This window comes from Camellia sinensis, chromosome 8, assembly GCF_055761805.1.
Source record: "Camellia sinensis isolate YWXY chromosome 8, ASM5576180v1, whole genome shotgun sequence".
Lineage (NCBI taxonomy): Eukaryota > Viridiplantae > Streptophyta > Magnoliopsida > Ericales > Theaceae > Camellia > Camellia sinensis.
The window spans coordinates 133,312,539-133,456,717 of NC_138968.1; the positions used below are offsets into that span (position 1 = coordinate 133,312,539).

At 37.2% G+C, this 144,179-nt stretch overlaps 5 protein-coding genes and 1 pseudogene across 11 annotated transcripts; 5 read left to right on the top strand and 1 right to left on the bottom strand.

Moving 5' to 3' along the window:
* The first annotated feature begins 28,028 nt into the window (after nt 1-28,028).
* Nucleotides 28,029-40,833, top strand: LOC114299438 (putative LRR receptor-like serine/threonine-protein kinase At1g07650). 2 transcript variants are annotated; one of them, XM_082883508.1, is made up of 24 exons: nt 28,029-28,344; nt 28,484-28,658; nt 32,275-32,346; nt 32,542-32,610; nt 32,705-32,776; nt 33,286-33,357; nt 33,469-33,540; nt 33,925-33,996; nt 34,180-34,251; nt 34,350-34,421; nt 34,507-34,578; nt 35,516-35,587; nt 35,725-35,790; nt 35,945-36,010; nt 36,098-36,139; nt 36,320-36,378; nt 36,992-37,371; nt 37,467-37,662; nt 37,986-38,132; nt 38,718-38,836; nt 39,022-39,232; nt 39,340-39,580; nt 40,032-40,182; nt 40,346-40,833. In XM_082883508.1, the coding sequence occupies exons 1-24, from the start codon at nt 28,230-28,232 to the stop codon at nt 40,727-40,729; spliced, it is 3,069 nt and encodes a 1,022-aa protein (XP_082739634.1). In that variant the 5' UTR covers nt 28,029-28,229; the 3' UTR covers nt 40,730-40,833. The 2 variants fall into 2 exon arrangements, with proteins under 2 accessions (XP_082739634.1, XP_082739635.1); XM_082883509.1 differs by lacking the exons at nt 28,029-28,344; nt 28,484-28,658 and adding an exon at nt 30,940-31,099.
* Nucleotides 40,834-42,425: 1,592 nt separating this feature from the next.
* LOC114299440 (uncharacterized) lies at nt 42,426-55,834 on the top strand. 4 transcript variants are annotated; one of them, XR_014338235.1, is made up of 12 exons: nt 42,449-42,725; nt 43,818-43,859; nt 44,258-44,402; nt 49,546-49,775; nt 50,109-50,166; nt 50,870-50,947; nt 51,145-51,233; nt 52,136-52,217; nt 53,626-53,817; nt 53,947-54,095; nt 55,116-55,241; nt 55,390-55,834. XR_014338235.1 is itself a non-coding variant. In XM_082883519.1 (12 exons), exons 1-10 carry the CDS (start codon nt 42,556-42,558, stop codon nt 54,091-54,093), a joined length of 1,233 nt encoding a protein of 410 aa, XP_082739645.1. In that variant the 5' UTR covers nt 42,449-42,555; the 3' UTR covers nt 54,094-54,095; nt 55,212-55,241; nt 55,390-55,834. The 4 variants fall into 4 exon arrangements, 3 of the variants coding, with proteins under 3 accessions (XP_082739647.1, XP_082739645.1, XP_082739646.1); XM_082883519.1 differs by having other exon boundaries at nt 55,212-55,241; XM_082883521.1 differs by lacking the exon at nt 55,116-55,241 and having other exon boundaries at nt 42,426-42,725.
* Nucleotides 47,194-48,394, bottom strand: LOC114268384 (putative sugar phosphate/phosphate translocator At1g06470). Its single transcript, XM_028209554.2, has one exon. The coding sequence runs from the start codon at nt 48,242-48,244 to the stop codon at nt 47,330-47,332; it is 915 nt and encodes a 304-aa protein (XP_028065355.2). The 5' UTR covers nt 48,245-48,394; the 3' UTR covers nt 47,194-47,329.
* Nucleotides 55,835-58,262: 2,428 nt separating the features above from the next.
* On the top strand, nt 58,263-76,982 carry LOC114275505 (actin-related protein 2/3 complex subunit 1B). Of its 2 annotated transcripts, none has more exons than XM_028217549.2 (16): nt 58,263-58,397; nt 58,572-58,651; nt 60,695-60,780; nt 61,001-61,077; nt 61,598-61,692; nt 66,367-66,436; nt 68,272-68,341; nt 69,149-69,222; nt 69,326-69,368; nt 74,675-74,756; nt 75,124-75,212; nt 75,307-75,392; nt 75,864-75,927; nt 76,188-76,294; nt 76,449-76,507; nt 76,604-76,982. In XM_028217549.2, exons 2-16 carry the CDS (start codon nt 58,582-58,584, stop codon nt 76,666-76,668), a joined length of 1,137 nt encoding a protein of 378 aa, XP_028073350.1. In that variant the 5' UTR covers nt 58,263-58,397; nt 58,572-58,581; the 3' UTR covers nt 76,669-76,982. The 2 variants fall into 2 exon arrangements, with proteins under 2 accessions (XP_028073350.1, XP_028073351.1); XM_028217550.2 differs by having other exon boundaries at nt 58,282-58,472.
* Nucleotides 76,983-78,426: 1,444 nt separating this feature from the next.
* Nucleotides 78,427-81,702, top strand: LOC145797126 (EP1-like glycoprotein 4). The gene is made up of 2 exons (XM_082883522.1): nt 78,427-79,583; nt 81,450-81,702. The coding sequence occupies exons 1-2, from the start codon at nt 78,836-78,838 to the stop codon at nt 81,476-81,478; spliced, it is 777 nt and encodes a 258-aa protein (XP_082739648.1). The 5' UTR covers nt 78,427-78,835; the 3' UTR covers nt 81,479-81,702.
* A 3,300-nt stretch (nt 81,703-85,002) lies between these two features.
* LOC114275538 (G-type lectin S-receptor-like serine/threonine-protein kinase SD2-5) lies at nt 85,003-90,945 on the top strand (annotated as a pseudogene). The gene is made up of 3 exons (XR_014339201.1): nt 85,003-85,128; nt 88,614-89,855; nt 90,088-90,945. The product of XR_014339201.1 is annotated as a G-type lectin S-receptor-like serine/threonine-protein kinase SD2-5 (transcript).
* Nucleotides 90,946-144,179: the final 53,234 nt, after the last annotated feature.

The following is a 144,179-nucleotide window of genomic DNA, read 5'->3' on the forward strand; positions in this document are numbered from 1 at the left end:
TTGCTATTTAGGGCTCGTTTGGCAAGTTAATATTTTAGACAAAAGTTAAAAAGTTATTAAAAAAGTCAAAAAACCTATAATCTATACTAAAAAGTCAAAGACTCCCATTTCTCTTTACTTTTTGCACATCTTTTGGTAAAAAATTAAAAAATCATCCCAAGGGTTGGTTTGGCATCCCCTATATAATTTATCTTTTTATCTTTTTTCCATCACATCACCTCTCTGCTTTTCTGTATATCTTTTCATAAAAAGATAAAAAGTGCACTTATTTAGATCATCCCAATGTTTTAGCCAAAAAGCTAAAAAATTACTAAAATAGCCTATTTTCAAACGAGGCCTTAGACTATATTTGGCATTGGTTTTTTTTGACTATTTTAGTCATAAAAAGATAAAATAGGCTAAAAAATCAATAAGATAAAATGTCATATCTAAACTATAATTATTTTATTTTTTCTCTCACAAAAGTTATAAAAGTTAAAAAAACTCATCCTAAATGAGACTTTTTAGCTCCAAACTAAAATAATTAAAAAGTTAAAAAGCCAACTCACATTACAAACGAAGACTTAAATTATGTTTAGTTGATCAGAATTAGAATTTCATTATAATGAATCTCATTATTGAGAATCAAATTTAGAAAGAAAAAAAAGAAAAGAAAAGAAGTTATATTTAAATTGAAACGACTCATAATGGTATTTTTATGGCAAGAGCACAACTTTCACTTAGTTTGACTTGCATCTTCATAAATATATAAAAAATTTGGGTTCTTATTTAAAGATTTTTTAAAGATTTTTTTTATAAATATTATGTTTTTTAAGTATATTTATATTAAGTGTATTTAAAAATTAATAAATTAATTAAAATATTTTAAAAATTCAGTAAAAAAAATATATGAGAATAAAAAAAATTTAATTTAAAAAAAAATGAATCTGAAAAGTGAAACCAAAGCTGATATTTCGAACTGTTTCAAAACGCGTTCTGAATCTCCAATAATGATGTACACTACAGTAGTACGGTCATTCATTTTTGGACCCATGGGCACTAAGCGATTCCATCACTTAGTGTAGTACGGTCATTCATTTTTGGACCCATGGCACTAAGCGATTCCATCAATTGCTACTATTAAATACATATACTCCCTCCGTCCCATAATATTAGTCCCTTATTCCATTTTTCATTGTCCCAAAATATTAGTCCCTCTTCAAAAATCAAGTACAAAAATAATATAAATTTCCCATTTTGCCCTTCTTTTAAATTCATAAATAATATAAAAAGTACAATTATGACATTGATATTCTCAAAAAAGTGTACTATCAAAGGGTAATTTTGGAAAACCAACTTTTTAAAAGTACAATAATTGTACTACCAAAAAAAGTTGAATTCCCCAAAAGGGACCATTATTTTGGGACGGAGGGAGTATTTATTTGCATGATTCTATTCCTAAGATCGACTTCGACGTTTTTTTAAAGTCCTGCCAGTCTATATATTTGTTACATATTTTGGATTTGACTTATTTCAAGTTGAGTTTGAGAGGGTATTTGGATTTGGCAAGATTAGTTTAGGATTGATTTTGATATTTCAAATTATTTATTTTTTAAAATTAAAATATTCATATAAAAAATTAAAATAATCAGATATTAATAGCTATATGTTAATCAAATATATATTAAAAAAATAAATGACTATTATTAAAATACTTTCACATATTTCAATACATCTTTTTGTATATTTTTCAATATTAACAATAGCTCTTAACATTTTCCTTTTAAAAATTGATATATTTGGCAATATAAAAAATTAAAGAAAAAAAATTATTGAAAAGGTTGATATTTCAAAAACTTTTTTAGTTGTTTTTATTGCTCAAAACAAATATGCTTTTTATTTATTTATTTTTGTTACTTAGCACATGGGGAATATTCTACAAAGTAACAATAATGCACCTTGAAGGGGTGGATAAAGAGCTAGCCACTTCAATAAAATTATTAAAAAATTTATACAATACTTATATGAGTGTTGTTGGTTACATATTTTGTATAACTCAATCATAGTTTGACACGTGGTAAGATAAGGACAATACGAGAAGATAATTCAAATATTCAATTGTTATCGTACACGTGGCAGTCAGTATTGATTATTAAAGATCTGCGTAGTACTGGTTCAGCAAAAGAATACAAGATGACGTGGCTTTAACGCTTATACATACATTTAAATTCGAAATCAGGAGGGAAGCCTAACTGTAAATATGGCATAGTGGAACTAACTGTAAGGAAACATCAGCGATCATGGAAGAGTGGTTCGACTGTTAGAAGTTTATTTTGACGGTTGGCATTGAGAAGCATAAATAGCAGAGAAGGTTCCAGAAAGCCTCCAGACTCAGATCTAAAAAATTAGTTTTATCTATCTTATTTTTTCAATTTTTATATTTTTTGTTCTTTACATTTCTGTATTTTAAATTCCTGCACTGCACTTCGTTCATAGGAGTAGTTTCAAGTAGTTTATCGTTGTAAACCTCTACGAGGCTGATTTGGATCTTTGTAAGTCTTCTATTTTATTTAATGAAATGCTATAATTGTTCTTTATTTAAATCATTGTCTGTTCAATTCTCCTAAAACAAAGCCACCAGTAAAAGTTCTTTTCATTGAGACTGAAAGAACTAAAACACAATCGTCTGATAATTGGTTGGCAATTAATATTCTGTAAAGACTAATTGATCTTTGCTGGCACACTCAAAATTACAATACTAACCTTTGAAAGCCAAAAAGCCAACATATATTTTTGGCATGCCCAATGGGACTTGAGTGAAATGGCTAGACGTAGGAGACAAGGAGAAAATGAACGCTCGGAAGAAGGCGTGGAAGGAGAAGTAGAAATGCCTAATCCAGAGGATAATGTGATAACACATCCTGTGGAAGTACCTGTTCTATCAGAACCTATGGTCAAACGGACCAGCACTTCGGAACAAGTATCACATGTTCAAAATATTGGACGAGGCCAAGGAATTGGACTATCCAGTGTTCCATCTACTCAACCAATGAATCCATGGAGTAGCCTAGTAGATTCCATGGGACAGCAGTTAATGAACACAATGAAAATGTGGGCAACATCTTTCGTGGATCGAATGAGTACCCACCAACCAACAAACACAAGACATCTGGAGGAAATTTCAAATGTCCCTTAACAAAGATTGGCTAGAGATAAACAGCCTATGCAAATTAATGGACATTCTAATGGTCAAACTAGTAACCAAAACTACGAAACACCATCACCTCCGTCTTGGTATGAACCTCTTTCGAGACCTGTGACAAATCAAAATGCCTCATTACTTAACAGTGAAGCCATGCAAGTTGATGGATCTGGCCCAACACAAGAAGATGGCATAAGGATATTTCCAAATCCCATGTTCGAAGCCATACCTAGCACAAGGGGGGTTCACTAATCCTTTGTTTGAATTTACACTTGGGGGGTTGGAAGGGTTCTCTAAAATTGGAAGAGACACAACACCTGTTCCAGCACCTTTCGCAGGATAGGCTCAGAAGGGTTACCTATACCCTCAATAGTAGCCAACACCACAGGGACAACCAGTCCCAAATGTGCCACCCTATGGACCAAGCGAACCTCAGGCACAAGGTTGTCCACCGAATCCTGTGTTTGTTCCTCCAGTAGTGGTTCAATAAGCACAAAATATGGTTCCTAGGGACCAAATTGCTGACATTGTTAGAAAGATGTGTGAACCGATGGCTCGGGGGGTTCAAACTCCTGTGTACAGGGAACCATATCCAGAATGGGTAGATAGGGTACATGAATACCCAAGAGGATTTAGAATACCAGACTTTGCTATCTTTTATGGGAATGGAAACCAGTCAACGGTAGAGCATATTGCTAGGTTCGCTGCCCAATATGGTGAATTTACCAATAATGATTACATGAAGTTGAGATTGTTCCCAAATTCTCTAACTGGGACAGCCTTCGTATGGTATATTAACTTGACACCTGACTCTATCCAAATTTGGCAACAGATGGAAAAGGCATTTCATGTCCAATTTTTCCAAACGAAGCCAGAAGTTTCTATGGCAGACTTGGCAAGGTTGAGTCAAAGGCCTGATGAAAAGGTTGCTAAATTTTTTGTCAGATTCAAAAGAGCACGAAACAAATGTAGGATTGTCTTACCAGAGCTTGAGTTTGTGAGATTGACTCAAAATGGTCTAGAGTTTAGGCTTCGAAAGAAGTTTGACTTAACTGAGTTTAGAGGCTTAGTGGAACTGACCTATAAGGTGTCTAAGAATGAAGCATTACTAGAAGAAGAACAAGATGGAAGTAATACATCATACAAAACGTACTATAGAGATTCTAATTATGAGATTGATGCAGCAAAGATTGTAGGGAAAGAACCTGTGATATGTGAAATATTAATTCATAAAGACACAGCAATAGACCAGCAGTTTAAAAAGAAAGATCTTCATAGAAAATACTCTTTCGATTTGACAAAGGCATATGACATTTTTGATCATTTGCTTGCCGCAAACTTCCTGAAGTTACCAAAATGAGTCAAAATTCCGTCTCCAGAGGAACTTAAAGGGAAAGTGTATTGTAAATAACATAATTCTTAGTCTCACTCAACCAAAAACTGCATTATTTTTCGAGACAGGATCCAAGAGCAGATTTGAAAGGGGAGTCTAAAATTTCCTACTAAAGCAGAAAAGGCCATGGGGATTGACACTAATCCATTCCTAGAAATTGGAGAAGTAGCAGCCAATGTTATTGTGCTAGACTTCCAGAACTTGTCCATGAAAGAATTAGAAGAGATCAATGTACAAATGCATGTTGCCAGCCAGACTATTGTCAAGATAGATGCCAGAAGTTTACCAACTGTTGGACAAGGTTTTCTAGACCAGAGGGAAAACTCTGATGAAGAGGCACTGGATGATAATTCTTTATGCAAAGAATGTGGCCCAGATGCAGGTTGAGCTACAAGTGGTTGAAAGGGCTTCCGATTGATGGGAAGCAATATTACAAGGATGTGCAGAGGCGTCCTAAACCAACCAATGCTTATAACAAAAGGTCATGTCCAACTGGTATTATGCAGCAACCATTAGTGGCTGAGCCAACAGCTGCTAGAGTACACTCCAAAGGCAAGAGACCTCTACATGAATCCAGACCACCTAACTATTGCAGAATGGAGGGCAATCATCCTGAAAGGAGATCTGAAAGGGGTTCAAGTTATGGGATCAAAGCCAGAGATTGGGCCCCTAGACTAGCCTCACATAGGATGAAAAGTGGCCACCTTCATGGAAGACCTGAATTGGGCCCAAAATAGGGAGTCAGGGCCAAGCAGTGGCCTTCACAGCCAGCTTCGAAGATGGTTTCGAAGGAAGAAAGAGACAGTTCAATAACTAGGCTAGTAGGTTCATAGGTGCCTGGAGTCCTAGATTGGTTTGTCATGCAAAACAAACCTAGGGAAATGTCTACCCCAAGAAATGTTGTTGGACACCAATAATTGGGTGTTACTCAAGCATCCAAAAACAAAGGAACCAAATATGGTCCCAGTGATCTCTAGGTCCCAAAGGAGGAAGATCCAGCGAAGGTACACTCAGTACCAGAAGGATCTGAAAGAAAGCGGAGAAAGTTCTTCATTGGTCCAGCCAAAGGGCCAGGCAGAGGGAGGAAAAAGTTCAAGGGTAGATCATAATCCAAAGCCGACTCCTCAAGACAAAATGAGTTGCAGCAGAGAGCAATTGGCCAAAGTTCATTCCGAACTGAAAGCCAAAGAAAGACCCAGTTTGGCAGGATTGGAAAAAGCTTTGATGGAAAGTGATAGTGAGACAAAGGGAGAAGTTGGCTTAGGCCAGGAGAAAGAGATGGTTAAGGAAGAGATGTTTGAAGCCTTCATGGCTAAACATACATTTTTGGTCGAAAAACCAGCAGAAACAGACCATTCGAAGAAAATTACTAGTGCTGAAGTACCAGAATGCAGCATGGAAGATGCTTATGAAGTAATTGAACAAGTTGGCTAAGAAGAGAAACATGTACAGCCAGTCGTTCAGTTTGGCTCATTTCCTCCTGTGTTAGTGAATATGGTGCATATACTACCACAGGAGTTTCAAGCTGAAGATGAAAACCAAGGTCAGGAAATTGACCCAATTCCAGTTTCTAGTGAAGACTCACAAGTGAGTATGGTGCAAGATGAATCCGAAGCAGCCATACCAATGGAAACTGGAGATGAGAGTGAGGAAGAGGTGAGTATTAACCTCTCATACCCTTTTGAGTATCCTACGACATTCATGACACAACATGTCAAACCCTTATATATCAAGGCCTTCTTCGATGGGATACAAATAAACCGGGTATTGGTGGATAATGGGGCAGCAGTAAACCTGCTTTCGAAATCTTCTTTGGAGAAACTAGGAAAAAGGAACCCCAGACTAATCCCAACCAGTACAACCATTGTTGGTTTTACTGGAGACAAACAGATGGCTCAAGGCATTTTGCCCATTAACCTGAGTGTGGGAACCAGGGACTACATGACGGCATTCTTCGTTATCGACAGCAATGCTAAGTATAATGCTCTACTTGGGAGGGATTAGATTCACACCAACAAATGTGTGCCTTCCTCTTTACATCAGAAGATCATGATGGCCTTGAGCAATGGAGAGACAGAGGAGATCAATGCAGACCCTCAACCCTTCATAGCTTGTGCAGATTTTGCAGAGGCCAAATTGTATATTAAAGATGTGACACCACTCAGTATACTGAGAAAGCCTGATGGATCAGCCGAAGTGACGGCTAATGAGAAATTAGCACACCTAAAACACGTAGTCCAGGAAAGTGCTGATGAGGAGTTTGTCGTTAAAGATGACAATGATGCCTGGTTATAGGCAAATAGATGAAACTCAGGAGGCCAGATCTTTGGCTTTAATTTAGTTCTCAGTATTGGATCTAAAATCATTAGTCCAGAAGGTGCAAGAGCAAGAGGAAAAAGCCATAATAATTGGCTGCAAGCAGGAGCAGCAACATGTTAGATTTTTAGCTTTGGATAAATATTGTGCATTGGATATTGAAACAAAAGTTCAGGAGATACAGGAAGAAGAAGCCTTATGGATAGACTTTGTCTATGAGGAGGAGGACAAAGATGTTGAACCAAAGAAACTAGGAGCAGGACAAAGCAAGGAGTTTGCTTCAAAGACAGAAGAAATCAAAAAAGAAACATCAGTGAGTTCCCAGATACAAAACCCTTTGGGAGAAGTGAACTTTGGGGAAGGTTCCATGCAGCAGCCCACCTACATTAGTGCTTGGTTAAATACTCTTGACAGAGACCAGTTGTTGGTAGTCTTGAAGAGATATAAAGATTGTTTTGCATGGTCTTATAATGAACTACCAGGATTGAATAGGTCACTAGTAGAACATAACCTTCCTATGAGGCCTAATTTCAAGCCATACAAGCAAAAACCAAGAAGGATGAGTCCTGAAGTGATTCAGAAGGTCAAGGAGGAAATTCTCAGGCTCCTTAAGGTAGGCTTTATTAGGACAGCTAGGTATGTTGAATGGCTATCCAATATTGTGCCTGTAGTTAAGAAGAGTAGTAAAATGAGGGTATGCATCGATTTCAAAAACCTAAATTTAGCAACTCCAAAAGATGAGTACCCCATGCCCATAGTAGATTTATTGGTGGATAGTTCAACAGGGCACAAGATTTAATCATGATGGATGGGCACTTTGGTTATAACCAAATCTGCATTGCAGAAGAGGATATCCACAAGACAGCATTCAGATGTCCTGGGAATATTGACACCTTTGAATGAGTTAAAATGCCATTTGGCTTGAAGAATGCTGGGGCTACATATCAAAGGGCTATGAACACTATTTTTCATGACCTCATTGGAGGATACTTAGAGTGTTACATTAATGATATTGTAGTAAAGTCCTAATCCATGGAGGAACATTTGTTTCACTTGGAAGCAGCTTTTGAAAGAATGAGAAGGTTCAAGTTGAAACTTAATCCTCTCAAATGTGCTTTTGGCGTATCAGCTGGAAATTTCTTGGGCTATGTAGTACACAAAAGAAATATAGATTGATCAGAATAAAGCCAAAGCTATCATTGAAGCCAGACCTCTATCAAGTAAGAAAAAATTACAAAAATTTCTTGGACATGTTAATTTTCTTTGAAGATTCATTTCTAATACTGCAGGGAAAACTAAAGTATTTTCTTCCTTATTAAGGCTGAAAGATAAAGAGGAGTTTGTGTGGACATCATAGCATCAAATTGCTTTCGAAGGAATCAAAGCCTACTTGGCCAACCCTCCAGTGCTGATGCCACAAAAGGGTGATAAGTCCTTAAAGTTATATATAGCTGCAATAGAAGATTCACTGGGAGTTTTCCTAACCCAAGACAATAAAGAAGGCAAAGAGTAAGCAGTTTCTTACCTTAGTAAGTTTCTAAATTCTTGTGAATGTAAATATTCAGATGTGGAAAAGCGTGCCTTGCATTGTATTTTGTTGCAATGAAATTAAGATACTATATTTTGCCTACAATTGTCTTAGTAATTGCAACCACAGATTTGGTTAAATATATGTTATCTAGACCTATGTTAAGAGGAAGAATTGGCAAATGGATACTAACTTTATCAGAATTTTATTTAGAATATGTCCCCCAAAATACAGTAAAAAGACAAGTTTTAGTTAACTTCTTGGCAGACCATCCATGTTAAACAGAAAGCTAAGAGATAATGGACCTTGGTATGGTTAGTATTGAACCATGGGAAATGTGGTTCGATGGATCAAAAGTCAATGGTCTAACTGAAATTGGTGTGGTGATTAAGTCACCACTAAGGGTAGAAACCACACATGGTTTCGGAATGGATAAAATTACTTGTTCCAATAATTAAGCTAAATATGAAGCTTTAATAGTGGGACTCGAAATACTTATTGGATTATAAGCTTATGCAGTTGATATATTTGGAGATTCTCAATTGGTAGTTAACTAGGTGAAATGAATTTTCAAATGTCAAAGTATAAGCATGTTGCCATACTATGTTGTTGCATTACATTTGCTTTCTCAGTTTCAGATAGCAAATGTAACCCATGTCCCAAGATTTCTGAATAATAAAGCTAATGATGTGGCTCAAAAAGTTTCGAATTTCAAGAGAAGGGATAACACTCAAACGAACATAAGCCAAACAATATATCAAAAGGTAATACCACCTTTGAATAGAAGGAATATGGTCTTAGAAGTCAATCATAATGACCTACAAGAACAAGATTGGAGGCATCCAACAATGTAGTATCTAACTGGGCCATCTTCAAAAGCCAGCAGAAAAATCAACTTGCAATCCATGCAATACATAATGTATGGTAATGCTCTCTACAAAAGGGGGACATATGGTTTATTATTGGAATGTTTAGGTCCAAGGGAAGCATTGACAGCCATGGTTGAGGTTCATAAAGGCTTCTGTGGTGCTCATCAGCCTGGTATAAAGATGAGATGGCTGCTTTGAAGACATTCCTACTATTGGCCAACCATCCTTAAGGACTGTATAGAGTATGCTAGAGGTTGCCAAGCATGCCAAAAGCATGGCACAATAAGGCATGTACCCATAACTGATCTGCACGAGGTTGTGAAACCTTGAACATTTAGAGGATGGACTATGGATATGATAGGGAAAATACACTCACCCTCTTCAAAGCATCATTGTTTCATCTTAGTGGCCATAGATTACTTCACTAAGTTGGTCGAAGCTAAGCCATATAAGGCTGTAGACCAGATCGAAGTTATTGGATTCATTAAAGATCTGATCCACAGATTTGGCATCCCACAGACTATAACTATTGATAATGAGACTGTGTTTGATGAGAATATGATAAAGTCTTTTGTGGCAGAGTTTGGAATTAGCCTTGTTAATTCAACCCTCTACTATGCACAAGTCAATGGTCAAGCTGAATCATCCAATAAGTCTTTGAAGAAAGGAATACAGAAAGTTGTGAAAGACAATCCCAGAGATTGGCATAACTTGCTGTTGGATGTATTATGGGCTAATAGGACTTCTCCAAGATTAAGTACAGGAATCACTCTTTATGCTTTAGTGTATGGACATGATGCAGTGCTACCTGTGGAAATTAATGTTAAGTCCTTGAGGGTGAGATGCCAGGATCAGTTAGATCTTGAGTAGTACCATCAGAGTATGTGCTTAGAATTAAAAAGTGTAGATGAAGCTAGAATTCTGGCATTAAATAGCATTTTTTTCCAAAAGAAGAAAGCAACAAAAAACTATAATAAGAAAGTCAAGCACATTAGCTTTGATGAAGGTGATTTAGTATGGAAAAAAATACTCCCAATAGGGATTAAAAGCCACAAGTTTGGCAAATGGTCACCTAACTGGGAAGGACCATATCAAGTTCATAGAGTCTTGTCTTTGGGAGCATATCATTTGAAAATTTTGAATGGATATGTACATCCTAAGAAGATTAATGGCAGATATTTGAAACCTTATTATCTAACCGTGTGGGAAACATAAGGAATAAAATAAGTGCTAAATAAAAAGAAGATGAGAACACTCAAATGATAAATAAGAATTTTATTTCATAAAGAGTTGAGTACATGTAGCCATAGATTGGCCCAAAAGTCAGTACAATGTTTCAGTCGTTCTTTTACAATAAATGCTCTATTCTTAAGAGATGAGAACAATTGAATTGTTGTAGCCATCTCCTGCTTTCGATCAGCCAGACCTTGATTAGTGATCTGTAACTTGGTGGCAATTCGATCTAAAGCTTGGTTGACTGCTGATAACTCCTCTTCAAGTTGAGCTTTTTTTTTTCAATAGTAGAGCTCAAAATTGGGAGACAGAGGAATGTTATTCCTTCAATTTTGACACTTCAGCGTGTATTTTAGAAACGAAACTCTGGTCTCTCAGTAATTTCTCCTCTGCAGCCTTGGCAGCATGACAGATGTTGATGTAAAAATCAATAGTGGCTGCCGCCTGAGATAAATGACTTGAAACAGTCATGCCGGATTGCTCAACAATCTTGCAGCACTGGAGGAAGCTATTTTTTATTATAGGCCTTTGTAAGGCTTCGAAAGGAATCCTTGAAAAGGATGTCAGCAGCTCCAGACAGCTCTCTAAGTCTATTGAAGGCAATGAAGTCTTGCCACTGGAGGAAGAGCTCTAAAAAATTTCTAGTAGAGAATTAACTAGAACTAATGGCTCAGTCTCATTGTTAGCTGTTGGAGAGGTGGAAGGTATGTCAAAGAGGCTGGCTAGCCTAGCTTCGAAGATGTCCACCTTATCCATTAACATAGAAGGTGCAGAAAGAGCTCTGGTAGAAGGAAGAAATGACTACATAGGAATAGGAGAAGAAAGTGGAGTATCCTTAGCAGTCTCTATAGTTTTGGCTACCAGTAAATCAAGAGAAGAGGGACTGGAGCTAGACAGAGATAATGAATAATGAATTGGAGAGCTACCAGTGCCTGCTCTAAAAGAATCAGCTATCATTAAAGATGAAGTAGCAACTGGAATTTCCTTAGGAGGGAAAGAAGCAGCAAGGCTTGAAAGGAGAGCAAATTGAGTAGAGTTGAAAGGTAAGTGAGAGAGGTATGGAGTCAAGCCAAAAGAAAGAGATGCAAGAATACTTGGCCTCAAGAAAGGTATGGAAAATATAGGGCCAGGAAGTGGAAGCATTGTTTGAATTGGCTCCACATTTTGAGGTTGTTCAACTTCAGTTGAAATTGAAGGGATCCTTATTGGAAGAGAAGGCAAAGTAGTTGTTGCTGCAAAAGAAGAAATACAAAACAATGTTAAATCCCAGTATCAATAATTTGAAAAAGAAAGTAGAGACTGTAGACGTCCTCGAACGCCCTGGGAGGAACGAGCTCCCGTTCTGTTCATTTTGGGGTCACTACAACTCAGGACTCTCAAATTTGTTACGGTTCTAAGTCTGAACCAAAGAGTCCAAATCCGGCAAATCGTTTTGAGAAAACAAATTTTTGAAAGAAGTGTCAAACATGGACTGCTTTGCCAGATACAGAGTCGCCACCTAAATGTTTTTTTAATGGGAAATTTAGGAAACCCTGACTCGGTGCCAAAGGCCACGTGTCCGTCATCACCAAAGTTGCCTCGGCTCGGGAACTTGGGTACGATTGGGGAAGGTCACTTCGTGAGCACCCCCGCTCGCCCGATCAAAGATCGGCCTCTACTAACCATGATATCTATTTTTGAAAACTTTGTATGTCCTTATTCCGGTTATTAGCCTAGGTTACTATGTGATGCACACAGCATATAAGTATAGACTAGATCGTCTGAATTGGAACAAAACATTTCATGTTTGTTTATTTGAAAATGGTTTGATGGTGCTACCCGCAGGTAGGCTAAGACGTGGATTTGCCACCCTCGGGTGGGCTTAGAAAACATGATTTTGCCACTATCTAGTGGGCTTAAAACACACATTTGATGAATTATTCCAATTCAAATAATCCAACCTTCACCCACAGGCACTCAGGCAGTTATATCACATAAGCAATTAGCCTCATGGCAAGCATGCTATTCATGGCAGTCACTCACACGCATGCAAGGATGCTAAAGCATAGAACTTACCGAGTACTCCAAGCCAAAATAGAAACTACATTAGAAATCATGCATGATCCTAAGTATACAAAAATGCCTAATGCAACACATGCAAAAATGCAACTATAGCAGGCTCGGCTATTCTAAACATGACATATGGAATGCTATAGCTAACATGTATTCAATCTTGGAATTGAAAATACAATGCAGTTAGTATGATGCGCCGAGCCTGGTGCATGCAAAACAGATGAATGAATGCAAACATCCTATCATACTGTATGCTAATTGAAAAATGCCCTATTCTAACCACCATAAGCGGACAAATAAAAGGGAGAAAGACGTGGGGTTGGAAGACATACATCACACACACGCAAACTTATTACAGTTATGCCCTCGCTCGGAGGGTCCGAATAAATATACAGTCCCGAATAAAAGAATATTACAGTCCAAATGTTACAGTCCAAATAATGTACAAATTCCTAATTAATTAATCAAATTAACTAAGAAATCTGTAAAACTGGCGTGCAAGCCAGGGACTGCCTTGCTCCTGATGAATGATGCATGTCTGGGCTGCCTTGCGCGGAAATCCACTAGGATGCCCCAATTAGCCTCTGTTTTGTGATTTTTCTTGGAAAGCGCGCCAAACTCCGAAAGTTTGTTGATTCTTCATTTGCTGCAACAGAGAGCAGGAAAGGGGCATAGCAATGTATTTTCACAGATATATGCATGCCTCGATCCTCGTGCCACCAATCACGCATATCGATGCATGATGGCAGAGGAGTCGAAATGTGCAACTCAATATAGAATGAATGCACGTATAAACACAACAAAACCTAACTCCATCATGGATAATCCAGAGTGTTGGTGACTAGGAATTGAGACACGTTCCGTCACTCGGAGTACGAAACGTACCTCGTTTCCCGTGCCCGGGCTAACTCCTATCCCGAACACGATGCAATATGCATGACATGCATGAAATGCAACTAAGATACAATCCTAGCATGCACAATGCTATGAAAATGAGATATCTCGAAATGCGTGCACACGAGCACGCAAACTGAGAAAATGATAGAATGCGATCTAAGATACAACCTAGTATACGCTATGCTGTAAAAATGAGATGCCTCGAAATGCGTGCACACGGGCACGCAAACTGAGAAAATGACATACGCAATGCAAATGACATGGAAATATGATGTGGGCTTACACTAACATGAGAGAGCCTCAGCCACACTCACATAAGAGGTCGATGGATGAAAATAAAGTGCCTCGAAATGCGTGCACACGGGCACACAAATCGAGGCAATGGTATATGCAATGCAAATGACATAGAAATATGATATGGGGTTACACTAACATGAGAGAGCCTCAGCCACACTCATATAAGAGGCCGATGGATGAAAATGAAGTGCCTCGAAACGCGTGCACACGGGCACGCAAATCGAGGCAATGGTATATGCAATGCAAATGACATAGAAATATGATATGGGGTTACACTAACATGAGAGAGCCTCAGCCACACTCACATAAGAGGCCGATGGATGAAAATGAAGTGCCTCGAAACGCGTGCACACGGGCACGCAAATCGAGGCAATGGTATATGCAATGTAAATGACATAGAAATATGATATGGGCTTACACTAACATGAGAGAGCCTCAGCCACACTCACATAAGAGGCCGATGGATGAAAATGAAGTGCCTCGAAGTGCGTGCACACGGGCACGCAAACTGAGGCAATGGCATACGCAATGCAATATGGCTAAAATGGCATATAGAATGCAACATGGACTTACACCAACGTGAGAGAACCTCAGCCACACTCACATAAGAAGCCGATGGATGAAAATGAAGTGCCTCGAAGTGCGTGCACACGGGCACGCAAACCGAGGCAATGGCATATGCAATGCAATGGCATGGAAATGGCATATAGAATGCACCATGGACTTATACTAACATGAGAGAGCCTCAGCCGCACTCACATAAGAGGCCGATGGATAAAAATGAAGTGTCTCGAAATGCGTGCACACGGGCACGCAAACCGAGGCAATGGCCCTCAGGCACCGAAATGCCACTTTAATGAGACATGGCAAAGACATGGAATATGATATGCAAACATGCAATTTTTAGTAGCAAAATGAGGGGCAAAACAGCCCCGAAACAAGGCGAAATGATACCCAATGCATGGAATCTCTCCCGAAATGCAAATTAGGCGCATAGAATGAACTACAGCTATACAAAGCATGCATAATTGGTACATGGAATGAAAATACAGAAGCAAGGCAGCCCCAAAATTAGCATTTTACTAGTACAAATCATGGCCAAACAGCAAGCAAAGATAGGGCAATAATGGCATGCAAAAATGGCCCTAAACATGAGATTATGAAACAACTCACAGCTGCTGACCCCAAACAGGTTAGGGACCTTCAACAACATTGAAGAGGGGCCCAAAATAAGCCACTTTACAGAACTGTAAAAACCCTAAAAAGAAACATAGATATGGCTAAGCTCTTATGCAAGAAAATGGGCCAAAAGGTGGCCAAAGAGGCAAGTGGTATGTGCAAAGCCCAAACTGAAAAATTCCCTTCTACAACATTGAATAGGGACCAAAAATATGCATATTTACAGAACTGTAAAAACCCCAAAACAGTATACAAACATGCTAGAAATGCAATGCAAAATGAGGCTCAAAAGTGGCTATAACACAAAGTCTACAAAATATTCCACAAACGGCCAAAGACCCTTAATGAAACATGAAGAATGGGCCAAAATAAGACTATTTTTAGTACTGTAAAAAGGCCAAAAACCGAAGCATAATAGGCTACCAAAACATGCAAAAAAAGGGGATCAAAGAGGGATATAAAGGCAAGTATAGCATGGAGGTCCCAAACAGTGTTGATCCCTTCTTCAATGTTGAATAGGGGCTCAAAATAAGCCTATTTTTAGTTCTGTAAAACGCCCAAAAATGGAAGCATAATGGGCTGCCAAAGCATGCAAGAAAATGGCATTCAAGGAAGATATTGAAGCAAGTGCAAGATGGGGGGCTCAAACAGGGTTGAGCCCTTCAACAAACATGTAGAATAGCTCAAAATAGACCTAGTTTTAGTTAAGGTCGGAGCCCAAAACAATAAGCAACTTGGCTAAGAAATTGGCACAAAAATGAGCTACAAAAGGGGGAAAGTCTACTTACCCTTGAAGACCAACACTTTTGTTGCTTCTTGGACCAGATTTGATGACTCTAAGCTGCTGGAATCCCTTCCTTTGCTGCTGGAATGGAGTGGTGATGGTAGAGCTTGAAGATGATGAAGAAAATGGAGCCAAAACTTGAAGGAAATGGAGTGATATGTATGTATATCTTCAAAGCAACTCTTGTAACCACTTCTCTTGAGTTGGGAGGCCAGCAATATAGGCAAGAGAGGGAGAGAAGAGTCTAGGCAAAAGTGGAGGGAAATGAGGCCTCTTTTCCCTCCAAAAGGGTCCCCCGAATATAGATATTTTTGGGGGAAAACCAAGGCACAGCTGGAAAGCACACACAGTGAGGAACATGGCCGGCCACCTTTTGGAGTTGCAGGTGGCCGACCGGCCACCCCCCCTAGCCGGCCGGCTAGTTCAAAGGGAAAAAAGTGGCCGGCCACCCCCTAGGATGAAGCCCCAGAAGTTAGCTTTCCAATGGAGCAAACCTTGCATTAAAATTCCTCTTGTAGAAAAAGTTATGCCCTTTTCCGTGAAGCCGCGCAGATTCGGTCCAACCAGACTTCAACCAACCACATCTCCCCCCCCCCGGACTTGGACTTGGGAGATTCTTGAGTGAAAAATGAAGCCCCGGAAGTAAGCTTTCCAATGGTGGTGGCCTCATATCTTAATTCCTCTTGTGCAAAGAGTTACGCCCGTTTCGGTGAAGCCGTGCAGATTTTTCTCCTTCCCGGATTCATGCTGAACCACTTTTGACCAAAAAGAAGTTGGCTTTTCAGAAAAATTGCTGGCCTCCCACCCTCCTACAAGCCTTCTAATAGTGAAAAGAAGGTCTCCACCAAAAATGAGCCCAAACCGATGCAAAATGAAGGTTTGGGGGCCAAAACGCGCAGCCCGAGGCCCCGAAAACTGGCTGTTAGGCACCGGGAGTGGTGTTCGACCACGAAGTGGGTCTCTCAGACCTCAGTGTCCCTCAAAAGGGAGTAAATAAGATGTATGCCAAAAATAAGAGCAAATGGAGATGGTTAAGCGGTCCCGAACCGAGGCACACGGCCTGACGGCTCCGAAAACCGGGAACCGGGCCCCGAAATGGGCAAAATGGCCTATAGCCACAAAATGTAGCCCACGGCTACTGAGAGATGGTCTACAGGACCTCTCCCTCCCCTCAGGAAAAGAAACAGAGAAAATCGAGCTTGGTTCGCAAACCGAGGTAAAGCATAAAAGAGGGTTCGGAAGTCCGGAGGCAAGGTTCACAGCCGAGACTCTGAGACCTCTGAACGAACATAATATGTAGCATCACCGAGCGCTCAACTGGTGACGTCTAAGTCTAAAGTTCGGTCAAAAATGGGGTGTCTACAGAGACATGAAAGGAAATTACTAGTTCCAAAAGTGGTGGCAATGATAGGAGAACTACGAAGGGAATAATGCTCAGCAGTGTGTTGCCTCCTCGCAGTTTTCCTTTGAATTGTATCAGTAGCAGCTGCTTTATCCGTTAGTAGTTGCTGCTGTCGCCTTTTTTCAGCCTTCTGAAAAACAATTATTTCTTTAGAATATTTCTTCTCTACTGCTTGGACAGCTGCCTCATGAGTAGGGTCTTCAAGCAAGTCAGAATGGGAGACAGTCATCTTCTTTCTCTTTCTTCTCTGCAGTGGTATTTCCTACTCTTTCTCCGTCTCTTCCTCTTCAATCTGGGATTCAGATTCCTTAGGAGTGAGTATTAGTTTTCTCTTCATTCTCTGTTGTTGTTTGTCCTTGAGAATGGCTAGAGCTTCAGCTCTCTTGGGGGATTCTTCTTGTGGAGACCCTACACCAAGTAGGATGAACATAAAGAAAACAAATAGAAAAATTCTGAAAGAAAGGAAACTTAAAAATACATACCCTTTTTCGAGGCAGCTCTGGTAACTCTAAAGGAGGAAGTGAGACTGCAGGAATAGTCTTGATAGCTGTAGAAGGAGAAGGAATGGTCTCAGCTTCTTTTGATTTAGCCTTAGAAGGCACACCCAGCCCTATTAGTAAATCATGAGGATATATTGCTAGATGCACTTCCATATTAGCTATCCACCAATTTTGAAATCTTTTTAAAGCCAAGCCAGAGGGTATGAAGGGAGTAAATTTAAACTCACTTAGGTCCTTCAACAAATGTGGCTTTCTCTAGCTTAGATTTGGGTACTGTCAGGTCTCTAGCTGTGAGGTGGATATTCAAGAGACTGCAGAGTGGAATGGGAATTCCTTGGGTAAGCCTAAATTGCCTAGCAAACTAGGAAGGGCAATATATCTCAGATATGCACTTGTAGGCTTGAGGGTTTAAAGTACCAATGAACAGTTCCCTCGGCAACAAAATGGAAGCCCACATATCTTTATGCGATGGAATGGAACACTCTCTATCAACCAATAATGTTTGTAGCCAACTTGGTCCTTTATTGGCATCGAAGGGGCAAAAGAAGATGGCAGAAGTAGGAAGCTAATGGAAAAAAGTAAGATAGTAAGCAAAAGAAGCAGGATAAAGAGTAATTCTAGCATACTTTTCTCCATAAGTGCTAGGGTCTTGAACAAAGAACTTCATGCACTTAGGATGCAGATCAGTGAAGTATGCAAAGAGCCAGAGTTGAAGCACCCAGAGGGGACCTCCCTAGTTGATATCAAGAGGTCTTTCACAAAATTGGGAGCAGGCTCTATAGACATGGCCTAAAACATAAGGGGCCAAGGCTATTCGTTTCTTCAAAACAAGGGCCTTGGAAAAAGGGGCAAATTCAGGCATGATCCTTTGAGAAGAGGTGCAGAAGAGGAACTTGCAAAGCCAATATAATATAAAAGAAAAGAATTCTCTATCAGTTACAAAGTCCTCTCTTCTATTCTCAGCCTTGACAAAATCACTATAGGATGAGTTAAGAGATGGGAGGGAAAAATGGGTTTTAAGGTCCGGATAGCTAGGTGTAAAAGGTGTACCGAGTAGTGAAAGCATTAAGAAATGGAAGATATCAAGAACGGTGGGGGCCATCATACCACACCGAAACTGAAAAAAGTTAAAATCCATATTCCAAAAGCAAAGAGCGACATAAATCAAAAAAGGGTCTTCAGGAATGATAAACCTGGAAAGACGAAGTGCGTTGAGAATACAGAGCTCTTACAGGTCCCATTCTCTTGCAGGCACAACCCTGTCATACCATTCCTCCCACTCAGTCCTCAATGTTGGCCAGCAATGATGAGGTCAGTTCACCCTCCAATTTCTCCAGTCAAGCCCTCCTTCATAGATAAGAAAATGGTCCTCCATATGAGGGTACAAAGCAGGAAGTTGGACGGGAACCTCTCGAAAGATAGGACCTAGGACATATTCTTGTTTGTCGCTATGGCGAGGGACAAAGAGGTGTCTGTCTATGGCACTCGACCATCAGCTTTAAATTTAGTAATCTCTTCCTCAATATATCTTTTCAAAGCCATTGTTGGACTTATACGTTCACCAGTTGGTGTTTTCAAAGAAGAGGACTCCATTGGTAGCAAGCAGCGAGAAAGAAAGGGTCAGTAGAGATGAAGGGTTTGTGTAATAGGCAAATGGGTGAATTCAAAGCACGAAATAAAAAGGTTTTAAAACTTTTGTGTCTGAAAAATATACCTAGTCGTTTTATGTAGGCGGAATTCATAAAGAAGTACTAAAGGTACGGATGCAAAAAGTTTCCCTCAAAATTGATAGTTATGGAGGGAAACACATCTCAAATACTGATGGCAGCTTCGAAATAAAGTATTTGGCTTCGAAGCCAAGTTTGGCGCCAAAATCAAATAACAAACAGCTTCGAAAGCAGGAAGTCTACTTCGAAGCACATTCCACACCTAAGGATGCAAGAATGCTCATGTATTTGTTTATTTCGAAAGGATTAAAGACCTGTTTTAGGTTTCTTGATAAGAGTATAATCCTTCGAACCAAAACTCCAAATACCTTAAGGTAGGGAATTGTTTGTTCTAAGTTTCAAACCAATAGTTGGTTTGATAGTATACAGAAGAAATCACCGTTTTAGAATAAAACAGTGTAGTCCTTAAAAGAGATTTCCATATTTTGGAAAATATAGACTATTTGTTTGAAACAAAAATTAGTTGATTTTTACTTCATCATATTAACCATATGTTGGGGAATTGAATATGATCAAATCAAGTTTCGAAGGACAAAGTTGGGTAATTCGAAGCTGATAGCTGAATAATTATGTTAGTCCTAGAATCAGTATGAAAGGCAATGCTTGTTTTCTTAAAAGAAAATATTTCATACTTTGGAAGAGTTTGAGTTGGAATGGAGTCCAAGCACATCAATCATGTAGTTTACAATTGGAATGGTAAATCAGAATTTGATAAATGAAATTCGAAAAGCCCAGTTGTATTGATAAGTGTTGTTTACACCAGGATTCATTTGATTACATTCTCGTTTTCGTAGAAATATAGAATGGAGAAAGTTACAAGGTCATGGAATTTAGTCCAGCAAAATTCAATAAATGAATACTCTTTCCCTACTCTATCCTCTATCTTGTTTAGGTTTGGTTTATCTAATTAGTAAGCCCTCAATTGAGAAGAGAGTTGTTGGGCTTTCACTTCGAATTCTATCTCTTTTAGAGCTTTATCTGTGGCGTCCATTTCCTCTTCTTCATGCACTTCATTCATAGCAGCATCCTTCCCATACTCAAAATCCTGACTCTTGAAGGCTTCATATTCATCAAGAAGGTTCTCTGCCTTATACTGAACCTGGATTCGAGAAGAAATGGCTTCATCCAGTCACTGGTAATGGAAGCATGGAAGTGCCAGTTGAGCAGGAGAGGAAACTGGTCTAAAAAGGTATAGAGCTCCATTTGGGCCACAAGGTTAAGGAGATGGCTTCGAGACATAATGGCATAAGCCCATAGAAAGTTTTGGTGGGGAATGTCATTTCGAAGGACTTCAAAGGATAAATAAGAAAATGCAGCAAGCAATATCTGAGCCCTAAATTGCTGATAAGGAGTTGGAGGCGCCAGGACCCTGAAAGGGAAGAAGGATCGGCCCTCAGAGAGAGTGAGCCTAAACTCATCAATCCAATTTGGATTAGAAGGCAGAGGAGAAGTAGTCGGAGGTTCCCTGGGTGAGTCTAGAAATTCAGGTCTGGCCACACATTCTAGCCAATCAAAAGGCTAAAGTTTTGCCTTTTTGGCTAAAAGCGCAGGACTGATCCCTAGAGCTTCATCAGGATGTGGGACACTTCGAACCATCCAAGATGACAAGATTGAAGTATACCATGATGCAAGCAGATTGTCTTCAAGACTGCGTCTACAATTAATAGGAACATATAAATATACTATAGAACTGTGTTTGGAATGAGGAATGTCAAGAGGGTCATCGAATTCAGGGAAACGATGATGAATGCATTCCCTTGTCTGAGGTTGAGTAGGGGCAGACCAAGTTCCCCAACCAGAGGCTGTAGAAGAAGAAGAAGCAGCAGCAGCTTCGTCCCACGCAGACGGTTTTGTTCCAGAAGAGAAGCTTCCGATATCCATGGCCTCAAATTTGTGTTCCAAAGAATCGTAAACAGTAGGTTCTTGGTTCGAAGGTTGATGATTTGCGAAAGCTTCCATAACTTGCATAAATGGAGGTGGATAAAGGTGGCTAATCAATGCATGAAGGTTCTTTCGAGAACGAACAACATCATCAAATAACTCTTCGTATGCTTGATCAATGTAAGAAAAGCCTTGTTTGGTCATGAAAGATGTATCAGTCTTTTCAAATACTGAGATAGTAGGGATGATCAAAGGATAGAAGAGAATTTAATGCAAGTGTTTCATTGATGAATGACGGTTGCATTTCTGAAAAGTGTAAAGCCCATGCACATTTTGAGACGTGGGTAAAATACCTTTATCCACTAATATCACAAAGTATTGGGTATATTAGTGCGGGGGGTAATGTTGGACACATATTTTGTATAAGCCAATCATAGTTTGACACGTGGCAGGATAAGGGCAATACGAGAAGATAATTCAAATCTTCAATTGTAATCGTACACGTGGCAGTCAGTATTGGTTATTAAAGATCTGCGTAGTACTGGATCAGCAGAGGAATACAAGATGACGTGGCTTTAACGGTTATACATACATTTAAATTCGAAATCAGGAGGGAAGCCTAACTGCAGATATGGCATAGTGGAGCTATTTGTAAGGAAACATTAGCGATCATGGAGGAGTGGTTCGACAGTTAGAAGTTCATTTCGACGGTTGGCATTGAGAAGTATAAATAGCAGAGAAGGTCCCAGAAAGCCCCCAGACTCTGATCCAAAAAATCAGTTTTATTTATTTTATTTTTTCAGTTTTTACATTTTTTGTTCTTTACATTCCTGTATTTTAAATTCCTGCACTGCACTTCGTTCATAAGAGCAGTTTTAAGTAGTCTGTCACTGTAAACCTCTATGAGGCTAATTTGGATCTTTGTAAGTTTTCTATTTTATTTAATGAAATGTTATAATTGCTCTTTATTTAAATCATTTTCTGTTTAATTCTCCTAAAACAAAGCCACCAGTAAAAGTCCTCTTCATTGAAACTGAAAGAACTAAAACACAATCGTCTAATAATTGATTAACAATTAATATTCTGTAAAAACTGATTGATCCTTATTGGTACGCTTAAAATTACAATACCAACTTTCAAAAACTAAAAAGTCAACAAGTGTGTAATTATTTATATGATATGAGTATTGCATAAAAATTTTAATAGAATTTTTAAAATTTTTAATATTAAGCAAGAGGTTAACATTTTGCTTGTTACTTTCTCTTGAGACGAAGACCACGTGTTTGAATTTTTTTTAAGCTCCCGTTTTGAGCAATGGGTTAGTTTTTTAGTTGTTTTTTATTATTTTAATTTTAGATTAAAAAGTCTCGTTTATGATAGATATTTTGATTTTTTTAACTTTTGTAAAAAAAATAAAATAATTATGATTTAAATATAACATTTTGTCTTATTAATTTTTAGTCTATTTATTTTTTTGTGATTAAAATAATCAAAAAAATTATGCCAAATATAGCCTAAGGCTTAAGAAGGAATTTTTAGAGAAAAATAAAAAAGAAATGTGATAAAATATTTATATTTTATTTTTTTCACTTAGTTATTTCTATTTTTGTTCTTTATAATTTTTTGATTCAAATACATCTACGGGTCCGTTTGGAAAGAACTAAAGTGGGCTTTTTTGGCTATTTTAGTCACAAAAGATAAAATATGCTATTTTAGCCACAAAAAATAAAACATCACATCCAACCCATAATTATTACACTATTCTCTCACAAAAAAAATCAAAAAAATTAAAAAGCCAAAAAGTCCTTTTCAAACCAAGTTTTTTAGCTCAGACTAAAATAGCCAAAAAAACTAAAAAGTCAAAAAATCAACCTACTTCCCAAACGGAGGCTAGATATACTTAGGCCAAGTTTGGGTACTTTCAAAAAAGTCAAAAAGTCAAAAAGTTACTCAAAAAGTTAAAAAGTTAACACTATTCACCAAAAGTCAACAATTACGGCTGCACAACTCCCAATTCAAATTTTTCCCTACAAATCAATTTTTACAATTTTTTATTACACATTTTTCAATAAAAAGTCAAAAAGTTAACCCAAACATCCATATTTTCAACCTCAATTTTTTAGTCCAAAAAGACAAAAAGTACACTTTTTTAGTCTTCCCAAACTTGACCTTAGAAGATTAATTGTGACGAAACTCCCAATAATGACAATACATTTACGAGCATAAAGAAATCTATAAAAAATGAATGTATAATTCAAATTAAACTACACCTAAACTACGCATTGGTCTCGTGTGCATATTACTAATTTTTTTTTTGGTATGCACTTTAACATTACATTAGTGATAAAATAAAAATCATATGGGGAGAGGCAGGCGGCAGCGAGTCAAAGTCTTGTGGATTTGTTTTTATGTTGATGATGTGTGACCAGAAGGTGCTCAGTCTCCACTGATTTGATTCGTTCACATCCGCACCACAACCATTTTTCCATCATTGGTTCCTGAAAAAGTTAGTAGGTTCTATTATAAATTTCCTGAAAAAGTTAGGCTAAGTTTGGGTACTCCCAAAAAAGCTAAAAAGTCAAAAAGTTACTCAAAAAGTTAAAAAGTTAACACTATTCACCAAAAGTCAACAATTACGGCTGCACAACTCCCAATTCAAATTTTTCCCTACAAATCAATTTTTACAATTTTTTATTACACATTTTTCAATAAAAAGTCAAAAAGTTAACCCAAACATCCATATTTTCAACCTCAATTTTTTAGTCCAAAAAGACAAAAAGTGCACTTATTTAATCTTCCCAAACTTGGCCTTAGTAGGTTATATTATAAATTCCCATAATTTTATTATAAATTTTTATATTATTAATTAAAAAATATGTAATTTTGTTAAAAAATTAACATAATAAAATATTTAAAATTTTATGATTGATATTAAAAAAATTATGACTTAGTTTCGACATTTTTTATTACGTCAATTTATAATGTGACAAGATTACATATTTTAATTAATGTTATAAAATTATGTGATAAAATTATACTAATTTATGGTGTGATGCATATGGGAGGTATCGCTTTTATAATTATAGCTTTGTAATCCTGACAGAAAGTTTGTTACTGAAGTTGCTATTTTGGGAGAAAATTTCAATTCAATGTAAGTTTTTATAGAAAATTACAGATAAATAATAAATTTTATATACATTAATAATTAAAGTTATAATTTTTTTAGTAATTTTTTTAGTGATTCTGTAATAATTTTATGATAATAAACTCATGGATAATTTTTTCGTATTCAGTAAGCAGAATTTCGTCATTCAGTAAGAAATGCACTTATGCAATTATTACATCCTTTGAAAAAAAAAGTTATTCTTTTCCTTATTCAGATAAGGGAATGACTTCTTTTCAATTCGTGATCAGGTTGGAAGGTATTGTTGGATTCGTAAGAGCTTATCATAGGTTTCGTTTTGATAATGTAAACCGTTAATATGTAGAACTCGTCGAGTACTATATGTCTATAAAAAATCACGTTGATCGGATATCGATAGTTATGTGGTCAAATCAGATTTTTATAAGCCGTTTATTTTTTACTGTCCATTTTTTTCATACAAAATTGATTTGATCACATAGCTATCGATATTCGATCAATGTAATTTTTTTTATAAATATATAATACTCCACGAGTTGTACACATTTAATGGTTCAGATTATCGAAACGGGACCTGTGGTGGGTCTCCACGAGCCCAATAGTACCGTTCAGTCCGTGATTCAACCGGAGGGAAGCCATTCTCATTTAGATAAATAGTGCAATTCATTTTATCAAGTCCAACAGTGTTTGGAAAATGTTTTTTTAATAATTTTTTAGTTTTTTAGTTTTTGTATGAATTTAAAAAGTTAAATATATTTGGTTTGGATTTGCAGAGTGATTTTGGGAAATTTTTTTCAAAAAAATTTGTTTGGTTTGTAAATTTTCTAAAAACAATTTTCAAAATCACTTTCTCTCTCTTACATATCAATCAATCACTTTTCTCTCTCATCTCTTCTTCTCAATCACTTTTTCTCTCACACACATCTACTCAATTATAATAAAATATCAAATCATTCTAAACTTCCAAACTCCAAAACTACTTTCAAAATACACAACCAAACAAATCAAAAAAATTTCTATACTCTATCCCCAAAATAATTTTTAAAAACTACTCTCTCAAAACCAAACCAAACATAAGTGTTTGGAAAATTATTGAAAAAATTAATGTGATATTTAATTTTTTTAATTGATAACAAATAATTTATTTTTAATTGTTTTACTTTTTTTTCTTTAAGTCAAAAGCTGGTTTTTTTTTGGTGAGTTCTCCGGGCAACTCTCCAAAGATGAGTTGTGTAGGATCATTTTGATTGGAACTTCTCCTTCTCCACCCCTTAGGACTAGGATAGATGTATATATTGTATTTGAATTCTTTGGAAAAAAAAAAAACTATAAATATCTTCAAATTGGTGGTGGACAAAAAAAAAAAAAAAAACAAACTTTAGGAGAGTCACTTCGTAATTACAAATTATGGAGAGAAAAAAAAATCAATAATCGATAACAATAATACAATACAAAACTTTTTGAAGAGATGTGAAAGGACAAATTATGTACCATAAAATTCTCCTAGGAGAAGGTGTGAGGAAAGACACAGAAGGGAGAAATTAAAGAATCAGGATCCGCTTTTCATTCTTTTCTTATTTTTGTATGAAAAATGCTTGGGAGCACTAATTAGTGCTCCCACTAATTAGGTGGCAGTGGTCCCGCTATTAATGATGTGATGTTTTGATCTTGGAATTGTATTTTTTTTTTTTTTACTTTTTTAATGCATTAGTGCTATTAGTGGTGATGTTTTTAGTGAGATGAATCATTGTTGTTGTTGTATTTGTTGGGTTATTGCCGAGCCAACTTTTGAGCTCAATTTTAATAATTTAAATAGTTTATATTTTAAAATTTATTAAACAGTTTTTTGAATACATAATTTTTAATATTCGATTAATTTAATTTTTTACATGTATGATATATTCAATAAATCTTAAAATGTGAATGGTTCAGATCATCGAAATTGAGCCCAAAAAATAGGCCCCATGGCCTAACAAGTAGGAAAGTAAGGAGAAATAAAAAGGAAAAAATCCTGATTCGAAATTAAAATCAATAATGGGAGCCAGAAAAAAAGAAATTGACTAAAAAGTAATTAAAAAATAAATTATGTGGTGCAAATTTATTTTAAGTACAGCACACATCACACTCATTTAAATTTATACTAAATAATTAATTTTTTGATGGACTAAATTATTTTAAATACAACATGCACGACACACTAAGTGTATTTTTTTTGAATTTTTAAAAAAAGATGTACAGAAAAGTAAAGAAGTGATGTGATAAAAAAAGATAAAAAGATAGATTATTTAGGGGATGGCAAACCACTCCTAAATTTAAACCAATTCTTTAATTTTATATAAAATTTTCATTATTTTAAAATTTATGTCTCTAAATCCCGTGCAAATCTCACGTTAAATACTCACTAATTATAATAAGTTTTTTGGGATCCTGACTTTAAATGGGACCACCGTAAGTGGGTGGTGGAATTGATCTCTCAAAATTAGTTCACGTGTATATAAATTAATCTAAATACCTTATTATAAATATAAAAAAAAACCTCTTGCATAACATGAGGTTAAATAGCTACTATCTATTAGTAGTAAGAGCATCTCTAATGACAAATGTTATAATAACATTATTATTGTTAAATTATGATAATGAATAGTAGGAACTGAATGAAAAATAGCAATGGTGCTCAAATAATTCAACTGTCATTTTTGCTATTTTGGCACAAAAACTGGTGTGTCTAGACAATCGGCCGGACGTCCGAACACACCAATTTCTGTGTTTCTTCTACAAAAATGGCACATATGGCAGTTGCCATTTCTCCCCATTGGAGCACATTTTTCCATTTCTCCTGTCAAATTATGAGTTTAGCCACTCTCATTAGAGATGCTCTAAACAAACTCAAAATGACCCTATTTGGGAAGGTTTATTTGGATTAAAATAGTCAATCAAAATAAAATATGTGAAAATAACTAATAAGATAAAATATTACATTCAATTCATAATCATTTTTTTTACAACCCTTAAATCAATTACAAAAAAAAAAATCAATATTTTCCCATACATATAACTTTTTTAGTTGACTTCGTTTAGAAATATATTATTTTACTGATTTTTTGATTTTATATAAAAAAAATTTGTAAAAAAATAAAAAATGATGTGACAATTTATATTAACTTTTTAATTAATTTATTTATTTTGATTAAAGTTAAGAGTTATGATAGGAACCTCAAATAAGTTACTAAATTTTCTACCAAACCTCTCACATGGGTGTGGAACACACACACATGTGATTTGTGTTGATCGCACATCTATGTGTGAGATTTGATAAAAAATTTAGAGACATGTTATATATATCAAATATTTTACCAAACCTCTCACATGGGGTGAGACTCACACAAATCTACATATGTATAGATCCCACAATCATATAAAAAATTGGATAAAATTAAAATCCCTAACCTAACTAAAAAATTTAATAATTTAATTTTTTTTTTTAACATAATTTAATAATTCATTTGGTCCATAACATTTTTCTAAAATTAAAAGTTGCCAAGCCCACTTGTCAGAGGAGGCCAATATTAATCTCACGCGCTGTTCACCCAACTGTCCACTCTCCCATCTCCAATTTATACTCTCTACATCCACTCTGTATCTCTTTTGTTTCAGCTTTGTCTGCGGTCAAAGACCCCATCATATCTTTCTATATTATATATGAATTGTATGTATGCAATCACAATGTGGTCTCTCTCATCATCTCTCTAAGTTTTCAGTAGGAAGGAGGAGTGAGTGAACCTCCTCCACCATAACTGGATCCAACCGACAAAAAAGAAACAAAGTGAACAACTCAATTGGGAGCTGTAATGGATGCTACCACTTCTAAGCTGTATCTTCTTGTATATATCGTGTTTTTCCTTCACTTGATTTTCTTCCATAGCTTCGGATTCGCAGCCACTCCCAAGCTCCACCCCGACGAAGGTATATTATACCTCAACAATATTCAAATCTTTTGTTTAATTACAGCATTATTTCGTTTTTCTAGCGGTTTCTCGGGAACCAAACAATACAATGTTGTTGTGAAAATGTAATCATTGATTGATTGATGATTGGGAGACAGTGAAGACGCTGAGAGAGATAGGGAAGAGATTGGGGAAGAGAGATTGGGATTTCAGGAAGGATCCGTGTAGCGGAGAAGGGAATTGGAGCCCTCCTGTTCTCGTGAAGGGATTCGAGACCTCCGTCACTTGCGATTGCACTTTCAACAACAATGCCACCTGCCATGTCATCGCCATGTATCTACTCTCTCTCTCTCTAGATTAATGATTTATTTACGAATTTATTTAGTCCGAATGAGCCTCTTTGGTTCATACGAATTCAAACTAAATAAATTCAGTGAATGTATGGGTGTTGTATATATATATATAGGCATCTACATCTGCATATATAGATTCTACACATGCAGTTAGGGTGTGCGCTTAATTGGCTAATTATAAATTTTAAAATTTAAATCGCGGTTACTGGTTAGAGCGGCACAAATTAATACGAATCAATGTGATTTTAGCAAATTAGATGATATTTTACATAGCCTATCCACAGCAACTTCTACTTGTCAAGTAGAAGAAAGTGGCTACTATACATGTTTTTTCAAACGCAAATTTCGCATAATTCAATGACTTCATTCAAATCCCTTTATTTATTTTCTTGAATCTTAATTCTGGGCTTTGTGGAGATAAATTAATTCTTATCCGACATTTACTAAACAGAAATAATGTTTGCACGATTAAAATACAAAAAAATATATTAAAAAAATATAATGAATAGTTAAGATTCATCTTAAATGTTAGAGAAGAGGGAAGATAAAGAGAGAAAATGGAGGAGCACGAGATATAGAGAGAGAGAAGAGGGAAGATTAAGAATATGTTATTGAATTTTTGAAACTATAAGACCTATGCTATTCTATTCAGCTGCTATCACTAAACTATTTTATTTGTGTGTGTATATCTATATATTGTTTGAAAATAATAATAATAATAAGAAGTGTGGTCATTATCTATTTGGCTTGGTTAAAATATGTATATATATATATATATATATAAAATAGTTAGTGATTGATTTTTTGTAAAATATAAAGTCATTAATTATTAAAATAAAATGTAAAAAAACTCAATTTATAGTGATTTAAAAATATGAAATATATTGGATTATATTTAAAAATTTACAAAAATTGATCAATATTTATTTTTAACCAAATAAATATGATCATGGAAAAAAATATGCGTATCGGTAAGTTTTTTTCAAATTGTGCGAAAAATAAAAAAATTCACAAAACCGGTTACCGCAACCGTTACACTACGGCTTTTACACCCGCAACCGCAACCGCGTCACCGCCACCGTTACGGCGACCGCAACCGCTTTTCAAAACCTTGCTAAAGTCACATAAGAAAAGTGTGTATAATGAAAATTTTAATTCTGCGCTTAATACTTCACTAATTTAAATTTTAACAATGTTAGGTGATTCAAATTTTCATGACTCGAATGACTCAAATATGTCCAGACGACGTCGTTTTGAATGTAAAATAACATTATTTTGACACATTCAAACCATTCGAACCACCAAACATTTTTCTTTAAATTTGATAATACGTTTGTTTGGAACTTGGAACCTGTCCAAACTTTTGCGCTAACTGTTAAAATAAACCGTATATATATATTTTTAGTTGGTGTACTTCGAGCATAACACTATTTTTGGATATTTAAGTAAGAAAAAAAAAGTGATTTGTTAAGTTAAAAATAAAAAGGAAATAAAATAAAATGGCTATGATTTATCTTCCTCTTACTTGGTTAAATTGGAAAGACAAGAAAATGAAAATATAGTGAGCCTCCGTTTGAAAAGTGGGTTGGCTTTTTGACTTTTTGACTTTTTTGGCTATTTGAGCCTGGGCTCAAAAGTTTAGTTTGGGAAGAATTTTTTGACTTTTTAACTTTTTTTGTGAGAGAAGAGGGTAATGATTATGGGTTGGATGTGATGTTTTGTATGTTGTAGCTCAAATAGCCTATTCTGTCTTTTGTGACTCAAAGAGCCAAAAAAACCCAAATGAACTCTTTCCAAACAACACCTAATTTCTATCCAATCTTATTTGGATAGATTACATAAAAAAAAAAAATAATAAAAAAAACTCTTACAAGTTATATTATTAAAATAATCTTTTATTTTTTTTATTTCTTTTGTGAGTAGATGGACAATTATAATAATATACAAATTAGTAATCTTTTCCTTTTTTTTTTCTCCCAACCTCTTTAATTTAGAAGAGATTCAAAAAATGAGTTATGTCTATTTCTTTCTTTCTTTTCTTTTTTCTCATTTCTCTCTTATTTAATAATTCAAACAAGTGATTAACATCTGAAAGAGATTGATTTTTTTTATATATATATATATTTTCTCTCCAAATTATTCAATTCAAACTAGGTGTAAAAGTCTCTGCTTACCCTTGTTTTCTCATCTCGAAAGGAAAAGTCTGCAAAATTTTCCTTGAAAACAATCAATCTCGCCGGAAACTGATTACTCCAAACGAATTCCTGAAGTAGATTGGGGGTTTCCGGGAAAGATAGGTGTGTGGCAATCTAGAATGCACACAACGTTGACTTTAAAGCAGTCAACGATTCAATCGTACCATTCTGTTTTAATGGACAGGTTGGCAGCTGACTTCACTTGTAAAGTTGCCGAAGGCCAGATGTACGATATTTTACTCCCATATCTGTAGGCCCCTCTCGCGTGCTTTTTTTTTGTTGAGAAATTTCGGGTATGTTTGGTTTGAGTTTGGAAGATGAGTTTTAGAGATAAAAAGTATGAAAAGTTGTTTGGTTTGATTTTTTTCAAAAGATGTTTTGAAAAATTATTTTGAGAGAGAATTTTGAAAAAAGTGATTGATTTGATGTGTATGAGAGAGATTTGTTTGAGAAATTTTTTTGAAAAAATTTATTTAGTTTAATTACTTTTGAAAACTTATTTGTAGAGAATTTTTCCCAAAAATTTTTGGGAAACACAAACCAAACAAGGCCTTCATCTGTGTGTACTTTAAAAAATAATTATAAATTAATAATAAACTTTACTAATATTAATAATTCAATTCTTAAATTTTTCCATCAGTTTGTAATAATTTTCTGGAAATGCAATTGCGTGGTAATTTCATTTCTCTTTTTTTTTTCTTTTTTCTTTTTTTGTGTTTGTGTATAATTTTTTACTTTTTTTTCGTACAAGTATTCGCATTAGTGCTGTTGATTATTTTATATCTTCCTAAAATAATTAATTATTAAAGTTTGTAAAATTTATCACATATCTGAAAAAAAAAATTCAAATTTTACTGAATTGTTATTATTATTATTATTATTATTATTATTATTATTTTTACGGGTACAAAAAAGTGTTTTTAGATACATATAAAAAATTAATGGTGAGAATTGAATAAATGAAATTGATTGACAATGAATAAAATAAGATACAAAAGCTTTAAACTAATCTTAAAATTTAGCCAAATTGTCAAAGTATTATTAAAAGTCTGATAACATATGAACTTCTTTATTTCATATTTTTAAAACCAATCTTTAGGCTTGAGGTAAATAAATTCTCTAACCAATGATAATTTGATTGCACCTCAAACTTGAATTCGGCCGGTCAATGACTAGGGACCAAAAAGTACAAGCTTCAATAATACATTTCTAATGTTGCCAGTGCAGTGGTGAACCCTATTCTTTGAAAGAACAAAAAGCTTTTCTTTTTTTGATCAGTTTTTTTTTTTTTTTTTTTTCCCTGTTAGGGGGGGGGGGGGGGGTAAGTATCAGTTTTTTTTGTTAATACTGCTGAAGGCTTCTTTCCTCTGCTGCTCTAATTTGTTGTACAAAACAATGCAGGGCTTTGAAAGCCCAAAATATTTCAGGACAAGTGCCGCCAGAGTTTTCAAAGCTTCGCCACCTTCAAGCATTGTAAGCAAAACAAAACCTGTTGTAGAATTCCATATTTTATTTGTAACTCATGGGAAGTTTTGCTGCATCTGTCATTCATTTGATATTATCCAAACAAATCAAAGCAACAAAACAATTACAGCAAATAACGCTAGATTTAATTTCTGATATAAAAAAATAGAAAACCCACTAATCCTGTATTTTTTTGTCATGCAGGGACCTTAGTCGCAACTACTTCAACGGTTCAATACCTTCCCATTGGGCTACCATGCGCTTGGTTGATCTGTATGCACAGCAGCTTCCATTTTTAGTATGTTTCTTTTGTTTTTTGAAAAATAATTCACATAAACATGTAAATGTTTGTTGCTTGATATTGCAGCTCTGTCATGGGAAACCAGTTGTCCGGTCCATTCCCAATAGTTCTCACCAATATCACCACCCTTGCAAACTTGTAAGTTGGACTCTCTTCTTAATAAAAAATGACTGGTTGATTTAAAAAATGGTTCCATAAGAAACCTGTCCTGATATGTTTGTAACATAGGGAAAAATGCCTCAAATATACATGATGATGACGATGATGATGATAATTGATAACAACACTTGAGCCTGGAAACATAATTAAACCATTATAAATTCCAGTCCTTGTAATGAAAAGAAATCAGAAAGTGGTTATCACAGAAACCATAAATTATTAAATATATATTGTCAAATGTTACCCCTCCCAGAGCTCCATCCAATGGGGACTAAACTTGGCAGACTTTTTATTCGTTTTGGAGCCTAATGCAGTTATGCTTTAATTTCTTCGGTCAATTTTAAAGCATTCATGACATGTCCAACTAAAACCAGTTTTTTTCAGGGGGCTGAGTTGGTCTAAGCTAGATTTTACTAGTTCTTGCTATGAATTTTCAACTGATAAATGTAGCTTTGCTTCAAGTTAATGTGAATACGTGCATCTTACAGGAGCATTGAAGGAAACCGCTTCTCAGGGACCATTCCCCCGCAGATTGGGAAATTGATTAAATTACAAAAGCTGTAATTATTTTCACCATGATTATGCACATCAGTTCTTGAAAGTTGGTTGGTAATAACTGCTAATTTCATGTTCAATGTATTGTCTTTATGTCACTGCCATTGTATTTTCAGTGTTCTATCATCAAATTCTTTCATGGGAGAATTGCCAGTGGCACTTGCTAAGTTGATCGAATTGACTGATATGTGAGTATACATTTTATTTTTCACTGATGTTAATCCATTTTACATTGATGTTTTTGATGTCTATTTCACATTAATTATTTTCCATTTGATGAATTAATTTTTTCCTCTCTTACCACATAAATTCACTGCACTAACAATTGGTTTATGAAAAAGACAAAAGAAAATAATAAAACAAAAGATAATAACAAAGGCAAAGGCAAATGTAAAATAATAAAGCTTCCCATGTACAAGCATATTCCTCTTCTCTACTTCTTAATTGTGATGCTATTTTGTTTTGATGTTTCCTTTTCATGGTTCAGCACTGCCATTTGGGTTTAACAATGCTGATTTTTTCCATAATTGAATTGAATCCTACTAAATGTTTGTCCCTTCGATACATTTTAGGAGGATAAGTGACAACAATTTTGTTGGAAAGATACCATATTTCATTGGGAACTGGACAAAGATTGAGAAATTGTAAGCTTCCTATTTTTCTAAAAGCTTCAATGTTAGCTTCTTCTACTCCATTGCTGGTGCACAGGAAGTCAATAGTCGTGTAGGAAGCCAAAAATAGCGTTCCAATAGGGAATCCTTTTTAGTTGAATTTATTCATCTTATTTATACAAAACGATGATTATTTACTTATGTTACAACTTACAGGCTCATACAAGGTTGTCCACTTGAGGGACCAATTCCTTCTAGCATTTCTACTTTGACAAGCTTAACTGATCTGTATGTAATCACAATACGTTATTTCTTTCGTATTTCTTCAACAAAAAGGTGAATGTGATGACCTCTTTTTTTTTTCTTTTTTTTTTTTTGGATTGTAGGAGGATTAGTGACTTAAAAGGTGGAGGGTCTAATTTTCCACCATTAAGTAATATGGAATCCATGAAAGTGCTGTGAGTTGGCTTTGCTGCTTTCTTCTAAGACACAACTTGGTATTCTCTTTTTAAAGTAAAAATTAAACTTAGATGTCTGATGCAGGGTACTAAGGAAATGCTCAATCTATGGAGAGATACCTAGATATATTGGGGATCTAACAAAACTGAAAACTCTGTAAGGAACTTGTGTTCATTTTTTTAATGCTTGCGATTGAAGATGTCACTCTGATTAATGGTTTGGAGAATTACATGCCTGGAGTTAGTGTAGAAAGTCTTATCATAAGTGTTCTTGCTGCACATCATACAATTATTGAGTTTACAAGAATTCTAAATTTCTTTGAAGGGTGCAGAAATGTCTTCCATGTATCTTTTCTTGTCCCACTTTTCAGATAATTTCAGGACATATTAGCCTTATTTCATCTCATGTTATTCAGGTTATTTAATACTACATCTTGGATTTCACCTATACTTCTGTATGAAAGATCATAACTCAATTCAATAGTATGGAAAGATTTATTTCAACTTGAAAATCACTGGGATAGGTCGTAAAGGTGCTATGAATTTACAGGTTTGGCAAGGCATCTGTACCTGACCTAGTTTTGGTTACCATTAGATGGCATTGGACATTTTTTCATTTGTTGTTTGTTTATCAAATTGTCTTCTATTGTCCTTGAATATAGCATCAGTTGATTGTGTGGACTTGAGTTGCAGGATTTTACTGCCAAATAGGAGCAACAAGTATCAGTTGAGTTGTCATTATGATGCTTAAATAGAGCCCAATAAAGGGATCAAAATCTTCGGGTGTACTGGTGTAGTATTTTCTAAAGTGGATTCAAATCTATTCAAATACAATTTTTTGGATAGGTGGTGCAGCAAGATCAGTTATTGCTTGCTCTAGATGGTTATGTGTCAAAACTATTCTATTATACCTGCATACTGCATCCTTCGTTATAACGTTGCAATCATTGAGGTTTTATTTCTTTTGAAGTTAATAGCCAGATTCTTCTGATAAAAATCCAAGCCTAGTAATTTTACTAAACTATTATGCTATCAGTTAGAGTTCATTGATTCTATATTTGGTGGACTTATGTTCGTGCTCTTTGTCAATGTAGAGACCTCAGTTTCAATCACTTGAGTGGTGAAATTCCAACATCTTTTGTCCAACTAGCTAAAGTAGATTTCATGTAAGTGGATCTCTAGCATACATTCTTCTTTTTCCTGACATCTGCTCATTGATGGAGACATCAGAATGTTGTTTGTAGGTATTTGATCTTTTCTTATGTATGTTCGTTAAACGACACTACAAGGATGTTTTTTGTAGGTATTTGACGGGGAACCAACTTACTGGACAAATACCTGGATGGATCCTTTCAAGAAACAAGAATGTGTATGTACACTTTTCACATTAATCAATTTATCATCCGACTTTGACAATTTGTGACATCAATTTCCATGAAAGAATAATGCAGGTTATTGTTCAACTTGTTTAAAGTTCTTAGTTAAGACAAATTTTAATGTTTTCCCTCTATTTTAATATACAGGGATATTGCTTATAACAATTTCACTTGGGAAAGCTCAAGTCCAGTTGAATGTCCTCGAGGGAGTGTGTGAGTGTAATTTTATTTGTTCCTTCTGTTTTTATCTCACAGAACTACATAGAAATGTAATAGTAAATCTCTTCACTGACTTTTCAGAAATTTGGTCGAGACCTACTCTGCCGCCTCCACCAACAAATTGTAAGATTCTTGTGCCTGTATTTTGTATTAATGTATTTTGAGAAGATTGCCATGTTTCTTTTCCTCTTTGGTGGGTGTTGCTTTTGGTTTATGAATAATAGCTCCAAACATTGCCTTTTCATTTCTGAACTATAAGCAGGCTACTATTAATGCTTGCATTCCTTTTCTTATATACTGCAGAAGTAAAGTTCATCCATGCCTAAAGAAAAACTACCCGTGTTCTGCTATGGGTAATCAATGTAAGTAAATTAACGATTCAATGCGAGTTTCAATCAAAATGATCGAATCCGTTGTCGAATCTTAAATTGAAGAAATTGTATTTCACTATGATTCAGTTCAGTTCACTATGATTTTCTATAATTTAGTTCTGTTTGCATAATGTATGAAACGATGTCATTTTCGCAACATGAGAGAGAGAGAGAGAGAGAGAAATAAATTATGATTTTATTAGTATATACATGTATATAATTTAATTATATTGATATTTATTTCATTGTAAACATTATGTGTGTATTTTTGTAAGAAGATACATACACAAAATTATATATTATGCTAAATAAAGTGAAACTTACGATCATGATTCATTGTTTTAGTAAAACGATTCACGATTTGACCACAATGTATGGGAAGGAAGGGAACTCAGTTGCTTGCTATAGTTAAACTGGTAAAATTAAGGAATATTGGATAATATCAGGATTTTGCAACAATCCATCAAACTTTTCTTAGATTTCAAGAAAAGGAAAATAATTGTGTATTTCCAATTCAAAGAAAGCACTTACTACAGGTTTGTTTCCCACTATTTTTCGTTAAGCTTGTTTTTGTAAATTCTGTTTAATTGTTAGCTCTCAACAGATTATTCCTTGCACATTAACTGTGGTGGCAAGGAGGCAATCTTCAATAACAGCAAGTATGAAGCCGATTTAGAAGTGAGAGGTGCTTCAATGTTTTACTCAGGACAGAACTGGGCATTTAGCAGCACGGGGAACTTCATGGATAATGATCTTGAGGCTGATGTTTACATTGACGCTAACACTTCTACTCTGCATAATGTCTCTGCTACTGATTCAGAACTGTATACAACAGCACGTGTATCACCCCTCTCTCTCACCTACTATGGACTTTGTCTTGGGAATGGGAATTACACTGTCAGACTCCATTTTGCCGAGATTGTTTACACAAATGACCAGACATTTGACAGCCTTGGGAAGCGTATATTTGATGTCTATATCCAGGTAACCAAACTATACATAGCTAGAAAATAAGGGAGTCCCCTCTGAATTTTACATTAATTAATGTTAAATCCATTTATGTGTTTTGGAATATACAGGGAAAATTGGTGCTGAAGGATTTTAACATAAAAAATGAGGCCGGTGGGCCTGGTAATCCCATAGTTAAGAATTTTACTGCCGAAGTAACGAGCCACACATTGAAAATTCACTTTTACTGGGCTGGAAAAGGGACAACAGGCATCCCACAAAGAGGAGTGTATGGTCCTCTTATATCAGCTATCTCAGTTGACCCTAGTAAGCTATTTAAGTTCTCTTTGGTGCATCTTCTTCCTGCATTTCCTTCTGGTTAAAGCTCCTGGGAATTATATACTTGACTTATCATCACATCAAAGCTCTATAATGAATTATGAAATACAAAAATGGATCCAAATCTGTGTTGCTGAAATGGTTCAGCACTTACTATACCAAAAATGGGTCCAATAAAAAATATTTGTATATATGTAATATTTTAACTGGTATTAAATGAGATTAAATTTCTACCATATATATGTATCTATGTATTATTTAAGCCTTTTATTCAGTAGCTGATGAATCTGCAATATTTTCTCCTTGCACAGACTTTAAACCTCCTTCAGAGCATGGCAAGAAGATTTATGTCAGAGTAGTGGCTGGGGCTGTGGTTGGAGCAGTATTTATTGTCTTTCTGGTCCTAATTATTTTGTGGAGGAAAGGCTGGTTGGGAGGAAAGATATCTGCAGATAAAGGTACAACTCTCTATAGAATTAATCATAGTATCTTTCTCTCCTATGAAGCGTGGGAACTCCCAAAATTACGCCAGACCATGCATGTATAGTGAAATACCTATCCGATACTGTTTAAAAAAAAAAATTGAATGTTGGGTGCAGCTTGGGTACGACATGGGTTCGTATAGGGTACTTTTTGTGGGTACGTCGAGACATAAATGTAATTTTTTTTTTAAATATAGGGGTACTGAAATAAATATATAATGTACTTTGGCCAAATGAACTGAAAATTATTATGAGAGTTGTTTTCTACTGAATTCAGAATCCAAAACAGGCTGTGTATTCTAAATTTATGGTTGTAGTTTTGAACCATCATAATACCTCTATCAATCATAGTCCATATAGCATGAATTATAAATATATTTTTAATTTTAAGATAGTTACATCATGAAGCATTCAAAATATCTCTGTTCTTTTGTCATCATTACTTATGATTTTTTTTTTTAGGGGGTGGCGTGGAGATGTTTTTGTTCATCTTGAATTCTGTAGAAATTAATTTGAACAATTTTTACTCTTTACTGACATCTTGTAATGCACTTGAGACAGAGCTTAGAGGGCTGGATCTACAAACTGGATTGTTTACATTAAGACAGATAAAAGCTGCGACTACGAACTTTGATGCAGCAAACAAGATAGGGGAGGGTGGTTTTGGCTCAGTTTACAAGGTAATTTATTTTCAAAATATATAAACTTGCATCTGCTGGGAAGTGCAGATCTTTGAAAAATTAAGGTGATCCTTGAGTGATGGTATCAACAATTACAGAGTAGTCATTTTTTTATTATTAGAATCCACTAGTCATCCCTAATGATGCTTGAGCATAACATTGGAGTTTTTCTTTCACGAATGCAGGGTCTATTATCAGATGGAACAGTAATTGCAGTGAAGCAACTTTCCGCAAAATCTAAGCAAGGAAATAAGGAATTTGTGAACGAAATAGGCATGATTTCTGGATTGCAACATCCAAATCTCGTAAAGCTGTATGGATGTTGTGTTGAAGGAAACCAGTTAATACTGATATACGAGTACATGGAAAACAATTGTCTATCCCGTGCTCTTTTTGGTGAGCCCTGACTCTCAACTTGACCAAGATGTGTATACCAATTAAACTAGTTAGGCAATGTTGATAGACACTAGAGAATTAACTATCTTGTCCTTTTCTTTTAACAGGACGTGATGCAATTTGCAAATTGAAACTAGACTGGTCCACCAGGCAGAAAATTTGCTTAGGCATAGCTAGGGGCTTGGCCTATCTCCATGAGGAATCGAGACTGAAGATTGTGCATAGAGACATTAAGACTAGCAATGTGTTGCTTGATAAGGAATTTAATGCTAAAATTTCTGATTTTGGCTTGGCAAAGCTTTACGAGGATGACAATACCCACATCAGCACTCGGGTTGCTGGAACTATGTAAGTCCTATAATAATTACCCTCATAAATTGTTCTTATTTCATCTCAAACTTATCTGATATTAACGTTTGAAATTATGACTTGTATAGATGGAACTGAATACTTTGGCTTAGTTCCTCTCTGTGGAACAGATAACTAAAAGCTTAACAAGAAGGATATCAATGTTGGGTATTAGAAGAACTCAACCAGACTAACTTTCTTTAATTGAAAAGGAAGAATAAAATAAGAGGAAAAAAAAAAAAAGGAAAAATAAATTTTCTACTAAACACCTTGTGGGAGTAGAAATGTTTAAATATGGATTAAACAGCCTTTGACATGTGTTCATCTTTGATAATTTTTATCTGTCTTATAAAATTAATTTTATGATTTAAGTTCATTCTATACATGCATGGTTTGATACTTGAAACTATACAGATTATCTTAAAACTTCCATTGCCTTTTGTCTATGCAGTGGTTATATGGCTCCCGAGTATGCAATGCGTGGTTATTTAACAAACAAAGCAGATGTTTACAGTTTTGGAGTAGTAGCACTGGAAATTGTCAGTGGAAAAAGCAACACAAACTACAGGCCAAAGGAAGAATTTGTTTACCTTCTTGACTGGGTAATTAAGATCTCTTCAAAATTTTTGTTCTTATTTTTCAGTACCGACTTCCCGGTCTTTGCCACTATTTCAAAAAATTGCAGATTATTTCAATGCTAAACACTTTGTATTCATTGTCAATACTTATTTTTACGGAGTTGGTCCTGTTTTGATATTTCTTCAGGCGTACGTTCTGCAAGAGAGAGGGAGTCTACTGGAGCTGGTTGATCCAGAATTGGGCTCAGAGTATTCATCAGAGGAAGCAATGGTGATGCTAAATGTGGCACTTTTGTGTACCAATGCATCACCAACTCTTAGGCCTACGATGTCTCAAGTGGTGAGCATGCTCGAAGGCCGAACTGCCGTTCAAGACCTACTTTCCGATCCCGGGTTTTCAGCCATCAATCCAAAGTTTAAGGCCATAAGAAATCATTTCTGGCAGAATCCAAGCCAAACACAAAGCATGTCAACCGATGGTCCATGTAGTGACGATGGATCACTCTCAAACATAGATAAGGAAGAGATTAACATCCTTTTAAGAGTTAATTCAGTTATATCTGACAAGTAGAGTATATCATCGTGTTATTAAAATTGTACATAACATTTGGAAAACCTTTTCTATATATCAATTAAGTAAAATAATTATGATGTTTAAACTATGGTTTAAATGAATGGGTGACTGTTTTGACTATTATTTTTTAATTTTCGGAGTTACGATTGTCGACAATGTAATAGGGTATAAAATAAAAGTTTCTCCATGGATAAATTGGAAGGTGTTATTTGAGATTAATTAATTTTAGTCACTCAACATTGGACGATGGAGTTTAGATCAAACTTTCTTTTTATGCACCATCTTTTTGATCAAAGAGACAAAGTTTTATTGAGGGGTAATGCTAGGGCCACCAAATTTTCTACCAAACAGATGATCAAATGTCTCACATGGGTCATGTGAGACCAAATGTGAGACATTTGGTCATTTATTTGGTAAAAAATTTAGAACCTCTAACATTTTCCTTTATTGAGTGTTATTTATATATGAAGAGTGTTAGTTACACACCGTGGGGTACACGTTTGTGGACGTTTGTCATGATTAACAAAAGGTAGAACAAAATAGGGCATGTTAGGGTATATTACAAGAGAGCCCTCTATGAATGTAGCAACATATTTCGCCTCTTAATACACATACTAAATTTAAATAGTCTAATTACGTCTAAGTAGTAACTTGCAATTAAAGACCAAAGGTTGTTTCAACTTCTAGTTCTATGTTTCAAAAATCATATTGCCATGCTAGTGAGAGACCAGTTCTTATACTCCAAATACTTATATTTTGCTCGTATCCAAGCAACCAGTCACCATTGCTAACACATTATTACACACTCCCTAACAGTATGCTTGCTTACTTAAAAATTTCATCAAATTCTATTTGAAACTTCTAAATTTATCCAGAAAGACTTCTTTTATAAATTTTGGTAAAAAAAAAAAAAAACTTATTTTAACCTTTGATTCAATGAAAATTTTGATAAAAACTTAATTTGATACAAATTTAATGGAATAATTGGAGTCCAGTTTCGCCAATTTTTTTATCAGATTTAATTCTAATAAAACATTTGGTAATCTAAAAATAAAAAGAAAGTATGTGATATAAACATATAGTAATTTTTTTAAAATTTATGTTTTAATAAACAACATCTCCCATAAAAAAATAAAAATAAATAGTAAACATAGTCAATCAATGTATATTATAAAAAAATACATAACCAATCAAGTTATTTGTCAGCAAAATTTATTTTACTTTTTTCTTAAGATCATCTCCAACGGTTCATTAAAATTGACATCAAATTTAAAATTTGGTAAAAAAGTTACTTTTTGGTGCTTCAACGGTTGCACCAAATCGATATCAAAATGAGATTTCACCAAACAATTCATCAAATTGAGGACAGAATACTGATTTTATCAAAACACTATTTGTGACCGTTGGGGGAGACCAACCGGTCAACCAGTCGGTTGCCCGGCCGGTTGACCAACCGATCGACCACCAAAAAGTTCAAACAGTAAAAAAAAAAATATTTCTGCCTAATCGGTCGACCGGGTCGACCGATCGACCACTAAAAGGTTCAAAAAAAAAAAAAAAAAAAAAATTTCGCCTAACCGATTGACCAACTGGTTGTCCCGGCGCAAATTTAATGAAAGTTCACCATTGAAACGAGTGATATCAAATTTGATAAAATGAGTCATTTTTTAATCAGATTTGATAAAAAAAAAAGAATGCACCGTTGGAGATGGTCTGAGAAAAACGTTCAAGCTCCACATTTTCATCAATTCTTTCTCACCGTTTCTAAACCCTCGATTGGTAAAATCTAGCAAACAAACAACGGAAAAGAAGTGGGAATTATAATGATTCAATTGAAGATGGAGAGATTCTTCAAATTCATGGTGTTCTCTTTCTTTCTTCTATGTTCGTTATCTCTCTGTAATGCGATTGCTTCAAGATCTTCTTCTTCTTCATCATCAACCACAAGGCACACCAACAATTGGGCTGTCTTGGTCTGCACTTCTCGCTTCTGGTAACACTTCAATTTCCCCCTTTTCACTCTTTCTCTTTATACTCTGATAAAATTGAAGTTCGAAATTAGGCATTTCTGTGAAGTACATGATAGAGACAACTGGGGTTTGATTTGATTTCCACATTACACATTCTAAATTTTTGAAATGCTATTTTCGAAGGAAAGAGAGGGAATTTTCGCAGTTGATATCGAAATTAGGGTGTCATGCCAAGTGTTTGCTGGGGTAGTGGGGTTCAATTTGTATTTATACCATCTAAAGACTCTGAATTTGGGAGTTTTCAATTTTTCTGGATTTTCTGAATTTTGCTGTTAGAATTTTCTGGACAGCAACTCTATTTATTTATTTATTTTTAACCAATGGTGAAGCTGGTTTTTTCTTCTTTTATGTTCTACCGTTGAATGAGGAAGATAAAGAAAAAGAAGAAGAAAAAATGTTAAGAGATCTTCAAAAGCTTCAGAAAGTTTTCAAAATATGTTATTTATTGAATTGAAAGCATTGTAACTTTAAGGGGTCCAAACTCTAACAGGATTATGGCTTTCAAATTAGAAACTTAAGATTTTGACTTCTACTACTCTTCTAATCCAACTAAAGGCCATATTGAAAGTTTTGATAATGTAACTTGACCCAACTTATGATTCATGGATTGTAACTGCATCCTACATTGGGAAAACTAAAGAAAACCTACAAGTGACTAGGGGTATATGTCAACCTAAATGATCATGCAAATGGATACTTTGTAAAATCTGGAAAGTTGATTATGCAATGTCACAATAGGCTTCACCTTGAAATCAAACCGTATTCCCATGATTTTTCACATTGTCAAATTTGATTGGTTTTTGCCTGTTGTGGATGTGTCATCAGCTTCTCACAAAATTTAATATTTTCTGTGCATCCAAAAATACTAGATGTTCCTAAGTTTACCTTCTATTTATTTTTTTTATTTTTTTGATAAATAAGCATTTTACTGTGTCTTTGATGCTGTTAGTCAACAAGATGCCAAATTTGAGCCACCTTGTGATTGGTTTAAAGATTGAGTATTCTATATGACTCTACCTTGAAAGTGAACTTTCTTTTTCATTTTTGTTGTTCAGGTTTAATTATCGGCATATGGCCAATACCTTATCTTTATACAGGTATGTGACCATTTCGTTATCAATTCCTATGTTTATTTTAAATTTTGTCCAGCATACTCAGGCCTTGTTTGGTTTGTATTTGAGAAACATGTTTTGAGATAAAAAGTACGAAAATTTGTTTGGCTTGGTTTTTTTTCAAAAGATGTTTTGAAAAATTATTTTGAGAGAGAGTTTTGAAAAAAGTGATTGATTTGATGTGTATGAGAGAGAGATTTGTTTGGAAAATTTGTAAACCAAACAAGTTTTGGAAAAATTTTTTGGGAAAATTTGTTTGGTTTGATTACTTTTGAAAACTTATTTGTAGAGAATTTTTTCTAAAATTTTTTGAGAAACACAAACCAAACAAGGCCTTAGTTTTTCCAATTAAAATTGTTCATTTTGTGAAATTTTCAATTCAGGACAGTAAAAAGGCTAGGAATACCTGATGAGAGGATAATTCTTATGTTGGCTGATGATATGGCTTGCAATGCCCGGAACAAATACCCTGCCCAAGTCTTCAACAATGAGAACCACAGACTGAACTTGTATGGAGATAATGTTGAGGTGGCCTTTGTTTCTTTACTTGGAACTTGTGAATGTTATTTTGGGCAGTCATATGATCTTTGTCTTATTAAACATTCAAATATAGTTCCCACTTCACATATCAAAAAAGAGCAGAATTTGTTCCTTAGAGGTTCACATTCAAAATGATGGGAGACTAAATGTATATGTTGAATAAGATGGTTTTCAAAGTCAAGGTTGTGGCACTAATTTTCGGATAGAGTGTTAACTTCATAAATGTCTCTCAAATTTATGTTGCCTTTACTGTGCTAGTTCTTTATGATTTTATGATTTGTGGATTTTCTTGTAGAATCTTTTTTATTAAGCATAGTCAATCTTCTCAGTCCCCCAAGCTTGTGTTGGGTTAAGAAGTATGGACACTTGTAAGAAGGTGATGTATCCGTGTCGGACACCGACACTCTTTGGATACTTCCCCGACACGTATTCGACACTTTTCAAAACGTGTCCTATATTTTAAAGACCCGGACACTCTTTGGACACTTAGAGGACACACGTGTGTATCTCTTAAACACACGTGTCTATCGATTAGACACATATGAAACTAATTATAATTTGAACAAAATAACTTAAGATACAAATAATAAAACAAAAAGTATATAAATTTATAGGAATTTGTGTCATATTGCATTTTGTAGAAATTTAATGTATAAAGAGAAATGATTGTATTATTGATTGTAGTATATTTTGTATACAATGACTCTCCTATATATAGAAGAGAAAAACATATTCACCTACCACACTCAACTCTCACCTAACACACTTACATCTACCTACCACACTCAACTCTCACCTAACACACTCAACTTTACCTACCACACTTACAGCCCCCTCAAACTCAAGGAGGATAGATACTAACCAACTTGAGTTTGGAGAGAGTAACAAAACAGGAAAGTAAACTGATAAATAAAAACAAAACAGGATAGGAGACACGATATGGTCGTGTCAGACAGTTTACGGGGTCATGTCGGACTGTTGTAGCAGACACTGTGTGGTCGTGTCAGACCGTTGTAGAAGACAGTTTATGGGGTCATGTCGGACCGTTGTAGCAGGACAGTTTACGAGGTCATGTCGGACCGTTGTAGCAGACACTGTTTGGTCGTGTCAGACCGATGTAGAAGACAGTTTATAGGGTCATGTCGGATCGTTGTAGAAGACAGTTTATGGGGTCATGTCGGACCGGTGTAGAAGACAGTTTACGGGGTCATGTCGGACCGTTAAAAAGTCGCACCCTCAAAAGGTGTGCCCAATCTTTCAAAAGGCGTGCCATCAAAAGGCGTGCCCAATCCATAAAAAGGCGTGCCATCAAAAGGCGAGCCCAAGTCATAAAAAGATGTGCCGGACATGATGGCGAGGCGCGTCACCACATTGGCTTGCGCGCCCGTTTTGTCGTCTGGCGTCAAGTGGCGCGCGATGCGCGTGTCTGCCTTGGCTATTTAACCCAAGGGTGAGGCGGAGGCTATGCAAACCAGTCTGAAACCTCTGAACTCTCGGAGAGCTTGTCTCTAAGAGCTGCAAACTATGTTACATGGACTCTTCAAATTAAATCAAATACCCGTGTCGGACACCCGACACTCGGACAAGGGTATGGGATATGTGTCGGATGCTTTTCAACGGATACTTCTTATATAATTATATATAACACTATTATTATATGAATATATTGTTATATAATTGCTATAAATGTCATTTTGACACTATAAGTTAAATATAATACCATTTTATCTCACATATTAGATTAAAAATATAAAAATATGTCATTTTTTTGCCGAGTCCACGTATCCTTAAATTTATGATTTGATGAGTCCGACCTCTAGATACATACCCGCACCCGACACCCATACCCGAGTCCATGTAACATAGGCTGCAAATCTTGAAACACTCTATAACCAACCCTGTCTGACAGTACCAATCGGTAATCGCTGCTTCTCTGAAACACTTAGCAACCCAAAAACATGGCCTCGTCTTCCCGTTCAGCTACCCAGAATATGGCCTCTTCGTCCCGTGGTCTGCTCACTCTCTTTCCCGACCTCAACGAGTCAACAAGAGAGATAACTGGTGCGGTGGCCAGTGAACCTCAACCAAGCGCCTCTGGTTTTGCTCCGTTGAACTTTCCGATGCGGTCGGTGGAGCAAAAAATGGCGGTGCAAACTGATATTGAGGCCAATCAGTATACTTTGAAGTCATGCGTAGAAACCATGACTGCGGTCACAAATTTGTCGCACCGGCTTCAGAGTAGGACAAATGAGGTGCAGCAGTTAAACGTCCAACTGGCTCTGCTCCAGTGCATGTATAAGGATGCGCGAGCAGAGATAAGTGTGCTAAAGGCGGAAAATAAGGAGCTGAAGCGGAAGGCCACCGTGATGTTCCGATTTGGAGGTCCGCCATATGCTGCAGTGGAGGAGCAAGGAGTAGTGATTGTGCCCAGTGGAGTGGGAAACACGGAGGCAACACTGTCAAGGGCCGCCCAGGACGGAGGCAAGAAGAAGAGACCGGCGGCAGAGTAGAGAAGAAAAATCCCGCCGGTGGATGTGGTTGTTTGTGTATTTGTTTTTTTTTTTTTTTTTTTGGTTGTGGTGTAAAATGGTGATCGGGGTTGATCCCTGAGATGAATAAAGTATGGTTTGGTGTGCAAAGCTATATGGTATGAATGGAATTTGAAAAAGATTAAAAATAATGTGAAAGAAAAATAAAGAAAGAAATAATAAAAATATATTTGAAATCAAAATGAAAGATGGGGAAATAAGGAAAGTGGTTTGGAGAAAATAAATAAAAATAATGGATTTTGAAATCAAACGGAGGAGAGAGAGGGGACAAGCCCATGTGAGGAAAAAAGGGGTTTAAAGAAAGTGAGGGAGTGGGTTGATTAAAAAAAGGATTGTGGGTTTGAAAGTGGAAAGATGAGAGAGAGATTAAATGCATGTCATGTGGGCCGTGTGTTTCTCTCTGAAAAAACCAAACATGCTGCCTTGTTTGTTTTCATGCACCACCGAGAAGAGAGAGCCCAGGTGCAGAGAGAGAGAGAGAGATTGGTGGCCATCATCTTGATCATCCATCTCCTCAAGAATAACATATTTTGCAGCTGGATTGGTTGTCGATGACCTTGCCACATTCTCTTCACCTATTTCACCCTTTTGTAGCTTTTGGTATTTGTACCAATTGAATAAGCTCATGCCAAACAGGATTGTAATAAGGCCAGCCCCTTTCAACCAAGTAAACTGATCATGGAAGTAAAAGACAGCAACCAAGATGGTGACAGCCTCCTTGACAACTCCTGCTATTGTCACAGTTACTGCACTAGTTACTGAAACAAGAATGTATTTTGTCAATACCATAAAAAAGGCGAGAGTTCCACCAAGAAACATGAGAAGGCAACTCCGAGTGATATGCCATGAACTATTGAAGTAATTGCTTGTTCTGAATTCATCCCAAGGATCCATTATCAGAGAGAGCATAGCAGTTGCCACTGCCATCACTGGAGTTACATAGCTCATCAGGGTAAGTGGATTTTTCAGACCATATACTTCTTTCTGAAGAAGAATCTGAGTCATGGTCCAACGAAATCCAGACATAACAGCAGCAAGCATAACAAAAATGAATCTCCAAAATTCAAATTCAGTTTCCTTCGCAACTGTTAACATTATTCCAATGGATATAATAAAAATGATACCGAAAAGTTTAAAGCTTGGAGACTCCAATCTAAATGCAAAAGCAAATATAAGGAGAAATATAGGAGCTGCTGATTTACACATAGTGGCAAATGTAACAGAGATGAAAACAAGGGAGGCCATCGAGGACATGTCTTGTGTTCTTACATCTGAACACATACACGGCACCGAGACAGTTAGAACAGGTCGGCGGCGGTGCCCGGAGTTGCAGCAGCGGGCAGTGAGCAAACAAACGAAGCTTTGGTTGACGAAGATGCAATCTGTATCTGCAGTAGGCCGAAATGAAACACTGGTTGCGAGAAGAGTTGGCGTCAATTCGAGCTAGCAGTGGTTTGAGTTGCTGCAGTGGTTATTGGCGGTGATTGGAGAGAAGGTATGTGTTGGAGGTTTCAATTGGTTGAGGTCTGGCGGGCGGTTAAGGCAAAGTTGCCGCCCGCCAGAAAGCGAAGAGCACCAAGAGCTTAACCTATAGCTCTGATACCATGTAGAAATTTAATGTATAAAGAGAAATGATTGTATTATTGATTGTAGTATATTTTGTATACAATGACTCTCCTATATATAGAAGAGAAAAACATATTCACCTACCACACTCAACTCTCACCTAACACACTTACATCTACCTACCACACTCAACTCTCACCTAACACACTCAACTTTACCTACCACACTTATCTTTGAATGATATATTCATATATATAATATATAACAAATATATAAAATTATATATTTCATGTGTGTCTCCCATGTGTCGTATCTTGCATTTTTTGAAAATTAGCATGTCGGCGTGTCTGTGCTGTGTCGCGTGCCCGTGTCCATGCTTCTTAGGTGTTGGGTTTCAGCTGTAGTGCTGTGCTTGAGAGCACAAATAGAAGACATTGGATATATGAATGTTTAAAAGGATGATCATATGTTTTGGTTCATGGAAAATTTTTCATTCAAGGATTTGTTTTTAGTTGGCAATATTATGGCCATTAAAAAATGAAAGAAGCTTTTGATTTTTAAATGTTGTTGAATGCTGACATAAATGTGGGTATTTGTTTACAGCTTAACTACCATTTCCACCTTCCTCTTTTTTATTTACTATTGGGTGTATTCATTAAGCAACCAAGCCGTTGTACTGGATGGGCTGGTCCTCTGCCTTCTTTGTTGTTGATATTATCAGCAGCTTTTCTTGTTAATAGACAAGTGCAAAGTTCCCACAGTTGCCAATTGTGATGTCAATTTCCCTGGTATTGTGTATATATGAGATTGGCTTTTTTTTCATGACTATAAAAGGTTAACTAATATGCTGCTAATGCTTAATGCTAAACATTAATCCACTCTTTAATGTATCATTCATTTAGTGTATTAAGCAACTAGCATGCCATTTTTGTATTTGGTAACGTAATTTTAGAAGTTTTCCTACACTTGCACATTCTAGATTGTATTCTGATTTTTCCATGCTCTGATATTGTCAGGTAGATTATCGAGGTTATGAAGTGACAGTTGAAAACTTTTTGCGAGTTTTAACAGGGCGTCATAAAACTGCAGTTCCAAGGTCAAAACGGCTTCTAAGCGATGAAGGAAGCCACATACTTCTATACATGACAGGACATGGGGGAGATGAATTTTTAAAATTTCAGGACTCAGAGGAGCTTCAAAGTCACGATTTAGCCGATGCAGTGAAACAAATGAAGGAAAAGCGTAGGTGAGAGCACGCCCTAAATGCTACATCTGTCTGTTTGGTCTTTTCATACTAATTAAATTTCATTATATTTTGATTGTGCAATAGAAAGACAATATGGTTTCAAACAATCATGACTAAGCATATAAATATAATAATTGCTATTAGTTAATTGTGATTTTAGAAAGGTCTGTTATATATATATGTCGGTCTTATGTTGAAATTTTAATAGGTATATAATATAATGAGGCCTTCTTCGTGGGTGTATTCAATTACAAGTTAAGCGCTTCTTTTTAAATGTTAATCTTCACTTTCAAGTAGTGAGCTTACACGCTCTTGATTATGATCAAAATTCAGATTCAAGGAGCTGTTGATAATGGTTGACACTTGCCAAGCTGCTACTCTCTTTTCTCAGGTTTGTGGTTATCTTTCTAATTGCTGTGACTATTCTATTTGTGTAATATTCTACGGACTCCTATTCAAGTTTTAAGTTCACATTTTGTCTGCTTGTTTGGGAATTTAATTTAATAGACCAGTTTGAGCGAATATCCTGGTAAGTGGTTTGAATGAAATACCAATTTTACCCCCAGTTTCTTGAAGATGCACACTCCACAGTCCATATGATAAAGACTACAAGAAACCTATGAAAAGCCAGGGTAGAGGCTTGCGCATATTCACATTGTTTCATACCTTCTTTCTTAGACAGTTGGCTTGGCTGAATCTCCCAGTTTTTTAAAATACTTATTAACCTCATTAACTCTTAAACTGGTCTGCTTTTCCTTGCTAACTGGTGTTTTGGTTTCAAAATGGTCCTTAATGGTAGAGAAATTTCACTTGCATTGGTTCTGGGTCAGCCAGTTTAATCCCCATTGGATGAGGGTCTGGAAGGGGTACATTGGTTACATACTAGACCTTTGACATTATTTGAAAGTGGTTGTCCTCAGGTTTGAACCCATAATCTCAAGGTTGATAGACTGAGCTTTAACCACTGAACTATTTTCCCGCTACTTCCTCCTTTTATCTTTTAATCAAATATCTATGTTGTTGATTAAAAAAATATATATATATCTTGAGAATTAGTCTTGATGTGGAGTGGAATATCATTTCTTTCCTTGCAGCTTCAATCTCCTGGTGTTTTGACTATTGGAAGTAGCATGAAGGGAGAAAACTCTTACTCACATCACTTGGACTCTGATGTAAGTATAGACTTACTGGCATTTCCATTTTGCAACTGAAATGTGATGGAATAATTTTATGCTTGGGGATGCTGTAATCCTTTTTGTTACAATCGTTGTCTATGTTACTGTAGCTTCTTTTTTATTACAATCGTTGTCTATGTTTCATTGTGTATCTTTGGTGACTGTCTCTTGTTCAAATTGTTTCTTTGTTACAGGTCGGTGTCTCTGTTGTGGATCGTTTCACATTTTATACCCTTGCATTCTTTGAGAGGCTAAATATATACGATAATGCTCCATTGAGCAGGTATGCTGCAATATGACATTTCCAAATGATCCACTTCTGCTGTTATTGCCTGCAGGCTGTTTTTCATTTTTTATTATTTCCTTAATTAATCTAGTCTTCACCTTAGTTGCCTTATTATTGGCTTGTGGCCTGTAGGTATGGTTAGTTTTCCCTTTTTTACTGCAATATCGGTGGCGTCAAGCACTGCAACTCCTGTGGTTTGCTTTGGGTTGGAGTTCAACAAGGCTCAACACAAGTTATAGTGACACTTGATGGAGGCCAAGCCGAGGCCGACCTCCATGTGGAGATCAACCCTATTTCAATTTTATAAGATCGTAGTAATTACCAGTTGCATATAAGATTGGAGCTAGTCAAATTGGATTGGTTTGACATGGGGTTCTAAAATGATATTCAGTACTTATTTTCCTTCGATGGTTATGAAGTTCAGTACTCAGAATGTATTTTTTCTTCTGTTATTCATTTTCTATGAGAAAGGAATATCAAGAAATATAGAACTAATGGATCAAAGAATGGATTTTCAATAACCTAAGACAAAATGAAAATTCTATGGGAGTATGGAAATTCTCCTGCCGTGATGCAAGGGCTATCTGCCCTTAGCCTTGTGGTATGGATTCAAGACATGAGAGTTTTCCTCTCCACTATAAAGTGGCGGTAAGGCTGCCTACCTTCTACCTCTCCCAGACCCTCCTGTAAGCAGGAACCTTGTGCATTGAGTATGAACTTAGGTGCTCCATTAGGATGACTTTGTCCATTTAAGATATATTGGAACGTTGTTTGTTCTGTCAGTTGTACTGGAAATATCCATTTTGAATATTTATTCCGGGTGATCTTCTGGCAAGATTATTTGTTTGCATCAATTTGAAACTTGTACAATGAATGATGAATTTTGTGGTTATTTGCAGTCTTTTCGGTTCATATAATCCAAGTATGTTGATGTCAACAGCATACTATCGAACAGATCTATACCAACGACAATTGCAGGAGGTATGAAGTTCCAGATCTGCTGTTTTCTTTTTCTATTTTTATTTGGATGGCTAATTAGATGAAATATTGAAGTGAGGAAGGGAGACCAACCCAAGTACACCACAAAAGTATAAAAGAGCTTGACAAGACCAGCAAATCCATGGTGATTTTAGGGGAAAGAGGCCTTTAAAATAACTATGGTTGGAAAGATAGTGTATGAAATCTTACTCTTAATGGTAAAATGATGGAAACCCAAGAAATCAAAATACATAACTATAAGAAATTGTTGTGACACAGTGATAGTCAACTTTGATGAACATAAAAGCTGGAACTAAACAGAAAATGAAAATGAAACATTAAACCTTTTCTCAAGTTAAGCTCTACCTTTTAGCTAGATTTTGCCATGATTACTTTATTATTGTATACAGTGTTGTCAGATTTGTACAATATCCAATACATGTCATATACATTATCACTCAGTAGATTAGTAGATTATGTATCGTATGAAGAAAGATACGTTTCCATATCGCACCTTTGAAGTAGATTATGAATTGTCAAAATCATCTCTAAAGAGGCTGTCCAAACTGCGAAGGACCACCTTGGATGGAACTTTCACCCATGTTTCTATATCACTTAGTAGCAATAAATCAGACAATATTCTGCATTCATTGCTTAAATTGCAGCTTCAAGCATTCTGCAGCTTATAGTCATTACTGCAACGGACCACCTTGGATGGAACTTTCACCCGTGTTTCTATATCACTTAGTAGCAATAAATCAGACAATATTCTGCATTCATTGCTTAAATTGCAGCTTCAAGCATTCTGCAGCTTATAGTCATTTTCTTTAAGAGTAGACATGATGGCCCCAACCCAATGTCACAGATACAATTTTTTTTTTTTTTTTTTTTTTTAAAAGAAGATTTTTTTTTGGTACTTGTATTCTCTTTAATACAAGTATCCAAATCATGCGGTTGTTTTTCAACATATCTTTCTATAATCAAGAACTTCCATTACCTTTAGCCTCTGTTGGTTTCTCATTTCTGAAAAGGAATCTTATAAACAATGTTGGTTGTCAAATATTTCCTTGCTTGATGAAATCTGCATAATAAAACAAGCACAGCTTACAGCTTTATAGGAAAAGGTTCCTCAAAATTTTTATTTTTATTTTTTTTCTTGGGGAAGGGGTTGGATAAGTTTTTTTGGTCCTATAACACTTTCCAAAATCCCAGCCATTCTAGTAGTTTCTTTCTGCATAAAATGCTAATGACAATTTTTGAGATCCATCCACGTGCCATAGGTTATATGAGCTGTACTATTATGTAGTGGGCTTGGGGTTCTTATAAACCAACCAAGATTAAGCATTCCTCCTAAAATAAATTGATCTAATTGGAGGAAATTCTTACTAATTTGCCGTTCCCACCTCATTAGGTTCCTGTCACAAACTTCTTTGGTTCAGTCATGGAAACTATTCACACTGATTCATCTTATAGAGCCCTCTCAGGCAGAGAGTCCCGCAAGGATAAAATCAAAATGCCGTTTGATCCATCAGCCAGCCTGCATGACCAGAGAACATCTTTAAATTCAAATGGCCAGCAAGAAATTAATGACTCAAACAAAAAGGTGAGTTCTGTCAGATTCTTTACAAGAAAAAAGTGTCCTATCAAAATTCAGTTGCACTTACTTGTGTTGTGAACCTTACTTTGTTATACGGGTGATGATGATACTGAGGGCAAACGATGCATGTTGTAGGATCAAGAGGTTGCTTGTCCTTTTACACGCATGATGGCTACATTTCATGACAAGATGGAAAAAATTGAAGATGTTGACACCTTGGTCAACTACGGATTTGTATTAATGCTGCCATTGGTGGCAGTTTCCACTTGGCTATCACGGTGAAGGTGAGATGCAATTTCCTTTCTGTTTGGTTTTTCTCTTGTGCTGAAATATTCTGGTGTTTGCACATAATAAGCAATCAATATATTTTTCATTTTTAGTCTAGATTCGTCAAGTTTACATAGCCTAATTGATCTTTCCATCTCCGTGGACAGCCTTTAGGACACGATACGGTTCGTTGTCATGCCTTCTGGGTTGACCATGAGCCTGTGATTTTCACGGATCTCATGAACCACGTCTAGGGTTGCAAATGAATAGAACCGTTTGTAAACAGACTTGAGTTCGGCTCAGTAAGAGCTTGTTCGAACTCAGTTCATTAATTTTTTTTTGCGTTCAAGCTCGAACTTGAACTCGAGCTCGTTAAATTTTTAATAAACAAACCCAAATATGCTAAAACTTGACTTATAAGCTCGGCTCGTTAGCTGGTTCGTTTAACATTTATTATTTATATATTAAATAATGTAAAAATATGTATAAAAAATAAGATAAATATGTTATTTATATATTTAAAAAATATAAGTGTAAAATAATAGTTAATTATAGATAGTATATTTACATAATAGTGGTGATAGATATTATTATTTTGGTAAAATGTTGTCTTTTTGTAGTATGTTTATATGTTGTATATATAATTATATAATCGAAATTTTAATTGTAACTTTAGTCTCATACCCAAGTATGAATTTAAAATTTTTTTGCTCGTTAAGGCTCGAGCTTGAGTCAAGCCTAAGTCAATTCAGTTCGAGCTTGGTTTGTTAAATTTTTATTAAGAGCTCCAACTCATTAAAATTTTAATAGACAAGCCCAAACACACTAAAGCTCGGCTCGGCTCGGCTCGGCTCGTGTGCAGCCCTAACCACATCTACCATCCTTTCCTGGACCATTTATATTCTGGTGTTTGCACATAAATAAGCAATCAATATATTTTCCATTTTTAGTCCAAATTCATCAAATTTACATGGCCGAATTGGATCTTTCCATCTCCTTGGTATTTGTTGATTTTTTTTTCAATTTGTGTCCCACAGATGAAATGTAGTCTGCTTATTTGTTTTACATACTGGCTTCTTCATTGATGAGTTTCAAACATCTTGATGCACGACCTTTGTGTTATTCTTATGTAGAACTTTATCGGTCCTTTTAAAAATTTCCAGGTACACAATTAGGAACTACTTTCATCCAATTCAGACTAGACTTCTCACATTTGGTCTCTAAGTGCCGTTTTTTTTGGGATTTCTGTCCTATACTTTGTCCGATTTTGATCTATTGCACATGCTTCGGGTTTACAAAATGGTGTTGCAGGAACTAAACAACCTCTGAAAGGCACGGGTTACGAGCAAATTTATTTAATCAGAGAAAACTACCAATCAGTGAGCGTGGGTCATCATGGTAGCTGTTGAAAGTCTTGATGGGACAGAGAACTGAATCAGTGATGCACATTACCCTCAATCTGCGCTTGTCGAGCATTTGAAGAAATGTCTGGGATCCTACCTAGCAGTCATTAATAGCTTCATTTTTTTTTTTTTTTTTAATCTTCTCATTTACACAGCATTAGAACTTCAGTTTATGCCTCTCTCTCTCTGTCACTGGACATCCTTCACTAACATAATGTGTTTGTTTCAACAGTTTGATTGGTTCTTGCAGATACTGGGATCTCAAAATTCGTAAATGGTTGATTTATTTGGTTGTTGAAATCACAACAGAGAAAATTTTAACATTAGAAGAAAAAAAAAAAGTTGGTTTCTTAGTTGTGATGCTTATGAACTGTGATTTATTTATTTCTAGTGAACGATGCCAAATTTATTGTTTTGGTCTAGCTTATGATCTAAGTTTTCGAACCGGATAATGCTACGTATCATGAAAAAAATATCATGAAAATGATCATGAAAGATTCTCTACCGTTAGATTACAAATACAAAAAAACACCATACACTAATCAAGGGATAGAAAATATTTATGAAACATTTTATGATATTTTTTTCATGATCCCTAGTATTATTCTTTCCAACCGTATATGATACCATTGATGGAAGTTCCTTGTGGATCGCCAGGTGTTTAGTTTGGAGAGGAAAAATTCCCAAGCATGAAGGACGAACACCAGTTAACTAAAATGTTGTGCCGGAAAAAAAAATCAACTTTTTTCATAGAAGAACCATATAGAGCCCCAATCTTGTACATGATACAAAACAGGAAATATGTTTTTGTTTTGTTTTTGCAAAAAATAAAATATAAAGAACCTATTTGCTCTTAAAAATTGATTGTTGACATTGGATTAATTGATACAAAATAAAAATAAAATGCATTATGATTCAAATAACAAGGACTACATTAAAAAATTGATTTACTTGGTTTATTAGTGAAATCTGTCCTTTTCTTTATTTATATGGATACCGACAGTTGTTACTCGTGATATTAGAGTAACAACTACTCCAAAATTAGGTTCCTTATTATTTAAGTTCCATCATAAAAAAATTAAAAAATTCCCTATTACTGTGTTGTCAATGGTGTAAATAAAGACCTATTTATAATTTGAGACAATTGCTTATATTGTGTAAAATAAATCGCACAATGCATAATGATTTTTTGGATGTAAATTTGACAAAGAAAAAATTACGGGAAGATTATAGTACACACTCTTCAGCGAGTGTATATCATATACACCTAGTAAATTAAAAAAAAAAAAGTGCAATTTTATATTTTTTGAGTCATAATTAAAATAAAATAAAAAATCATAACTAAAGACATAATTAAAAATCTCATAAATTATAATTAAAAAGAAAAACTAGTGATAACTTAAAAAATAAAATGGTATAACTAGAAATAAAAATGATACATGCACCCCCTTCAAGGAACACACAGAGTAGAATTTTCAAAGGATGATTTTTTTTATACTTAAATTTATTTATATATAAGAAAAGATCTATATACACTTCATAAGGATGATTTTTTTTTCCTATCATCCAACTGATTTGAGATTTTTTTATAATAATTTAATAAGATGTTTATTTATTTATTTATATATTTTTTTTATAGATTGAAATGAGGTGTTAACCTCTATAACTAAATTTAATTTGCTGTTTATTTATATTGTTTATTTATATAACTAAATTTAATTTGCTGTTTATTTATATTGTTTATTTATATTGTATTTGATTGGAGGATTTGTGAAATGAAAGAAAAAAAGTGTACAAAATTAAGTAAAATAGAAGTATATTTTATTTATATTTCACCTATATTTTTTCTAATTTTTTTTAATTTCTTCTTAAATCTTTAAACCAAACACAATTTATGAGAAATTTAATTAATTAAAGCCTAAACTTTTGCCATGTTGGCGGTAAATAAAGGGTTGTTTGGAATGATCTAAATAAATATAATTTTTGAATTTTTATGAAATGTGTTAGGTTAGAAGTGATGTGGTAGAGAGGTGATGTGATTTAAATAAGATACTGTGACGTAAATAGGATAGTGACTTTTTGACTTTTTAGCTTGTTGTGTTAGGGGATGGCTTCTGTCCAGTCCTTAATTAGACTGGACTGTGCTGTTGGGCCCGTGGAGGCCCACAACGGGTCCCGTTTTTATAATCTAAACCATTCAACGTGTAGAACTCGTCGAGTACTATATACCTTTAAAAAATCACATTAATCGGATATCGATAGCTATGTGATCAAAACAGATTTTTGTCAACCGTTAATTTATTCACTGTCTATTTTTTTTATACAAAACTGATTTGATCACATAGCTATCAATATCCGATTAACGTGATTTTTTTCAGGCATATAGTATGCGACGAGTTCTACATATTAACGGTTCAAATTATCAAAACAGGACCCATAGAAAACCCCCACAGATCCAACAGCACGGTCCAGTCCGAATAAGGACTGGACAGAAGCCATGCGCTCTGTGTTTTTTTTTTTTTTTTTTTTTTTTTTTGGTTACAAGAAAATTCTCCCACTCTCCCGCAGGTCCAAGACCCCTTGAGAAGATTATCAAGGCATCCTGTATAACTGGAAAGCTTGTCCCAACCTCCCAAGACAAGCTCCGCTTAAGTCAGAACTCGGTCAACGGTGCCTAAAAAATTAACCCAAAAGAGAGTTGAACCCAGTACGCTTAAACCCCAGCCCTTACCAAGTTAAGTTGTCACTCACCCCGGGTTATGCCCTGTCTGTTATGCCAAACCTAGCCTAAAATTTAGGAATAGTAAATAAATAGTAGATTATTCCCAAATCTTTTTCGATCGTGTCGCTCATTCCTGCAGGCTTCTCTCTCCGAATTTAGTTTTGGGAGAGCCTAAATTTGGATCTTGGTTCCAGGTTCAGATCTCTCCCCAATTCGCATTCTAACAAACACACTTTCGATCTCCTTTTCTTCTTCGTTTCTATCACTATGTATACTCTGTATATTCATATTTTACATGAGCTGAAACAGTTATTATAGATCTCATCAAGATCTAACAATTTGAATTTGATATGATTCTATTGTTGCAGATAAAAAAAAATGTCCGCAATTTCAGTTCATCAGTTTGCTCAGTGCATTACCTGCCATGCTTGGAGTCCAGATTACTCCAGTACTTCCTTCTCTTCTAATCTCTCTCTCTTTATTCCATTCCATATTTATATGTATGTATATTTATGTTTTTATCATCAATGTATTGAACCTTGATCAAAATGGTAATGGGTTCCTTATGTGGAAAAAATTAGGTTAATTGCTACTGTAAAATCTATGAAATGTTACCTGAGGATGTTGGACTTGTTACCCTGTGTAATAGTACTAATCAATATTTCTTGGGTAAATTACACTAACTTTTCTTGAGGTTTAGGACAATGTTTGGTGTAATTATTGGGTTTAAGGTTTTAATTAACATAACATTTAGCCTCTTTTCAACATAAATTTAATGTTATCATCTCTCTTTTATGTGAAATGCATGTTTTACCTTATTTATTGCATTAGATTTCATACCATCTCTATTAGTTGTGATCCCTTTTGTCTTACTAAAAGTCAAGTCAAGTCAGTTTAATTTTGTTATAACTGTGGGTTTGTTTGCATTGTTATTTGTGCCTTTTGTTGATTTTACTTGCAATTAAAAGTTTTTGGGTGTGCCATTGATCTGGATTCTAGGGGCAATTAATTCCATCTAGTGCACGGGATTGAAAATCATGTCGTATTAATTTATGTGAATGTCCCATTGATTAGAGTTTATTGTCAAGCATTAATGCCTTTGGTGCTTGCATATTAATTATCTGGCATTTGATGTCATTAGATACCCGGTTTTAAGAATTTTGTTCTTACAGTTCTGAATTCTAAATTTGGCTGGCTGATGCCATTAATTTAGTTTTTTGAAAACTCGGGAATGATAGGGAAAGCTCTATGTTATTGAAAAATAGTGTAGGCAAATTGTAGGAATAGTGTGTGTTAAACTTCTATCCTATGCATCCTTTATTTTTATTTTTTATGTTATCTTCCCTCAATGTTTCAGGGGCAATCAAAATATGGCCGTACAATTGTAAATTGCATACTTCATACTTGGTTTCCCTTTGCTAGATTTCATTTACATTTTGGGCTTTTCTTATGCTCTACTTAATGACACTTGATGAGGCCAAATTGTCATAAATTGTGAAGCTTCCATATGTAGTCATTTGAAATAAAAATATGTATATCAATAAGTTTTTGGAAGATGTGCGAAAAATGAAAAATTTCATGGCTCCGATTGCCGCAACTGTTATGCTACGCCTATTACACCGCGCAATTGCTATGCTACGCCCATTACACTGCGCGGCCATTACACTACGCCCATTACACCCAACAATCGCATCAGTGCTACCATTACCGTTATAGCTACTGCACCGTTACTTGAAACCTTGTCTGACATTTTCATCCGCTGTCCATCATTTTTACATTGTATGATATCTTAACCAGTTGCTTGCCTTTCATTTCCTATTTTCAGTAAAGTACACCACCACATCTCACCTAAGCACTATGGAACCTGTAAATATGTTTATTCAGTTCATTACACCACAAATATTCTCAGAATAGGTGAGAGATTCTTCAGGGCATAATGATATTGTTTGTAGCAATTTATAGCATCTCCACAGCATAAACTTTATTCTGTCCCGTCAAAACAATTTAACATTTTTATATGAACTCTTTAGTTTTTGCAAAATCCTTTTGTTTAACATCTCACAATCTTACGTCAGATTTGCATCAGTCTCTGAAGATAACTTGAATCTTATACCCCGAGAGCCTTATGATAATAGAATTATAGGAAGAGCCACTCTAGCAATAAAATAATAACTGGAAACCATTATTCATTTTGACTATTTGTGTTTGTGAAAGCAGGTGAGCTTTTGCAGTTATGTAGTATGGTTTGTGCACTTTTTTTTTCGTTTCTTTTTTTCTTTTCACATCTTAGAATGAGCAGTCAATTTTAATATATCATTCTGCTGCTTTATTTATTTGTATAATTTACATACTTTTTTATTTTTATTTTTTAAACACAATTTTCTCTCTTTGGAACAGTTATATGGGGTTGTATCTTGTATCATTCCTTTTTAGCCTTGTATGATGTTTTCATATTTTATAGATTTGTGATATATGCTTATGGCCTTTGCAGTGATTTCCTTTTGTCCAAACAATAATGAAGTTCACATTTATAGAATAGTAGAAGAGAAGTGGGAGAGAATACATGTTCTTCAAAAGGTATATTCACTTGGATTTCTTGTTTAATTTATTTGCTTATTCTCATTGTTACGGTATACAACACATGCATGTAACCCACATCAATTTGTTCTATGCATACATGTTACCCCGTTGGTAATGGAATTTTTATTTTCTGTTCATGATTTGATTACTCATTTAATTTGGATGGTAACTTTCTCCAAATGATGTTCCTGGCTCTTTTTTTTCTTTTTCTTCACAGCATGACCAAATTGTTTCTGGGATAGATTGGAGTGCAAAGTCCAACAGAATAGTTACCGTATCTCATGATCGAAATTCGTGAGTGACTGCTCATTTCAAAATGTTGTAAAGTTCTTTCTTAGACTTAATAGTTATAGATACAAAAGATGGTATTAAAATTCATGGCCTCGTTTGGTTTGTGTTTCTCAAAAAAATTTAGGAAAAATTCTCTACAAATAAGTTTTTAAAAGTAATCAAACCAAACAAATTTTTCCAAATTTTTTTTCCAAAACTAGTTTGGTTTACAAATTTTTCAAACAAATCTCTCTCTCATACACATCAAATCAATAACTTTTTCCAAAACTCTCTCAAAATAATTTTTCAAAACATCTTTTGAAAAAAATTCAAACCAAACAAATTTTCGTACTTTTTATCTCAAAACATGTTTCTCAAATACAAACCAAACAAGGCCCATATGTTTGCATGCCCTTCTATCTGTGAATGTGTGTGTGTGGTGGTGGTGTGTTCTTTTACTTCCTCTCCCCAGAAAAAAGAAAAAGAAAAAAAGAATTTTTAATTATTTGAATCTACGTTGTAAGAAGTATGCCTTGTCTTCCAGATATGTTTGGAACCAAGAAGGAGTGGACTGGGTGCCAACCCTAGTTATTCTTAGGCTCAACCGTGCAGCACTTTGTGTTCAGTGGAGTCCAAGAGGTATTGTTGTATATTTCTCGTCACTTCTCAGATTTTCACATTGAGTACTGATTTTTTTGGGGCCTCTTCTTCTTCTTCTTCTTCTTCTTCTTCTTCCCTCTCTATTTATTTATTTTATTATTATTATTATTATTTCTGTTATTAGAATCTTACAATTCGCGATTCGAGTCGCAATTTTTGAAAATTTGATATGAACCTATGAGTGAATCTATTTTGAAAGTAAATCTCTACTGAATCGCACAATTCATAATTGATTCATGATTTGATTTACTTTTTACGATTCATAATTGATTCACAATTGATTCTTGAAACTATCAAGTCCGACACATTTTGAATATTTTTTTCTCCATTTTTTTAGTTAAAATGACATAATACAACTTCTAGTAGTGTTTAGTACGAAAATAACCAATATATATATATATATATATATGATTTGTTGTTATTTTAGAGATTATTTAGTTTTTGAGATTATTTAGTTTTTAATAGGATTCAATCAGATTCAGTCAGACCCAACATGCTTTTAATCATTAATCATAATATATATTCTAAAGATGTTTAATGTTAAAGTAACTTGCAATATGAATTATCTATTGCTATTTTATTGAAATAAAAATACTTCAATATTACATGGGTGAGCTCAGTTAAATCTAATAGTTTTGCAAGCTATGTTACACAGACTCTTTGTTTTCGGAGAGGTACCTGTGTTGACACAACATGACATGGGTACGGGTGTGGGATACGGCTGGGATGAGGGATAGTGAAGGATTGTTGAGTGACTTACAAGATACAAGATGGTGAGAGTTGACCGGCGACGGTGACGGTGACGGTGACGGCGATGGTGAGAGTCCATAACCCATTGTTGTGCACTTGACCCACACCCTCTTGTTGAGAAAAGCCATCCGTGACGTGAGATTAAAGTTGGGATGGTGCCGAGAAAAGCCATTGGTGATGCGAGATTGGAGTTGGGAGAGTCAACTATTCTCTAATGAGAGAGCTTTTTATTATTATCGTCTTTTAGATTGGAGAGAGAGAGAGAGAGGTCAAAATAAGTCTAATTTTTAAAACAATCTTATGAAATTGGAGATGAAAATATCTTATTAGTCCAAAAACAATATGCTTGGAGAGATCAAAATATGTAAACATTCAGAGCAATAAATTATTGTAATTTTATTAAAAAAAATACATAATATTTTTTTGACACATTCATATTTAACCGTATCCATGTACCCGTGTCTAATTTTTGGGTACTTTTTAGATGTACCCGCGTATCTCCTCATTTGGAGGTTTGCTAAGTCCGACTCCTAGATACATACTAGCACACCCGACACTCGTACCCGAGTCCATTTAATGTATCTTACAAGTTCTTTATTATTGGGTTATTGTTACTTGTAAATGTATATATGCTTATAAAATATTAACATCGTTGTTAAGTTATTGTTACTTGAAAATTGAGAGTTTATCTCTATTTACTTTCTTTATTAAGAATGGTTGATAAGCAATATCTTAAAAAGGAAAAAAGTAAGATGGTGATTTCACATGGGAACGTATGTTAACTTCTTACATATTAGACCACGTTATCATCATTCAAAATAAATTTTTCATTGATTAAAGTCTAAATATTTTATATTTATAAAGTGTGTAAATATATTTTTCTAAGTAATTTAGAAAACTAACCGAATCTTTACGATTCACGATTCGATTCGATTCACTTCGCGATTCGGTACAAGGCCATTTCGATTAACAATTGGATTCACGATTTGAAAACTATGATTATTATTATAGTCTTTTGTCTTTTGCCTGAATGATGCACATAGGTGATTCTTTTTTTCAGTATATCTAATTAGTGCTACCAACCTCCTTTTATCATTGTATTTTGTTTGTTTGATGTTGTTACACGGCTCACTATCTAGAGGACCCTAAACTCAAGAAATTGAAACGATTTGTTTTGTGCACTGATTTATAATAACATGCGTTTTATTTGCTTATTGTTAGCTTCGTGAAATTTTACCGTAAGTTTTATTGATAATTGATCATAGTGTGTAAAGGATGGTTGTGAAAGAAACTGGTGATGGAGTAAAGGATGCATCTAAAAGTTGGGTATGGGTACAGAGATTTGTCTTAATATATATATATATTACATATTGTATAGTATTTTTAATTAAGATGTTTTAGCTTATTTAGAAATGTACTTATATTAAATGGAAGTTAGGAAAAATATGGAATGTATATATCATTTGTATGAGAAGCTAGAAATGTTTGTGTACTAGCAAATGTGTATGTCTTCTTTGTCAAACATCATATAAAATTAGAGGATCCAAGTGTCTAAATTGGGTACGAGTGTCAAATGCATAACGCACACCCTTACCCTTGTCATATTTGGAGGACATGTGTAGATTGTGGGAAGTAGAAGAGTCCATGTAACTAGGGATGGCAATTTAAACCCGGCCCGATGGGGACCCGATCCCCCGACCCCGATTGGAACGGTTTTTCCCCGAAAATTATCCCCATAGGGCCGGGGATGGTATTAAAAATTAAATCCCCGATAATTTTCGGGCCGGGGACGGGGATAGGTTCCTCAACCCCGGCCCCGGCCCCGGCTCGGCCCCGGCCCGGCTGTTCCCCGACTGTATCCCCGTATAGCTATATTATAATATATATATATATATATATTATGTTATTTGTTTAGTGTTATTATAATATATATATATATATATTATATTAGTTGTTTAGGCCTCTCATACTCTTTCACTCACAGAGTCTCAGCCTCTCTCCTCTCAGAGTCTCTGTCTCAGCCTCTCTCCCTCTCTCTCTCCTGTGTAGATCCTGATGAAGATCAATAGCAGATAGCCTCCGACGACGACGACGAGGGCCACCTCCTTCTCGTCCGAGACCTCCGACAATGATGCCGTTGATGATGTTTTTTTTTTTTCTCAGATCTCCTCCTCCGACGTTGATGATATATTATATTATATGTTTTTTTTTCTCTTTCTCGTCCGAGACCTCTCTTCTCAGATCTCTGTGTAATGTGTGTGTGTGTGATGTTGATGATGTTTGCTAAGTTCTCTTTTTCTACTCAGATCTCTCTCAGAGAGCTATTTTTTTTTTTTTTTTTGTTGATGAAGATCTGTTTTATTTTTTTTTATTTGTTGGTGAGATCAACTCCTCTTCCTCCTCTCGTTTTTTTATTATTTTTTATTTTTTATTTTTCTGGAGTTAATTTCTTTTGAAGATCTGTTGATTGATGATGTTGTATTTGAGCTGAAGTGGGTTGTTAATGGCCGGGGATTTTCGGGGTCGGGGAAACCCGATCCCCGTTAGGGCCGGGGGTGGGGGCGGTAGTGGGATCCCCGTCGGGGATCGGGGCCGGGGACGGGGGGAAGTTCGGCGATCGGGGATCGGGGACGGGGAGGGTGATCCCCGGCCCTGCCCCGCCCCGTTGCCATTCCTACATGTAACAGAGGTAAGAATGACATGGTTCAGCTTAATTGCTTGAGAAGGTGAAAAGGGACATGGTTGAGGTGTTTAAAGAAGGTATTTTTGCCTATAACATGATGGTATGGCCCTAGATATGATTGAAGTTGCTAATAAAAATTGATGTAGCGCATATAGGTGGGACCGCTGGTATGCTTGTGATTTATTTTCTTCTTATTAGGAGCCGAGTGCAATTGGCTGCAGTCAAACCCTTGTGGAGCGCAAGGTGAAGGTTTATGAGGTCATTATGAGTGATGTACTTCAATGGTACCAGTTGTTGGATAACAAATGCAAATAGTCTTTGTGCCTAGCTTGACAAGAACTCTTAAAAGCTTAATCTATAGAGGTGAATTAGGGAAAAAAGATTCAATTAATTCATTAAAAGTTAGGTTGTCCTAAATAGAAGTCGTTTTTCGAGTGTGTAAGCATAGATTTCAATCATTCTGGAGTTCTCAAACAACTAATATCTTCTCCAAATTTTGGTTCCAAAACTCTTAATTAGTCTTTTTGTTGCTGATCAAAAAGGAAAAAAAGAAGAAAAAAAAGAGAGTTTTGGAAGAATGCAGTATTGTTGTTATCTACTGAGAAACTACATGACATTGCAAGAGTTAGTATTTAATATTATTAAACTACTATTATGTTTTGTGTGGATTGGATTATAAATATGGAACTCCTCTCCTTTATTTATTTATTTGTTCTTTTTTAACGACTAGCCTTCATTAGTTATTCAGTTATATTGGCTCTCATAGAGTTGTCCTGCTAACTCTCTCCAACTACTATTATTATTAAACTACTATTATTAAACTCATTATGTAGGTGCAACTTTCTTCAACACCTGATAATTATTTATTCATGAATGAAGAAGGAAGCTTGTTGTTTGGTGTATAATTAGGCCAATGCTTATCATTTACCAACTTTACTTGATCAATAAATACGATGGTCCAAGATTCTTTTATACTCATATCTTCATGATTGTGTATATAGTTCATCAAATATAAACCACGTGTCCATGATTTTAGCATCATCCATGTGTAGAAGTTCGAGAGTTGTTGAATGATTGTTCCGTGGCCATATTTGAATTCAGTTCATACATTGATGTTCATGAATCATGGAACTTTTCGAATGACTCTTCTGTTAGATGATGTGTCACTAGATTTAGAACCTGCTCCCGATCCTTATCAATTTCATTGACTTTTCTTTCAGAAAACAAGTTTGCTGTTGGAAGTGGGGCTAAAACTGTTTGCATTTGCTACTATGAGCAAGAGAATAACTGGTAATTAGCATGCGTTTTTGCCACTTTATCCCCAACTTCTGTTCTGGATGCCTGTGGTTTGCCAGGGTTTTATCTAACTATATGCTTGCACTTTTTTTTTTTTCCAAATACAATTCCATGAATTTCCCTCTTGCGTAAAAAGATATTGCTAATACTAACCTTATAATGTTTGATATAATTAATGTGGATCACACTTCGATCTTTATTGGCTGGTGTTAGTGATCTGCATTGGACTGAAGTTCGTAGTCTTAGGGTTAGGGGCTAGAATTAAACCGACTTGATGTGTTCAGTAAGATCATGAATACTAAGAATTCAAAGATAGGGGAAAATCATTCAGAATACTTATACTTGTATGACTTTTGACATAATTTGGTTTTGTGGTTGTTATTGTGGAATCAAGCTCATGAGTCATGTTGTAATGTATTTGGAGAGACAAGAGAGTGAATAATTAGATCATGACATCAGCTAAATTTTAGACAATTGAGTTGATTCGTCGTGTTGAGGACAAATATTAACCATGAAACTATTTTCCTAATGTAATTGTTAAAAATGGGGAAAAAAAAGACAGAAGACCTTGATATAGTATTTAGAATCTGAAAATGATAAATATAGATCTTTGGTGGACTTGATGGATTTTATATGAGAAATATCAAATTGATGTGTGGCTCTTCATGTACTCGTAAGTTTAGTTATGACAAAGGAGACATATCAAGATTGCATCACAGTAAACTTACACAGGTTGAAACTGAGGTGGCCTTTACCTATGGTCTTTTTCTTTCTTTCTCTATTGATTGTTACTTAAGAGATAGCACCATGTGCCTAGGTGGGTGGTTGCATAGACCACTACTAAAATTACAAAATATATATATATATATATATTACAACAGTAAGGCACAACCTAGTAACCGGGGGTTTGGCGGACATAATACCTAACACCAGAGTAAAAGAATTATGAGAGAAGAGTCTCATCAACATGTAATGTTTTGTTTGACCTAATACATCAATCGCTACTTAACTTGGGCATGAATGCAAGATCCTCAGCGACAGTCCTCTTTAACATCAACAAATAATTTGCAAGAGGACTGGAAGGTTAGTTTCCTTTGCAAAGGTGGTTGGATAGTCCTAGTTGTTTGTGAAGAATCGAGTAATGAAATTCTTGATGAACAACTGCGGAAATTATTAAAAATCCACCATTTTTTTTATAAGTGAAAATAACCCACTGTTTCCTTGGGCTTAATCAAATATAACAATAATCTTCTGCCGTATATTTGAGGACAACCACAATACTGTAATAGCAACTTTACATTAAGCTTCCAAATATATTTTTTGATGAGTAAAGCTATTATAAAAAAGAGGCACCAAGGGGATGCAACCCATATACAAAAATATGCAATCACTCAAAGCCCTCTACAGCATCCAAGAATTGGTTAAAGGATGGATCACTATTTCTCAAGAACCAATTGTACTAGAAGGATAAAATTTTACTCTTCAATCTAAAACTAGGCTCTACATTCCCATCAAAAATCATGTGGCCCTCACCCCAACAATCCCCATCAAAGCTATTGGCAGCAAAAACCAAGCATTTCTCCTTGTCTTCCCTACGCTAGCTCCCCTCCAATCTCTCTCTTTTGGTGGTTGAAGAGAGCTTTAGGTGGTTTTTGTTGTAGAAATATGCTTGAGTGCCAGTAAATTGCATGTGTAATGGTTTTAGCAATGCAAATAATTCCGGAATGATACTAAAGTTAATCTATTTAATGATTACAGTATATGGAGTTTATCTTGTAATTCTGACTACTAACTTTAATTGTTTGTGTATGTCGGATGCATTTCTTCAGGTGGGTCAGTAAGCTTATCAGGAAAAGACATGATTCTTCTGTGACAAGTGTTGCTTGGCATCCTAATAATGTGCGTATATTCCTATAAACCACTTTGGATCTATCTTTGTACCAATTAATGCTAAACAAACAAAATCTTTAATCAGAATTCATGTACAAAATGACAGTGATTTTGATGTTCATTTTATTTCATGAATGTGCCTTTGCCATGTCATTCTGGTGGATATTCATATTTAGATTCTGTTTGTAAAGACCATGCATGATTTACATTTGTCACTTTGACGTCTTTAGAGGTTGAAGTCTAATTCTAAACCAATGCTTCCTGTAAAGAAAATTTGAGATCTCGTGGGGTTAGTAGGGTTCATTTCTCTAAGCCATTTCTTGTTACATAGATGGATGTGACAATCACATGTAGGCATATTTGAACCTTAGTAGCAAGAAATCCTATAGGGGCATAGCTCCTCGATCTGGAACCCTGCCCCTACCCCAGCCCACTCCTGCTCCCAACCTTAAACTCTTCTATAAGGCTCTTGGTCTCCCGCCCTCGCCATTGAGAATCGTACTGTAGTAAAAAAGTGGCTGGTTGCTTTCTATAGTGCAGAGAGTGTACATGATGTAAGGAAGTTTTGTTAATAAGATTCTTGTTTGATGTTTTGTTTTAGTTTGTTATCCCATTATCAATCATGCCTAATTTATTCAATTGTATTTCTACACACTTCCTCTGTTCCAAAAAAAGTAAAAAATACGGAATGTTTGGAGAGATTATGACAATAGAAGTTAAATAACAAAAGCAAAAAATATAAAAGAGATTATGTACATAGAAATTCTGGTTTTCTTGTGTACATGGTAAGAGAAATTTATGTATTCTGGTTGTTAGATTCTCCTTGCTACAACTTCTACTGATGGAAAATGCCGAGTCTTCTCCACTTTCATAAAAGGTGTTGATACAAGGTATGTTTACTAAGGTTGTGGAGCATTCTTGGTTTTGCTAATTAATGTTGTCCTTGAAATACTTGTACTAAATTATGTATGTTGCTATTTGGCAATAAAACAGGGATTCAGGAACAAGATCCACAACGGATTCAAAATTTGGAGAGGTTCTATCTATATCCCTTATGTTTATATGTTATCTATATTTCTTTGTCTCAGTCATATTAAAGGTTTTGGTATGATTAATTATGGTATGAGTAGGACTGCAAATGAACCGAGCCGAGCTGAGCTGAGCCGAGCCGAGCTTTGCTGAGCTTGAGCTCGGCTCGTTTGCTTGTCGAGCTCGTTTATTAAGCTTGAGCTCGGCTCGATAAGAAACTAGGCTCGAGCTCGGCTCGGCTCGGCTCGGCTCGGCTCGTTAACATTAATGAAGCTCGAGCTTGGGTCGATAATTTTTTTTTAATATTATTTATGTAGAAATTTAATGTATAAAGAGAAATGATTGTATTATTGATTGTTGTATATTGTATATTACAAATGGTGAGGGGTTCCTTATATAGGAGATGTAGTGGAGTAGGTGGAGTAGGTGGTAGTGGTAGGTCTGTAGTAGGTGGTAGTAGGTGGTGGTAGGTGTAGTAGGTGGAGTAGGTGATGGTAGATTTTAACAGCCCCCGCAAACTCAAGGGGGATAGGAACTAACCAACTTGAGTTTGGAGAGAGTAACAAAACAAGAAAATAATCTGAAAAAATAAAAAATGGATAGGAGACACTGTATGGTCGTGTCAGACCGTTGTAGAAGACTGTATGGTTATGGCAGACAGATGTAGAAGACACTGGCTCGTGTCGGACCGATGTAGAAGACAGTTTATGGGGTCATGTCGGACCGTTGTAGCAGACAATGTTGTGACAGTTTACGGAGTCTTGCTGGACCCTTGTAGAAACTAACCGGAATCAATGTCGGGACAGTTTACAGAGTCTTGTCGGACCCCTAAAAAGTCGCACCCTCAAAAGGTGTGCCCAATCTGTCAAAAGGCGTGCCATCAAAAGGCGTGCCCAATCCATAAAAAGGCGTGCCATCAAAAGGCGTGCCATCAAAAGGCGCGCCTATGTTGTCGTCTAGCGCCGAGCGGCACATGATGCGCGTGTCTGCCTCTTCATCATGGTCTTTATAAACCGAAGCGGAGGCTGAGGCTTGGAAGCATAACAAACCAGTTGAAACCTCTTCGTTCTCTGAGAGCTTGTCGCTAAGAGCTGCAAATCTTGAAACACTCTGTAAACACTCTGTAACCAACCCTTCTCTGAAACACTCAGCAACCCATAACATGGCCTCGTCTTCCCGTTCAGCTACCCAGAATATGGCCTCTTCGTCCCGTGGTCTGCTCACTCTCTTTCCCGACCTCAACGAGTCAACAAGAGAGATAATTGGTGCGGTGGCCAGTGAACCTCAACCAAGCGCCTCTGGTTTTGCTCCGTTGAACTTTTCGATACGGTCGGTGGAGCAAAAAATGGCGGTGCAAACTGATATTGAGGCCAATCAGTATACTTTGAAGTCATGTGTGGAGACCATGACGGCGGTCACAAACCTGTCGCACCGGCTGCAGAGTAGGACAAATGAGGTGCAGCAGTTAAACGCCCAACTGGCTCTGCTCCAACGCATGTATAAGGATGCGCGAGCAGAGATAAGTGTGCTAAAGGCGGAAAATAAGGAGCTGAAGCGGAAGGCCACCGTTTTGTTTCGATTTGGAGGTCCGCCATATGCTGCAGTGGAGGAGCAGGGTGGAGTGATCGTGCCCAGTGGAGTGGGAAACACTGAGGCAACACCGTCAAGGGCCACTCAGGACGGAAGCAAAAAGAAGAGACCTGCAGTAGAGTAGAGAAGGGAAAAGAAAAATCCCTCCTGGGGATGTAGTTGTTTTTGTTTGTTTGTTTGTTTGTTTTTTTTTTTTTTTTTTGTTAATGTGTTTGTTGGTAACTCTCTGGTGGGAACGCGATGGAAGTAGATTCCGGAGATGAATAAAACAAGGTTTGGTGTGCAAATCTAGATGGTATGAATGGAATTTGAAAAAGATTAAAAATAATGTGAAAGAAAAATAAAGAAAGAAAGAATAAGTTTTGTTTTGTTTTGCTTTGTTTGTTTGTTTTTTTTTTTTTGTTTTGTTTTTTTTTTTTTTTTTGAATAATAATAATAATAATAATAATATATGAATGTAGAAAGCATATGCGCTGGTGGGAGTTGCATAGAAAAGAGATAAAGATAGGTGTGATAAAGAAAAGAATGGGGTAGAATATGATGATGGGAAAAATGATGATGATAAAATATGATGAGGGGGTTAAAATAAAATAAAATAAGATAAAATAAGTCTGTGATGGGCGGTGGGATCAGACAGCTGCTTTATTTGAAAGATAAAATGTAGTGGATGTGAATATTAAAATAAAAAGAAAGGAAAGAGAGAAATGAGATCAAGTACCCTCGCAGAAGGTCCACAAGTCCGTACTTCATCAGGTATAGCCCTCAAGTTGCATTCAGACAATGCTATAACCCCAGTAGCTTTCCAACGCTCAAACTGGCGCTTTGCAACAGCAGCAATATCATCTCTTTTCCCCTCCTTGCCTCGATTTGCATCGGCCATCCGCCTCAAATTCGATGAAGCCGGTGCTTCCTTCCTAATGGGACCATCCCCTTGGTGTAAACCTTGGGAAGCCATGAGCATGATCTTAGCCCCATCGGTGACCTGGGACGACCTCAAAGTGAGTTCATCCAGCAGAACTTTCCCTTTGAAGATGAGCTTCTGACCGCGAGGGAGGACATTGGTGAGGGGTTGGAGTATAGATTTGAGATCTCTGACGCTGGAATCAAGAGAGAAGGACACAGGTATGGATCCTCCGCCGAACTTTATGTTCACCTTCACAACTGCCTCCTCCATTCGCCCCTCTCCCTCCTCTCTCTCTCTCTTTATGTCCGCCATCTGATCGATGTCGGTGAGGCCGGAGTGTACGGCGGCGATGGACTTTCCGGCGAACTTCGTGTCCATCTTCGTTTGTGGTGAGCGAGTGTGTGCGCACTGCAATAATTAATCTCCGGCCTATTCCTCCGGAGGAGATTGCAGATCCAACTACAGTGGTAAATAAGAACCCAAAAAACACCGTCCGTTGAGCTTAATCGCTGGGTCTTTTGCAGGTCCGGCGGGCGGTCAAGGCGAGGCTGCCGCCCGCCGGTAAAACGAAATTATGAGATTCTTAACCTTGCTCTGATACCATGTAGAAATTTAATGTATAAAGAGAAATGATTGTATTATTGATTGTTGTATATTGTATATTACAAATGGTGAGGGGTTCCTTATATAGGAGATGTAGTGGAGTAGGTGGAGTAGGTGGTAGTGGTAGGTGTGTAGTAGGTGGTAGTAGGTGGTGGTAGGTGTAGTAGGTGGAGTAGGTGATGGTAGATTTTAACAATTTATATAAAAATATTTAAATAAAAATTATTATTTAATATATATATATAAGATATTTATTATATAATTTAAATAAAGATAAACGAATCGAGTTTGACGAGCCGAGCTGATGTGAGCTCGAGCTCGGCTCATTTACTAAACGAGCCTAATAATCGAGCTCGAGCTCGGTTCGTTTACTAAACGAACCGAGCCGAGCCCTTAACGAGCCGAGCCGAGCCGAGCTTGTTCATGAACAGCTCGGTTCATTTGTAGCCCTAGGTATGAGCAACTAAGGCCTTCGATTCTCCATGGGTAGAATGAGTTAGTATTGAAACTTGAAGAAAAAAAGTCTATCGGAGCTTGTCAATAGGCATAGGACAGAGTTTTCTGCAACCTTTATGGATGGAATACAATTGTTGATACTAAACAAAAATAATCCTAAGGAGTTGGCCTAGTGGCAAGGCCTTGGGTCTTGGGGTAGTGCTCCCTCCAAGATTCGGGGATCAAAACCTCTTAGGTGCTGACAATTCTTTGGGGTCATCGGATTTGGGAAAAACCTTTGAATTAACCATGGTGCACTTGCGGGAAATTCCTTGCTGAGGGACTGTGCACTCCTGGGGATTAGTCAGGCTTTGATCTGGACACCCCGGTGCCAATAAAAAAAAAAAAACTCCAAGTGGGTGAAAGATTGATTTTGATTTTGATTTTTTTTGACATTGGCACTACATTCATCTTTAATTTCACAATACAAGGAAGATGGAAGCTTCCTAGCTACGTATTGGATTGTTGTATAGCCAAGAAATGAAATGTAGAATAAATATTAAAACCACGAAAAATAATTTTTTTTTTTTTACATGGAAACTTATAGATACGAAAAACATGACAAGGGCATGATATGTGTGCATCAACATGACAATTTTTGAGAAATCAGGATGCAGATAGTGGGAACATAGTGATAAAAAGACATTTTATTATGGAAATTAAGTAAGCATAAGCAATGGGCTGGGCCATCCCAAAAATTTAAGACCCAAGTCCATCCTAATCCCAGGCCTAGGCCTAATAGGTTTTGAGTAGTCAATGAGCTGGGCTTGTGCCAGGCCATTCTAGATTCTTAAAAGCACAAGTCCTACCCACGAGGTTAAAAATATTGGTTATGGGCATTGGAGCGGGCTTGGTCCATGTGGGCCTAATTTGGTCTTTTTAGGCGACTTTAATGAAGCACAACCGAGATGGTATAAAGAGGTGCACATCCTTTTTTTAAATTTTTTTTTTTTTAAAATAAAAATAAAAAACCATAATAGTTTCTGCCTTCACATCATTTTGTCTCAGAGGCACCATATGCATTATAAGCGGTATATTGACTTTTTCTAGCAAAGCCCTTGAACTGTTTAAATTTTTTCTCAAAGTGTAATTCAAATTTCTGGGAGAAAGAATTGTGCATATTTATTAGAAAAAAGTTTCCATACATGTTCAACACATTAAAAATATTAACTATCAAACTTTGGAAAAATAATAAAATCAAAATAAAAGGAAATTTAGAAATCGCGAAGGGAATGATCTTCACTTAAAATGGGAACTAAAATTTTCTATTTATTAGTTAAATACAAGTTTTACTAATTTTAAATTTTTAGAACCTTTTTTTTTTTCTTTTTTTTTTTTTGTGTTGATAAATTTTAAATTTTCAGTTCTTTCCCCTCCAAAAAAAGAAAAAAATATTTACAATTAAAAATATCCCTAAATAAATTTAAAAATATTGACATCCAGGTATTGTGGAAGCAGAAAAGGTGGGAAATTGGTATATAGGATTGTTATGAATTGTGATATGTTAAGATGACTATATGTTTTGATTGATGTCTAAAACCATGGTAGCTACTATTACCAGCCAAGCGTACTTATATTTTTGTTTATCTTGTGAATAAATTGTTCTCGATTGCAGTTTATGCTTTGGTTTGCATGGTTCATGTGTTTGACTGGAAGATAAATCCTTATTTTTTGTGCTATACTTATTTATTTATTTTTTGGTTTTCCTCGTGTTGGAGCAGCAAATTGTTCAACTTGATCTCTCATTTTGCTGGGCATTTGGTGTCAAATGGTCCCCAAGTGGGAATACGTTGGCCTATGTAGGTCAGTGATATTTTACCTTCTGTTGTACTTTCGAGAAACTCATTATTTTCAACTTGGCATGAGCTCAGATGCTGCAACTTCTATTCCTCAGGACAGCTAGATTAGACATTTTATGTAGTTTCATTGTTTCATTCATTAGATTACTTTCAAGCATTGGTTTGAAATGAGGTGTATTATTTAGTGCTCTTGCATGTACATATATATATATTATATATATATATATATTACTGCTTGACTTCATTCTGATTTATAATTACTTCCATATATATACTTTTATCTCTTTATAGTTTATTGGTAGTGCAGTTAAACTTTGGTGTAGCGTTCTACAAACTTTTCTCATGTACTCTTAATTTGGACATCTCCTCAGGTCATAATTCGATGATCTATTTTGTTGATGAAGTTGGTCCTGCTCCTTCTGCTCAAACTATAGCATTCCGCGATTTGCCTCTCCGTGATGTGGGTCAGCGTCCATTCGCCAGCTATTCTACTTCTTCCTTTATTGTTATATTTATTTATATTGATAATTAAATCAACACATGGGCGTCTCCAGGTCTTATTTGTTTCTGAGAGAATGGTCATCGGTGTGGGTTTTGATTGCAATCCAATGATTTTTGCTGCAGATGAAAGAGGATTATGGTATGTGATGATAATTATTTAATATGATGTTATTTCTTGAATAGGGATATTTATTATTGTTTTGCTGCCTGCATGTAAAATTTTGTTGTTTTTGATTCTCTTGTGCTACGTTAATATCATTGGCCAATTCTTGTATCAATAATTATCATGGGAGATTCAGAAACAGCATTCTTAGTAAGGAACTTCTCAATTTGTCTTTTGGTACAATATTTATTCCAAATTCCAGTATGGGATGGTTTTTATCCTTGTCACAAAATTGAGTTTCTCTCTTTCAGGTGACATGAACTGATGATATTTGCAATTGGACACCATCATAGGGCATATCTATCTGCATGCTTTAATGAGCTTTCGTTCATTTTAAATTGCCATAACAATTGAGTCCTGCACTTGTACTGAAAATGGAAATTTATTATAACATTTTACTTGGCAACGAAACTAACGAAGAATTTATTATTATTATATATATTTTAGGAGCTTTGTTAGGTTCCTTGGTGAAAGAAAAACATCATCTTCAGGTGCAAAATATGGTTCACAGGTACTTATCTTCATCTTCATGTATTTTCTTGTAAGCTGTATTGAGGCTTTCAATCTGTCAACATCGATAATTTCTGAAACTGGAAAACTTAGTCTCACAAGAGTTCCGTCATCATTATCCTACAGTAATTATCCTAATTGAAATGTTCTTTTGGATATTCGTTCGTCTTTAGCTTTCCTTTCATCTTGTCATGTTTTACATAATAAACTAAGGTTTCTATGGAGTGTTTTTCCATTTTTTTTTTTCTTTTCTCATTTCAGTTTTCTGAAGCATTTGGGAAACTGTACGGCCAATCAAAACTTGGAATCAGCAATGATATAGTTGAGCCTTCAAGACCACGTGGAGGCATTCACGAGAACTCTATCAAGTACTGATCTTATCTATACTCATTTATTGCTATTTCTTTTTTTCTTTTTCTTTTTTTAATCTTTATCTATCGATCTACTTATTTTCACGTCTTAACGAGACTTGATGAATTAATATTTTAACTTGGGATTTTAATTACATTTTTTTCTTTATAGCTGTATTGTGCCACTTAAGAAAGAAGGGGATTCTACAAATACACGATTCAGTACTTCAGGTTGGTATAACGAAACTCCATTTTTGCATAATGTGCCTGAAACCTGTTGCTTTAACTTTTGGTAGTACTCATGTTTTTCTGATGGGCTAAAAACAGGTCTAGATGGAAAAGTTGTTATATGGGATTTGGAGAACCAAGAAGATTTATCTGAATATTTGTAAAATTTGAAACTTATCAACCTCATCGATGTTGAAGGTTGTTTCAAAGCTCAAGTTCATCTGGGACCTCTTTTTCTCTGCTACGACCATGTATTCTGTTGTGAATAATTGTCAATTGCTTTACAGGTTTAGCCTACACTGAATTTAAACTCCAGTTGATTTTGATTTGTAATACAAATGTTGTTTCTAATCTGCATATCTGTGCACTGGCTGCAAAGGGAAGGTTGTTTATTTTGTAGAATGTTTTAGATACACATTCACATTCTATACTTGAAAGAACTTCCAATGGTATATTCTTTACTTGAATGTTCATAAAATTGATAAAGCATAGTGCCTTTTCTTTTGTTGTTTATTGATTGTTGTCATTGGCTTTACAAGATTTAAAAATGAATTGGACTTGTTAGAGAAAAAAATGACACTAATTTTAGGATATATTACACTGCTGTCCTCGAATTTTAGCTTTGCAACGTTTGCATAATGATCGGAACTTCTCAATGAATTTGAACATGTACGATGTCAAGTCTAAATCTTTGGTAACCTAGAAATTTGATTTGCTAGTTTGTGGGTTAAAGTGTCACAAAGGTTTTTTTAGCTTCGCCTTGAAATGTGTTTTTGCACTATAAATCCTTTCCTTTTTTGTGTATGATTATTTATTTCATGATTGTTGGATGTCGCCATTGTATACTTTAATCTTTTAATCATTCCTTTGATTATCAATCTCATCGATCATTTCTTTTATTAAATATATATATATATATATATATTGTAAAGTTCTAAAATAACTGAGTGATTAATTCACCATAAGCATTGTTTAAGTAAACAATGCAATTTTAAACCAGACAGACAGACAGCCAGGGGACACAGCTAGTATAAATTGGAGAATAATTTATAATAACAATAAGTGGGCTTTGTTAGTGACCTAATTAACTTGCGTATTAGCCCAGTGAGGAGGCACCACTGAAAAAGGATTTTGAATTCAAATATGGATAAAGTGGATTTTGTTATATTTGAGCTATTTTGGAAAGATGGTTATATTCAGTTTTTTCACAAAAAGTTGTTTATAAGTAATTTTTTTGTGAGAGGGGAAGTGGGTTATAATCTGAGAAGTGAATTATAAGCCATTTTCCAAAAGAGGTCAAAAATAGGGTTAAGATATTTAGATCCCAAAATTATTAACTTTGACTTGAATTGGCTTGGCTGTCTTATTCACCCAAAAAAGACTTGGCTGTTTTAGCTGTTGTCTTTAGCAAATATTTTTATAATTCACTCAAATAACCATACATTTTATATTTGTGCAATCCCAGAAGTTTAAAATTTTAAATTTCAAAAAAGACGAGAAATAAAATTTTGCTAGTTTTTTTTTTAATTTTTTTTTTAAAAAGACTTACTTTTGTTATTAATGGTTTTTTAAATTTAAATTCACTTAATTTTTTTAAATATTTTAAAATCATCTAATCATTTAGAAAGTATTAAAAAAAAATTTACTTGAGAGTCGATCTTTTTTAAAAAAACAAATAAACAAACTGACTCTTTTGACTTTGTGAAATGAACACGGTTTCGGTTTCGCTACGGTTGGGTTTAATGCAGACCAGCTCAAGGAACAAGCCAACAATGAAGAAACACGGAGAGGGACCTACCCAATTGAAGCAGTTTCTAATTATTGGAACACAATAGTTGGCCACACTGCACTAAATACTAATCTCATTCTTATTGATCAAAACTATATATATGGATTAAAAAAAAAAAAATATCAGTATGTTTGGTTTTAATTTTTTAAAAATTAAAATTTTTATTTTTCTTATATTTTTATTTTTAGTGAATATTTTTTAAATTTTAGGCCTTTTTTTTTTTTTTTAAATGCACATTACTCAGATGTATGTAAATAATAAAATATTTATAAAAAAATATTTTAAAAAATTAATAAATACACAAAAATATAAAAAATGTACTAAATTTTAGTTTTTTTAATTATTATTATTATTTTTTGGTATTTAGTGAATTTTTAAATTTTTTTTCATAAATATTATACTTTTTAAGTGTATTTACATTAGGTATGTTTAAAAATTAAAAAAAATACTTAAAATATTAAAAAAAATTATTGAAAACAAAAAAATATAAAAAATTAAAAATTAAAAATTTCTAAAAATCAAAACCAAACCAGCTGAATCTCATGCTCAACAGCACCAAAAGGAGAGGCCTTTGGTTTTGGTTTTCTTCCCAAGTGTTAGACAAGTACTCTCTCTCTGTCTCTCTCTCTGATAATATGGATCAACCGAGGACTTGTTCGTGTTGCACTACTATTGTTCTGCTTTTTACAATTCTCATCTATACCTATTCAATTCCTGGATACTTGGTGAATGCCCAGCCTCAGACTCTCAAGGATTACCCAATTGCCAACCTATCCACTTTATGGTTCAACACCCCCGACCCATCTTCTGAATTCCCAAATGCCTCATTTGTTGATTTCCAACCCATCCTTCTTAGAGGAAGCTTTGGCACGGGTTATGGTTGCGGCTTCTACTGCAATTATACTTACACTGACTGCCTCTTTGCTGTGGTCATCCTTAACCTAACTATCTTCGAAAACACTTTTATGTCATCTAAACCACAACTTGTTTGGTCCGCTAATCGAAACCGTCCTGTAAAACTTAATGCAGCCTTGCAACTTACTCAAGATGGGGACTTGATCTTGGCTGACTCCGATGGCACTTCAGTCTGGTCTACAAAAACTGGAGGAGGGAATTACTCTGTCTCAGGCTTGAACTTGACTGAAGATGGAAACTTGGTGCTCTTTGACCGAAACCATGCAATGGTTTGGCAATCTTTTGATGACCCAACAGACTCCTTACTTCCTGGGCAGAAGTTGGTTCCGGGGCAAAAGCTGACCGCCAGCATATCAGCATCAAATTGGAGTGAAGGTTTGTATTCGCTTGCTGTTCATTCTGATGGTTGGTTTGTTTATATAGAATCCAATCCACCCCAACAACCCTCACTCCATCTTGGTCATGCTTACATACAATTATATGTTTTCATCTTGTTAAACTTACATTGCGAATCTTGTCTTGTTTTGCTTAAGTGTTGTTTGCCTTGCTTTGTTTGTTGCTTGGTGTGTGTAGCCGAGGTCATCCTAAGCCTAGGTCACCCTTGAGCCTCTTATGCCTAGGACCATCTTGGGATCACCTTGACTGACCTTCACCCTGGCATATAGGCCGAGATGTGTATTATCTAGGCCGAAATGTTATCCCTGCACCTAGTGATCTATTCTTGGATCGGTGCGACCTAGACCGAGGTGTGGCACATCTAGGCCGAGGTGTGGCACAGCTAGGCCAAGTGTCGTCCTTCCTAGCCGAGATCATTGTTCCCTTACTTACCGATGCCTTGTTCTTAGCTGAGATCATTACCTGCCGGAGTACCTATGCCATCTTGCTTGTTGAACACACTTTGTCATAGTCTTGTCTTTTCACTCAGTCACCTTTTTGAGTAGAGCCAACCAGCCGTTGCCACGCGTCCGAACTGAGTGTTAAATCAGCCGACAGAGAGAGAAATGTATCATTTGTTATTTGTCTTTGTTCTTGAGGAGAGAGAAGCTCTAGAAGAGGGAGAAGGAGTTCTTAGAGAGGAAATAGATTTTCAAGCTTGATCCTTAGAGCTCAAACCGTTTGATTCGTGTCTTGAGGTTAGAATTTCGATCTACTCTTGTTGTTCTTATTGTTCATCTAGCTGCATTGCATGATCGAGCACGATTTGTAAGCCATGCATCGATTTAAAGTTTGGTTTTAGAAAGAGAAAGTGTTATTTATGTGTTCTTGAATAAAAGCCTTGTTTGATTCGAAAGCTTGCATCAAGATTCATGTTTTTGTGGTTGTTTTCATAAAATCTTCAAGTATGGGTACCCAGGTCCATATTTTTGAATTCATAGCATGAAATCTCAGATTTTGTAATGATAAGTTATGATCTTTGCATCCATGTTCTTCATGTTCATGTTCTTCATGTTCTTCAAGAAAGGGAAACCCAGATTTTCCCGACTTCATTTCCTTGAATGTGGCCATCGGGGCCACACCTCGGCAAGGAGGTATGGGACCTCGGCCAAGACTTGGTTGGTGCCTAGCAAGTTTTCCCCAAGATGAGAAACAGTGTTTTGTTTCGGTTTGACTTAGTTTTGAAGGAATGCCGAGATCATTTGCATTCATGTAAAGTTTGTTTGAAAGTGCATTCAATAGACCTTGCCATGTGTTTGTAGGACTGGGACTCTCACTTGACCCCGACATTGAAGAACTATGTGAGTGGTATTTTTAATAAAGCTATGTTATAACGTTTTGATAAAGCTTTGCTTTGCCTTGTTTTGGAAAAGTACTTGTTAAGCATGAATGAATATCCTTATTTTGTGTGTCAAGTATTAGCCTTGGTTTTGATACAACCTTTGAAAGTCCGTACATGCTAGGGGACTATAAGCATTTGTAGCACAACCTTTGAAAGTCCGTACGTGCTAGGGGACTATAAGCATTTGTAGCACAACCTTTGAAAGTCCGTACGTGCTAGGGGACTATAAGCATTTGTAGCACAACCTTTGTTAATGTCATCCCTTGAAACTTGAAAGCCTTGAAAGACTTTGATCGCTTGAAGATTCGAAAGATTTGTTAGACGAACTTGATTCATCCCGTGTTTTATTACAAGCTATGACTATGTACTATTTCGTTAAAGATCTCGGATATCATGCATGCAAACCCTTTATTACTTGTACCATTCACTGAGTATCCAAGTTCACCCTTTCTATATATATGTAGGTGATGAGCAGGACGGCGGCGACGCCTAGATGTGCTTTGCAACTTGTTTTGGGATTCGCATTTTGTAGCATCTTGAAGGTCATGCTTCTTAGCTTGCGTTTCATTGTATTTTGTATATGATGGCTCGAGAAGCCTTTTGTTCAAGATGTATTTTTGTACTTCATTTTATTATACCTAAGTTGTAAGACCTTGATAAGATGTATGTCATTTCATTTGATCTATGCACAGCTCTTATGAACTACTTAGATTCAAATTTGCTTTCGCACATGTAGGCCTCATATATTTATACTTTGATTGTGTGAACCTGTGTATGTTGGCCTTGGGTAATCTCAGATTACTAGCCATCACGGCACCATTCTACTAGGGGCGGAATGGGGTCGTGACAGATTGGTATCAGAGCCAAGTTTCTTATAGTACGTCACTCACACACTTCGGGTCCTAAAGAGCATAGGATTTCCCTTAGAATTGGTGTTAGGATTGCATCATAATGCTTGCTGCTTGACAATGTGTGCATCATCTCGGCGTGACTATTTGTTATTTGCATGCATATTATTTGATCGTTTTGTTTTAAAGTCACATTTTGCGTACTCTTAGCATCATGAGAAGGGGTAGACCACCAGTTGGCCGAGATCATCCCGAAGACAGATTGGACAGATTAGAAAGATTGGTCGAAGGTTTTGTCCGTGAGTTGAGACAACCTAGGCCACAAGACACTAGTACTACTTGTACCTAGGTCGAGCAGACAAACGGCCGACATGAAGTTCCACTTTTACCTCCTCCAGCGCCGCAAGTGCCTCCACAGCAAGCTTTATATGGGGACGGCACCATAGCTTTGATCAGAGAGTTCAAAAAGATGAAACCACCGAGGTTCTCTGGGGGTATAGAGCTGATGAAGGCCGAGGCAAATGGAGAAGTTATTCGAGATTTTCCCCAGCACTGACACCCAGAAGGTGTCATTGGCAGCATTTACGTTAGATGACGATGCACGAAGATGGTGGATGATGACTCGAGAAAGCAATCCAGGTTTGACTTGGGCTAGATTTTTGGAGTTGTTCTACAACAAGCATTTTCCCCTTAGTGTCCGAGATCGCAAGACCACAGAGTTCCAGACTTTGACGCAGGGCAACAAGACAGTGGCAGAATATGACCGTGCTTTTACCGAGTTGGCGAGATATGCGCCTCACATGGTCGATGATGAATATAGAAAGCCAGGAAGTTTGAAAGTGGGCTTCGTGGGCCGATACAAGATCGAGTTAACATGCTCAACATGCCGACTTACGCCGGAGTATTGGACAAGGCCATCCTTGCAGAAGCTAACTTGAACCGATATCAGAATTCAGGAGAGAGCCAGAGGAAGAGACAAAACTATGACAATCGCCGAGTTCCGTTTAACGCCAAGAAGAAAGCAAATGTGGGCAGCTCCAGTAACTCGAACCAGGAGGGTGATGCTAAGTCGACGTGTGCAAGTTGTGGGAAACCGCATTCCGGAGTTTGCCGTTGGGCATCAGGAGCCTGTTTTGAATGTGGCGAAATGGGTCATCGTGTGAAGGACTGTCCGAAGGCAAGGGCTAATGATGGTAAGAAGAATGGGAGTACCTCGGCCTCTGCACAGAGAAATAACATTGGGAGGGCCCAGACAAGACAGGGCAGAGTTTTTGCATTGGTACCAGGAGACACTCAGAATGCTGAGACAGTCGTGTCAGGTATACTCCCAATCTGCTCTCAAGATGCATACATATTGATTGATTCGGGTTCTACACATTCATTTGTATCTGTTAAGTTTGCCGAGAAGTTAAATAGAGAACAAGAACCCTTTGATTATGTGTTATATGTGTCTACTCTATCTGGGAGAACTATGATTATCGCATCCATTTATAGGACGTGTGTCGTGGTGATTGAGGGCGTAGAATTATTAGTTGATTTAATGTCGTTAAGCATGACTCACTTTGATGTCATATTGGGAATGGACTGGTTAGTAACGAATCATGCATCTATTAATTGTGTTTCAAAGAATGTCACACTGAAGCCCCTAAACCAAGCCGAGGTTATTTTCTAGAGTAAAGGAGTAATACCCCCATCTTACTTAATCTCATCCATGAAAGCCTATAAGTTGATCCAAAAGGGGTGTCAAGGTTATCTGTGTAGCATACTAAGTGATTTGAATGGAAATGTTGAGTTAGCCGACGTCCCAGTGGTTAGAGAATTCCCCGATGTCTTTCCAAATGAATTACCTGGCCAGCTAGTGGATAGGGAGATAGAATTTACGATTGATGTTATGTCGGGAACCCAGCCTATCTCCAAAACACCCTATAGAATGGCCCCAGCCAAACTCAAGGAACTGAAACTACAAGTACAAGAATTGTTGGACAAGGGATTTATTAGGCCGAGCACTTCACCTTGGGGAGCACCAGTTCTATTCGTCAAGAAAAAGGATGGTACACTTCGCCTTTGTATGGACTACCGAGAACTAAATAAGGTGACCATTAAGAATAAATATCCATTACCGAGGATTGATGCTTTACTTGATCAACTATAAGGGGCCCGGGTCTTTTCTAAGATTGATCTGAGGTCGAGCTACCATCAGCTGAAAGTTAAGGACGAGGATGTCGAGAAGACTGCTTTCCGAACAAGGTATGGCCACTACGAATTTTTGGTAATGCTTTTCGGAGTGACCAATGCTCCTGCAGCATTCATGGATTTGATGAACAGAGTTTTTAAGCCGTACTTAGACGAGTTCGTGGTTGTTTTCATCAACGACATATTGATCTATTCCAAGAGTGGTGATGAGCATGAGAAACATTTGAGACTAGCCTTACAAATCCTAAGAGACAGGAAATTATATGCCAAGTTTAGCAAGTGTGAATTTTGGCTTTCCAGCATTTCATTTTTGGGCCATGTGATTAATGAAGAAGGAATCTCTGTTGATCCAAGTAAGATTGAAGCCGCCATGAATTGGCTGACGCCGACTAATGTGTCCGAGGTTCGTAGTTTTCTGGGTTTGGCCGGTTATTACAAGAAGTTTGTGAAGGATTTCTCAAGGATTGCAGTGCCACTGACACAACTAACTCAGAAAGGAGTGACGTATGAATGGACCAAGGATAGGGAATCAGCTTTTCGGGAGTTAAAGACGAGGTTGGTTACAGCACCGATACTTATACTACCATCAGATAAAGAAGAATTTCAGATTTATAGTGATGCTTCACATTAGGGATTGGGTTCCGTGTTAATGCAAGGAGGTAAGGTTATAGCGTATGCATCCCGTCAGTTGAAACCTTACGAAAAGAATTACCCTACCTATGATTTAGAGCTAGCAGCCGTGGTGTTTGCTTTGAAGATTTGGCGTCATTACTTGTATGGGGCCTCTTGCTAAGTTTTCATATATCATCAGAGTTTAAAGTACTTATTCACTCAGAAGGAGTTAAATTTGAGGCAGAGAAGATGGCTTGAGTTATTGAAAGACTACGACATGCAAATTCAATACCACCCAGGCAAAGAAAACTCAGTAGCCGACGCATTAAGCAGAAAATCAGTTGGAAGTCTGGCATACTTAACCATGATTTCAGTGGAGCCGACCATTATAGAGGAAGTGAAGGCCAGACAAATAGAAGACGGATTCTTCGAGAAAGTTGCCGATGAGATTATCACTAAGCCGAGGTCAGGGTACAGTATTGAAAATCAGGTACTTAAGTTTGAAGGAAGATTGTGCGTGGCCGACATTCCGGAGTTGAAAAGAAAGATTTTGCAGGAATCTCATGGTTCCAGATTTACTGTTCATCCAGGGAACACTAAGATGTATCAAGATGTGAAGCAAACTTTTTGGTGGCCGAATATGAAAAGAGAAATAGCCAAGTTTGCATCCTAGTGTTTGCAATATCAACAAATGAAAGCAGAACACCAGAGGCCAGCATGACTACTTCGACCTTTGCCGATTCCTGAGTGGAAATGGGAACACATCTCTATGGACCTTGTGGTTGGTTTGCCGAGGACACAAAAAGACATGGATTCAATTTGGGTTATCATTGACAGATTAACTAAGTCAGCACACTTCTTGCTTGTTTAGACTACATTCAATGCTGACCGACTTTTTGTACTGTATATGAATGAGATTGTGAGACTTCATGGAGTGCCGATGTCCATTGTGTCAGACCGAGATCCGAAGTTTGTTTCTAGATTTTGGCAGAGTTTACAAAGAGCTTTGGGAACCGAGTTGAAGTTTGGCACAGCTTTTCACCCCCAGACCGATGGACAAACAGAAAGAACGATTCAGACACTCAAAGATATGCTCAGACTATGTGTGTTAGATTTCAAGGGAAGTTGGGAAGTACATCTACCGTTAGTAGAATTCGCTTACAACAACAATTATCAAGCTAGCATTGGTATGGCACCGTACGAAGCTTTGTATGGAAGGAAGTGCAGATCGCCGATATGTTGGACTGAAGTGGGAGATAAAGCTTTGATTGGCCCCGAGCTAGTTCAAGTTACAACCGAGAAGATTAAGCTCATTCGACAAAGGATCAAAACCGCTCAAAGTTGACAGAAGAGCTATGCCGACCAGAGAAGAAGAGAGTTAGAGTTTGAAGTTGGGGATCATGTATTCCTGAAGGTTTCGTCAATGAAAGGAATTTCCAGATTTGGGAGGAAAGGTAAGTTAGCACCTCGTTACATCGGGCCGTTTGAAATACTTGAGAAAGTTAACCGAGCTGCCTATAGACTGGCTTTACCACCAGAACTAAGTCAAGTTCACAATGTGTTCCATATTTCGATGTTGAGGAAGTATATTCGGGATCCACTGCATGTAATTGATTATTCCGGGATTGTGGTTAGTGAAGATTTAGGCTATGAGGAGAAGCCGATGAGAATTATTGACAGACAAGTGAGACAGTTGAGGAACAAGTCGATACCAATGGTAAAGGTTGAATGGAAGGAGCATTATGGCAAGGAGGCTACATGGGAAAAGGAAGAAGAAGTGAAAATCCATCATCCGGAGTTATTTGTAGAGCAAAATAACTTAAGTTTGGGGATCAAACTTCTTTAAGGAGGGTAGGATGTAACAACCCTCACTCAATCTTGGTCATGCTCACATACAATTATATGTTTTCATCTTGTAAAACTTACATTGCGAATCTTGTCTGGTTTTGTTTAAGTGTTGTTTGCCTTGCTTTGTTTGTTGCCTGGTGTGTGTAGCTGAGGTCATCCTAAGCCTAGGTCACCTTTGAGCCTCTTATGCCTAGGACCATCTTGCGATCACCTTGACTGACCTTCACCTTCACCTTGGCATATAGGCCGAGATGTGTATTATCTAGGCCGAAATGTTATCCCTGCACCTAGTGATCTATTCTTGGATTGGTGCGACCTAGACCGAGGTGTGGCACATCTAGGCCGAGGTGTGGCACAGCTAGGCCAAGTGTCGTCCTTCCTAGCTGAGATCATTGTTCCCTTACTTACCGATGCCTTGTTCTTAGCCGAGATCATTACCTGCCGGAGTACCTATGCCATCTTGCTTGTTGAACACATTTTGTCATAGTCTTGTCTTTTCACTTAGTCACCTTTTTGAGTAGAGCCAACCAGCCGTTGCCACGTGTCCGAACTGAGTGTTAAATCAGCCGGTAGAGAGAGAAATGTATCATTTGTTATATGTCTTTGTTCTTGAGGAGAGAGAAGCTCTAGAAGAGGGAGAAGGAGTTCTTAGAGAGGAAATAGATTTCCAAGCTCAATCCTTAGAGCTCAAACCGTTTGATTCGTGTCTTGAGGTTAGAATTTTGATCTACTCTTGTTGTTCTTACTGTTCATCCAGCTGCATTGCATGATTGAGCACAATTTGTAAGCCATGCATCGATTTAAACTTTGGTTTTAGAAAGAGAAAGTGTTATTCACGTGTTCTTGAATAAAAGCCTTGTTTGATCCGAAAGCTTGCATCAAGATTCATGTTTTTGTGGTTGTTTTCATAAAATCTTCAAGTATGGGTACCCAGGTCCATATTTTTGAATTCATAGCATGAAATCTCAGATTTTGTAATGATAAGTTATGATCTTTGCATCCATGTTCTTCATGTTCATGTTCTTCAAGAAAGGAAAATCCAGATTTTCCCGACTTCATTTCCTTGAATGTGGCCATTGGGGCCACACCTCGGCAAGGAGGTATGGGACCTCGGCCAAGACTTGGTTGGTGCCCAGCAAGTTTTCCCTGAGATGAGAAACAATGTTCTGTTTCGGTTTGACTTAGTTTTGAAGGAATGCCGAGATCATTTGCATTCATGTAAAACTTGTTTGAAAGTGCATTCAATAGACCTTGCCATGTGTTTGTAGGACTTGGACTTTCGCTTGACCCCGACGTTGAAGAACTATGTGAGTGGTATTTTTAATAAAGCTATGTTATAACGTTTTGATAAAGCTTTGCTTTACCTTGTTTTGGAAAAGTACTTGTTAAGCATGAATGAATATCCCTATTTTGTGTGTCAAGTATTAGCCTTGGTTTTGATACAACCTTTAAAAGTCCGTACGTGCTAGGGGACTATAAGCATTTGTAGCACAACCTTTGAAAGTCCGTACGTGCTAGGGGACTATAAGCATTTGTAGCACAACCTTTGTTAATGTCATCCCTTGAAACTTGAAAGCCTTGAAAGACTTTGATCGCTTGAAGATTCGAAAGATTTGTTAGACGAACTTGATTCATCCCGTGTTTTATTACAAGCTATGACTATGTACTATTTCGTTAAAGATCTTAGATATCATGCATGCAAACCCTTTATTACTTGTACCATTCACTGAGTATCCAAGCTCACCCTCTCTATATATATGTAGGTGATAAGCAGGACGGCGGCGACGCCTAGATGTGCTTTGCAACTTGTTTTGGGATTTTCATTTTGTAGCATCTTGAAGATCATGCTTCTTAGCTTGCATTTCATTGTATTTTGTATATGATGGCTCGAGAAGCCTTTTGGTCAAGATGTATTTTTGTACTTCATTTTATTGTACCCAAGTTGTAAGACCTTGATAAGATGTATGTCATTTCATTTGATCTATGCACAACTCTTATGGACTACTTAGATTCAAATTTGCTTCCGCATATGTAGGCCCCATATATTTATACTCTGATTGTGTGAACCCTTGTATGTTGGCCTTGGGTAATCTCGGATTACTGGCCATCACAGCACCATTCTACTAGGGGCGGAATGGGGTCGTGACACCCCAATCCTATTTTGAATCTTCTTTTGGACACAGTCGATATGTCAAATTCGAGAATGGAAACATCGATGGGTACAATGTTCCACCTGCAAATACAAATACATCTCAGTTCATGAGGTTGAAGCCTGATGGGCATTTGAAGGTTTATGAGTGGGGAGGAGAGGATTGGAGGGTAGTGGTTGATCTACTGACAGTGTGGAGAGACGAGTGTCAATACCCGATGGCTTGTGGTGAATACGACATTTGTTCAGAAAGACAGTGCAGCTGTCCTGGCGAAGCCACACTGAAACAGTCACTTTCAGGCAAATAAATGTTATGAAACCCAACCTTGGATGCTCTATTGTTACACCCATTTCTTGTGATCATTCACAATATCATAGCCTTTTGGAGCTTAAGGATACTAGTTACTTTAACTTACATTTTGTTCACTATAGTAACCGGACAGAGTTGTTTTGACAAACAGATGTAGAGGGTTGCAAGACGAGCTGTTTGAGAGACTGCTCTTGCAAAGCGGCTATATTTTCAATTGAGTTCTCCCAGTTCTCCCAGTCCTACAATATGACAGGTTGCTTATTATTGTCTGAAGTATTTTCTCTTAGAAACAACGAGGGCAGGACTGATAATGTTACTGTATTTCTTAAAGTGCAGAAATCTTCGACTCAAAAGAAATCAAAGCATGCCACAATTATATTAGGATCCAGTCTCGGAGCTTTCTTTGTTGTATTTTTTATGGTTGCCTTTTGCCTTTACCTTTTTAGAGAAAAAGGAGAATATGAGGAACTTGAGGAGTTCAATGTGGAGCAAGTACCAGGTGTGCCTACCAGATTCTCTTATGAAGACTTGAGAGCCATGACAAACAATTTCAATAATAAGCTTGGGTAAGGACGATTTGGGACAGTTTTTGAAGGGACATTAAAAGATGGCACCAAAGTAGCAGTGAAGCTCCTCAATGGTTTTGGTTAGGTTAAGAAGTCATTCTTAGCTGAAGTTGAGACAATAGGCAGCATTCACCATGTCAATTTGGTGAGATTAATTGGGTTTTGTGCTAAAAAATCATATAGGTTTCTAGTTTACGAGTACATGCCCAATGGATCCTTGGATACATGGATCTTCCATAGGCACTGGGAGTTCACTCTTGGGTGGCAATCCAGAAAGCCGAGCATCATGGATATAGCCAAGGGACTAACCTATCTCCATGAGGATTGCAGGCAGAAAATACTTCGGCCCCGTTTGGGGACTTACTTTTTTAGTCAAAAAGCCAAAAAGTTATCCTTTTAGCCAAAAAGTCAACAACTCATACCAAAAAGTCAAAGATTCTCTTTTCTCTCTACTTTTTGCACATCTTTTCGTAATTAGCTAAAAAATCATCCCAAACATATAAGTTTTTTTTTACCTACTTTTTGAGCCAAATAGCCAAAAAGTTACTAAATTAGCCTGTTCCCAAACGAGGCCGAACTTGGATATCAAACCCCAAAACATTCTCTTAGATGAATACTTCAATGCAAAAATTGCTGATTTTGGATTGTCAAAACTAATTGATAGGACCAGAGCCAAGTTGTAACAATGATGAGGGGAACACCAGGTTATTTGGCTCCTGAATGGTTGAGCTCAATTATTACCGAGAAAGTAGATGTTTATAGCTTTGGTGTCATGATTTTGGAAATGTTGTGTGGGCACAAAAATTTGGATAGGTCTCAACCTGAGTGAGATATGCATCTACTAGGTCTATTTAAGAGGAAAGCAGAAGAGGAACGACTTCTGGATGTTGTTGATAAATACAATGATGACATGCAAACACATAGAGCAGAAGTTGTGGAGATGATGAGGGTAGCTGTGTGGTGTCTACAAAGTGATTTTTCCAGGAGGCCTTCCATGTCGGTGGTGGTTAAGGTCTTGGAGGGTTCTGTAGATGTTGAAAGCAATTTGGATTTTAGCTTCACAACTCCTGTGGTACCAAGAGCAATCACAGTTGCTGGTCACCAAGAGGATGACATTGGTGCTGCTACTCCTTTATTTGCATCAGCTTTATCAGGACCAAGGTAAAGAAAGTAGACTACAAACAAATTACAGTTGTTTAAATATTTTCTATTTCTTTCTCTCCTTTTTTTCTTTTTTTCTTTTTTTCTTTCTTGGACTGAATAAGTTTTAGGATTTCGATTTACTCTAGAAACATTTCAATACAATGGAAGAAAGCTATCCAAACATTCCATGAAGGCTTTGTAAAATTCCCTATTCACACCATTCTTACTTAAAAGTCTTGTATGAATTTCACTAGTAAATCTTACAAGCTGATTGTGGTTATTTCTGCTTAATTTGGTCAAAGGCCATGGTAAAATTGCATGTTCACACACCCAGATCCTCTGAAACTCAATATGTAGTGAACTATAATCTAAGATTTTTATTTGTGCAAATCACACCCCATGATACCAGGATTAATGGTGTTTTAGGAAGTGTCTTCTTCCACTGATAAAATTTCAGTTCTTTCAATATTCTTCCTTTTTATCTTTCTTCAAGTTCTTCCATCATCATTGCCACCGAACATACAGAACTTCATGAATGTATTGAGCAGTATTAGATTTCCCATAGTTTTAATTCAAACATTCTCGAATTCTGTAGTGCAGAAGATATTTTGTGATTAGTGAGTTACCATTCAAACTTTATTCTCCAAAAGATGCGTGAATAAATAGTAAATTAAGTTTGAAGAAGGAACAAATTTAGCTCATATTTTGGACAAATTTAGAGCCATTTTATGACTAATTAATTTGGTTGATGGGAAATGTTCTTGAATTACTTGGAAAGAAAACATTTTGTACATCTGTTAGTCTGCCGAATGTGCATTTTTTCTTCTCACCTTGAGCTTGACTAGGAAAACAAAAAGAGTGTGACATGATGAACAAAAAAATTCACATTCTACTTGACATGCTTTTTCCCTTTGCTTTCCCGGAACCTACTGATCTATAACAGCAAATGGATAAAATGAAAGTTGTGTTGCTATTTTTCTTGCTATTGCATTTTACATAGATTCTGCGCATTTTATCAATGTGCAGCCTGTTGAGCATTCAATGGCTAAACTGTCCACTACTTGGATCAACTGCCCCTCAACTTTCATTAATTCCAGTGAAGTGTAGATTGGCACCCGTCCTTTGAGGATTCATTGGCTCACAGTTTGTCTGTGGGATGAAACTGCGGCCCTAGTCCTCTTGCTCCAAAGCAGACAATTTGTTGTGGAAGACACTTCCCTAAGCCACTGACCCCCCAAATCGTATTCCAAATATATCTTTATTTCTGGAAGTACATCACGAATTATGCTATGCTTCCTAGTGGAAGTTTTGCTCTCTTTATAATTAGTGTTGACCAAAATCAGACCATTTGGGGACGGACACCTGAGTTCCTCAAGCAAGCCTATTTGAGGGCAAGGGGGAAAAATGTAATTGGAGCCATTTATAATTTTTTCGTACTATGAAGTTTTTTTATTATAAATTTTATTTAAAATTCATAACAATGTTCCTAACCTTTGGAGTCAAGATTATTTAGTTAAGGACTTAATTTTATTTTATTTTTTTGGTCTTGAGTAAGAGAATGCAAGAGGTGTTCATGTAAATGTCCTTTTTGTATTTCTATCTTTATGATTTGACCGATAGTCTAAGATAACTTATGAAGTGGTATTCGTGTTTGATAATTTAATATTTAATCATTTTTATTTGTTTCCAGAGAGATTTTTCTGAGAATTATTTTGACTAAAAGGTCTTTTATGTATATATATATTGTGTAGTGAATGTATAGTACTTAGGGCCCTCTTCTACTCAGAGTGCCTAATCGAGTGTCTAAGTTGCATACCCTTTGAACGACTACTAATTTGCAGTAGATATGGTACCATAGCGTTTTGCAGCATCAGAAAAAAGTCACAAGCAGCATACAAACGTGAACACAACCATTAGGGAAGTGCTAAAAACGCAGGCTGTGAAATTACTTGACTACCCTCTATGTTAACAAAAAAATTGTTCAAACAACTACATGGGTCAAAAAGTAAATTTCTTAAGTTGGATAGGGGTATTTTGATCATTTTAATGTGATGTGACACAATAAACAAATATTATACCAACAAGCAAAAAAATAGTTTTTTACCAACTTTTCAAATCATTTTCCAAAAAAACTAAAAAGTTTGGTAAAAAGTCAAAAGTCAGCTTTTTACAATCTTTTCAGAACACTCTATTATAACGTTTTGGGTAACATGGTACATGTCATTTTCTCTTTTGATTATAAGTTAGTCGTCATTGGATTAAGTTAAAGTGAGGACGTAGAAAAAATTGATAGAATGGAACTAATTGTTCAAGGGATTGAAATTTTGATTTTTGATCTATTTTTTAAAACGTGTAATTTGTTTCTATTTTAATAAATATTTAACTACCCAAAATGTTATGTTTAAATACTTTTATATTTTAAATTATTTATATATTAGAAGATAAGTGATTGATGCTATATGTTTTATAATAAAAAATAGGCATTTATAGAACAATTTTTTATTTTTTTAATTCATTTATTTTCACTGTGAAATTTTACAAGTTTTTATAAAACTTTTTAAAATTTCATGTTAATCATTTCTCTACACCAAATTGACGAAATCAAACTATAGCATGTTGTCTGTTTTGGTTCCTCCACCAACAAAACTGGAAGATTTGATTTAGTGTCAAATTAAAAAAAAAATTATTTTATGCCCAAACTATGACTACTCAAAAATCAATTCAATCAACATTCTTTTAATAAGATCAATTTTATATTTAAACTATTCATATTGTTATCAAATTTATCTCTGCCTTTAATTGCCGTCTATAATCAAATAAAAGTTGTTGACCGAGCATCAATGTTTCATTTAAAATTGCATTTTATCTCTCAAACGATCTCCAAAATATCAATTAAACCCTTGAATATATATAAAAAATTAATATTATTAAAAAAATAAATAATTCTTTAATGATAGTTTGAGAGGTAAAATAAATATTTTCCGTTGTACCAAAAAAAAAAAAAGAGGTAAAAGAAAATTTTAATTTTTTTTAATGATCATAAAGTAAACCACTTGTAGTTCAAAGTTTAGATTTCAGTAGATTTAATTCAAATATCAAAGTGATCTTGAAAAGCTAAAATGTAATATATTTTGTGAATGAGTAGTGCTATTTTACTCCAAAAGTTAAATTCACTTTTTAAATTTAATAATGTAATAGTCTATTAAAATATCTAAGACAACTCTTTCTCTCATTCTCTCCTCTCTCTCTCACTCACTCGCATACTCATATTTTCTCTAATCATCAGTGAATCATCTATTTCACACATCACTAGGTTTAAATAATAGACTTTTATATCATTTTGATAAATTTCTTTCTCAAGATTCATGTAATTTTTCAATATATTTAGAACTTCTAAGTTAGATCGAGATGGTGTTAAAGACAATTTACTTATACCGACATTATACCATCTATTTTAAGAATACATTATTAGACTCAAGAACAATTCTATAATACACATTTCATTTGAAGTGTGTATCATATATACATTTAGTTACGATTTTTATATAGTTTTTAGTTATGATATATTGTGGTATTAGTTATGACATGTTAATTATGACATTATTTTGATTGTAATAAAAAAAGAAATTTTGATTATACCTTAAGTATTGTTTTGTTATCTCTTCTTCCCCCCCTCCCCCTTTCTAATAAGACGTCTATAAGATTAAGGGGTTGTTTGGAATATTCTAAATAAATTCATTTTTTGATTTTTTGGACTAAAAAGTAAAGGAAAAAAAAATAGTTATTTGGAATAACTTTTTGTCTTTTCATGAAAAAATGTGTATTAAATATTACATAAAATAACAAATTATGTTTTTACCCCTACATATATAAATATGTATTGACAGGGATGGTACATGAAGACAGCACGGTGGCAGCAAGAGATATAAGAAAAACTTGCCTACGATGCTGTTTACACAAGACGGTGCTGTTCAGTCCGTGGAGGCCCACCACGAATCCCATTTTAATAATCAAAACTGTTTAAAGTATAGAACTCATCATATGTTTATAAAATATCACGTTAATCGAATATCGATAACTGGTTGGGAATTAAATGTTCTGTCCATGTTCTAAATTCTGTCTGTCTGTGCAAGTAGAGTGGACTATAGACACTGTATAGTTGGAAAAAGTCGTGCCATGACTTTTATAACGTGTTGGGTCACATGCCTTCTCTTTCAATTTGATGATATAAGGGTAGTCTAGACTAGGTTGAAGTAGGGTTGTACGAAAAATTGATGAAAAAAAAAATTCGCTCAAGGTGGCTGGAATTTTCATTTTTTGTTTGTTTTTTAGAACGTGTAGTTTGTTTCAATTTTGAAATTGTTTATATTGATAAAAGTCGAGCTAACTAAAATCTTAGATTAAAAAGTTTGTATATTTTAATTTTTTTTATGTATTATAAGATAAGTAACTAATACTATTCATTTTTTTTTTTTGGTACATCGGAAATGAACTAATACTACTCATTTGACATTTATAGAATAATTTTTACTTTTATTTATTTATTTTTAATGTGAAATTTTATAATTTTCTTTTAAAATTTCATGTTAATCATTCATCTACACCAACTGGACAAAATCAAATCGTAGCATGTCCGCTGTTTGTTTGGGAACCTCAACCACCAAAACTGAAAATTTTGATTTTGGTATTAAATTTTTTAGAATTTTATTTATTTATTTTACCCCTCAAATTATCATTCACAAATCAATTTATTTTTTTATAAATCTTTTTTCATTTACTGATATTTTACTTAATTCAAATTATTTTTTTATGTTCCAATAAATTTTATAAATGACATAGTTATCAAAACACCCCTAATAATAATAGGGTGAAACGCATATTAATGTTCATATTGATTAATGGTGCTTTAGGTATTGTCTCCTTCCACTAATAAAATCTCAACTCTCAATAATGCTCTTCCTTTTTATCTTTCTTGAATTTTCTTTAATCATCGTTGTCATAGTGAAACATACAGAGCCGCATGAATGTAGTGAGCGAAATTTGATTTCCCATACCTAAAATTCAAACATTCTCAAGTTCCAAAGTAAAGGGGGAAAAGATAGATATTTTGTGAGAAGATGTGAGTTTCTCATGATTCAAGTAAAACGAGAGTGTCAATTAGTTTGTTTTTCAAACTTTCTTTCCGAAAGAAGTGTAAATTAATTTTGAAGAAAGAACAAAGTCAACTTACATTTTGGACAAATTCAGAGCCATTTTTATGATTAATTCATTTGGTTGATGGGATATGTTCTTGAATTGCTTGGAAAGAAAACATTTTGTAAATCTGTTGCAAATCTGTTGCAGAATGTGCATTTTTTTCCCCTCACCTTGAACTTGACATGGAAAACAAAAAGAGAGTGACATGCACTTGCCATGTTTTTTCCCCTTTGCTTTTTCATAACCTACTGATCAGTAGCAGAAAAAGAAAAAAACCGAATCTATATTGCAATAATTTTCTTTCCTTCACGTTTTTCATTGATTCAGCACTTTCGAGCAATGCCCAGCCTAGTGAGCATAATCATATTTTGTATCCGCTTTAAAAGGAAATCCATTTGTCAAATTTGAGAATGGAAGCTTTAACGACTGCACAATTCCTCTTTAAACAAGCACTTCTTATGACCATCAATATCATAGTCTTCTAAAGCTCAAAGATATATACCAAATACTTTATATTATAGTCAGTTCCCTATGGTGGGGTAAAAATCCTAAGTGATTCGTGATTAGATCAGGATTTAAAAAAATTTCAATTCCCAAATATTTAAAACACTTAATCTAAATCATCGAATACTTACGAAAGTGATTTAGATTGTTGTTTTATGAATAATCAATAAATCGACACAAACGATTTTTACGTGGAAAAATCACAATTGAAGAACCTTCAATTGTAATAAAAAACCACGGGTGAAACGCCATTAATCAATCTATTACTGAAGAAAGAAAGATTACAAAGATAATACACAAATTACCCAACTTAGTCAATTTGCCTTCAAATCTTTGTAACTCTTTCATCAAGCCTTCGTCTCGAAAATGATCCACCTGAAGTTGAATCCACAACTTCACTTGTCGAATTAACGACTACGTACAGAATCAAACGTCTTTTGAAACTCTACGTTTGAATCTTCGGAATCCACTGAAGAATAACACTCTTGAATATATTCGATCAATCTCCTTGATGTATGTACCTTAGATCATGAGTGAAGAACTCTCTCAGAACATCAAGGAAAAACTAACCAAAACTCTTCAGGAGAAAAACTTAGAAAACCTCAAAGTAGATCTGGAAAAAGTAATCCTAGTCTTTGGAGAAAACCAACTACTTATAGAAATCCCGAATTCTGAATCTCACTCGAGCGAGAACCTTATCTCGTGTGATTTCCATAAGTGCCTTCGCTCGAGCCACGAAACCTTCGCTCGAGCGAGAAATGAACTCTTTCAGGTTTTATGTAGACGCAGTTCTTCGCTCGAGCCACCTAGTCTTCGCTCGAACGCACATTCAGCTCTTTCAGGTTTTAAGCCAGACGTAGTCCTTCGCTCGAGCGAGGAAGACAAAACAGTAAGGAAATTTTACAACTCGATTAACAAAGTTGTTCGCGGGGATTGACAAGAATAAGGGTCCTAACAATCTCCCCTTTTGTCAATACCCGGACAAAACTTTCTAAACACAATCTCCTAACCAAACAACCAAACTGAAAGCCAGCTAAAAACCAGAAAAAGTAACAACTTGCAAACCAAGCTTGAGGGACAAACATTCTGCACAAAAGTAACCAATCTACACAACATCAACGGGAAAAAATTAATTATGCAACATAAAAACCAAAAAATTAATTATGCAACATAAAAACCATCAAGACAAAAAGTAAGCAATATACTATTTAAACATGTCCAACTGCTGCCTGCAAAAGTATATCATGAGTATCATATACATCCATATATATCAAAACATATCATAGACCCCTGCAAATTATATCCCATATACAGCAAAACATATTCCAAACTTATATACCCTGCAAAACATATGATATATTATATCCCATATACAACAAAACATATTCCAAACTTATATACCCTGTAAAACTTATGATATTGCAAAACCTACTCCCCCTTTTTGTCCGGGAGTGATGCAAAAGCAGGCAAAGACATCATAATAAAAAACTATCCATCGTAAGAACAAAAAACTATCCAAGAGAAGCATATGCCAAAAGCTAAGAATGAGAAGATGGTGGCTGCTGCAATTGAAGAAGAGAAAGTATCTGAGCAAGCATGGCACTCTGCTCAGCAAGGCGGCTATCAAAAGCATCAAGGCATGCATCCAAAAGATAAAGGCGATGTGTAACTGACTGCTCAAAGTGCTGTAGCTGGCCACGAAATGAGCGAGGACGCAGCTCAGGAAGATTAGGGGCACCGGCAGTGGCTGCCTCAAACTCCTCCTCCTCGGCAAGGGGATCATCATTACCTGCACCAGAACTCCCAACACCTGACACACCACCCCTCATATGAGCCTGACTCTGGGAAACTATGAGTTTGGTGATGGGTTTTATAGGATATGCAAACTCATCGTCATCAAAAATAGGAATATCAAGAGAAGTGAGAAACCGAGTAAGCAGACACCCATAAGGAAGCCCCAAAGACTTTCGACCCTCAAAGACCCCAATCATTTTAGAAACAATCATCTCTGGAAGATCAATGGGAAGTCTATGATGAATATAATACAATACATATCCCTGGTCTTGGGAAATGTGCGAGGAATGGGTGGTGGCATAAAGATTCGCACACACAATGATATTCAAAAGACGGAACCGAGGAAGCAACTCATTTTGCTGAATGAGTGCCCCAGCAAGCCAAGTCCAGTCAACTCCACATAATTCAGACGCAACATAATCAAAATCAACACCGGACCGAGTAAGAAACGGAAAATGACAATTACTAACTTCAGGAAGATCAAGAACCAGTCGAAACACATCCCCAGTGATAACAAGTGACTTTTTCCTAACCCAAGTTTTAAAGGATGCCGGAAGTTCTTTCCGAATGGAATGGATATTGCAATAGAATTCCCGAATGAGACTCAAATTTTGTGGACCCGAAAAATGCAACACTTGATCTCCGCCTAATGAATCAAATAAAAGCCGAATGGTAAGAACCTCAAAGGCACTTGGGAGGACATTTTGCTCTAAATGGACCTTACGAGATACAAACGACTCCCTAAACAACTTGGCCTTTTCTTTTGACTCGAACTTTTCAGTGTTGAAAGAAGGACGAGAAACTATAGTTTTACGGCGCTTAGATGACTTAGCCATGACTAAAGCAACCCAAATAGAGCAAGACACACACAGAAAACCAGTCAACCCACAACACAAGAGATGGAAGACAAACAACAAACCAAAGACAAGACACCCAATAGCAGGAACAGAAAAAAAAAAAAAAAAAAACCAAAACAAAACAAAAGTAACCAATCAAACCACATTAGTCCAACATTGGGTAGAAAATTAGTTAAACTCATAGCATTTGCATAATAGAAATGAAACGATTAGCAGTGCTAGAGAGACAACAATCAGCCACAGAGAAAACAATGTATTAAAGCCATTGATAAATGAAAACATCAATGTATGAGAACAATGTATGAAAACCATGGACAGTATGAGAAGAGAGTCAATCAGCAAGTGATTCTCATAGGGCAATAGAAAATAAAAAATAAACTAAAGAAAAGCCCCAAATTAAACCCTAACAACATCCGAACTAAATGCAAAGTACAAGATGCAAACCATGAACCCTAGATGCAAGAGTCAAACTCTAGAACAAGATGTACTTAACCAAAAGCAACAATGTTGAACCCTAGAGTATAACAGAGCAAAGGCACAATTCCATTACAATCGGAGAAATAAAAACAAAGAGAAAAAAAAACTTACCAAACACTGAAACAACAGATGAAGGAAAGGAAAATACTCCGAAAGCAAGAGATAAACAACAGAAGATCCAGCAATGACAACGACGAAATCCCTAGAGGGAAGAGAGAGAGAAAATACGAAGAGGTGGGAAAAAATGAACTGAAGAGCCACAATTACATAATTTGAACCTCGACAGGTCGCTCGAGCGAAGACTTTCTAGCTCGAGCGAGGACACCTATGCACAGGGGTTCGATCAAGCCAAGAACTTGTCGCTCGAGCCAAAAACACATGCTCTCAGGTCTAATGTAGTAGCAGAAGCACGCTCGACCGAGGACTCCGTCGCTCGAGCCAAGAAGAGAAAACAAGACCCAAAAAAAACTTTTTTTTTTTTTTTAAAACAAAAACAAGATATTCAAAAACATGAAGTGAGACCTGGAATACAAGTAAATGATCACATTTGGCCAAACTTGACACTAAGATGAAATAATCCGCATATCATGAACCCTGTATACTTGCAATTTTAAAAAAACAATGACACTGGAAATCATGAGCAAAGTAGATAAAATAATCAGTGATCATAAGCAACATGAGAATGTACAACTCAAAATCCAACATGAGATCTCACAAATAAAGTGTGTGTGTGCAATCCATGAGAGTCCACTGAGCTAGAGTTAATCCTCTAGTGATCGGATGGCTGGACCTCTGGCAAGAGTAACTGAACATCATAGAGAAAAGTCAAACCATTAGGAATCACGGGGTATTTGTTGAGTAAATGCGGAGGCTCTCTTTCAATCAATGAGTCTTTTTTTTTTTTTTTGACTTTTTCTTTCTTGTGGGCATTCACTGGTGGCATTCACGCTTAAGAGTATGGAAACCAAACTAGAGAAGAATGAAATCAACAATGATGGCCTAGTTGGTGCCTCTGAGGTAGCCTTTTTCTAAAGTCCGAACTCCAATGAACTGAGGGAGAAACCGTGGAAGTGAAAAATGATGGTAGATGGTTAAGAGACTCAACATCACCCATGATATACTAGTATCGGTCAATTCCACTGTAAAAGTACAAGAAACACTGTTAGTGGTCTATAGAGAACTTTGATCACTTGTGCGGAAACCCCTGCAACAATTTATGTCAAGGATGTGTACAGAATGAGTTCATGAGGTTAATGAGCATGGGCATTCCAAATGAGCTATGAACAAAGAACAATGAGATCTTGTAAGCAGCATGAGTAGTGTACATAAAAAGTTGGATGCGAGAAAAACAGATATCAATGACAATGAGATTATAGCATCCAAGCACACATAAAGCCAAACACTCACACCCACTCAAGAAACAAGTAACACTGGAGTGATCGAGCATGACACCCAAGGTCTTTCTAAGGAACTCAAACCAAAGAAGATCAAGGGGTTTTGTTAAAATATCAGCTTTTTGATGCTCAGTGGGAACATGCTCAAGAACAACAAGGCCCTCTTTTACTAACTCTCGAATAAAATGATGATGGATGTCAATGTGTTTGGTGCGAGAGTGTTGGACAGGATTTTTTGAAATGTTTATGGCACTTGTGTTATCACAGAAAAGAGTGAGAGTGTCCTGTTCGATTCCATAATCATGAAGCATTTGCTTCATCCACAGCATTTGTGCACAACAACTCCCTGCAGCAATGTACTCAGCCTCAACAGTCGAAAGGGAGATGGCATTTTGCTTTTTACTATGCCAGGAAACCAGATTATTCCCAAGAAAAAAATACCCCCCGGATGTACTTTTCCTATCATCAGCACACCCTGCCCAGTCGGCATCAGAAAAACTAGTAATTTCAGCTGTAGTATCAGTAGAAAACCGAACTCTATACCCCAATGTCCCATTAACATATTTAATGATGCATTTGACAGCAAGTAGATGAGACTCTTTAGGATTGGCTTGGTAACGGGCACAAACACCTACACTGAAAGCAATATCAGGACGACTGGTTGTGAGGTAAAAAATTCTCCCTATCATACTCCTATAAAGGGTAGGATCAACATCAATACCAGAAGTATCTTTGGAAAGGTGAAGACTGGTGCTCATGGGAGTGCGTGCATGTTTGGCAGACTCAAGACCAAACTTTGACACAAGATTTTTGGCATACTTAGACTGAGAAACAAACATACCTGAAGGAGATTGTTTAATTTGAAGACCCAAAAAATAAGACAACTCTCTATCATGCTCATCTCAAACTCATGTGTTATGTAATCCGAAAAATATTTCACAAGATGATCAGCAGTGGATCCAAACACAATATCATCAACATAAATCTGAGCAATAGGAATATGACACTTAGTATGCTTCACAAATAAGGTCTCATCCACACTACCCCTTTAGAAATCATTATCAAGAAGAAAGGTAGTAAGTCTATCATACCAAGCCCGAGGAGTTTGTTTCAACCCATACAAAGCCTTGTCTAACTTGTAGACATGATTCGGACATTTAGGGTCCTCAAACTCTTTTGGTTGCTCAACATATGCCTCTTCTTTCAAGTACCCATTCAGGAAGGCACTTTTCATATCCATTTGAAACAATTTGAAACCAAGATAACATGCAACACCAAGCAAAATACGAATAGATTCGAGACGTGCAACTGGGGCAAACGTCTCATCACAGTCAACACCCTCTACTTGTGTGTAGCCTTGAGCAACCAACTTGGCATTATTCCTAACCACAGTACCATTCCCATCAGATTTATTTTTAAAGATCCATTTGGTACCTATCATATTTATGTCTCTAGGTCTGGGGACTAGAGTCCAAATATTGTTATGCTCAAATTGACCTAATTCTTCATGCATAGCATTGACCCAACTATCATCTAGCAAGGCCTTTTTAAAATTCTTAGGTTCAATTAATGAAACATAACACATATGTGATACCTCATCCCGAATCTGTCTTCGGGTTTTCATTCGATCCGATACACTTCCAATCACCTGTTGTGCTGGATGATTTAGTTTCACCCTTGCTGATGGTTTGAACTCAGGACTTGTGGTGACAGAAGCAACAGGAGTGATGTCCCTTTGAGCACTCTTCGGACTTGAACTTACATGTGAGGATGGTGATGTAATAATTTCTTGTGATTGGACCTCAGCTTCTTTTTGACTTTGTGGTTTAGTATCCAAGGTTGGAGACTCACCATTTTCATCCTCATTTGTTGCTGGAGTAGGTGAACCTGTGTCATCTATAACCACATTGATAGATTCCATTAAGGAAGAAGTTCGTAGGTTATAGACTCGAAAAGCCCTACTGGTAGTTGAATATCCTAGAAAAATACCTTCATCACTTCGGGAGTCAAGTTTGCCCAAAGGCTCTCTATCTTTGAAGATGTAACACTTACTCCCAAATGTTTTGAAGTATTTTACATTAGGTTTCAATCCCTTCCACAATTCATATGGAGTTTGTAAAGTGCCGGGCCTTAAATACACGCGATTTATGACATGAACAACAGTATTTAGGGCTTCAACCCAAAACTTTGGAGGAAGTTTCTTACTAAGGAGCATGACCCTAGCCATTTCTTGAACAACTCTGTTCTTCCTCTCAATCACTCCATTTTGTTGTGGAGTAATAGGTGCAGAAAATTCATGCCTAATTCCATGCATATCACAAAAATCCGAAAACGAACTGTTTTCAAATTCACGACCATGATTAGTTCGGATTCTTACGATACGCCAAATGGAAACACCCTGTTCATTTTGAATTTTAAGGACTAAGGCCTGGAAAGCATCAAACATATTAGATTTTTCCCTTAAAAAATTTACCCATGAAAATCGGGTAAAATCATCAACAGTTAAAAAAATATATCTTTTACCTCCAATGCTTTCAGTGCGAGTAGGACCCATTAAATCCATGTGAACCAATTCAAGAGGATGTTTGATTGTAAAGTTGTTCACCTTTTTGTGAGGGGCACGGGTCTGCTTTCCAAGTTGACATGGTCCACACACATGGTTCAGATTCTTACCCAGTTTAGGTACTCCTCTCACAAGCTCTTTGTTGGCTATTTTAGTTAGGTCTTTGAAATTCATGTGACCTAATCTTTGATGCCACAAATCAATGTTACTCATGATGGCAGAGTGACAAGTGAGATCATTAGTAGTAACAATCCCATAGCAGTTATCAGATGTGCGAATCCCATGCAAGACAGTGTTTCCATTTTTATCTAAAATTTCACATTTATTTTTTGAAAATAATACTTCATGATGGGAATCACACATTTGACTAATGCTCAAAAGATTTGCTTTCAGACCATCAACAAGAAGAGCATTTTCGAGCTTGGGAAGACCAGCAACACTTATAGAGCCCTTACCAATAACTCTAGAAGTGCTGCCATCTCCAAAGGTAATAATTCCTCCTTCATATTTTTCAAGGGAGGTGAAGTAGGATTTGTTACCGGACATGTGACGAGAGCAACCACTATCAAGATACCACATGTGTGAGTCATGTGCTTTTAGTAGGGGTGTCTGCGGTTCGGTTTGGGACGGTTTGCGGTTCGGTTTGGACCCGCCCGCATCTATGCGGTTTGGAGAAAAGTCAACCCGCAACCGCCCGCAATGCGGTTTGCGGTTTGTGCGGATAGGGTTTGCGGATGTGCGGGCGGTTTGCGGATTGAACTTTTTTTCAAAAATTATTTTTAGACCCTTTTTTTTCCTCCCATTTTGTTTTACTATTACTTAGCTTCTTCAAAACCAAGAAGACATGTAAAAAATTCCATGAAACATGAACAAGCAAGCATGCTCAGAGTTCAAGACAAATTTCTGAAATGGTTCAAGGATTTGATATCCAGATTAGCAGTAACAACCATGTTTAAATTACAACTAAGAGAATTAACACAATAGCACACTAACGAATGATTCCTAGAGAATACTATTTTGTTGTTCAATTACAAGGACCAGTGCAGTTAAAGCTGAGAATACCCACAAGGCACTAAGAACCTGTGTCACCAAAGTGCTCATCCAATCCAATTGATTCAATACACAGATTCAAAATTCAAAAATCAAAAATCAATGCAGATTCAATTCACAGATTAAATCAAATCCAATACATAGATGCAATACACAGATTCAAAAATCAAAAATCAATGCAGATTTAATTCACAGATTAAATCAAATCCAATACACAGATTCAATTCAAAGATCAAAAATTAAATCAAAAAATTCAATGCAGATTCAAAAATTAAATCCAATTTCAATTTCAATACACAGACAGATTTAAATCAAAAATTCTGTTGCTACAAATTTAAAAATTAACAAAAAATAGATTGGTTCAATACACAGACACATACATTAAACAAAAAAACAGATCTGATATGTTGTAATACACAAAAAAAATCTGTTGCTTACAAAAAAACACATACAAAAAATCTGTTTCAATACACAGACACATACATTAAACAGATCTGTTGCTTACAAAAAAAAAATTAACTGATCTGATATGTTGCAAAATAAATCAAAGATCGGCGAGAGAGAGAGAGAGAGAGAGAGAGAGAGAGAGAGAGAGAGATAGGCTTACCTGTGAGTCGATCGGGGCGAGAGAGAGAGAGACAGAGATAAGACTGATATGATGAGATGAGAGAGTGCGGGAGACAGATTAGATCAGAGAGATAGAGTTCAAGATCTGATGAGATTAGATCATATTTGATATATATATATATGTAAAACAAAAAAAAAAATCAACCATCGGGCCGAGAGAGAGAGAGAGACAGAGGTTAAGAGAGAGAGTTTACTTGTGAGTAGATCGGCGATGCGATGATCGATGCGATGAGATGAACAACGAGAGAGTGAGAGAGTGATCGGTGCAGAGATGAACAACGAGAGAGTGAGAGAGACGATTAGATTAGGGTTTTTTTGTTTTGTTTGGTTTGGTGTATAGATGAGGTAAGTAAGTGAGATGATGATGGACATTGGATGGTTAGATTTGAAAAAAAAAAAAATTAATTAATTAATTTAATACGGGCGGGTTGGGCGGGTGTGGTTCAAACCCGCAACCCGCCCGCAACCCGAAATTTATATAAAATTCAAACCGCACCCTACCCTAATGTGTTTGTGAAACCGTCCACACGAGTGCGGTTCGGTTCGGGTAGGGTGGTTTGGGCGGGTCGGATAACCTTATGCCCAGCCTAGCTTTTAGGGCAGTGTGAACAACTAAACAAGTCAAATCATCTTTTCTCACCCAAATCTTTTTGGTCTTGGTCAATGTCTTGGCATTGTGAACACCCTCATGATTCTTGGTATTCCACCTAGACATGTAAGGTTGTCTTAGAACCCAAACAGTATTCGAATTTCTACCCTTTTGAGACACCTTACCAAACAATTCATAACAATAAGGGCGAATGTGGCCATACCTACCACAGTGATGACAAATAAAAACAAGTTTTACCTCCCTTTTGTTGATCTTACCCCCTTTAGGTAGATGAAGAGAGGGATCATCCTGGTTTATCTTCAGCTTTCCCTTTGCTTGAGTCTTCGGGTCATGTGTGGTAGAGGCTTGTCCCTTGTGAGCTGTCGTACCATAGCCTAGTCCACTTTTGTCACACCCCATTTGTTGAGACCTGATAATGTCTTCTAAAGATTTGGAACCTTTGTTCCACATGGCAATAGTGGCTCTAGCAATACGGAGTTCTTCATATTTCTGACAGACTATCTCGTCCAATGTAGTTTGTGACATCTCAAGGCTTTCAAGCTTCTTTTCATATGTGGAATATACCTTTAGAAGTTTATTCCTTTCAGTTTCACAGGATATAAGTTTTCCACATAAGTCTTGCCTGTCACTTGAGATCGTGATGATATTCTGCTTTGCTGTTATAAGTTCTCCTTTCTGCTTGACATTCTCACTTTCACATGCTTTGAGTTTGAGAGAGAGTTTGTCATTAATTTTGGACAAATTTAGAGATTCCTCGTAAAGCTTTTCGTAAGCTTGTTGCAGTTCGTCACCATTAATCTCATCATTGTCTTCTGATGTTTCGTCATCCTCTTTTGCTCTTCATTCTCCTTGACCTCATCCAATCTAGCAACTAAGGTAGGAAAGTTGCTGGATGGTGGTGAAAGTGAATCTTGTCTTTCATGAAATTGGCTCAGAATTTCCTATGCATCTGTAGCCTTTGTGTAGTGAGCAACCCGTTGCTTTTCTTCATCATAAATTGCTTTACGAATAGTAATCAGGGCTCTCTGATTGCTCGGATTGTCAGCACTTTCTGTATCTTCTTCAATGGCCTGCCAGCCTTCTGGATCAAAAGCTCTCAGAAAAGCCCTCATTCTGACCTTCCAATACAGGTAGTTACTCCCATCAAAGGTGGGAGCATGATGCAGGTTCTGACCACGAGCTAACTCCGCTGGCTTTGGAAGAGGTTGAGTGAAAGTGGACCAAAATGCCATGAAAGCACTATCCCCGTCTTCTCCAAATTTAGGTTCTTCGGGTTCTTGCTCCGACCCACTTTCATCATCCCAAGTCACAATGTAGACTTTCTTTTGATTCTTTTTCGAAGGGCATTCAAGGGCAATGTGACCAAACCCTTGACATTTATAGCACTTGACCCCTTGCCCCTTTACAATCTTCTTTTCAGTTTTTGGAGCAAGTTTTGGTAAGAAAGTTTTGGATTTTTCATTACTCTTGTCTTTTGAAATAGGGTCTCTGAAATTAGGCTTCTTTTTTGTCAATTTTTTTTTAAACTGTTTAGTAAACATAGCCGTCATCTCAGACTCTAAATCAAATTCAGTCTCCGGAGTTTTTGCAGTCTCATAAGCACTAGCGAAAGCCACACTTTCTTTTTGTTTTTTCTTTGAAATCTGGTGGGCTTCATAAGTCTGCAAGTTTCCAACCAACTGATCAAGCTTGAGGGTATCAACATTTTGAGCCTCCTCAGTGGCTGTCACTTTTGATTGGAACCTCTCGGTTAATGACCTCAAAATTTTTCCAACAACTTTAACTTCTGGGATTTTTTCACCGAGTGTGAAACAGGAATTCACGATTGTCACAACCCAAACCCGGCCCTATGGGTTTAGCACCGTAACCGGCCAGTAATCTGAGATTACTGAAGGCCTGCAGAACAGTAATACAGTAAAACAGAGTACAGGGCCTGGCGGAAGCCAATACAGTAAATAAATAGTGTCCATTGAGCTGTGACAGTCTGTATGCAAAAAGGCTTTTCATACATTCACACATAAACAGTACAGAACAGTATACACAATATTTACAATCATTCAGACTAGGGACTCAACCCTATGTAACAGTACAGTAACACTCGGTCTATACAGAACAGTAAAACAGTACAAAAGGGGGGAAAAACAGACAAAACACCCCCAAGCCATAGCATGGCAACTCGGAACCTCACAGTGAGGCGCAAAGGCTGGCTTGACAAAACTGGAGTAACCCTGACGCCTCTAGCCGCGGTCTGGTGCCTGTACACCTACATATATATATGAGCAGTGAGCTAAAGCCCAGTGAATAACATAAAGCGTAAAGGGGTTAAGAATGAATGTCCTTACAGTATGAAAACAGTTCATTTCAATCAGTCATTCAGTTGTTCAGTACAGTAAACAGTCATATGTGGTACATCCATTAGCATAACAGTAACAGTAGGTCTTAAAAGACCGAACAGTAATGATGGCCATCAGTCAGTAAACAGTAGTGGTTCCACGAGGGAACCGACAGAGATCTCTGTGACAGTAACAGTAACAGTAAACCGTAGATACTAAGGATGCCACAGTACAGTTCAGAAATAAAGGACATACATTCATTCAGTAAATAATACCAGTTCAGTAAATAGTTCAGTTCAGTATTCAGAAGATAATCAGTTGAACATATCTTTACACAATTGTTACTCACAGAGTTCTGGGCTACAGTATGCTAGAGCGTGTCTCCCCAGTTGCCAACCCTACACAGTTCACAGGTTGAACACACACTAAGCTACACAGTTGGGAAATCTCATAACTTAATCCCTAATTTGCCTTGGTGTGTTCTACAACGATATCCTCATCTAAATGTCTTAAACTAGGCCTAAGAATGCCTAGGATGGGATGAGGATGCAAAAATGTACATTTAAAAGCATTTTCAGGATTTTCAGAAAAACAGAGTCCCGCTCGAGCGCAGGTTTCCCCGCTCGAGCGTACAGGCAAACAAAGGTACACGCTCGAGCGTAAACTTTCCCGCTCGAGCGTACTGTAAAAGTACTGGATGGGTGAAATCCCTGCTCGACGCCCGCTCGAGCTTGAGACAAGACTCCGCTCGAGCGCCCAATCCTCCGCTCGAGCGGACTGCCAAACAGAGCAGAGAGATGCTGGTTGCTCGAATTCTACGCTCGAGCGGCACTTCCTCCGCTCGAACGGAAGTGCGAAATCTGGAAAACCCAGATTCGAGCTCCAGGTCCAAAACCAAGCTCAAAAGCATCAAAACCAATCCTCTTGGGCCCATTTTCTGGAAAACATTTATAAACACATAGGATATCATGTTTCAAAGCTCAATTTTAAGAAATCAAAGCCCAAGGGTGTTTAATTCAAACCCAATTTAAACCATTTTTCAAGCACAAGATGAACATGCAAACATGCATGAATTCAAACCATTTTGAAGCTTCAATTTGATGCTCTCAGGAGCCAATTCTTTTCAAAACATGGTGAAATCATGGACTTAAACATGATTATGAACATGCATGTAACATTTTGCCATGACTCAACTCCAAATTCAACCAAGAACACATGCATGCAAGAATTGAGCTTCATTTAACAACAATGAACCAAAACATGACTTAGTTCTACAATGAAGCATGAATCATGCAAGAACTAGCTCAAACACATCAATAAAGGTTGAGTTCTCTTACCTAGAGCCTCAATTACAAGTGTAGGACCACAAAGCAACAATCAACCTTCAATTCTCTTCAAATTCTAAGCAATATTGAAATGAACTCAAGACTCTCACTTCCTCTCTCTCTAAATTCGGCTAGAACAAGAAGAAATGGCTGAGCAAATGTGTTTTGATTCAAGTATAAGGCTCAAGTGTGTGTATTTGAGATAGTGGCCCACTCAAGGGCATAACGGTAAATAAGTCCAACTCTTTAATTAGCTTATTTAATCTAATTTAATCATACCTAATCAGTTTTCAGGTAAATACACCACAAAATCACATAAATTATGTTGATCATTAAACATCAATCAATTTTGGATTCGGCCGCCGATAAGGCCTTCAATTTGCAGTTTAATCACTAAAATACGAACAGATCAAATAAACAATCAACAGATAGAATGCAGTTCAAACAGATGTATTCATTCAATTCAGTTTCAATTATCAGTCATTATCAGTTCCGTTTAGCAGTAATCGGTGATTATCGGTAATCAATCGGTCATTAATCAGTAAACAGTATGAGGGTTGTTACAGCCTCCCCTCCTTAAAAAGAGTTTAGTCCTCTAAACTCGAGTTACCTTCATTCTGGAAGAAAACAGGATTCAGTGGAAACAGTTCAGGATATCTTTTGGCCATGTCATCTTCCCTTTCCCAAGTGGCATACACGCCACCGTGGTTTTGCCAGTCAACTTTCACTAACGGGATCTCTTTGTTCCTCAGTTTCTTGATCCGTCGGTTTACAATCTGTATAGGCCGTTCCTCGTAAGTGTAGTCATCACTCAACACTATCCGAGTAGGCTCAATCACATGGAACGGATCCCGGAGATAATCTCTTAACATCGAAATGTGGAAGACGTTATGCATGTGCTCCATTTCAGGAGGAAGCGCAACTTGATACGCCACCGGATTGATTTTCTCAATGATCTCATATGGTCCGACGTATCTCGGTGCTAACTTGCCTTTGACTCCAAAACGAGTCTGGCCTTTCATTGGTGTCACTTTCACAAAGACGTGATCACCCACTTCATACTCTCTGTCCCGTCTCCTGACATCTGCATAACTTTTCTGTCTACTCTGTGCAGTTTTCAGTCTTTGCTGTATCAGTTTCACTTTCTCAGTTGTTTCATAAACAATCTCGGGCCCAAGCAAAGGCCCATCTCCAACTTCTGCCCAGCAAATCGGAGATCTACATTTTCTGCCATACAATGCCTCAAAAGGCGCCATACCAATACTCGAATGGTAGCTGTTGTTGTAGGCGAATTCAACTAAGGGCAAGTGACTTTCCCAGTTTCCCTGAAAATCAAGGACACACATTCTCAGTAAATCCTCCAGAGTTTGGATGGTCCTTTCTGATTGGCCGTCTGTCTGAGGATGATAGGCACTACTCAGTCTCAGTTCAGTACCCAGTGCAGTTTGTAGGCTTTGCCAAAACCTCGATGTAAACTTCGAATCCCTGTCAGAAACAATAGACACAGGCACTCCATGCAGTCTTACAATTTCATCAATATAGATAACAGCCAATTTGTCCGCATTATAGATTGTCTTGACAGGTAAGAAGTGAGCAGATTTGGTTAGTCTATCAACAATAACCCAAATTGAATCCATACCTTTTCTGGAGCGAGGTAATCCAACGATAAAATCCATCGTGATATGCTCCCATTTCCACTCTGGTATGGGTAGGGGTTGCAATAGTCCGGCAGGTCGTTGATGTTCAGCTTTGACCTGTTGGCAATGAAGACATTTGGATACAAAATCAGCAATTTCTTTCTTCATTCCCGGCCACCAGAAATTCTGTTTCAGATCTTGGTACATTTTCGTATTCCCCGGATGGATAGACAATTTCGAATTGTGGCCTTCTTGCAGAACTCTTCTTTTCAGTTCAGTATCATTCGGTACACACAGTCTTTCTTGAAATTTCAGTACATTATTCTCAAATTTGAATCCCGGTCTCGGTTTAGATTCTCTTTCCTCGATGATCTTCTTCAAGAAATCATCCAGTTGCTGTTTCTCTTTAATCTCTTCAATCAGTGCCGGTTGAGCAGAAATAGCAGCTAAGGTTCCACCTTGTTCTCGTAAAACAATTTCAATTTCAGATTTTTCAAGGTCACAAAGCAACTCTTTCTGTCCGGTGAGCAAACATGCTAGATTTCCAATCGATTTCCGGCTCAATGCATCGGCAACGGTATTGGCTTTTCCCGGATGGTACAATATCTGTAGGTCATAGTCTTTAATCAGTTCCAGCCATCTCCGCTGTCTCATATTCAGTTCTTTCTGTGTGAAGAAATACTTTAAACTCTTGTGGTCGGTGTAAACTTCACATGTCACCCCATACAGATAGTGACGCCAGATTTTCAGTGCAAACACCACTGCAGCAAGTTCCAGGTCATGGGTCGGGTAGTTCTTTTCATGTGGTCTCAGTTGACGGGAAGCATAAGCAATAACTTTCCCATTCTGCATTAAAACACATCCCAAACCCTTATGAGAAGCATCACTATATACAGTATAACCATCCGTACCTGATGGTAAGGTCAAAACTGGCGCAGTCACAAGTCGAGTTTTCAACTCCTGGAAAGCAGATTCTCTTTGATCAGTCCAGTTAAATGATGTCCCCTTTTGAGTTAACTGAGTCAATGGTAGGGCAATTTTGGAGAAATCTTTGACAAATCTTCTGTAATATCCAGCCAATCCCAAAAAGCTTCGGACTTCAGTCACATTTGTTGGTCTAGGCCAGTTCACTACGGCTTCAATTTTCTGCGGATCAACAGAAATCCCATCTTTGCTAACAACATGCCCCAAAAACATAACATGATCAAGCCAAAATTCACATTTAGACAGTTTAGCATACAGTTTCTGTTCTCTTAAGGTTTGTAGGGCAAGTCTCAGGTGATGTTCATGTTCTTCTATACTCTTGGAGTAAATCAATATGTCATCAATAAATACAACAATAAAATTGTCAAGGTATGGTTTAAAGATTCTGTTCATGAGGTCCATAAATGCAGCTGGTGCATTCGTGACTCCAAAAGGCATAACTAGAAATTCATAATGTCCATACCTTGTTCTAAAAGCAGTTTTATCAATGTCTTCCGGTTTAACCTTCAGTTGATGATACCCCGATCTGAGATCAATCTTAGAAAACACTTGTGCACCCTGTAACTGATCAAATAAATCATCAATGCGTGGCAATGGGTATTTGTTCTTTACAGTTACCTTATTCAGTTCACGGTAGTCGATGCACAGTCTCAGTGAGCCATCTTTCTTCTTGACAAACAAAACAGGAGCACCCCATGGCGAAGTGCTAGGTCTGATAAACTTTTTGTCTAACAGTTCTTGCAGTTGCACTTTCAGTTCTTTCAGTTCAGTTGGAGCCATTCGGTAGGGAGCTTTAGAAACTGGTTGTGTTCCGGGAATCACATCAACGGTAAATTCAATCTCCCTGTCAGTCAAATCTCCTGGAAGATTATCTGGAAAAACATCTGGAAATTCTCTGACTATAGGAATACAATTCACATCAGTTTTAATACTATCATCAGTAGGCACAGTCAGTACAGAACACAGATATCCTTTACACCCCTTTCTAATTAATTTAACAGCTTTCACTGACGAAATCAAATACGGAGGAGGTACTACTCCACTCCCATTAAACACAAATTCAGGCAGACCAGGTGGACGAAAAACAACTTGCTTGGTCACACAATCAATAGTGGCATGATATTTTTGTAACCAATCCATCCCCAATATTATGTCAAAATGATCAATGTTCAATGGCAGTAAATCAATAAACAGATGCATATCCCCAACAATGATTTCACATGCGGGGTACATATAAGCACATGTCATGGATCCCCCTACGGGTGATGATACGGCTAGCAGATAGTTCATAGGTTCTAAGGGTCTATTCAGTTTCCGTGAGAAAGCATGCGATACATAAGAATGTGTAGACCCCGAATCAATCAATACATATGCATTTTGTGTACAAATAGAGAGAATACCTGACACAACGGTCTCGGTATTCTGCACATCTCCCGGTACTAGTGCGAACACTCAGCCTTGCCTCACAGGCTCTTTCCCGGTAGCTTTAGGATTCGGTTTTGGTGGAGCATTTGATGCTGCGCCGCTGGCTGCAGCTTTGCTATTGCCCTGAGGAGCAGAAGGGCAATCTTTAACCATGTGGCCCACCTTGCCACACCTGTAACAGGCTCCAGATAATTTGTGACAAACCCCTTTGTGCCTGTTGCCACATACAGAACAGGGCGGAATGAACCCACTCCCTTGGCTGGGGCTAGTTGTCGATCCCGTATTCTGTTTCTTGTTGGCTGGGTTGTGCTTGCCTTTCTTGAATTTGAAACCCTGCCTTTTACCATGCCATTCAGTTGTTGGTGTTTCAGATTGTTTCACCGCTGCAATGTTCGACTCGGCCATCAATGCCCGGTCGAGAACACCCACAAAAGTCGGTAGTTTCAAGACATTTATTCGATCAAGGATCGCAACATTAAGGCCACCTTCGAATTTCCTGGCCTTCTTATATTCAGTATCCACCATATGCGGTGCATAACGGGCAAGTTCAGTGAATTGCGTCTCGTATTCTGCGACGGACATTGTGCCCTGCTTCAGTTGTTCAAATTCAGTCACTTTTCTATCCCTGACACACTGAGGGAAGTACTTTTCAAAGAAGGACTCCTTGAACTGAGCCCAAGTCATAACAGTATTTGTATCACGGATTAACATCCACCACCTTCTAGCCTCTTCTTGTAGGGTGAAGGTAGCTAACAATACTTTGTTCGCTTCTGAGCACGGAAACACTTCAAACAATTTTTCTGTTTCCAGAACCCAAGCTTCAGCTTTTAACGGTTCAAGGCCTCCCTGAAAGGATGGCGGTTTCATTTTGCTGAATTTATGGGTGAGAGCAATAATATCCCCATCATTCACATTCACATTAGGCTCCGGCTGTACCGGAGGAGGAGGAGGTGGGGGCGGTTGGTTCTGTTGTTGTTCAAGTCTAGCAGTTATCAGTTCTATCATTCTTTCCATTCTTTCCATTCTTGCCTCGGTAGACGAGGATTCAGGTTCATTTGCATTGTCCATTTCACTATAAGCAGTTATAACAGTTTTAAACATAAGCAGTCATTTGCTTACCAGTTTAACACATTAGCAGATATTCAGTCATAACGTAATCACACACTTAACATGCTCATGAGATGCCCTAATCACTTTCTAGGACACCCTATAGCTCATTTGGACACGTGTGTGCGGTATAACTCGTGGTTAAGTATCGCTCTGATACCACTCTGTCACAACCCAAACCCGGCCCTATGGGTTTAGCACCGTAACCGGCCAGTAATCCGAGATTACCGAAGGCCTGCAGAACAGTAATACAGTAAAACAGAGTACAGGGCCTGGCGGAAGCCAATACAGTAAATAAATAGTGTCCATTGAGCTGTGACAGTCTGTATGCAAAAAGGCTTTTCATACATTCACACATAAACAGTACAGAACAGTATACACAATATTTACAATCATTCAGACTAGGGACTCAACCCTATGTAACAGTACAGTAACACTCGGTCTATACAGAACAGTAAAACAGTACAAAAGGGGGGAAAAACAGACAAAACACCCCCAAGCCATAGCATGGCAACTCGGAACCTCACAGTGAGGCGCAAAGGCTGGCTTGACAAAACTGGAGTAACCCTGACGCCTCTAGCCGCGGTCTGGTGCCTGTACACCTACATATATATATGAGCAGTGAGCTAAAGCCCAGTGAATAACATAAAGCATAAAGGGGTTAAGAATGAATGTCCTTACAGTATGAAAACAGTTCATTTCAATCAGTCATTCAGTTGTTCAGTACAGTAAACAGTCATATGTGGTACATCCATTAGCATAACAGTAACAGTAGGTCTTAAAAGACCGAACAGTAATGATGGCCATCAGTCAGTAAACAGTAGTGGTTCCACGAGGGAACCGACAGAGATCTCTGTGACAGTAACAGTAACAGTAAACCGTAGATACTAAGGATGCCACAGTATAGTTCAGAAATAAAGGACATACATTCATTCAGTAAATAATACCAGTTCAGTAAACAGTTCAGTTCAGTATTCAGAAGATAATCAGTTGAACATATCTTTACACAATTGTTACTCACAGAGTTCTGGGCTACAGTATGCTAGAGCGTGTCTCCCCAGTTGCCAACCCTACACAGTTCACAGGTTGAACACACACTAAGCTACACAGTTGGGAAATCTCATAACTTAATCCCTAATTTGCCTTGGTGTGTTCTACAACGATATCCTCATCTAAATGTCTTAAACTAGGCCTAAGAATGCCTAGGATGGGATGAGGATGCAAAAATGTACATTTAAAAGCATTTTCAGGATTTTCAGAAAAACAGAGTCCCGCTCGAGCGCAGGTTTCCCCGCTCGAGCGTACAGGCAAACAAAGGTACACGCTCGAGCGTAAACTTTCCCGCTCGAGCGTACTGTAAAAGTACTGGATGGGTGAAATCCCTGCTCGACGCCCGCTCGAGCTTGAGACAAGACTCCGCTCGAGCGCCCAATCCTCCGCTCGAGCGGACTGCCAAACAGAGCAGAGAGATGCTGGTTGCTCGAATTCTACGCTCGAGCGGCACTTCCTCCGCTCGAGCGGAAGTGCGAAATCTGGAAAACCCAGATTCGAGCTCCAGGTCCAAAACCAAGCTCAAAAGCATCAAAACCAATCCTCTTGGGCCCATTTTCTGGAAAACATTTATAAACACATAGGATATCATGTTTCAAAGCTCAATTTTAAGAAATCAAAGCCCAAGGGTGTTTAATTCAAACCCAATTTAAACCATTTTTCAAGCACAAGATGAACATGCAAACATGCATGAATTCAAACCATTTTGAAGCTTCAATTTGATGCTCTCAGGAGCCAATTCTTTTCAAAACATGGTGAAATCATGGACTTAAACATGATTATGAACATGCATGTAACATTTTGCCATGACTCAACTCCAAATTCAACCAAGAACACATGCATGCAAGAATTGAGCTTCATTTAACAACAATGAACCAAAACATGACTTAGTTCTACAATGAAGCATGAATCATGCAAGAACTAGCTCAAACACATCAATAAAGGTTGAGTTCTCTTACCTAGAGCCTCAATTACAAGTGTAGGACCACAAAGCAACAATCAACCTTCAATTCTCTTCAAATTCTAAGCAATATTGAAATGAACTCAAGACTCTCACTTCCTCTCTCTCTAAATTCGGCTAGAACAAGAAGAAATGGCTGAGCAAATGTGTTTTGATTCAAGTATAAGGCTCAAGTGTGTGTATTTGAGATAGTGGCCCACTCAAGGGCATAACGGTAAATAAGTCCAACTCTTTAATTAGCTTATTTAATCTAATTTAATCATACCTAATCAGTTTTCAGGTAAATACACCACAAAATCACATAAATTATGTTGATCATTAAACATCAATCAATTTTGGATTCGGCCGCCGATAAGGCCTTCAATTTGCAGTTTAATCACTAAAATACGAACAGATCAAATAAACAATCAACAGATAGAATGCAGTTCAAACAGATGTATTCATTCAATTCAGTTTCAATTATCAGTCATTATCAGTTCCGTTAAGCAGTAATCGGTGATTATCGGTAATCAATCGGTCATTAATCAGTAAACAGTATGAGGGTTGTTACAGCCTCCCCTCCTTAAAAAGAGTTTAGTCCTCTAAACTCGAGTTACCTTCATTCTGGAAGAAAACAGGATTCAGTGGAAACAGTTCAGGATATCTTTTGGCCATGTCATCTTCCCTTTCCCAAGTGGCATACACGCCACCGTGGTTTTGCCAGTCAACTTTCACTAACGGGATCTCTTTGTTCCTCAGTTTCTTGATCCGTCGGTTTACAATCTGTATAGGCCGTTCCTCGTAAGTGTAGTCATCACTCAACACTATCCGAGTAGGCTCAATCACATGGAACGGATCCCGGAGATAATCTCTTAACATCGAAATGTGGAAGACGTTATGCATGTGCTCCATTTCAGGAGGAAGCGCAACTTGATACGCCACCGGATTGATTTTCTCAATGATCTCATATGGTCCGACGTATCTCGGTGCTAACTTGCCTTTGACTCCAAAACGAGTCTGGCCTTTCATTGGTGTCACTTTCACAAAGACGTGATCACCCACTTCATACTCTCTGTCCCGTCTCCTGACATCTGCATAACTTTTCTGTCTACTCTGTGCAGTTTTCAGTCTTTGCTGTATCAGTTTCACTTTCTCAGTTGTTTCATAAACAATCTCGGGCCCAAGCAAAGGCCCATCTCCAACTTCTGCCCAGCAAATCGGAGATCTACATTTTCTGCCATACAATGCCTCAAAAGGCGCCATACCAATACTCGAATGGTAGCTGTTGTTGTAGGCGAATTCAACTAAGGGCAAGTGACTTTCCCAGTTTCCCTGAAAATCAAGGACACACATTCTCAGTAAATCCTCCAGAGTTTGGATGGTCCTTTCTGATTGGCCGTCTGTCTGAGGATGATAGGCACTACTCAGTCTCAGTTCAGTACCCAGTGCAGTTTGTAGGCTTTGCCAAAACCTCGATGTAAACTTCGAATCCCTGTCAGAAACAATAGACACAGGCACTCCATGCAGTCTTACAATTTCATCAATATAGATAACAGCCAATTTGTCCGCATTATAGATTGTCTTGACAGGTAAGAAGTGAGCAGATTTGGTTAGTCTATCAACAATAACCCAAATTGAATCCATACCTTTTCTGGAGCGAGGTAATCCAACGATAAAATCCATCGTGATATGCTCCCATTTCCACTCTGGTATGGGTAGGGGTTGCAATAGTCCGGCAGGTCGTTGATGTTCAGCTTTGACCTGTTGGCAATGAAGACATTTGGATACAAAATCAGCAATTTCTTTCTTCATTCCCGGCCACCAGAAATTCTGTTTCAGATCTTGGTACATTTTCGTATTCCCCGGATGGATAGACAATTTCGAATTGTGGCCTTCTTGCAGAACTCTTCTTTTCAGTTCAGTATCATTCGGTACACACAGTCTTTCTTGAAATTTCAGTACATTATTCTCAAATTTGAATCCCGGTCTCGGTTTAGATTCTCTTTCCTCGATGATCTTCTTCAAGAAATCATCCAGTTGCTGTTTCTCTTTAATCTCTTCAATCAGTGCCGGTTGAGCAGAAATAGCAGCTAAGGTTCCACCTTGTTCTCGTAAAACAATTTCAATTTCAGATTTTTCAAGGTCACAAAGCAACTCTTTCTGTCCGGTGAGCAAACATGCTAGATTTCCAATCGATTTCCGGCTCAATGCATCGGCAACGGTATTGGCTTTTCCCGGATGGTACAATATCTGTAGGTCATAGTCTTTAATCAGTTCCAGCCATCTCCGCTGTCTCATATTCAGTTCTTTCTGTGTGAAGAAATACTTTAAACTCTTGTGGTCGGTGTAAACTTCACATGTCACCCCATACAGATAGTGACGCCAGATTTTCAGTGCAAACACCACTGCAGCAAGTTCCAGGTCATGGGTCGGGTAGTTCTTTTCATGTGGTCTCAGTTGACGGGAAGCATAAGCAATAACTTTCCCATTCTGCATTAAAACACATCCCAAACCCTTATGAGAAGCATCACTATATACAGTATAACCATCCGTACCTGATGGTAAGGTCAAAACTGGCGCAGTCACAAGTCGAGTTTTCAACTCCTGGAAAGCAGATTCTCTTTGATCAGTCCAGTTAAATGATGTCCCCTTTTGAGTTAACTGAGTCAATGGTAGGGCAATTTTGGAGAAATCTTTGACAAATCTTCTGTAATATCCAGCCAATCCCAAAAAGCTTCGGACTTCAGTCACATTTGTTGGTCTAGGCCAGTTCACTACGGCTTCAATTTTCTGCGGATCAACAGAAATCCCATCTTTGCTAACAACATGCCCCAAAAACATAACATGATCAAGCCAAAATTCACATTTAGACAGTTTAGCATACAGTTTCTGTTCTCTTAAGGTTTGTAGGGCAAGTCTCAGGTGATGTTCATGTTCTTCTATACTCTTGGAGTAAATCAATATGTCATCAATAAATACAACAATAAAATTGTCAAGGTATGGTTTAAAGATTCTGTTCATGAGGTCCATAAATGCAGCTGGTGCATTCGTGACTCCAAAAGGCATAACTAGAAATTCATAATGTCCATACCTTGTTCTAAAAGCAGTTTTATCAATGTCTTCCGGTTTAACCTTCAGTTGATGATACCCCGATCTGAGATCAATCTTAGAAAACACTTGTGCACCCTGTAACTGATCAAATAAATCATCAATGCGTGGCAATGGGTATTTGTTCTTTACAGTTACCTTATTCAGTTCACGGTAGTCGATGCACAGTCTCAGTGAGCCATCTTTCTTCTTGACAAACAAAACAGGAGCACCCCATGGCGAAGTGCTAGGTCTGATAAACTTTTTGTCTAACAGTTCTTGCAGTTGCACTTTCAGTTCTTTCAGTTCAGTTGGAGCCATTCGGTAGGGAGCTTTAGAAACTGGTTGTGTTCCGGGAATCACATCAACGGTAAATTCAATCTCCCTGTCAGTCAAATCTCCTGGAAGATTATCTGGAAAAACATCTGGAAATTCTCTGACTATAGGAATACAATTCACATCAGTTTTAATACTATCATCAGTAGGCACAGTCAGTACAGAACACAGATATCCTTTACACCCCTTTCTAATTAATTTAACAGCTTTCACTGACGAAATCAAATACGGAGGAGGTACTACTCCACTCCCATTAAACACAAATTCAGGCAGACCAGGTGGACGAAAAACAACTTGCTTGGTCACACAATCAATAGTGGCATGATATTTTTGTAACCAATCCATCCCCAATATTATGTCAAAATGATCAATGTTCAATGGCAGTAAATCAATAAACAGATGCATATCCCCAACAATGATTTCACATGCGGGGTACATATAAGGACATGTCATGGATCCCCCTACGGGTGATGATACGGCTAGCAGATAGTTCATAGGTTCTAAGGGTCTATTCAGTTTCCGTGAGAAAGCATGCGATACATAAGAATGTGTAGACCCCGAATCAATCAATACATATGCATTTTGTGTACAAATAGAGAGAATACCTGACACAACGGTCTCGGTATTCTGCACATCTCCCGGTACTAGTGCGAACACTCGGCCTTGCCTCACAGGCTCTTTCCCGGTAGCTTTAGGATTCGGTTTTGGTGGAGCATTTGATGCTGCGCCGCTGGCTGCAGCTTTGCTATTGCCCTGAGGAGCAGAAGGGCAATCTTTAACCATGTGGCCCACCTTGCCACACCTGTAACAGGCTCCAGATAATTTGTGACAAACCCCTTTGTGCCTGTTGCCACATACAGAACAGGGCGGAATGAACCCACTCCCTTGGCTGGGGCTAGTTGTCGAACCCGTATTCTGTTTCTTGTTGGCTGGGTTGTGCTTGCCTTTCTTGAATTTGAAACCCTGCCTTTTACCATGCCATTCAGTTGTTGGTGTTTCAGATTGTTTCACCGCTGCAATGTTCGACTCGGCCATCAATGCCCGGTCGAGAACACCCACAAAAGTCGGTAGTTTCAAGACATTTATTCGATCAAGGATCGCAACATTAAGGCCACCTTCGAATTTCCTGGCCTTCTTATATTCAGTATCCACCATATGCGGTGCATAACGGGCAAGTTCAGTGAATTGCGTCTCGTATTCTGCGACGGACATTGTGCCCTGCTTCAGTTGTTCAAATTCAGTCACTTTTCTATCCCTGACACACTGAGGGAAGTACTTTTCAAAGAAGGACTCCTTGAACTGAGCCCAAGTCATAACAGTATTTGTATCACGGATTAACATCCACCACCTTCTAGCCTCTTCTTGTAGGGTGAAGGTAGCTAACAATACTTTGTTCGCTTCTGAGCACGGAAACACTTCAAACAATTTTTCTGTTTCCAGAACCCAAGCTTCAGCTTTTAACGGTTCAAGGCCTCCCTGAAAGGATGGCGGTTTCATTTTGCTGAATTTATGGGTGAGAGCAATAATATCCCCATCATTCACATTCACATTAGGCTCCGGCTGTACCGGAGGAGGAGGAGGTGGGGGCGGTTGGTTCTGTTGTTGTTCAAGTCTAGCAGTTATCAGTTCTATCATTCTTTCCATTCTTTCCATTCTTGCCTCGGTAGACGAGGATTCAGGTTCATTTGCATTGTCCATTTCACTATAAGCAGTTATAACAGTTTTAAACATAAGCAGTCATTTGCTTACCAGTTTAACACATTAGCAGATATTCAGTCATAACGTAATCACACACTTAACATGCTCATGAGATGCCCTAATCACTTTCTAGGACACCCTATAGCTCATTTGGACACGTGTGTGCGGTATAACTCGTGGTTAAGTATCGCTCTGATACCACTCTGTCACAACCCAAACCCGGCCCTATGGGTTTAGCACCGTAACCGGCCAGTAATCCGAGATTACCGAAGGCCTGCAGAACAGTAATACAGTAAAACAGAGTACAGGGCCTGGCGGAAGCCAATACAGTAAATAAATAGTGTCCATTGAGCTGTGACAGTCTGTATGCAAAAAGGCTTTTCATACATTCACACATAAACAGTACAGAACAGTATACACAATATTTACAATCATTCAGACTAGGGACTCAACCCTATGTAACAGTACAGTAACACTCGGTCTATACAGAACAGTAAAACAGTACAAAAGGGGGGAAAAACAGACAAAACACCCCCAAGCCATAGCATGGCAACTCGGAACCTCACAGTGAGGCGCAAAGGCTGGCTTGACAAAACTGGAGTAACCCTGACGCCTCTAGCCGCGGTCTGGTGCCTGTACACCTACATATATATATGAGCAGTGAGCTAAAGCCCAGTGAATAACATAAAGCATAAAGGGGTTAAGAATGAATGTCCTTACAGTATGAAAACAGTTCATTTCAATCAGTCATTCAGTTGTTCAGTACAGTAAACAGTCATATGTGGTACATCCATTAGCATAACAGTAACAGTAGGTCTTAAAAGACCGAACAGTAATGATGGCCATCAGTCAGTAAACAGTAGTGGTTCCACGAGGGAACCGACAGAGATCTCTGTGACAGTAACAGTAACAGTAAACCGTAGATACTAAGGATGCCACAGTACAGTTCAGAAATAAAGGACATACATTCATTCAGTAAATAATACCAGTTCAGTAAACAGTTCAGTTCAGTATTCAGAAGATAATCAGTTGAACATATCTTTACACAATTGTTACTCACAGAGTTCTGGGCTACAGTATGCTAGAGCGTGTCTCCCCAGTTGCCAACCCTACACAGTTCACAGGTTGAACACACACTAAGCTACACAGTTGGGAAATCTCATAACTTAATCCCTAATTTGCCTTGGTGTGTTCTACAACGATATCCTCATCTAAATGTCTTAAACTAGGCCTAAGAATGCCTAGGATGGGATGAGGATGCAAAAATGTACATTTAAAAGCATTTTCAGGATTTTCAGAAAAACAGAGTCCCGCTCGAGCGCAGGTTTCCCCGCTCGAGCGTACAGGCAAACAAAGGTACACGCTCGAGCGTAAACTTTCCCGCTCGAGCGTACTGTAAAAGTACTGGATGGGTGAAATCCCTGCTCGACGCCCGCTCGAGCTTGAGACAAGACTCCGCTCGAGCGCCCAATCCTCCGCTCGAGCGGACTGCCAAACAGAGCAGAGAGATGCTGGTTGCTCGAATTCTACGCTCGAGCGGCACTTCCTCCGCTCGAGCGGAAGTGCGAAATCTGGAAAACCCAGATTCGAGCTCCAGGTCCAAAACCAAGCTCAAAAGCATCAAAACCAATCCTCTTGGGCCCATTTTCTGGAAAACATTTATAAACACATAGGATATCATGTTTCAAAGCTCAATTTTAAGAAATCAAAGCCCAAGGGTGTTTAATTCAAACCCAATTTAAACCATTTTTCAAGCACAAGATGAACATGCAAACATGCATGAATTCAAACCATTTTGAAGCTTCAATTTGATGCTCTCAGGAGCCAATTCTTTTCAAAACATGGTGAAATCATGGACTTAAACATGATTATGAACATGCATGTAACATTTTGCCATGACTCAACTCCAAATTCAACCAAGAACACATGCATGCAAGAATTGAGCTTCATTTAACAACAATGAACCAAAACATGACTTAGTTCTACAATGAAGCATGAATCATGCAAGAACTAGCTCAAACACATCAATAAAGGTTGAGTTCTCTTACCTAGAGCCTCAATTACAAGTGTAGGACCACAAAGCAACAATCAACCTTCAATTCTCTTCAAATTCTAAGCAATATTGAAATGAACTCAAGACTCTCACTTCCTCTCTCTCTAAATTCGGCTAGAACAAGAAGAAATGGCTGAGCAAATGTGTTTTGATTCAAGTATAAGGCTCAAGTGTGTGTATTTGAGATAGTGGCCCACTCAAGGGCATAACGGTAAATAAGTCCAACTCTTTAATTAGCTTATTTAATCTAATTTAATCATACCTAATCAGTTTTCAGGTAAATACACCACAAAATCACATAAATTATGTTGATCATTAAACATCAATCAATTTTGGATTCGGCCGCCGATAAGGCCTTCAATTTGCAGTTTAATCACTAAAATACGAACAGATCAAATAAACAATCAACAGATAGAATGCAGTTCAAACAGATGTATTCATTCAATTCAGTTTCAATTATCAGTCATTATCAGTTCCGTTAAGCAGTAATCGGTGATTATCGGTAATCAATCGGTCATTAATCAGTAAACAGTATGAGGGTTGTTACAACGATATCACTGAGTTTTGCATAGAAATTATCAAACGTCTCATCATCGCGCATAAAAAGGGTTTCAAAAGCAGAGGTAAGACGTTGAAGTTTTGACCTTTTAATAGAAGTAGTACCTTCGTGAATCGTTTCCAAAATGTCCCAAGCCTCTTTTGCTACCTCACACGTGCAGATATGACGAAACTCTTCAGGTGTGATGGAGCAAAACAGGGAATTGAGAGCCTTATTATTCCAACTCGAGTTTTGGTAATCAGTTGTGTCCCATTTATCAAGGGGTTTAGGAATATCAACACCATCAATGGTGACAGTAGGTTCACTCCACCCATAGATCACGCTGTGCCAAACTTTCTCATCGATGGATTTTAAAAACGCTCTCATACGAGCTTTCCAATAAGAATAGTTTGTACCATCGAGTAAAGGAGGTCTATGGGTCGAGTTACCTTCAAGAATAGGATCCATATCACTAGTCACACAAAATCACACTCCTATAGTTTTGATAAAAACAAAGAGTGACCTGCTCTAATATCAATTGAAAATCTTAAGTGATTCGTGATTAGATCAGGATTTAAAAAAATTTCAATTCCCAAATATTAAAACACTCAATCTAAATCATCAAGCACTTACGAAAGTGATTTAGATTGTTGTTTTATGAATAATCAATAAATCGACACAAACGATTTTTACGTAGAAAAATCACAATTGAAGAACCTTCAATTGTAATCAAAAACCACGGGCGAAACGCCACTAATCAATCCACTACTGAAGAAAGAAAGATTACAAAGATAATACACAAATTACCCAACTCAATCAATTTGCCTTCAAATCTTTGTAACTCTTTCACCAAGCCTTCGTCTCGGAATTGATCCACCTGAAGTTGAACCCACAACTTCACTTGTCGAATTAACGACTACGTACAGAATCAAATGTCTTTTGAAACTCTACGTTTGAATCTTTGGAATCCACAGAAGAATAACACTCTTGAATGTATTCGATCAATCTCCTTGATGTATGTACCTTAGATCATGAGTGAAGAACTCTCTCAGAACATCAAGGAAAAACTCACCAAAACTCTCTAGGAGAAAAACTTAGAAAACCTCAAAGTAGATCTAGAAAAAGTAATCCTAGTCTTTGGAGAAAACCAACTACTTATAGAAATCCCGAATTCTGAATCTCGCTCGAGCGAGAACCTTATCTCCCGTGATTTCCATAAGTGCCTTCGCTCGAGACACGAAACCTTCGCTCGAGCGAGAAATGAACTCTTTCAGGTTTTATGCAGACACAGTTCTTCGCTCGAGCCACCTAGTCTTCGCTCGAGCGCACATTCAGCTCTTTCAGGTTTTAAGCCAGACGTAGTCCTTCGCTCGAGCAATGACTCCTTCACTTGAGTGAGGAAGACAAAATAGTAAGGAAATTTTACAACTCGATTAACAAAGTTTTTTGTGGGGATTGACAAAAATAAGGGTCCTAACATGGGGAAACAAGGTTGGCTTGGAAAAACTGAGTTGGAGGATTGCAAGAAGACTTGTTTGAAGAACTGTTCATGTAAAGGAGCTTTATTATTTGCATATCAAATGGCTAATAATCTTTTCAAAGGGAGGTTGCTTATTATTGTCGGAAGTTTTTTCTTTTACAACTAATGAGGGATGGTATGCCAATGTCTTTGTGTTTATAAAGAGATCCAGTCTCGGTGCTTTCATTGGTTTATGTATGTGCGCTTTTCTTTCTTCTTCTTCATTTTTTATCACTTTACCAAGTCTTATTTTAGCTTCACATTTATGCTCAAACATTCCAAGAAACTCTTTGTAATGCCTCATTTTCCTGGGTGCTGCAATGCTGTCATTATATTGCTGTAGCTTTTCTGAATCAATTTTCTCAAGAAAGGTTTCAATCAGCTTCATACATACTTTCAGCATAGGAGAACCAGTTTCATCTTGTTGCCTTGCCATTAATCTCTTTATTATTATTATTATTTAATTTTTTGAAAATTTTAGTGATTCATCCAAAAATTGAAAAAATAAATGATTTGTTCTTTAAGGTTGAGAGGTTTGAGCATGAGAAATTCCTCAAGTTTATCTATGAAAATTTGATGACCTTGGAATTACACATCAAGTGACCTTGCTTTAATCTAATGATTATATTCATTCAGAAGAACATCTTCATTCCAAATGATTGGTTTTTCATGAATTGTATGGCAAAGAGTATGATGATGGCGAAAGCAGTCTCAAAGAAGACATAGATGCCCATATCATGATGACACACAATTAGTTAAGAAACTCTAAACATAATTTACATACAAAATTATTGATAGAACTAACAATATTTTATACTTGTTCGATGATTAATTTTGTTTAGTCAGTTCTATTCCAATAATTTGGAATGTAATCCTCTTGGTCCATGATATATAGCAGTCAATTGGGCATATGGCTAGCCTAGGGTGGGTCACCTTGGGACATATAAGACTGAATTGGTTCTCTTTGGAGGCAGTACACCTCTCTTTAGAACTTGATTGATTAGGGTCTTTGCTCCAATCAATATACAAGTTGTCACATTAATTTGGTCCTCTTTTGGCAGTACAGCACAGACAACGGTAAGTCATTTTTCAACTAAATTCCATAAATATGCATTGAGGTGTTGATGGCGGGAATGGTCATTTTATCTTGCCCTACTCCCATCCTGTATTTCCTGTCCCATCTTGCATAGATTTTCTTTGCTCCGATGAGAAAGTGGGGTGTGGACGGATTTTGCTTCTCCTGTCTTGTTCTAACCTACCTCCGCACTGTTTATATTTACTAAAGGACAACGGATTAAGTTTCGTGCCTCGATGTTTCATACTTTTTTTTTTCAATAATTTTTCTTTTCACTACTTTTTTTTACTCATTCTTGTTAATCAATCACTGTTTTTAACTATTTTCTCCAACAGAATGTGTAAGGTTCATGTTTTTGTGTTAGGTGTTTAGGAAATAACCGTGGGCTTGGTGGTTTGCGATTTGTGGTGGTTGTTTAGGTGTCATGATTTGTGATTGGCCAAAAGTATGACTACGGGCTGCGCTGAATGATGAAATAATTTTTCCAACAATTGAGGGGCATGGTGATCAAGCAACTTTGCTTTGATCTGATTGGATGAAAGAACATAATGATTACATTCATTCATTCATTCATTCAGAACATCTTCAATCCAAATGATTGGATTTGGATGAATTGAATAACAAAGAGAGTGATGATGATGAAAGCAGGAATAAGTAACAAAGGAGCTAGATGCCATATCATGATGACACAAAATTGGTCAAGACACTCTGACATTTAAATATAATTTACATTTAAATTAACTGTAAAACTAACATCATTTTATCCTTGTTCAATAATTTGTGAGTAGTTGGTTATATTCCAATAATTTGAAATGTTACCCTCTTGGTCCATGATATATAGCAGTCAATTGGGCATGTGGTTAGCCTGGGTGGGACACCTTTTAGACAGATATGACTTTGAATTGATCCTCTTTGGAGGAAAAATTATTTAGTGGTATCGGGTACCACGTGTACCAATCACCAAATATTAAATCTCTTATTGTTTTCTCATGTCTTAATATAAATTCGTGAGCTACACTTTTTTCACTAATCAGTCACAACATTCCTGACAATATTTCTAAGGCATCATCTGACAATACCTTAGGATCACCAAATAAATTTTCTTTGGAGCCACTCCAATTAATGCACCACCCTTCGAAAACTTGATTATAGGGTCTTCACTCCAATCAACATACTTAGTTGTAACATTAATTTGTTCTCCCTTTTGGTAGGATACACCACGGTAGACCTCCTTCAACTATACTTCATAAATATGCATTAAGGTATCGATGGCAAGTACGAGATGTGAAGTTCTTTTTATACTTATTAGACAGTTAATTTTATGATTTGATTCAGCTTAGTTCATTTTTTTTTTTGGGTTTAATTTACAACAAACATGAATTAAACTAAAACAAAAGAGGGAAACCTTGTGCTCAGTGACCCAAACATTACTAATTGTTGAGTTAAATGTTCCCAATACATATGTATATCTTCTTTTTCCTTGGCTAGGAGAAAAAATAATATCATGATTTTTTGTTTGAAAATAATACATATATGCAGACCTAATATGTTCAATTTGTTTTCTTGTTCAAGGAAAAATAGGAATCTAAACATTGTTTGATGTAATAGATTCTTGATTAGAATTATTACTTGATTCTCCAATGCTTAATTTTGAAAATGATTTGTTAGGAAAATCTTTTTCAAATACCGAAGTTGATCTTTTAATTTTTTAAATTGTATTTTCAATATAAAATTTTTTTCCTAATGCCTGCATTTGTAATTGTGCAGGATTTTTTTGTTTTAGAGGATTCTCCTTGTCCTACTAGGTCATGGATTAGCCATTGTCGAGGGACTTCTAAATCGTTTCAATTCATTAGACGAGGTTGTATTACCGTGTCAAATGGTCTTGGTTCAAAAATTTCAACGATTTTATTATCGTTTGATCTTGTTTTTGTTTCAGGAAATTTGGTTAATTCGTAAATTGTTTTCCATCGAATAGCCAAATCATGAGAATTTGATTTCATTCCTAATCCTTGTGTTTTAATTCTTATTCTAACTGTGTCTTCAAGATTAGGATCATTTATGGAAATAAAGAAATTTGGTCTAACATTAAACCAAACTACTCCATTAGCCAAATTAGATTGAATTCCTCCAATGATTGCTTTCGTTGGATTAGAAAATCTTTTATCAAAAATTACTGCCAAAATAGGAGTATCTATCCCTTGGCAAAATAAGGTTGTTATGGTTACTTGAATTAATCCAATATGAATGTATTGAATTTCAAGATATTTTTTTTTTTCATCTTGCAACCTTTTTCTTATCAAAAAAACGAATATCAATATTTCATTTTTCTGACCATTTTGCTTGAATGTTATCACTATATTGTTCAAACATTTTTGCTGAAAAGAAGTTGAATTTTGAAAGTTTATAAATTTCTGGAACAGCAAGTTCTTGCATTTTTTTTGAATTTTGCTAATTCTTCATCGGTAAAAGTTTTTTCTTCTCCGATTACATCTTCAAGTCGAATTGCCTATAATTTTTCTTGAGATATACTATCTGTTTTTTGAGATATTACTTGACCATTATTAGTCATCATGAAGATTAGTTCTTCATCTGAACTTTTTCCATCACTAGAAATTTCATATAAGATTTCTTCTTCATAAAAAATTTCTTCGCCATACATTATTTCAAAATCTTGTTCTTCAAGAATTTTGATCATTTTCTTTGCACTTTTTCCCCTTTTTGGGCATTCGGGTGCATAGTGACCTTTTTCATTACAATGTAACATTTACAAGTTTTCTTTTTTGAAACACTTGTTGGTTTCTTTCTTCGAATATACTTTTTTTTTTTTTTGAAAAAGTTTTGTTCTTTTTCCAAGGTTTCCATTTATATTTTTTACGTTTTTTTGGAAAATCCTTTTCGTTTACGAAATGTATTACAACCAATTTTCCAATTTTCTTTTAAAATTTTATCACAACATTTTTGACCATATTGTGAGTTGGAAATTTGAATTTATATATTTTTTTTCGCTTTTGCTTCTAGACACTGATTTGCTATCAGTCTTTGAACATAATTAATGCGAAAATCAAGATTATCATATTCTTCCTTTCCCATTTTTTTGAGAAAATTAGGATATGTTTTACTACATAACTTATCCCATGGGTTAGGGAGTTTATGGAAAAATTGATCTAGCCAGGGTTGATTTGCTGGTGGATCAATAAGATAATAATATTTTTTAAAAGTTTGAACATAGTTTTCAAAAAGACAAATATTACATAGTTCTAATTTAGTCAAAATATAATTTGCATATGCTTGCAAATTAATATTTCCTGCAAAACTACATAAATTTTCTTTTATGATTTTTGCAAACTCAACTAAAATTGTGTCAAGTGTGAGAAAATTTGTCAATAAAGCCGTTTTTTGACTTTTTTTCAATTTCAGATTTTTCTCACTGTAACCATTGCAACACATCTCCTTGAAGAGTTGCTGCAATATAATCAAGGAATTTTTTCTTTGATCAACTATTTTTATAATTGGTAATAATGATGGACAAGGATTGTGCCCAATCATCAAATGCTTATTCCTGATCCTTAAATGGGACATGGGAAAAGTCTAAATGAGTACCATTTTGAGCTATCGGATACTTATGATTATTATCTTTTCTAGATATTACTAGCTCAGGTGTAGGATTGGAGGTACTTCCAGTGTTAGTATCATTTTTAACTTCATTTGCCTGAATAAAGTCAAAATTTTCTCCATCTCCCCATGTGCCACTGTTGGCTTTTTGGCTTTTCGAAGGGTATTTTTGTAAACGTGAGCGTGCCAGCAAGGATCAATCAGTCCTTACAGAAATTGTGATTGCCAACCAATTATCAGACGATTGTGTTTTAGTTCTTTTCAGCCTCAATGAAGAGGACTTTTACTGGTGGCTTGACTTAGGAGAAATTAAGAGAAATAACAGTAATATGAAGAACAATTGAAATATTTCATAAAAATGAACACTTACAATAGTCCAAACTCAGCCTCGGAGAGGTTTACAACAGCAATCTACTTGAATCTACTTGAAGCTACTCCTATGAATCGAAGTGCAGTGCGGGTATTTAAAGAACAGGTATTTAAAGACTGGAAATGTAAAAGACTGGAAAAGAAAATATATGAAGTAAATGACTGATTTGTATGATCTGAGTTCCGTTCTCCTTTTTTCTGGGGACTGCCCTGCTATTTATACTCGTCAGTGATGACTTTCGAACTGCACTTCGAACCGTCGAACTGCTCCTCCATGATCGCTGATCATGCTTCCTTACAAGTAGCTCCATTACGCCATTACTGGCAGTTGAGCTTCCCTCTTGTACTTGAATTTGAATATGAGTAACCGTTGAAGCTATGTCATCTTGCATCCCGTTATTGATCTAGTGTTACTCAGATCATGTGAGGACCAATATTTTTGCCACGTGTACGATCAGGATTGAAGGCTTGAATAACCTTCCTTTATTACCCTTACTCTGCCACGTGTCGAACTGTAACTGGCTTTTACAAAATATATAGCTAACATTACCCCTCGCACTAATATACCCAATACTTGGTGATATTAGTGGACCAAGAAGCTTTTCCCGCGCTTTTGGATCGTGTATGGAATTCATCTCCAGGAAACATAACCGTCACCTATTTGATGATTATTTGCATTAATTCCCTTTTGATTCTGTTGAATATCCCAACACCTTAGTATTCGAACAGACCATGGCTAAACCAACTCCCCTTTCTACTGATCAAGCATACGAAGAGTCATTGGGTAATGCTGATCCCCCTCGAAAGAACTTCCACGCATTCATTAGCCACCTCTATCCACCTTCCTATATTCAGGTTATGGATGCCTTTGCAAATCATCATCCTTTGGACCACGAATATATTGCCCTTAAGACTTCGATTCGACAAACTACAGCCATAGATACAAGAAGTTCTTCCCCTGATTCTTCCTTGTATTTCGAACAAACTGCTTTCGATCCCTCGATTCAGCAATTTGCAGCCATGGATTTAGGAAAAAATTCTGCATGGAATGATGCTACAACTTCTTCATCTCCTGGGGCCTCTGGCTGGACCAACTGGTCAACACCTGAGACTTATGATTTGAGGGAGCGAATCAATCACCATTTCATTGAGTTCACTGACCCTTTGGAATTTCCTTCCTACGCTCGAAGTTCAATGGTCTATCCTTATGTGCCCATTGACCAACGACGTAGCTTGGAGGAGAACTTGCTTGTGGCTTGGTATACATCTTCTATGCCTACGAAGATAATGCCTGCTATCTGGCACTCAGAAGAAGCACAAGGGTACAACCCGTCATTCTTAGCCAAGAAGGCGAAGATCTGCTCTTCTGACTGGCTTGCTTATATTAATGCCTTTGTTCCTTCTGCTCCCGCGCCATCTCCCATAATGGAAGCATCCACACCTTCTTCTCCATCCTTTGAAGCTGAAGCATCTACATCTTCTTCTTCACTGTTTGAAGCAGAACCATCCACTCCGTCTCCTCCTCCTACTTTGTCCTGGACGGAGAAACTAAGGCTTGCCCTTCCAATGGACAAAGTTTTTCCACCTTACCAACCTCCGTCACCCCCTTCTCCAGCCGAGCGAAAGCAAGCTCAACTTTTGCTCGCGGCTTTCTCCCACCTGCCCTTCAATGTTCTTGAGGATGACACTCATCTTGAGAACTTTCGATGGGCTTGTGATGTCCTGACTAGGGGTTATGTCCTCAACCCTCTTGCCCAAGCAGAGCTTCATTTGTTTTTGGACCAACTTCCAGTGCTCCTTTATTGGCATCGGAATTCCATGGTCACTATGCAATCTTTAGACCAACTTTCGTCTCTGCGAATTCAGGCCCAGTATGAAGCAGAAAACTTCATCGAAGAATTCGACGACTTTAAGAATAAAGATTCTGCATATTGGGATGATTTGGTCGTAGATGAATGGGAACAAAGATTAAGGGAGGAGGCTTTTGAAATAAAGGCTGAAGAGCTCTATTATGAAGTGAGAGCACATCAGCTCATGCAGCCAACCCTTGAAGAAATAGAAGATATAATAAAGAAAGAACAGAAATTCATTGACCATTGTTGGACTAAATTTCATGATCTTGTTATCTATTCTATTCCTTATTTTTATGAACTTGAGTTTGTACCCAAATGGGGTTATTCAATGTAATCTCTTTATCTTTAATACAAACAAAGTTCTTTTGCACTCACCATTGCTCGACTCTGCTTCCTTTTATATTTTGAAACTAATTTAGAGCTTCGAATTGGACAACCTCATCCTTCGAATTATATACCAATCATGTCTTTTTCCAATTCATGGAGTAAAATTGACAATTCTGGCAGATATTATCTTAGTGCTTCGATTTCAACAACTTTACTCTTCAACACTAACTGTAACCAATATATGGTCATGGTTGATATAATCAATCAATTTCAAATTGACCATTTTTTCTTTCGAAGAGTAATATGTATAAAAAACCAACAATTGGTTTTGATGCTTCGAACAGTGTTTCTCATACTCAGAGAATACTAGGGTTTGCTCTGAAGGTCGTTACTTTGATTCATAATCCCTAAACAGGTTTTTAAACCCTTCGAAATAAACCAATAATCAAGCAATTTAGCACCTTTAAGCATATAATAGGCTTCGAAGCCGGCTTATGTATTTCGAAGCCGTTGTTATTTGATTTTTTGACGCCAACATCTTGTCTTCGAAGCCAAATATTTCATTTCGAAGCTGGCCCCAATCCCGGAATAAGCTCTTCCCTCTAAAACTATCAATATTGGAAGAGATTCATCGCATTCGTACTTTTAGTACTTAACGACTTACGGGGTATAATTTCGGACACAAAGATTTTAAAACCCTCTCGTTTCGTGTTCCGAAATCTCTTGCCTTTTACAAACCCTTCTCTCTACTGGTTCCTCTTTGCTTCGGTCTTCATCTTCTGAAGAGTGTATCATCAATGGCTTCTTCTTCACCAAAAGTGCCAGCCCCAGAGTGCGTATGTTCATCTTTAGCTTTGAAGAGACTTATTGACGCAAAATGTGAGAAGTACAAGGCTGGAGAGAAAAGCGCTATCGATGGGCGTATCTTCGTCCCTCGTCATCATGAGCAGCAGAACTACGTGCTCGGACCAATTTTCAAGGAAGTCCTTACTGAGCTCCCAACCTTTTATCCGCGTCTGGTGGACCAACGTCTCCTTTATGAAGGTGGCCTTGACTGGAAGAACTGGAGAAGCAATCGTCCTCATCGATGCTGGCCCACGATAAGACCGGAATGGCAAGAATGGTATGATCGGATCATTCCTGCTAAGACACTGGACCTCTAAGAGCTCTGCCTCCTCGATGCTCTTCGACTATCTAGGGTAACTATCTCGGAGGACCCTTTCCTAGTTCCTACTGCTTTGTGCTTTTGGAACCCCGTCTTCAATTTCTTTCAATTTAGATGTGGGATGATGGCCCCCACTGTTCTTGATATTTGCCATCTGTTAGGAGTATCCCCCATTGGTACCCCCATCACACCAGATTTTCCTGACTTAGCAGTCCCTTTCTCCCTCCCCTCTCTTAATTCATCTTACAGTGATTTTGTTAGAGCCGAGAACAAAAGAATGGGTCCAGTAACTGATAGGGAATTCTTTTCCTTTTTATTATATTGGCTTTGCAAATTTCTTTTCTGCACCTCCTCCCAAAGAATCATGCCTGAATTTGCTCCTCTTGCCAAAGCCTTGGTTTTGCAGAAAAGAGTAGCCTTAGCCCCATACATTCTGGGTCATGTATATAGAGTTTGTTCCCTCTTTTGTGAGAAACCCTTAGATGCTAATCAAGGGGGACCATTTTGGATCCTTCAGCTTTGGCTCTTTGCCTATTTTACTGAACTACAATCCAAATGCCTTAAATTTTCTGGGCTACACTCTCTCACTCATGGCATAAAACTAGCCAATGCTTCACTTTATCCAGCTACTTTTGCCTTTTATTTCTCCTTCTTTCATCAACTACCAGCTGCTCTTCCTGATCACCGTTTCCGTCCCTTCGAAGCTAGCATAGGTCCAGCCTGGTTGAATCACTTCCTCAGTGACAGGCTCTGTGCCTTGCCTATTCATAAAGATATGTGGGCTTCCCTACTGATCCCTAGAGAACTGTTTATTGGGACCACCAACCCCAGAGCCTATAAATGCATAGCTGAGCCTTATTGTCCTGCTCAATTTGCTAGACAATTTGGCCTCACACAAGGAGTTCCAATACCTCTCTGCAGCAACACCAACCTAACTCTGACCAAGAGAGATTTGAAGGTTCGAAAGTCAAGGCTAGAAGAGGCAACCTTCAAGTTTATGGATGATCCGGCCACTTTTGAGTACATCCCTTTCATTCCTCAAGGCACCTTTTTGAATAGATATCAGAGTTGGTGGGTGAGTAATATGGAAGTTTATTTGGTTGAAGGTGATCAGAAACAAAAGAAGCAGAGACTGCTTGAGCCTGAGAAGAAAACAATTGAGGTGCAAGAAGAAGAAAAAGAAAATGCAAAAGATCAAGAGCATGAGTCACCCTTGAAGAGGAGGAAAAGGGCGATTGATTTGTCCCAAAAAGAGACAACCACTAGGGAAGTAGAGGAGGAGGTTATTTTTAAGGAATCCGAACCTCAGGCTGAAGGAGCTGAGAAAACAATTGAGGAGCAGACAATGCCAATTCAAAGAAAAAAGAGAAGAAAGATTACTGTCTCTTCTTCTGAGTTTGATATTTCCCCTTCCAACTTTGATGAGGATTCTGATTCTGAGACAATTGCCCAAGCAATAGGAAAGAGAAGGAAAATGACTGCTTCAACTACTGCCTTGATTGAAGATCCCCTTCATGAGGCAGCCGCCAAGGCCGTGGAACAAGAACATTCCAAAGCCATAGTCGTCTTTGAAAGGGCTGAGAAAAGACGGCAGCAACAAATTTTAAGAGAGAGAGAGCTGCTGCTGCTGATGCATTGCAAAGGGAACTAGCCAGAAAACAACGGACTACTGGACACTATTCTCTCCGCAGTTCTCCCATCAGTACCAGTGCCTCTGGAACAAGTAATTTCTTTCATACCTCTGCTGTAGCTTGTGGTATTGAAGTTTAACATTGTTCTGCATTTCTTCCTTTTGCAGCGACAATTACTGCACTCATCTTTCCAATGAGGCCTTCCTCAATTTCGGTTGAGGTTGATCAAATGCAGAATGCCAGGGTTGTTCGAATCGTACTTCCACTTCCAAAGCCTATATTTGACGTACCTTCCTTAAGTCCCAGTATTCCTGCATCTCTTTTTCTTGGATTAAAGTCATACCTCCCTTTTTTGGCTCGTGACCTATCTCAGTCTACTTTTCCTTCGAGCCTTGCTCTTTTCCCGTCCTTTACAGAAACTCCAACTGCTGCTCCATTCCCAGTGGCAGTTGATTCTTCCACAGAGGACACTAGTAGCTCTTCAATTCATGGCTCATCACCAATGCCTACTTCCAGCCCCTCTTTACTTGATTTGCTGGTGGCCAAGACCATAGAGGCTGCCAAAGATGCTCCATCCGTTTCTCCCATCCCTATGCAGCCCTTTGTGTCTTCCACCACAACACTCTCTATGCCCTTCATGTCAAGGGACGAGGTAGACATCTTTGAAGGAAGACTAGCTAGTCTCTTTGACATACCTTCTACCTCTCCCACCTCTACTGTTGAAGCTGAGCCATTAGCCTTGGCTGACTCCCTACTGGAAATCTTCAAGAGTTCTCCTTCCTCCAGCAACAAGCCTTTTGCACCTTCAGTAGATTTGGACACATGCTTGTAACTGTTGACTTCTTTTTCAAGGATCCCCTTCGAGGCTCTACAAAGGCCTATCATCAGGAATGGGTTCCTTCAATGCTGTAACATTGCTGAGCAGTCTGCCATGAGTGTCTCAAGTCATCTATCTCAGGCTGCAGCTACTATTGATTTTTATCTCAATATTTGCCATGCTGCTAAGACTGCGGATGAGAAGCTGGCTAAGGACTAGAGTTTTGTTTCTCAAGTGCATACTGAAGTATCAACTCTGAAAGAACAACACTCATTTGCCTCCCACTTCTGGAGAAGAAAGCTCAGCTTGAAGAGGAGTTAGCCGCAGTAAACCAAGCCTTGGTTCGAACTGATAAGAAACTGCACATCACCAATCAAGGGCTGGCTGATCGAAAAGAAGACATGGCTGTAGCTATTCAATTATTTCCTTCCCTTAGCAATAGGAAAGCTATTGTACAAAAACAATTAAAGCATTGTAATGATTTTTGGGCCAATTTGTGGCACAATGTACTTGATTCTTTATGAAAGCACAATATTTTGTATATCATTTGAGCAAGCTTGTGTTTTTGCATATGGTGTTCACTCTATCCCTTGTGTTTCCCAAATGGTTGGAAAATAAGGTTTTAAATATCTGCCATTAATCTTTTTGGGATGTACATAACCATTCAAATTTCTTAAATGGTATGCTCCAAAAGGCAGAACCCTATGAATTTGATATGGTCCTTCCCAGTTAGGTGACCATTTGCCAAACTTATGGTTTTTAATCCCAATTGGGAGTATTGTCTTCCATACCAAATCACCTTCATCAAAGCCAATGTGTTTGACTTTCTTATTATAATTCTTGGCTGCTTTCTTCTTTTGGAAAAGAATGCTATTTAATGCCAAAATTCTGGCTTCATCTATGCCTTCTAATTCTAAGCACATACTTTGATGGTATTGTTCAGGATTCAATTGATCTTGACATCTTACTCTCAAAGATTTAACATTAATCTCTACTGGTAAGACTGCATCATGTCCATACACCAAGGCATAGGGAGTGACTCCTGTGCTTGACCTCGGTGAGGTTCTATATGCCCACAGAACATCCAATAATAGGTTATGCCAATCCCTGGGATTGTCATCCACAACCTTTTGTATTCCTTTTTTCAAGGACTTATTGGATGACTCAGCTTGACCATTAGTTTGCGTATAATAGGGTGTGGAATTAACAAGACTAATTCCAAATTCTGCCACAAAAGACTTCACCATCTTCCCATCAAACACAGTTCCATTATCAACTGTTATGGTTTGCGGGATGCCAAATCTATGGATCAAATCTTTAATAAAACCAATAACCTCTGTTTGGTCTACAGCCTTGTATGGCTTAGCTTCGACCCATTTAGTAAAGTAGTCAGTGGCCAGTAGAATGAAACAATGATGTTTCGAAGAAGGTGGGTGTATTTTTCCCATCATATCCATGGCCCACCCTCTGAATGGCCAAGGCTTCACTACTGCATGTAGGTCAGTTATGGGCACGTGCCTTATTGTGCCATGCTTTTGACATGCCTGACACCCCTTTGCATATTCTATGCAGTCTTTAAGGATGGTTGGCCAATAATAGGAATGCCTTCGAAGCAACCACCTCATTTTTACACCAGGTTGATGAGCACCACAGATGCCTTCATGAACCTCAGCCATGGCTGTTAATGCTTCTTTCGGGCCTAGACATTCTAACAATAAGCCATCTCCCCCCCTTTTGTAGAGAGCATTACCATATATCATATATTGCATAGACTGCAATTTGACTTTTCTACTGGCCTTCGAAGATGGACCAGCCAAGTACTGCATTATTGGATGCCTCCAATCTTGTTCTTGTAAGTCATTATGATTGACTTCCAAGATCACATTCCTTTTATTCAAAGGTTGTATTAATCTCTGATATGTTGTTTGGCTTATGTCCCTTTGGGTATTATCCCTTCTCTTGAAGTTCGAAGCTTTCTGAGCCACATCATTGGCCTATTGTTCAAGAATCTTGGAACATGGGTTACATTTGCTATTTGAAACTGAGAAAGCAAATGTAATGCAACAACATAATATGGCAAGATACTTATGCTTTGACACTTGAAAATTCCTTTCACTTGGTTAACCACCAATTGAGAATCTCCGAATATGTCAACTGCATGTACTTGTAATCCAATAAGAATCTCTAGTCCCGCAATTAAGGCTTCATATTCAGCCTGATTATTGGAACAGGTAGCTTCATCTACTCTGAAACCATGTGTGGTTTCTACCCCTTGTGGAGATCTTATTACAACACCAATTCCAATTAAACCATTGGCTTTCGACCCATCAAACCACATCTGCCATGGCTCAACATTAGCCATACCAAGCTCCATTATCTCCTGGTTCTCTGTGTGAGATGGATGATCTGCCAAAAAATTGGCTAAAACCTGCCCTTTTACTGCCCTTTGAGGGACATATTCTAGATGAAATTCTGACAAGGCAAGTATCCACTTGCCAATTCTTCCCCTCAACATTGGTCTAGATAACATATATTTAACCAAATCTGTGGTTGCAATTACCAAGACAGTTGTAGGCAAAAGATAATATCTTAATTTTATTGCAGCAAAATACAAAGCAAGACACAGCTTTTCAACAGCTGAATATTTACATTCACAAGAATTTAAAAACCTACTAAGGTAATAAATAGCTTGCTCCTTGCCTTCTTCGTTGTCTTGGGCTAAGAGAGCTCCCAATGAATCCTCTGCTGCAGCTATGTACAACTTCAAGGGCTTGTTCCCCTTTGGTGGCATCAGCACTGGAGGGTTAGCCAAGTAGGCTTTGATACCTTCGAAAGCAATTTGATGCTCTGCTGACCACACGAATTCTTCTTCAACTTTCAGCCTTAACAAGGAAGAAAATACTTTAGTTTTCCCTGCAGTGTTAGAAATAAACCTTCGAAGAAAGTTAACCTGTCCAAGGAACTTCTGCAATTCTTTCTTACTTGATGGAGGCCTGGCTGCAATGATGGCTTTGGCTTTGTTCTGGTCAATCTGTATTCCTTTCTTGTGTACCACATAACCCAAGAAGTTTCCAGATGATACGCCAAAGGCACATTTAAGAGGGTTGAGCTTTAATTTGAACCTTCTCATTCTTTCAAAGGCTGCTTCTAAGTGAAACAAGTGCTCTTCCATGGACTGGGATTTAACCACAATGTCATCAATATAACATTCCAAATACCCTCCAATGAGGTCATGAAAGATAGTGTTCATGGCTCTTTGATATGTAACTCCAGCATTCTTTAGACCAAATGGCATTTTAACCCATTCAAAGGTGCCAATATTCCCAGGACATCTGAATGCTGTCTTGTGGATATCTTCCTCTGCAATGCAGATTTGGTTATAGCTGGAATGCCCATCCATCATTGACAAGACTTGGTGACCTGCTGAACTGTCTACCAGCAAGTCCACTATAGGCATAGGGTACTCATCTTTGGGAGTTGCCAGATTTAAGTTTCTGAAATCGATACATACCCTCATTTTGCCATTCTTCTTGACTATAGGCACAATATTAGATAACCACTCGACATACCTGGCTGTTCTAATAAAACCTGCCTTGAGGAGTCTAAGGATCTCTTCCTTGACCTTCTGAATTACTTCTGGACTCATCCTCCTTGGTTTCTTCTTGTAAGGCTTGAAATTAGGCTTCACGGGGAGCCTATGTTCCACTAATGACCTATCCAATCCTGGTAGTTCATTATAAGACCATGCAAAGCAATCTTTGTATTTCTTCAGAACAACCAATAGCTGGTTTCTGTCCAGAGCATTCAAACAAGCACTTATATAAGTGGGCTGTTGTACAGAACCTTCCCCTAGATTTACTTCTTCTAAAGGGTCTTGTGCCTGAGGACTTACCAAAGCTTCTTCCTTGATTCCTTCAACCTTCGAAGTAGCCTTCTTGCTTTGTTCTGCTCCTAGGTTCTTTAGTTCAACATCCTTGCCCTCCTCCTCATAGACAAAATCTGTCCATAAGGCATCCTCCTCCTGTATCTCCTGGACTTTTGTCTCAATGTCCAATGCACAATATTTCCCAAGGGTCAAAATTCTGACCTGTTGCTGTTTCTGCTTACAGCCGAGTATCATGGCCTCCCTTTCTTGCTCCTGTACTCTCTGGACTATAGCTTCTACATCCAATGTTGAGAATTTAATCAGAGCCAAGGATGTGGCTTCTTGCTTTTCACTTCTTTGCCTATAACCAGGCATCATTGTCATCCTTTAGAACGACCTCTTCATCAGCACTTTCTTGGACTAAGTGCTTCAAGTGTGTCACTTCCTCATCAGCCGTCACTTCGGCTGAATCGTCATCTTTCATCAGTATACTGAGCGGTGTCACTCCCTCAATATACAATTTAGCCTCCGCAAAGTCTGCACAGGCTATGAAGGGTTGAGGATCTGCATCGATTTCCTCTGTCTCTCCATTGCCTAAAGCCATCATGATTTTCTGATGCAAGGAAGAAGGCACACATTTGTTAGTGTGGATCCAATCCCTTCCAAGTAAAGCATTATATTTAGCATTACTGTCGATTACGAAGAATGTTGTCATGCAATCCCTGGTTCCCACACTTAAATTAATGGGTAGAATTCCCTGAGCCATTTGCTTATCTCCAGCAAAACCAGCGATGGTTGTGCTGGTTGGGATCAACCTGGGATTCCTTTTCCCTAGTTTCTTCAAAGAAGATTTTGGCAACAAGTTTACTGCTACCCCATTGTCTATTAGGACTCGATTCAGTTGTATCCCATCAAAGAAAGCCTTGATGTACAAAGGCTTAACATGTTGTGTCATGGAATTCGAGGGATACTCGAATGGATACGATAGGTTGATGCTTACCACTTCCTCGCTCTCATATTCATCTTCCATCGGGGTAACCATTTCGAAATTATCTTGCACCATACTTGCTTGTGAGTCTTCACTAGAGATCTGAACTGGATCAGCTTCCTGCCCCTCTTGATTCTCATCTCTATCTTGGAATTCCTGTGGTAGTATGTGTACCATGTTCACTGATACTGGGGGAAACGAGCCAAACTGGATGGCTGGCTGTACCTGTTTCCCCTCTTGGTTACTTTGATCGACTTCCTCAGAAACATCCTGCATGATGCATTCTGGTATTTCATTGCTAACTGATCCCTTCGAAGGATCTTTCTCAATTGGCTCTTTAGTCAGAAACGTTTGTTCAGCCATGAAGGCTTCGAACATCTCTTCTTCCATCATTTCTTTCTTTTGGCTTGTGCCAATCTCTTCTTCTGTCTCATTATCACTCTCCATCAGAGCCTTCTCCAATCCAGCTAAACTAGCCTTCTCTCTGGCTGTTAGTTCGGCATGAACCTTAGCCAATTGTTCTCGGCTGCAAACCACTTTGCTCTGTGGAACTGGCTTTGGAGCATGGTCTGACTTTGGGTTCTTCCTTCCTTCCGTTTTGACTGGTGAAGAATTTTCTCCACTTTCCTTCAGATCTTTCTGGTACTGGGTGTACCTGCGCTGAATTTTTCTCCTCTGTGATCTTGAGATGACTGGGACCATGTCTGGTTCCCTCGTCTTTGGGTGTTTAAGCAGCACCCAGTTATTCGGAGCCACCATAGGAGGTTTGATCATCCTGCCTTGGTTTACAACATCTCCATAAGCAAGCACTTCCCTAGGTTTGTTTTGCATTACAAACCAGTCTGGGACTCCAGGCACCCACGATCCTACTGATCCAGATGTGGAACTGTTTCTTTCTACCTTCGAAACCGCCTTCGAAACTGGCTGTGAAGGTAGATGCTTGTTCCTGATTTCATGTCTCGAGTCTGTTTCTGGCCTTTGATGAAAGTGGCCACTTTCAGTTCTGCGTGAGGTTAGTCTAGGAGGCCAATCCCTGGTTTTAATCCCGTAACCTGAACTCTTCCCCAACCTTTTTTCAGAATGGTTGCTTTCTACTCTGTAGTAGTTAGGTGGTCTAGACTCATACAAGGACCTCTTGCCTTTAGCATGCATTCTGTCCACTGCAGGTTCAACCATTGATGGTCGCTGCCTATCACTACCTGGATACGGCCTTTTGTTGTAAGCATTGGTTGGCTTAGAATGTCTTTGAACATCTCTGTAGTATTGCTTTCCATCAATTGGAAGCCCCCTCAACCATTTATGACTCAGTCTGCACCTGGGACACATCCTCTGCATTACAGCTGCTTCCAAGGAATTGTCATCTAGTGCTTCTTCGTCAGATTGCTCCTTCTGATGTGAGAAACCTTGTCCAATAGATGGTGGGTTTCTAGTCTCCTTCTTAGCAGTTGTCTGGTTGGCAGTATGCATTTGCACGTTGACCTCTTCCAACTCCTGCAGAGATAGATTCTGGAAGTTTGGTACAACCACATTAGCTGTGCCTTCTCCAACTTCTGGAAACGGGTTACTATCAATCCCCATGATCTTTTCTGTTTTGGTTGGGAATTTCAGACTTCCTTTCCGAATCTGCTCCTGGATCCTGTCTCGAAAAACAATACAGTTTTTAGTCGAGTGAGACCAAGAGTTATGCCATTTACAATATATTTTTCCTTTAAGTTCATCTAGAGATGACAGTTTTACTCCCTTTGGTAACTTAAGGAAATTGGCTGCAAGCAGATGGTCAAAAATGTCATCTGCTTTTGCCAGATCGAAAGAATACTTTCTGTGGAAATCTTTCTTTTTAAACTGCTGGTCGATGGTGGTGTCTTTATGAATCAATGCTTCACAAATTACAGGTTCTTTGCCCACAATCTCTGCTGCATCGATTTCATAATTGAGATCTCTATAATATGTCTTATACGAGGCATTATTTCGATTTTGTTCTTCTTCTAATAATGCTTCATATCTAGACACCTTATAGGTTAATTCGACCAAATCCCTGAACTCAGTTGAATCAAACTTCTTTCGCAGCCTGAACTCTAAACCGTTTTGGGCCAATCTCACAAACTCTAGCTCTGGGAGAATGACTCTACATTTATTCCGAGCCCTTTTAAATTTGGCAATAAACTGAGTAGCCTTTTCCTCAGGCCTTTGACTCAATCTAGCCAAGTCTGCCATGGAAACTTCTGGCTCTGATTGGAAGAATTGGGCATGGAATGCCTCTTCCATCTGTTGCCAATTTTGAATGGACCCAGGTGTAAGGTTGATGTACCATACGAATGCTCCTCCAGTCAGAGAATTTGGAAATAATCTCAGTTTCATATAATCATGATTAGTGAATTCACCGCATTGAGCAGCAAATCTAGCAATATGCTCTACAGTTGACTGATTTCCAGTTCCATAAAATAGAGTAAAATCTGGTATTCTGAATCCTCTTGGGTATTCATGTACCCTATCTACCCATTCTGGGTATGGTTTTCTGTATATAGGAGTCTGGACCCCCCGAGCCATTGGTCGACATATCTCCCTAACAATATCAGCAATCTGGTCTCTAGGGACCATATTTTGTGCCTGCTGAACCACTACTGGAGGGGCAAACACAGGATTTGGTGGACAAACTTGTGCTTGTGGTCCTCTAGGTCCATAAGGTGGTAAATTTGGGGCTGGTTGTCCTTGCGGT

What these genes read in the sequence shown, in the direction of transcription:
- LOC114299438 (XM_082883508.1), top strand. Translation starts at nt 28,230, where the DNA reads ATGGATGCTACCACTTCTAAGCTGTATCTTCTTGTATATATCGTGTTT. An exon ending in TTCTGCTATGGGTAATCAAT is followed by an intron (nt 36,379 to 36,991) that starts GTAAGTAAATTA and finishes AGCTCTCAACAG; the next exon opens with ATTATTCCTTGCACATTAAC. An exon ending in AGCTATCTCAGTTGACCCTA is followed by an intron (nt 37,663 to 37,985) that starts GTAAGCTATTTA and finishes CTCCTTGCACAG; the next exon opens with ACTTTAAACCTCCTTCAGAG.
- LOC114299440 (XM_082883521.1), top strand. Translation starts at nt 42,556, where the DNA reads ATGATTCAATTGAAGATGGAGAGATTCTTCAAATTCATGGTGTTCTCT. An exon ending in AATACCTTATCTTTATACAG is followed by an intron (nt 43,860 to 44,257) that starts GTATGTGACCAT and finishes TTTTCAATTCAG; the next exon opens with GACAGTAAAAAGGCTAGGAA. An exon ending in CACATCACTTGGACTCTGAT is followed by an intron (nt 50,948 to 51,144) that starts GTAAGTATAGAC and finishes TCTTTGTTACAG; the next exon opens with GTCGGTGTCTCTGTTGTGGA.
- LOC114268384 (XM_028209554.2), bottom strand. Translation starts at nt 48,244, where the DNA reads ATGTGTTCAGATGTAAGAACACAAGACATGTCCTCGATGGCCTCCCTT.
- LOC114275505 (XM_028217549.2), top strand. Translation starts at nt 58,582, where the DNA reads ATGTCCGCAATTTCAGTTCATCAGTTTGCTCAGTGCATTACCTGCCAT. An exon ending in GAATACATGTTCTTCAAAAG is followed by an intron (nt 60,781 to 61,000) that starts GTATATTCACTT and finishes TTTTCTTCACAG; the next exon opens with CATGACCAAATTGTTTCTGG. An exon ending in TACACGATTCAGTACTTCAG is followed by an intron (nt 76,508 to 76,603) that starts GTTGGTATAACG and finishes GGCTAAAAACAG; the next exon opens with GTCTAGATGGAAAAGTTGTT.
- LOC145797126 (XM_082883522.1), top strand. Translation starts at nt 78,836, where the DNA reads ATGCTCAACAGCACCAAAAGGAGAGGCCTTTGGTTTTGGTTTTCTTCC. An exon ending in AGCATCAAATTGGAGTGAAG is followed by an intron (nt 79,584 to 81,449) that starts GTTTGTATTCGC and finishes ATATATATGTAG; the next exon opens with GTGATGAGCAGGACGGCGGC.